The sequence below is a fragment of the Manduca sexta genome, chromosome 26, assembly GCF_014839805.1.
Source record: "Manduca sexta isolate Smith_Timp_Sample1 chromosome 26, JHU_Msex_v1.0, whole genome shotgun sequence".
NCBI classification, from domain to species: domain Eukaryota; kingdom Metazoa; phylum Arthropoda; class Insecta; order Lepidoptera; family Sphingidae; genus Manduca; species Manduca sexta.
This window is the reverse complement of record NC_051140.1, coordinates 9,103,368-9,225,263: the sequence shown is the minus strand read 5'-3', so window position 1 is coordinate 9,225,263 and position 121,896 is coordinate 9,103,368. Positions and strand designations below refer to the sequence as shown.

General features: G+C 33.9%; 8 protein-coding genes and 1 long non-coding RNA gene across 18 annotated transcripts; 6 read left to right on the top strand and 3 right to left on the bottom strand.

The window, feature by feature from the left end:
• Positions 1-876: 876 nt before the first annotated feature.
• Positions 877-18,677, top strand: LOC115447524 (interaptin). 3 transcript variants are annotated; one of them, XM_030174630.2, is made up of 10 exons: positions 877-4,549; positions 4,786-4,896; positions 6,507-6,584; positions 10,962-11,098; positions 14,848-15,021; positions 15,367-15,521; positions 15,854-15,992; positions 16,374-16,562; positions 16,898-17,038; positions 17,740-18,677. In XM_030174630.2, exons 1-10 carry the CDS (start codon positions 985-987, stop codon positions 17,887-17,889), a joined length of 4,839 nt encoding a protein of 1,612 aa, XP_030030490.1. In that variant the 5' UTR covers positions 877-984; the 3' UTR covers positions 17,890-18,677. The 3 variants fall into 3 exon arrangements, with proteins under 3 accessions (XP_030030490.1, XP_030030491.1, XP_030030492.1); XM_030174631.2 differs by lacking the exon at positions 4,786-4,896; XM_030174632.2 differs by lacking the exons at positions 4,786-4,896; positions 6,507-6,584 and having other exon boundaries at positions 878-4,549.
• Positions 18,678-19,561: 884 nt separating this feature from the next.
• On the top strand, positions 19,562-26,533 carry LOC115447523 (pre-mRNA-splicing factor ISY1 homolog). The gene is made up of 7 exons (XM_030174629.2): positions 19,562-19,664; positions 20,353-20,375; positions 21,943-22,106; positions 24,529-24,732; positions 24,890-25,039; positions 25,215-25,294; positions 25,481-26,533. Exons 1-7 carry the CDS (start codon positions 19,662-19,664, stop codon positions 25,646-25,648), a joined length of 792 nt encoding a protein of 263 aa, XP_030030489.1. The 5' UTR covers positions 19,562-19,661; the 3' UTR covers positions 25,649-26,533.
• LOC115447522 lies at positions 22,162-24,430 on the top strand. Its single transcript, XM_030174628.1, has one exon. The coding sequence runs from the start codon at positions 22,287-22,289 to the stop codon at positions 24,321-24,323; it is 2,037 nt and encodes a 678-aa protein (XP_030030488.1). The 5' UTR covers positions 22,162-22,286; the 3' UTR covers positions 24,324-24,430.
• LOC115447521 (cyclin-G-associated kinase) lies at positions 26,065-46,184 on the bottom strand. 2 transcript variants are annotated; one of them, XM_030174625.2, is made up of 20 exons: positions 45,924-46,184; positions 43,061-43,465; positions 42,736-42,833; positions 41,304-41,529; positions 40,792-40,947; positions 34,705-34,936; positions 34,485-34,602; positions 33,989-34,204; positions 33,416-33,579; positions 33,151-33,234; positions 32,973-33,078; positions 32,552-32,709; positions 31,917-32,125; positions 31,484-31,522; positions 30,592-30,884; positions 30,216-30,387; positions 29,830-30,076; positions 29,072-29,270; positions 28,732-28,893; positions 26,065-28,480 (listed from the first exon to the last, which is right to left on the bottom strand). In XM_030174625.2, the coding sequence occupies exons 1-20, from the start codon at positions 46,054-46,056 to the stop codon at positions 28,370-28,372; spliced, it is 3,528 nt and encodes a 1,175-aa protein (XP_030030485.1). In that variant the 5' UTR covers positions 46,057-46,184; the 3' UTR covers positions 26,065-28,369. The 2 variants fall into 2 exon arrangements, with proteins under 2 accessions (XP_030030485.1, XP_030030487.1); XM_030174627.2 differs by lacking the exon at positions 31,484-31,522.
• A 378-nt stretch (positions 46,185-46,562) lies between these two features.
• LOC115447514 (E3 ubiquitin-protein ligase NRDP1) lies at positions 46,563-52,277 on the top strand. 2 transcript variants are annotated; one of them, XM_030174615.2, is made up of 7 exons: positions 46,563-46,834; positions 46,912-47,054; positions 48,109-48,191; positions 49,382-49,587; positions 49,952-50,110; positions 50,416-50,546; positions 51,107-52,277. In XM_030174615.2, exons 1-7 carry the CDS (start codon positions 46,745-46,747, stop codon positions 51,243-51,245), a joined length of 951 nt encoding a protein of 316 aa, XP_030030475.1. In that variant the 5' UTR covers positions 46,563-46,744; the 3' UTR covers positions 51,246-52,277. The 2 variants fall into 2 exon arrangements, with proteins under 2 accessions (XP_030030475.1, XP_030030476.1); XM_030174616.2 differs by having other exon boundaries at positions 49,952-50,107; positions 51,107-51,282.
• A 1,312-nt stretch (positions 52,278-53,589) lies between these two features.
• LOC115447503 (proteasome-associated protein ECM29 homolog) lies at positions 53,590-72,309 on the top strand. Its single transcript, XM_037443387.1, has 37 exons — positions 53,590-53,743; positions 53,861-53,979; positions 54,247-54,375; positions 55,248-55,366; positions 55,629-55,754; positions 55,917-56,028; positions 56,408-56,547; positions 56,910-57,006; positions 57,391-57,480; positions 57,683-57,768; positions 58,164-58,276; positions 58,714-58,869; positions 59,363-59,510; positions 59,982-60,098; positions 60,254-60,557; positions 60,838-61,012; positions 61,329-61,706; positions 62,143-62,489; positions 62,757-62,864; positions 62,953-63,066; positions 63,685-63,799; positions 64,093-64,276; positions 64,537-64,655; positions 65,132-65,301; positions 65,803-65,909; positions 66,189-66,318; positions 66,740-66,861; positions 67,363-67,582; positions 67,964-68,218; positions 68,420-68,609; positions 68,768-68,910; positions 69,184-69,335; positions 69,937-70,129; positions 70,658-70,796; positions 71,299-71,526; positions 71,855-71,926; positions 72,127-72,309. Exons 1-37 carry the CDS (start codon positions 53,692-53,694, stop codon positions 72,255-72,257), a joined length of 5,700 nt encoding a protein of 1,899 aa, XP_037299284.1. The 5' UTR covers positions 53,590-53,691; the 3' UTR covers positions 72,258-72,309.
• An 865-nt stretch (positions 72,310-73,174) lies between these two features.
• Positions 73,175-84,315, bottom strand: LOC115447516 (LMBR1 domain-containing protein 2 homolog). 2 transcript variants are annotated; one of them, XM_030174619.2, is made up of 10 exons: positions 83,703-84,315; positions 82,958-83,148; positions 81,572-81,950; positions 81,073-81,243; positions 80,697-80,874; positions 80,122-80,303; positions 79,510-79,749; positions 79,010-79,211; positions 78,378-78,479; positions 73,175-77,250 (listed from the first exon to the last, which is right to left on the bottom strand). In XM_030174619.2, the coding sequence occupies exons 1-10, from the start codon at positions 83,874-83,876 to the stop codon at positions 77,012-77,014; spliced, it is 2,058 nt and encodes a 685-aa protein (XP_030030479.1). In that variant the 5' UTR covers positions 83,877-84,315; the 3' UTR covers positions 73,175-77,011. The 2 variants fall into 2 exon arrangements, with proteins under 2 accessions (XP_030030479.1, XP_030030480.1); XM_030174620.2 differs by having other exon boundaries at positions 73,175-77,217.
• Positions 84,316-85,644: 1,329 nt separating this feature from the next.
• Positions 85,645-88,970, bottom strand: LOC119190748. 2 transcript variants are annotated; one of them, XR_005113080.1, is made up of 3 exons: positions 87,466-88,970; positions 87,033-87,108; positions 85,645-85,971 (listed from the first exon to the last, which is right to left on the bottom strand). It is a non-coding gene; the product is annotated as an uncharacterized LOC119190748 (long non-coding RNA). The 2 variants fall into 2 exon arrangements; XR_005113079.1 differs by lacking the exon at positions 85,645-85,971 and having other exon boundaries at positions 86,260-87,108; positions 87,466-87,573; positions 87,844-88,970.
• Positions 88,971-89,257: 287 nt separating this feature from the next.
• LOC115447515 lies at positions 89,258-94,115 on the top strand. Of its 4 annotated transcripts, XM_037443386.1 has the most exons (7): positions 89,258-89,382; positions 89,611-90,258; positions 90,335-91,339; positions 91,491-92,462; positions 92,493-92,522; positions 92,766-92,984; positions 93,883-94,115. In XM_037443386.1, exons 1-7 carry the CDS (start codon positions 89,328-89,330, stop codon positions 93,939-93,941), a joined length of 2,988 nt encoding a protein of 995 aa, XP_037299283.1. In that variant the 5' UTR covers positions 89,258-89,327; the 3' UTR covers positions 93,942-94,115. The 4 variants fall into 4 exon arrangements, with proteins under 4 accessions (XP_037299283.1, XP_030030477.1, XP_030030478.1 ...); XM_030174617.2 differs by having other exon boundaries at positions 91,491-92,522; XM_030174618.2 differs by having other exon boundaries at positions 89,260-89,382; positions 90,662-91,339; positions 91,491-92,522.
• Positions 94,116-121,896: the final 27,781 nt, after the last annotated feature.

Genomic DNA, 121,896 nt, shown 5'->3' with positions numbered 1-121,896 from the left:
TATTCATGTATTGTTAACCGTTGTCACATGCTGCTTCGCGTCTCTTAATTATCTTATAACAGACCTTTGAGAAACACATTTGTAAATGAATACTCTATCTAATTTTAGACTTTTGATATCAAAAGTCTAAAATTACATAGAGTATTCATCACTACATATCATATATATGTATGATATTACTTTATACATATCATATATATGTATGATATGTATAAAGTACTATTATTCTGCAGGTGGCAATTCATGTATTTAATACTAACTTTCGCGTCTGTTTACACCTAGTCCCGGGTTATTTTTCTTAACTTTTTCATATTATTAAGTTGGTCATGGAAGAGGTACATTAAAGCTTTTACTCTATGAAATTGTTACTATATTAACGGCCATGAAAGAGATATTTATTATCTGTGGGTTCCAGCGAACGACAACATGTTAACGAGCACTTTGTATTTACATATTATCACTACTTCTGCGTAGTGTGAGGCTATTTTTGAAGCTTAATATATTTAACGTAAAAAACACGTTACCTCGCACTAATGTAGTGAACGAAGACAATTCCCTTCTATAAATATTGTTTGTCACTGAAAACGTGTTAAGCGTTAGTAGTTATTACTTAATGCATATAATTCGTATCATATAACCATTTAATATTTTGGCTACCTTACCTTTAATAAATTAGCTAGCTCATTTACTATTGGAAATTTAATTGAATATGAAAAATATTACATAACGTAATAAAAGTACTTAATTACAAATAGAAAGATATCACCGTGAAAAACTTCCTTCCGAAGTCACAACATAACAAAAGTCACACGGTTCTATTATTATCCGGCGAGCATCATCAATCAATCACCTGGCGTAGACGCTGCGGGCGGTTTTTGGGCGGTCGCGGCGGTGGGCGGGAGCCGCACCTGACACGCGCGGTGCTCAGTCTGCGCGCGCGTCTCCCACCGTGGACATCGCGCGCTCGTTTCGCATCGCGCTACCATGCCTCTGTTTTCTGAACACATCTCGAACATGTATTACAGCGGTTCGCCGTATTATACAAGTTCACCGTACGGTTATAACAGTTCGGTTTTACCTCTCGGTAATTCGTACAGTGCATCATATTTGAACTCAGGTGGTAACTACAGCAACCATTCCTCGCTCGGCAGTTATTCCCGCACACCTTTAACTTCACGATGGATTTCCGGTGTTGGCAGAAATTATTCTCCTATGCTCAGTACTATTTCCGAAAGATCGGCAGCGAGCCCTGCAAGAATAAATAGTCCTAGACGGATTCCTATTACAAAGAGAAGTTACGGTAGCTCTGGGTATATTACGCGTCCTATCAATATAAATACTGCGGATATTGATGTGTCAAAAGATAAGTATAGAAAAAAACCTGAAAGTCCTGTTACATCACTTCCACAGCGAAAGGAGAGTCCACGCAATGAAAAAGAAAAAGAAAATAGTCCATTCATGCCAAGAGTTGACGGTAAACCTGAAACCGGCATTGATTCGTCGCCAGGCGTGCCTCGAAGCACGATAAAACGCGGTAGAACAGTTGTTAGACTGCATACTATAAGAAGGAAAGACAGGGACTCACCACGAAAACCAGCTCAGTCGACACAGAACAACGATGTGGCAGAAAACTCTGAAAAGGCTTTTCAAAAAGAAACACAAGATCCGAAAAGTGTACCCCAAGAGTCAACTAGTTGGCGAGAAAGGCTTTCAGATGATTTAGTTTTTAAGGACAAGAAAATAAAAAAAACATTAGGAACAAAGCTTGCAGAAAAATTTATGGTTAGAGATATAAATAAAGAAGATACTCCTGAAAAAGAACCTACAGATATACCAGCGGAGTCCGAGGTATCTCAAAATTTACCTGTGACTCCTCTACCTGGTCCAAGTAAGTCACCAGATAGACGTTGCTCCATGGAAATATTAGCGGAACAAGCACAGCTACTCGATTCTTTAATAAGAAAAGAAAATCTTAGTATAGCCCCATTGGATCTAAGCAAAGTTGGCATTGAAAATGAATTGAAAAATAACGTGGTATCTTTTGGACCAATTAAGAGGAGAAAATCAAATGATAAACATAATCCTTTAAAAACAACTCAATCTGATCATTCTTTGCATGAGAGTCTTAAATCATTCAATACACAAGAAGATTATAGTAAAAATCTATCAAAAAAACGTAGTTTAAAGAAATCATCTTCTGGGGGTAGTATTTGTAGATTAGATTCCATTACAGAATTTCCAAAGGAGCCCCTGAATATTAATTTACCTGCGATTGACGAGACTAAAATAGAGGCCCCAGTTGTGAAGTCAAAACCAAAATTAAAAACAAAAATAACTGCGTCCGTGGAAGTGTCACCTCCGAAAAGTCCTTTGAAATTCAGAATAGATGATGTTATTGTAGAAGAAAAACCCCGTATTTTAAAAAAAGAGATTACATTTAGTAGCGAGGTGCATGAATCACCGACGCTAGTTGCAGCTCCATTGGAAAATGTAACTCACATTGAACCTAAAGAAGTTCATAAGAGTAAGAAAATACCGAAGAAAAAACTTCAATCAGAACTGCCATCTCCCGAACCGGAGGATGGTAATTTTTGGAACAAAATAGGGAAAAGAGAAACTGTTTATTTAATGAAAAGGAAGCAACATCTACAGGAGGCAAAAGAAAAACATAAACGACCTTTCATTTGGCTACCAGAAGAAGAATCTTTAAATGAAAATGAAGCAGAAGAAGATAAAGTTGATATACAAGATGATAGCAGTGCTGCAAAAACATTACCCATTAACGATAACATTATTTTAAAAAATGAGGGAAGTTCAACAACAATGAGCACAGAAATAAAAACGGCTGACCAATGCAATTTAATACAGAAAAATATTGACACTGATACTTTGATTAATAAGGATATTAAAACGTGTTCTTTAAAAGAGGAGGGTTCGTGTAATAGTAAAACAAAAGAAATATCTACGAAAGTAGATAGCCCAAAACAATCTTCTGAAAATATGCATGTTTTAAAAAATATACAGGTAAAGGAAAAAGATCATAAAGAAAATGATTTAATAAATAAAAAGTTATATGAGCCGCACGAATCTAAAAATACTGTAGTAAATAAAGAATTAAACAAGACATCTCAAAATGAAGATATATTAAAGAATAAGACTTTGTTACAAAATGAGCAGGAAAAAGTTATGGAAAATAAAGAAAATTCGCAAAAAATTGTATTGGAAGACAAGTTCATAAAGGACTTACCTGAAAAAGATCTTGCTTTGAAACATAATCAATTAATAGAGTTTAGTCAAGAAGACAATGGCTTAAAAAATACAGATACGAATGAATTATCTTATAAAAGAGACGAAATACCGCCAGTATGTTCTTTTACCGACACATCTGTTATTTCAAATCCATGCATTTTCGAACAAGAATCTGAAAATGAAACGAGTTTAAAAAACCAAAACCCAGTTAAAGAACAATATCATAGTGAAACTAAAAACATATACACTGAAAGTCATGAGAACGAAAACCATGCTGTAAAAGCTACCATTGGAAACGATGCTGATAGCATAGGCAAATTGATACAAAATGATAAGACTGAAGTTAAAGAAAAACAGAAATCTTTGAGTCCGAAGGAGGTAAAAACCAAGCCGACTCCGACGAAAATAAAAAGTTCCAAGAAAAAGGATTCTTCTAAAAAATCATCGTCAAACAAAATGTGTGAGAAGAAAAGCATTACAGTTAGCCTAGAGAATTCAACGAAAATATCAGAAATGAATACGGATAATATTGAAGTAAAAGTAATCGATTCTAAAATTAATGAGCAAGATGGCATAGTAGGAAATAAACAAAATACTCCTCTTAGTAAAACAGAACAAGACATAAAGCCGAGCGCAAACAGTGAAAAGGATAATACCAAGTTAGATTTGGAAAAAGTTCAAACATCTTTGTTATCAGACAATGATTTAAAAAATACAATGCAAGAACAGAAGGAATTGCCAGAGAGTAATTTAGAAGAAATAACTGGTTCCGAAGCCAACAGTTCAAATGACGCCAGTGTTTCAATTTCTAGTGGTATTCCTGAAATACAAACAGTTATAGGGTCTGAAAACATTCCAATAAACGAAGATATAAACAAATCAGATCGTAAAGTGCAAGAAGAGAAGAAAGCAGAAAATAATGTTAACGCAGAAACTACAATGAAAAAAGACGAAGAAGAAGCTGATAGACCTACTGTTAAAACTGTGGTAAAATTACCTGAACCTCCTAACGCAAAGAAACCTGTTAAACAAGAAGCGGCTTTAAGGCCTCTAATAGCGACTCCTCGCCCACTCCAAAAGCGAGCACCTCAAGTGATACATTCCTCAGAATCATCTGACTCATCAAGTGAAGATGAAACTTCTGATGAAGAGCATGACGAATGCGATGCAAGCGAAGATTCAGAAGAATTCTTCGAGTGTGAAGCTAATCCTGATGGTCGGACTTCCACCGGCTCTAACGACTCGGGATTCGATTCTTCTGCACCAACTTCGCCTGCAGGGTTTCAGCAAATTAGAAAAGGTAAATTATAAGGGACTCATTACCAGATATCGAGAGAAAAATAGTTAACACGATGTCACATATTACTTACAAATTCAATCAAACTAAAATATTATTATAAATAATAAGTATCACATGTAACACATGCATGATCGCTTGTGCATGGCTACGCATGTTATAACAACAACAACAAAAAATTCAAGCAACGCAGGTGGAAAATTCGCTTTCGTTGCGAGATATGCGGTTGTTTGTTTTAGACTGTGATGTAAACTGCCATCGGAAATGTGAAAAATTGACAGCAAATTTATGCGGTGTGAACCAGCGGCTCCTAGTAGAAGCTTTAGCCACTCGCACTGCCTCTAAAAAAGGTGGGTACAAACTGTATGATTTCATTGAACAATTTTACAAAAGTGAATATTTTCATTGTAAAATAGTGAATATTTTCATGTGAGCTTCAAAAACGTAAACGTCACTGTTAAATACGTCAGACGATTTGCTAAAAATAATGCCGCATTTTATTTTTTAAGAAGCAAACATATTTTTTTTCTTTTGATTATTTAACATTTTTGGATTCTTTATGACATTACTTCTCTATTTTCTTTCGAAAACCATGGAATCCCGGCGTAATCCAGATCAGGGTCTTTAAAAAACGGATTTTGACTTGAAACTTCTAAAAACAATAATTCTAAAGTTATTATACCAAATTGTGAGAGCATTCGACGTATTTGTTTATGTTGTGTTCTGCATTCAAGCGTGGGAGTAAGATGCGGTTGTCTGGATAGGGGCCAATCATTTGCTCACCTGTGTTGAATTTATAGCACCAATGCTGTCGAATTTAAAATGGACGGGTCAACAATGTGTCTATATTTACCGATTTATGTAAAATATAGACATCATACGACGCATGTTATAATTAGGTATATTGCTTCAAAAAATATCCAATGATTTAATATAGATTCAATAATTTCAAAAATTACCCAACTACTAATATTTATTATCGTCGGAATACTAAATCTTTTCTATTGGCGTGTGGGCACACTGTCCCTGTACCTGCGTGCTTCTGCGAGTTTAATGATTGAGATTTATGCGTGAAATGTCCACAATGCTACACCCAGCCGTCATTGCGTATATTTCATTTCGATCAGTCATCAACGTCAAGGTATTGATGACAGTCTTTATTCCCGTGACTATCGATGTAGAGCGATCTTTGAATTAAATTTGGCTGGGTTTCAAAAATTACTGTTTCGACGAATTTTTATTCCCATAAAGATTGCTTAGCATTGAATATCCTTGTGACGCTTTATGAAAATTTATTCTTCTATTCTTTGTTGGATATAAATTTAACGTCACTTATATAACGCTCGAACGCTATAAATTCTTGTTATCATATAAAAAGATATTATATCAAGGGGTAATTCATCCACAGTCGTTACTTCCTGAAAAAATACAAATAAACGTTTACGTAACCATAATTATTACTCCGGGTACTTTGTGCACAGTGGACATCTAAAAACGCATACATTCTTTTTTATATTTACACACCAATAAAATAATTTTAACATATTTTAAGTTACGATAAATTCTTTTAACGGTTTGGATTTGGAGTTATGTGTTATTGAATTACTTGTTGGCATCTTGTGTACATGTCCGTTGAGGTTTTTTGTTTTTGTCTACCTCAGTATATTTCGAATTTATGTTTCATATTATAACTAATTATTTGATCACAAAAAGAATGTTGTTTTAAAAATTGTTTGTGTCGACTGTGATGACAGAAGTAAAATAAACGAATTGAAAGGTTTTATGTTTTTAATGCGGCACATTTTTTTCTGTTTTGGGTATTTGTTAACCAAATCGATTTACCTATGTGTTATGATGCACAAAGTTAAACGTAGTAAGCACCATTAATATCATTTTTCAAAGTAACATCCTTTAGGCAAGATGTGGCCAAAGAGCGGATTATTTTACGTGACATACACAGGTGCAGATGTTCCTGGGACCTCAACGAGCGTTGCTGTCCACAACAATAACTCAACAGACATCTTAGAACAGGAGCTTGGTGAGAGCTTGTATGATATTATTATCTAATATGTTATTCTGCATGATCACGGGTTGTCTTTACTTTAGTATTTAAGTGGGATTAAGTAAATGTTTCTTGGTGTCGCTTTCTGCTGCTAACTTTCTGTAGTACACTCATCATTAATGGCTGCCATTTTCTAAGACTAGAATTAGAATTAAGTTCAATATGTCTACACAGATGTATATATTTTATATTTATTACGTGAATTGTAAGTATGAAAGGTGCTTGCACTTTAAAAATATCCAGTGTGAATTCTACATTGTCTTTGAGAATACAGGCCGAGGTTTAAATGTAAATCATAGCAGTTTTTAAAACTTTTAACTGTCTGGTGAAAACGGATATAGAGTAAATATAATACGACTTATCTAATATCTTAGTATCTTGCATATCGTTGTTTTTATTTACTTGTCTGTCTGCCACTGTTCCGCTCATGCTGCTGCTATGTGCTGCATTGTTGGCGACGAACAGTTACGAACATAGTTTTTTTATGATAATTGAAGCGGAAAAACATGTATTTTCCTCATAAGCTAATGTGAAAATAAAAAAGGTATTTCTTAGTCCCTAAATATTGTTGAGAAGTGTCGTTGATTTACAGTCAAACTTGTATTAGGTACCCACACACATTAATAATGTCTGCATGTGTATTTATTAATTTTATTACATTTATGATTTCGCAAACTTCATAAGTATAATAAATACTCATCTAAATTATTCATTTTATAAATGAGGAATATAAGTACACTTATTACTTTCGTTTTACTTTTCATAACGGAAAGTGCGGGCTATATCTGTTTTGCCAACAATTATATTGTTTATCAAGAAAAGAGGAAAAATATACCATGGCACAATTGGCAAATTACAATTTGAGTTCGGTATTCTAAAAATAAAGAATCTGAAAGCGCATTTACTTTCGGCGTTTCGAACGCACTGCAAGCTGCTCCACTTAGTTGCGCTTCCGCATACCACCTGCCTGTTTATAAAGCTCCGTCATTTATATTAATTTAACCAATAAGTAAATTAGTCTTATCCTATTTACGCGTCAAAACCTATTTGAGTCTCTCAAACGTCAAAATAATGAATGGTAATGTTATAAGTGTGCACTAAATTTGCCGCGGCTCGCTATAATGTTCCAGCCGGATAAGAGTAATTAATTATACCACAATATTATAAGCACTGTGATATATTTACTATTCTATATATACTTAAGTGGTAATAGGTTCTGTTTGTTTATATAACATAATGTCATCGTTAAAAAACATTACATATTTAGTGTGTTCGGACACTACCAAGTTTTCTACTTGATTTACAACATTATTAAACATGTATTCACACAAAGGTAAATAACCTTCTGTAAAAGCGTAAATATATCGAATGTACTGTAAAACTATGTAAGGCCTAACGTAATAACATGTCCATCTTGAGAGTTGTAAGATGAACTAAATGTTTAGTTAAATACAACTTTACTTAAATAAAACAAATTTATTGTACTATTTTTTATTGGGAAAGACACGAAGCCAACGTGAATCGTATTTTCTCGTAGTCACTAAAATAAACAATATTTACGTGTTTAACAAAATCTTTCAAGAACAAAATGTAACGTGAAAAAATAGACTTCCTCAAATAAAAATACGGTGCATTAAGAAATTCATAAATCAAACAACTCAAACGTTTGAAACTATTATTTTTCAGTATTAATTTTCAAAGCCGAAAGATACAAATGTTTACAAACTTCTGAACTTTGAAGGACTCTAGCCGCGTGAGATTAATCATAGGCCCTTCATTACACTTTTTACTATTAAAATAATTTGCACATACGTAATTTTGTAGATTTGATAGCCTAGACACTCTTCATATATTGTAGCGCCGATTCAGCCTACACGCGGCATAAATAACTTGAGGTTGACCTGTGAGACCTGTGAGGTTTTGGGTTCCCGCAATTGGAATGTGTTTTTTTATTTATTAAAACATTGACATCAATAATTATCTGACCATGAATATTGTGGTGGTTATCGTGATAGGTACACCCTCTACCATTGCAGGAGTCTGAATTAATAATAAAATAAGACAAACTATCCGTAAGAGCATCTACCTACTAAAAGCTCTTTCTCCTAATAATGGCGCGAGCTTATGAAATAATTATTTATATTTTAACACACATTGCGATCTTTGTCCACCATTTAATTTTGTATAAATTTATTTGGTTTTATATTTTCTCAATAAGTAACAATATCTCGTCCGTACACAGTTCTTTTTAATTAATTTTTACCTGCATTCTGCATGTCAACTTGTTTTATTGATAGTTTTGTATCTGTTCAACAGTAAAACTATAAGCAATAGGAATAAACACATACAGGCAGTAAAATGCTGGAAGAATAAGTGCAAAAGATGCTAAATCATTTGAGTTCCATTTTACAAATACGTGAAAATTAATTTCATATTAAAAGTTTTATGTCAAAGATACAATAAATTATATTGTAAGTATGGAACGCAGTGCTAAAAGCCCGATGAACTGTTACGCAATCATTTTGAATTGATGTGTATAAGTCGGAATATATTACAAGTAGTCTACAGGCAGCGATAATATATGGGACCATGAGTATTTAAATTACATTTGTTTTGCACTATGTTCTCCTTGAAGTTTTGTATTATTAGCCAATTTTTATTTTGTTTATTCTGTTTTTATATATACACTAGTAGGTGGATGCCACCACCAGCAATACGTATTTGGGATCTTTACGTGTATTGCTGAAAGTCAAGTTTTTTTCATTTCTTTTAACCACATTCGTTGGACAAACCGAATACTCCAGTAAATATTTCAATTGTAATAAGTATACATAATTATTAAGTATTTAAACTTTGTTCATCAATGGCGCTCGTGACCAATAAATCCTAGTGTACATAAGTAATGAAGTTCACAATTACCTGTCGCCAGAAAGTAATCATAATGAGGAGCACAATCATGGACACAATGTTTCTTATTGCAAAACACATCCCACGCTAAAATATTAAACACGTCTACTTTACGATTTCGTGACATTTAAATGCAAATATAAAACTAGGACGCTCATGAACTACTATATAATTGATGTACACAGTGACAATTAAAATCATCGCATACTAAAATTAATCGGTGATATAATTGCAGCAGCCATTGTTACAACAATGCCACTTTAACATTTGTTCACCTCTACATATCATAATATTATGCCGCGCATGTAGACATGACAAAATGTTTTTATAGAAATTTCGAGACTGTTTATGGAAGGCCCTCGTTTTTGTAGAGATCCCGATTATACCAAATTTAACCGCGTCGGCCTTGATATTGCTCTGTCTGAGCAAATATTTTTAGCGATGCTCGCGATCTCACACGAGGTGAAAGAGAATGTATATATCACACATACTGAACGCATATTATGTCATTCTATAATGTGGTCAAACGTGAATATGCGTGAAACGTAAACGTACCGCAATTTATAAGGTCGCGCATGCAAATGATCGATTACATCTAGTACAAGAATATTCTTGCAATTAGAAATGCTTCTTATATTAAATCTAAATCCAAACTGTCGAACACAAAGAGGGCAAGTATCAAGAGGAACTAAAAGATTTCTAGATTCACGAGATATGATTAAAAAATATTTCGTAAAAAATGTATACTCTTGAAGCATGTTTTAGCTTTATTTTTGTGTACGTAGATATCTGTGCATCTACTTTTACAGTTCAGTTGTATGAAAAGATGGAAATTAATTTTCAGTTTCAACGTAGAAAACATTTTTTATGTCTAAAAAATGACGCTTCATTCAAATTAATTTAGAAATATAAAATATAATAGAATGATAATAATTGGGTGTGCGACTTCATAAATACTGAAGATGTTTCAAAAAGCCCGTGTCGTCTGGACCGCATTAAAACAGAAAAGTAAATAAATGATTGTCTTGTTTATATTTCTTTTGATAAAACTGTGCTTATAATATTTCATATTTTAAAGTACCGTTGAACGTTAATTTGTAAGTGACCGGTTATACAACTGCAGGAATGATGAACCAAAAGGGATCAAAGTTATTGCGCACGAGTATTTGTATATCGATCCTAATTTCGCAGATGATGAACGCTAACGGCTTTCTACCAATAATTCGCTTATTATTACGCGGTATTTACCTAGCTAATAAAGTATGTAAATAAATTATGTTTAAATATGTAACAGATATAGCCTGCATTTAATATTTCGATATTTTTCTTTCTGTCTCTATAAACTTGGCCTGTTCATGAAAGCATTATTTTATAATTAAGATGTTAGTTAAATATAAGCGAATCGTAGTACTAATTATAATTGCATAATTAATTATAATTTTACAGAACAGTCTACAGCTTACGGCATCTTCCGTAAGACTGGGCGGTTTACTCCTCCGGCGCGGTCGATACCACGCTTCAGAAAATATACCATTGAAGATTTTCATTTCATCAAAGTTTTGGGCAAAGGCAGCTTTGGAAAGGTAAGAGAAATATAAATTCAAGTAGTGTTAAGATATGAAGATCCCTATTTTCTTTTTTATGTTCCCGTTTGTACAATTATTTCGTAACTATCTAGACCTAATACCTGTGTTCGTAATACATGCATTTACTAGGAAGATTTAAGGTAATGTTTATAGATGACACAAAGCAATTTAATTAAAATAAAATAAAATTTGTTATCAGCTTATTTTTCAAGTTTACTGTACTCTAAAATAATCCGTGATTTAAAATTAATTACTTACAACAAATTGTAAAACGTTTCTGTTTATATTCTTGGAGCCAAACCATCAAAATGATTTGGTGAGACTTTTATGTACTTCTTCTAACCGAAATCGATTTTATAATTGGTTTTTCTGTTTCGTCTTCTCCTTGAAGATTATGGAGAACGATCAGAGACTTTATTAAAACATATTATATTTTGTGTAACGCGGAAGTCATAGTTCGCTTAATATAACATTTTTATTTTAGACGACAATTATTGTTTTCGACTGACCGAAATACAATATAGAGTCGAGTGCCAGGCAGCATATCTGCATGCCGTTTACAATCCAATTCTTCGTATCATAATAATCTATAATAGAGTTCTGTTTAAAAAATCTGTATTACCTTACGCTCTTTTGTAACAGTTGGGAAAGGTAACACAGTGGCAAAAAGGACCTCATAAAAATAATTTATAGGTTTTATTTCGCATACTTTGTTATTAACGTTTAGGTACTGAGTATAAAAACGCAACGAAATGCATTGTGCCAAATTCATACAAAAAAAGGTAGGTGAAACAATTTGTAAAACAGAATATTTAAGCGATCTCACCATCCCGAAATAAACTAACATTGAGACAAGGGATATTGCCAAGAAAAAACTAAGAAACGATGATTTGCAACGAGCAAAGGGGATGAGTGTTTATCTGGTGAGAGACGCGTCTATAACTAATACAATTATTATGATAAACACCTCGGCTTCTTGACGTCTTACAAACAACAGCAGACCTCTTTTTACAGAAAACAGGTTGATCATATTTTTAATGGACTATAATGAAATTTTATAGTTTAAAACCAATATAATTTACTATCCTGACTGTGTTTTATTATTCAAAACAATTAGGATAATAATTTATCACTGTATTTAAAATATTTAGTATTCTTAAAATTCCATCCAAATGTGAATTAAAATTTAATTTATGGACAAAGAATATACCAAATATAAAGAATATAATAATATACCTTCACAAAGCATAATTCAAACACGCTGTTGGGTATTTCAATCAGTACAATAGAAAAAAAGAAAGCTTCACAGTTTATGTCTGTTGCAAATGAAAATTGTGTCAACGTTTCAAACTCAGCAATGAAAATAGAGTTTACTACCTGAACAATTCGAAAATAGAATCATAAGTAGGTCGGAATAGAATTCATAACTTTCTGATATAATTTTCACAAATATCACACAGACTTAGCTGAAGTACGTTGCAGATATCCCAAACAAAATGCAACACAACGCTTAATTTAATTGTGTCTATTAATACTGTTGAGCTTTTAAACTTTTGTGATGTAAGACGCTACGCTAGAGAATACAGGCCAGCCGAGCCGTTTGTTTTGACTCATGACGATAAAACATTATTAATGTGTCGGGTTCGCTACGAAATCACGATGTGATAGCTACGATGCTATGAACGATGACGCAAGTCGCATCAAAGACTAGAAATGTCAAACGATAATATTTTTATTTCCCTCATTGAGTACGATGAACTCGCGGCTCGTTGACTTTTTAAACCGATGTATTAGTATCAGTGCCATTATCCTTCACACGATCAAATGTTCGAGATCAGCCCGATAATAATTTAGTTTTGTGCGAAATAGCTTATTAATAAGGCATTTTAGTAATAACCACAAGATTTTACTTGGGTGTATGATCGAAGAGATTGTTTTTCTTCACGTCACGAAGAGCTTGTTTTATTGACCGTAACCCTTTATAATATGGCAAGCTGCCACCTGCAACGTCGTGTTATAGCCGCTGTGGTTCTACTGCCCTGCTGTCGTATCATCGTAATAGGTACATAGACTTACGCGGTTTATTTTCGGTGCCTACATCACTAGCCACCTTTCGAACGTCAGAAAACACGTGTCGTCGGCCTTCTTTTGAAACCATCGCCAATTTCAACGCAATTTATAGTCATTTACGGACCTGTACAATGTACATGTGCACATCTTTTTGTTTTTAAGAGAACGAGACAAATTGTACCGCTTTGTTCTCAACACTTCTCGGAAATGTTAAAGGAAAACAGGAAGAGAAATTCTTTTATTACATTGAGTTCATCGAACGTCATTTGTTATTGGAAAAATCTAAAAATAAATCTGTCAAATGAATTAATGTATATTTTGCGTAGCTTAAAATTACTGGTCTAATTATATTTATAATTAGTGATCATTCTTTGATTTTATTATAATAATAATTAATGTATCCCAATAGTGAAGTAGTAAGAATGATCGAAGCATCGCCGGAGCTAGTTGCGCCTTCCTGGTTTAGAAACGCTTGTCCTAATTGCCTTTGAGACTGGGCCAAGAATACAGAGAAAGCATGATATATTTTAGTTATAAAACAAACTCTTGTCGCACGGTTGCCTTAATGTTTCCTGGTATATTTATCATAACACAATATTCCCCGATTTGCTTTTTTAGCTTATGTATCTATTTGAAACAAATTAAAGAACTACAATAACCAGTAATGAATATTATCACGCATTTGCTTAAGGAACAGGTAATCGATTAATTTTACCATGATAGTGGTTCCACCTTATAATTCACACCTATGCGATGTTTTGTCTCTGACTTGTCGATTCTTTTTGGATAGCTCGATGTGTAAATTAAATGCCTGAATTCGTAGTTTGAAACTATAGACAGTTTATATTCGATTATCCCAGAAACACTCGTCGTCGGGACGAGCCAATGCAATGTGGCGATATTTTTATCGCATTTAGAATGGTCTCTAATTAGTCTATAATAGAATACAAAGTTTAAATGTACCTATCCATTAACCAACGATAGTTCTTGAATAAAATTTGTTTACCAAAAATGGTGATTTTACGTAGAAAGTTACCAGCTGCACATTCCAAATACGCTGCGGCTTAACTACTAGAGGGATTTATAATCTGTCTAAACGATTTTAAAAAAGAACATGCCTGCATTCTTATAAATATGTTTGTATGGACGTAATTTATTAGAAATTAACGAAGAGCGCCTAACTATAACCTGCCATGCGTAGGTTATTAACTGAAACACATGCCCTCCGACCAAATTGGTGATTTGACCGTAAAAACACATAAAAATAGATTAGTTTTGTAGCGAAATTGTAAAATACCCTTTAAAGTTTAGAGGAAGCAATAAAAGACGTCACATAAAACAGCTATATAGGTAATGTAATAAATAAATCTTTCCTTGTATCGTGATATAATGAGCTTTAATGTATATTTTCGAAGATAAAAAATAAGTAGTAATTATTAGTAAAAATTTACATTAATGCTGTCGTATGTTGTCTCTTGTCGATTTCAACAGAATGATGTATAGACATAGGATATGGTATACATATACATCTTTTAATTACAGCTGCCTTGCGTGTTGCGCTTAAACCGTGTAGTTACTGTTTATTTATTTTAACGGCGTTGTTCAAACACAACAGAAAAATATGTTTGTTTTTGTGTTTTCTGAAACGTCATTGTTTTTCTCTATGTTGTCTTTAGGTGTTGTTGGCCGAGCTACGTGACACAGAATATTATTACGCCGTGAAATGTCTGAAAAAGGATGTGGTATTGGAGGATGACGACGTTGAATGCACTCTGATTGAGAGAAAAGTTCTGGCACTTGGCACCAATCATCCCTATCTTTGTCATCTTTTCGCCACGTTCCAGACTGATGTAAGTAATAAAAAAAATACAAAACACATACTGAAATTCATTTAAGTTTTGTTCTATGTCTGTTCTTAGTGCCATAAATAATTAAGACATTAATTATGTTTATTATTGTAGGTCGAATTAAAATTTGGCACCATTACACCACATATAAGCTTTAAATTTGCCTACAATTTTGGTAAACGTGAAGGTGTAAATTTTTAGTATATTGATGAAAGTAACGCCCGATTAATCCATTTTCAACTCGATTTAACTTTACATCGTCTCGTCCTCATTTCTTATTTTATAAATTTCTAGATTTAACATAAATATGTTAGTAAATACTAACAATAATCATGGTTCTAATTTCAGTCCCATTTGTTCTTCGTAATGGAATACCTGAACGGTGGCGATCTGATGTTCCACATTCAACAAAGTGGCAGATTTCCTGAGGCACGGGCTAGGTTCTATGCAGCTGAAATCGTGTCGGGATTAAAGTTCTTGCATAAAAGGGGTATCATTTATAGGTAAGTTTCATCTAACTTTGTGAAATCAGTTATATTCTGGGCTCAAGTTTGCATTTAGGCAAACACAAATTGTATGAGTATTTTGACATAAGTTTTCTGGTAAAGTATTTTGTGACCAAAATGGCGATAGATCCTTCTTGTTCGTGTGCAAAAGAAGTAATAAGCGCAGGGAAACTGGTCGCACCATTACCTTCCCCTTCGGAGAAACTGACTTGAGCTTTAAAATGTGTTCTTACCTATCATTATAGATCGTGTACAACACACAACGTGTTATGTAATGTATTCGTTCGTCCTAAAATCTAAAAAATTGGGGGAAAATTTGATGTTTCCAGGGATCTAAAATTGGACAACATTCTATTGGACTTCGATGGTCATGTGCGCATAGCCGACTTCGGAATGTGCAAATTACAAATATATTTGGATAAAACAGCGGACACATTTTGCGGAACGCCAGATTACATGGCGCCAGAGGTAAATAGATCAAGATACTTTAACATTTACATACTTAGAAATTATCTTTACATTACACTTATAAGCAGTAATAGCAAAATGTAGCAAGCGAGAAATAAAAATACCCACAGATTCATACTTTATTTGAAATGCGAAAATAACTCTGTTTATCTGCTACGTTAACAGCTGATCTGATTTCTATTAAATTTAGTATGGACATAGTTTTATCTAGAAAGGACAATAAGTAGCTTTACTTATTGTCCAGGGTATTTATTATATAGCGGGACTTTTTTTCCAGAAAATTTTACCACGCAGGCGTGATCGCAAGAAAAACTAGTAATAAATAAATTCAAGCTACGCGTATTTTATAACCGTTAACTAGACAATTTTTTTGATTTACAGATAATTAAAGGATTGAAATACAACCAGACCGTGGACTGGTGGTCGTTCGGCGTCCTTCTGTACGAAATGTTGATCGGGCAGAGTCCGTTTAGCGGCTGCGACGAAGACGAACTGTTCTGGTCTATCTGTAATGAGATGCCATCTTACCCGCGCTTCCTCTCGCAAGAGGCGCTCACCATACTTACAAGAGTATGTCTAATTGAACTGAAAATTTGAGTAATTTCATAAAATGTTATGCCTATATTGCAGATTCGTTGTTTATTTGAATACAAGCAAATTTGTTTGTTACGCTTAAACAGATAGCCTTACTAAAATTGAATTTAAATGACCTATGTGCATATACTATATGTAATATGACAGGTAGAGAGTAGAGATCTGCCTCTACCTTTAAATAACAGTATGTTCCAAGATAATGCATTGCCCTCAGTGATTTAATTTATGCTGTCGTCTTATTGAATTATGTAAAAAATATAAAATTAAACTCCATTTACGTTATTTTAAAGTCTTTTTTGAAATTGCCTTAGTTATTGGATAAAGACGCGCGGTCGCGGCTGGGCGGCACGGAGTGCATGCACGGCGACATCAGGGAGCAAGCGTTCTTCCAGTCGATCCACTGGGACCGGCTCGAGAGACGAGATCTGGAGGCGCCATTCAGGCCTCGCGTGGTACGTATACCTGAAATTCCTTTTGCGTCCCAATTTTAGTTGTTAAAATGAGGTTTTATTTCTCTACAGTAATTCTGATATGAAACCAGAAGTCAATATACTGGGTTAGGTTATAAAAAACTTTTCATAATACGTAGTTACCTTTTTAATCATTATGTTACTAGTGGTCGTCCAGTGGTCGAAAATCGCCCGTCGAATGTACCATATTTGTAACACTTAATTTTGTTTTCTACTCTCCTCTATATGAACTTTAATTGCACCAAATCTGATACTCCTCCGTGTACGCAATGTACTTAATAAGGTGTACAAACTACAAAGGTTTCTTTATGTATTAGTATATAATGTAATGGAAAAATAATATAATGTGGATAGTCAAAATAAAACTAATATTTTACGTTCCGCTATTTTATAAAGCGTAGGGATAGAAGTGTTTCACACCCACACATTCGCCGCGAGCTATTTCGGTCACACGCAATAGAGAACTTCTCGCTACACGATAGGAGTTATGAGCGCTACAATTTTATTTCTATTAATTAATAATCGCATATAAAAATAACGTAGGTACATAAAGTTGTGTATAACATTGATAATTATAAAATAACAGTGTTTTTAATATGGAGGTAAAGAGCCTTATTTTAAACATAAAGGTGTTTAAATCTGGTATTAAAGTTTCCTATAATACAACCTATTAATTTCCACAGAGGCACCCGCTAGACACGCAGTATTTCGACCGAGCGTTCACAGGCGAACGTCCTCGTCTCACGGCAGTCGAGCCACACGTCCTGCGCTCCATGGACCAGGAGCCGTTCCGAGGATTCTCGTACACCAATCCCAATGCCACGGATCGCTAGAATCGACTCTAAGGCAACTTTGGTTCAAATTCTTCAGCGTTTTGGCGCTACGAATCTGTCTAGGAAGGAGAATTGAAGAAACGATCAGATGCGTGCATGTGTCTGTTATGTGTTTAGTAGACGGAGGTAATTGAAAATGAGGAAAATAGATAAACCAATGTAGTATGCAATGTGAAGGTTATTAACATTGTAGTAACTTGGTTGTTCAAAAAAAAAGTTTGTATATGCTAAATGCATTAGTTATGTTGACGGTTAGATAGTAAGTTTATGTGTCTGGTACACATTATATATAGTAGGTATCTAAGATGTAAAATATAACTTCTTATTTCTACAAGCTTATTAATACCTACCTAGTTTGTAATGTAGTCGGTCTGCAACAAGACGCTCTGGTAGCGTTAGAACTTTCATAATAATATACTTAGCAGTTACGTAATGTAAGATTAGCTTCTATAGTCTTTACATTACATAAGTAAGTGTTTCATAAATACTTTCACATGTTACATACAATTTGTTAGGTCTCTTATATTGGCAGTTATTTTTTGCGCTTATCGCATTGCCAATGACGTATCTCATTAATATAAATTAGTGATTTTTAGGTATGTATGTTTATTGTATTAATGTTTGTTTTACTATACCCATTTTTTTGGTAAATAAACCTTTATACAGCTGCTTTTATCAGCGTATTGTCTAATAATTTGTTAATACATATCCAAAATAAGTTCAAAGTAGTTAATTCGATTGTAAATCGTTTGTAATATACTTACTTAAATAAAAAAATTATAATATGATGTGTCTTTTTTTATTCTACAGCATTAAAAGTAGACAGTAGGATACTTACGTTTTCTTTTATTTATTATGGTGGGGTAAATCAAAAGGACAATACTTAAATAATTCAACAATTATTTTGATTGTAAAGAATTTTTGTGCCTATATTCTATATACTTGGAAAACACTTCCTTTTCCCTATTCCTGCTTCCTCCTGTGGAAGTTAGTTCGCTCTAAGTAATGTTAATAAAGAATTTATTAATACATATAGGTATATGTATTAATAAATTAGGCAGGTGCCTACTATAACATAGGTAAATCGAATAACATACTGCTCCTCCTCATCCATAACCTTCCATTCTGTTTGTTAGCTAGGGAGTTCAAGATGATGACGTACCTAGCCATTACGCTTGACTTGGTCCTTTGTATTTTACAAAAAAAATTGATAACACTTTGGCGACTCCACTACCTCGTTAACGTATTTCTCCTTACATAGTATATTACTTGAACTTGGTATATACTTTATATTATATGGGTGGTTTGAGTACCGCTCTCAGGTCCCGTTTCGAGTCCTGCATTTTTGTATTCAGTTTCAGCCAGGAATTTGTGCTCCGATATTACGATAGGTCTCTGTGCCTATCACATCTTGGTTTAAAATACACATGGTGAAAAGGGAATGAACTAGATGCCTCTCCTTATCGGATAATGCATTTTATCCTCGTAGGGATAAGGCTTATCCCTACGAGGGTAAAATGGATGGGTGTGTAATATGTATGTGAAAAGATGGGCATAATAAAAAACATCGATTAAAATATATAAATGAATATCGATAATTTAATATCCATTGATTATTTCATGAAATAAAGTCGATTTCATGTTGAGTCGATTATTTTTAAGCTGTCGTTAACGTCACTTGAGTCAACTGTCATTTGTAATTGTTATATATTTGAGGTTATGTTTTGGTTTATTTGATTCTGCAATATATTGGAATACATTAATAAACAAAAATGGTAAGATAATATGTTGTTTAATTATATATATCATAGTAAATTTTAAACATAATTAGCATTGATATTTTGTTAATATAACTTATGAGGAAAAGTAAAAACTTTAAAGTTGATGAAATTATTGTATGTAAGTACCGTTATCTTTTTTATTTTATAGAAAAAAAATATTATATTCTTTACTTTATGTAATTTGGTACATAACTTATTATTTATAATCAACGCTCTACACGGTAGATTGTTAAATTAGTGTTTATGAAGGATACTACTGAACCGTTTAAATGAAGTGCCTTAGTCTCGGAAAACAAACCTGTAATAATACATTATATTATAAATACTATAAAATCTACTGTGTTTGCATCCAGATTTGTATGACAAATTCTGTACTTACATTTAAAAACCAAAACAGTACACGGAAAAAATTAAGACTATATTATTTAAATTTTATCCTTCACTATGTTTTCTTGTTGAACTGTCTACCTCAGAAATAAATGAACTGTTTAATACAAGAAGTTGCCAATATAATGTTAATCACAGACTAAGTCTATTTGCATCCAACATTTAATTTTATCCAACATCTAAAAATCTCACAACATTTCATTGATTATAAAGTTTTGATACTATAATTTAGTAAAAATAAAGTAATAGTACTTTGAAATTGCATTTTTTAAATACTATAATTTATTGTTTTCAGGCGAGAAATGCTGAAAAGGCTATGTAAGTAATAGTGGAAAGTATTTAAAAGACTTTGGTAACCAAATTAAAAAAAGATCTGCTACAGATTACACATAGAACTACCAACCATAATAAAACAATACTTGATATCATGTCTCACTTTATATATAAAAAAAACTTTGTAATTCATGGTGTTTCTACTGTTTATGGGTGGTCAGATCACTCATCATGAGACAATGGCAAGTTGGTCTCATCTTTCAAAGCAATAAAAAAAGTATTATATACATTGACTGAGTTTTCTGATATTTTATTTTATAATTTTTTTTTTATTTTTATTTTATTGAGGAAAAACAAACAGTTGTACATTAAATATGATTAAATAAGAACATACATACATTTTTTTTATAAACATACAACCTACAACGTTCTTCACAGTATATGAACGGAGTATAATTTTCAGGTACAAGCAATTAATTTATAATAAAGAAATAAAATTAATAAATGCAAAGCAAAAAAAAATAAAGAAAAATTATTAATAACTAAGAAAGGGATCACCTATCCCTTTCTTAGTTATTAATAATTTTTCAACAAATAAAAGTATAAATAATACCTACGGATCAAAATCTAGCATCATAATAAACATGGTTTTTCAAAACGCATTTTGTGATGAGGCAAACAAATCCAAATTCAAAAAGAATTTGTTATATGTTTTGACAAGGCGACGAAGAGGTGCACAAACCCCTGCATTTGTGTGACACATGGTAACACCAAAGACAGGCCTCCTGCATACCTCACGTCTTATAACAGTTCTTGGAACAATGTAATAAAGGTCATTTATTAAACTTGCCATTACACAGATTATAAAGAAACATAGTATTGAGATATATTCGTCTAGACTTTAAACTTAACAATTTATAGTGTCGAAAAAGGTTACTGATATGAAAATCAATGCTCAGAATTCCATATAGGATGTTTAAAGTTATTGTGTTCTTGGTTCTGCTATATGTTAGCAGATGTGGGACAGATATTTATTATTTTTAATGTTCTTGTTAATTTTTAAAAAACCTTTTAATTTTTAACTGCCTTTAAAAAAGGATGAGATTCTCAGTTTCATGTGTATTATTTAATTCTTTTTATTTTCATACCTCAGAACTCAATAATTTATTAACCAATTTCGAAAATACTTTTGAAAAATTCCAAATTGGTACCATCATTTTTTTTTTGAAAATATGCATGAAAGCAAAATTTTTAATTATGCTTTCCTGTAATGTTTTCTATTGTGTTTCATGTTGAGTTTGGTGGAGTCTATATATTCAAATTTAATATTGTTTATGTATATTTGTGCATGTTTTTATTTAGCTTAGCCAGTAATGTTAATTAGTCACCAATTCCAAAATTGGTAGCCAGTACATATATGGCAAATGTTAAATTACTTTTGGTTTTAGTGTATTTTTAAGGTGGTTAAATTTATTGTTGTTTTATTGTAAACACGTGCCACAGTTGGGCAAGAGTTTACCAAATACCTATTAAGGATTATGAATGTATTCTTAATTTTAATACTCAGTATTAAGCTTATATTGTAAACAAAATTGCTTTATAATGTATCCAGGACCACATTAGCGCGATGGCGCGCAGCTCAAGTGCAGGAGGCCGGCGGTCAACGAGAGCGACGTCCATACCTTGCGTCAGAATGCAATGACCTGCAGCAAGCAGAAAAATGGCGACTCCAAATCGTTAGGGAAATTGCCAAAAAAGTTGCGCAAATACAAAACGGTATGTATCGGCATTCCATATAATATTTTTTTTGTTAACAATAGATAAGATTTTGAACTGTTTCTAGTTTTAACTGGCTAAAGTACCTATCTATGTGGCCATGCCTATCAGTTTGAAAAATAATGTATAAATTATTGTCAATAGTTTAAAACAATATTTTTATAATATAAAACAAATATAATGGAAGACTCAGAAACTACACCTCCAGTTATCCCATCAGTACAAAACACATCCAGAGAACCAAGTAACATATCACAAAAAGATTTGAGCATAAGATCGCAAAATATTTTAGAAGCAGTTGATCATCATGATGCCACACCAATTCAGGAACTATTGCAAACAGATCAATTGTCAATGCCCGCACCGACAATAACCAAAGTCACTACACCACCCCCCGCATCACCAATAAGTGTTACAAATCGATCGACACCTTCACCTCAATTGACTAGCAGTCCGACCCGAATCTCCAAATCTCCACAGCCAAAGGCATCAGTGGAAATTTCTCTTCAAAGTGAAACATCTGCAAAAAGAACTTCATTTTCGAGTTCACCTCAAAGAAAAAGTCCCAATAAATCTGGTCGTGCTGTAGAACAAATAGTAGAAGCTGTTGCGGCGCTTGAGCCTAAAGGAAAAAACATTACTGAAAATGTTAGTAAACTGGCTGAAACATTTAATAACTTAGTGAAGAATGCAACCGATCCAAATTCCCCGTACATAACCGATAATATAGACAAAATTACAAATATGAGTAGAGCGCTTACTAATGAAGCCAGTGCCTTGCGTCAGTCTATAAATAGTTTGACTAAAGATATTGAGAAGACTAAACAAAATCTGATGTCAGTAAAGGAAGAAGATGTAAATTTTCCCTATCATCTCTTCCTGGTTGAATTGATTATAAACAAGATTCACATGAAATGTGATTGTTTTGATTTTGATTTTAATAATTTGGTTATATCTGCGACTTTTTTAGGAAAACAGCCTATTGTGTTGTACGATCCATCTTACGGAAGAATAGATAATTTCAGCAAAGTAAACGTTGGAAAGTCCACGTTATTTGCAATGACTTACGACAAAATATGCAGTATCAAAGAATTCGAAATAGTTATACAGCTGACGAAGCAACCGCCATGCACAAGCTGCGTTACAAAGATAGGAGAAACGCGTATGGATTATACGAAAGAATTTATCGCGTTGCGTGAAGAACTTTGTACGAAGTGGTTAGAGCAGCAGCCAAATGACAATATTGTATGCACTACGTCCACTCCACTGTCCAAAAATTTGTATTATTTGTCATGCGGCGATGATGATAATCGAGATTCCATAGGAGTTATTCAAGTAACAACGAGGATGTCATTCTTGGGGAAGGAAATTACTACTACATTTTGTACTTCACCACAACCGCAGGGGACATCTTTCCTCTTAAAAAAAGATAATGGTATGACGATGTACTCGTGCCATAAAGTAGAAATGGATGATCATGGAAAAATTTTGCTGGACGAAAGTAGCGTGACTAAAAAAACACCGCCGTGTAATCATCATTCACCGTCAAGACGTGGAAGTCCGATGTCGCAACTTTCTCCGTTGTCCTCTAAACGCTCATATGAACCAGTCCCTTATAAGTACCATCATGATAACTTTCCAAAATACGATGAAATATTTACTAAGATGAACGCAAATGAATTAAAAATAAGGGTTCCTAAGAGTTCCAAAGTAGACAGAATTGGCAAATATGATAAAATTCAAGAATTATGTGCTTGTGAGGAGACACCTTACAATACAGGGGATCAAATACAATTTGAATTGCCGCGAGATCTTTGCAACCCCGATAAAACCCATAATAACTATTCTTCAAACTTGAAATATACGTATAACGGATGTGACAGGACATGCGACGTGAAGGATAGGAAAATAATTAATGTCACACCTTTAAACTGTCCAGTGCCCGTCGCCATGGAGAAGGAAATTCATCCTTTGAAGGATGTGTTCATTCTTAAGATCGGGAAAAAATTGGAGACTAAAGACAAAAAGACAGATTTAGAAATAGAATTAGTGACACCAAAGTCACCACATGATAAGCTCGTTGAGAACAAGCCAAACATTTCGCAGCAATGTAGTTCTGATGATATTAAAAAGAAAACATCGGGTACGAAGAAAAAAGAAAAAGGCAAAGCAAAGGCTGTGAAATCAAAGAAGAAAGGAAAGAAAACCAAACGATAAAACAACAGCATTCTAACATTGTTATCATCACTTGAATTTTATTTCCAATAACCACTGTATCTTGTTGTTGATCGATGTTTTTACGATTATAAAGATTTTGTTATATAGTTTATTGCTTTAATTGTAGATCTTAACTACTTACTAAAAAATTAATTTGTTGAATACTTTATTGATTTACGATTGTATCCCTTAATTTGTTTTTCAGCCGGCCTGGGTGAATTTCGCATTCGTGACCTGAACGATGAAATCAATAAATTGATGCGTGAGAAACGTCACTGGGAAGTCCAAATAAAGGCGCTAGGCGGTCCCGATCATGCTCGCGTTGGGCCAAAAATGTTGGATCAAGACGGGAAAGAAGTTCCGGGAAACAGGGGATACAAATATTTCGGTGCTGCGAAAGATTTGCCGGGTATGTTATAGAAGTAATCGTAAATTATGTGACTGGTTGGTAATGAAAATGTAAGGTTTATTTAAGATTTTACAGTTATAAAAAGTTTTGTACATCCCTCCACTGTTTTTCTCGCAGTCAGTTACGATATGTCGTTATATATAACATTTTTCGTTAGGTGTACGTGAATTATTTGAGCAAGAACCGCCGCCACCCCCGCGTCGAACACGCGCCGATCTCATGAGAGACGTTGACGCCGATTACTATGGGTACAGAGATGATGACGATGGACTCCTACTACCCTTAGAACAGGAGGCTGAGAAAGAAGGTATTACAGTTCTGAACCATACGCAGTTTGATTGGTCTTGATTATATTTTAGGAAGATTTACAGATAAATATCATCAGTAAGGATTAAATACAAAATATACTCCTATACTAATTACAAATCACTGCCAGCAAAAATGTTATAACAGATCTATCTAAAAATGTATTTTCTCTTCAGCTATTATACGTGCGGTTGAAGAGTGGAAAAAGAACAAGGATGAAGCTTTGCCAGAAGAAGAAAATATTTATCCGGAAGATGTAAGTATTTCAAGAATGATTCACATCTTTGTGGTTTTACAAACCACCCATAACTGTTTTTTTAAGTTTACTGTGTACCAAATTCAAATTTATCCTATTATATCTTATAGGCATAACTGGTGGGTTATATGAAATATTCTAATACTAATTTAGACTGTAAACTTACTGATGCATATAATTTTGTAGCCGGATGATAAGAGAATAGAAGAAGACGAAGAGCCTGCTGCTCCAGTGGTCACCTCTCATGTCGCCGTGCCTTCACAAAAGGACATCGAGGAAGCACTACTTCGGAGAAAGAAGCAAGAACTCTTGGAACGCTATGGATGTATGGATGTTAAGATGGAAACTAGCTGACCTTGGAATTTATATTAGGTTAATGTCCAATATTTTGGATATTAACTCATAATGCATTATGGATGTTTGAGCTTTTAATAAATAAGTCAAAACCTAAATAATGCATTATGATTAGATGTTGAAGGATGTACATGCACGAATAAATCTAATTGGTTGGCTTTTACTGCGTAAGGGCGTCACTTTCAGACATTATATTTGTAGTCATTATGTGACAAATAATAGGAACCTATATTCCGCGGAGATATTCGTTGCTAGGTAAGTATGTATAATGTGTTCTAGAATAAGGGTATCAAAAATATAACCCGGCTAGGAAAATAAAAACCTTTGGTCAAACAATACTTGATACCCTTTTCTGCAACGCATATACAGCTTCGTAATAATTATTCAGATTTCGAAATGAAAATAAAACTTAGTTGCATTTCTCTGTAATCTTTATTTTTGAACAAATTTCAGGATGTACTTGGGACATACATGGCCTATAACTAAGCAAAATATACACCATATTAAAACATACAACTATTTCACTTGGGTCTTGTATCCCACTCAAACCTATGACATACAATATGCACTTGTAGGCTTTAAGTTATAATATAAAAATATCTATAAGGAACAATTGCATTAGCTATAAGTAAATCGAGACGAATCCATAGGGATTTCGAATATGTATTACTAAAAGATTTAACTACAATTCAAACCAGTATAATCGATGGTATTTTTATCGACAATTCTTTCCATTGGATCAAGATAGAATGTAGTAAACTAGGGGTCTATGTATCACTTTATTCCTACGGTAGTTTGTTTGGAATGAGTTCATGTACCGCTGTAAAGATATTAAGAGAACAGCTCACAAGAACGTGAATTCGATAATAAACTTAATAAGAAAAAGCGTGTATTATTTTATCCCAATAATAGAATATCTCTCCTTTAACTAAGCTAAAACCAGCTCGGTTATGATACCCGAGATATTACAATCAATAGTATTAGAAAAAGCAATTGTAACTTAACAAGAAATCGTCATTGATTTCTATTGAAACCGGAATGTATAAACTTAAAATTATCATCCAATAACATATTATATCTATCTATATTAAATTTTAATGCCAAGAACTAACATGCATCTGCATTTAATGATTTTTCAGTCGTAACAATATTTTAAATAGAGTATTAGATCGATGCTCTGAGCAAAATTATAGAAAAGCAATTTTTATAGATTCATATTTATATATTCAAATTTATACGACAAACTCTATTAAAAGATTTACTACAAAAGCAGCTAAGTGCATAGTCTTAATACGTAGCTTCTAAAGAGAAAAACATTTTAATACTGAATGAATAAGCTCAGTTAATTTTGCTAACATTTTTGAACAGTTTTCGTGATAACGGCTAAAATATACACCCTTTGTTCGGTACTATTACTTACACACTACAATTACAACGTAACACGATTAAGTAACGAGAGAAAATATATTTTCTCTATAATTATATTCAATAATAACGCGCACCACACCTACTTAAACCAATTATCAGATTTACATATTTATAAATTACTCTTTTTATCGCATTTTTATTACTTGTAATTTTTTTCGATTGCGAGTCCATCGATAGTGAATATGGTTTTTTATGACAAATATGTAGCTATCAAATGCATAATCAAGTATGAAATTGCTGGTACTGTTAATTATCCTTATTATAGATGGATATTAATTAAGCATAATTGGGACAATTGTTGACTAGTTTTCAACTGGTTAGGTTCCTTCATTATACTTATGCATCGTTAAAAATGTTTGCCACTATTAAATCTTTTCTAACCAAAAGTTTTTTGTTGCAAATAAAGATATTCTCTTATAATTTTGACATAATGCAACATTTAATACCTAACAAAAAGTTTAAGAATGAAATGAGTTTTGTGCTCTTCATAGAAACTCAAAATTCTTACATTAAAAGATTCGATAAAACCAAACTAAGTACATTTTAATGTAGATCTATCGTAATACAAATTATCAAAACAATGACTCGATGGTGATGAAATTTAAATACCGGGGAAGACTAAAATGTTATAGCTAGATGATAAAATCAAAGTGCGGTTATGATTATGCTACAAGGACGGATCGAGTAGTTATAAGAATATGTCAATTTATATTTTTTTATTAATCACTTTATATTAGGCCAGTACATTTTAAGGTAAGCGACATTTCTTTGCCTCAGATCAGACATTACCGATCCGTCCTTGAGTTATAAAAAAAAGGCAGTTAAACCTTCCATAACATATTCATATGTATAAACTTGTAGTACTACCATAGTAGTACTACCATAGTAGTACTTGGCATTCAAAAGAGAAGGTCACCTGTTAAGTATAATTGGCATCTACATTTGAAAATGGGCTTGTATTGAGATCTGATTCACTTAATATGTTGCGACTGCAGTCTACATAAAGTAGCATTGTACTTTTCAGGGTTGCCAGGCCTCAGATTTTTAATAGGACTCAGAGTCGTAGTATCGTGAAAAAGGTAATCAATTTAACAATTGAAATTATTATTGTCTATTTTTTAATTTCAAACACAATGGTTAAAAATTACCAACTATTGAGTTGAAAATAGAAAAATAAAATCCGGATATCCCAAACTTATAACTTCCATACACAAATTCAGCTGCCAAATCTCGCAACCCTGACTTTGCTGAGAATAAACAAAAGTTATGATACACAAATGGCATTAATAGAAACTAAGACTGGAACAGGTTCTGCTGTTTAGCGTCGTTCTCAAAGTCACTCCACGCGTTGTTTAACTCCATGAAAATCATCTTCGCTATGTTCTCGTTTGGCGTGCCTATTTGCTGCATAAAAGGAAAATAAATATTTAGTTACTGTTTAAAAAGGTTTGTTTAGTAATAGTAAAACTTCTCAAAAAATTGAGAAGTAAAACAAAGACTTGTCCCCGATCACATCATGTGATGAAATACACATGGTGAAAAGTGGAGGCACTGATTGCGCCACTACTTGTTAAAGTAACGAGGGAAAATGTTGGTGGTGGTTGAAAAAGCATATAGTTTGTATTATGTTATGTTATTGTAAGTCAGTTAGTTACCTTATCAGGATGCACGGCGAGGCACGCCTTTCTGTAGTTGCGCTTGACGTCGGCGGGAGTGACGAGTTGCGACATCTCGCAGCGCGTCCAGCGACACTCCTCCCACACCACGGTATGCAGAGAGCACAGGAGAGCTCGGATATTCGCTTTCTTGCCCTCCGTCTACGAACACAACAATTAATTATAGCAAAACCTAAAAACTTATCGATACTTTATGAGTTTATCGATAATTTTCAATACATTAAAAACACTGTAGCCCCTTATGTCTCAGATAATGCAAAAACTCTCAGAAGATGTTATAGGTATAAAAAAGAATATACAAAAATGTGTATTATTTTACCCATTCGTGAATCTTCAGTTTCTCGGGATCCATGTCGCGGGCCATCTCTTCTTTCCTCATAGCGTTCATGGTTTTGGGGCCGGTGTCGCGCTTAGTGGCGAATTCGTAACCTTGACTGCCAAGCAAGTCACCGAACACGTCCGCCGACTTCTTCACCTTTTCCTCGCCCGGAGTTTTTGCCGTTTCGAAGTGAGCCCGACTATAAAAATTTCAATTATATACTAGATGATTTTTTTAATATTTTAGTAGAGAATTTGAATCTTGTTAATCTTTGTCAAAGGTGTCTGTGAATATTGCAACGGGTACTTTAAAAAAATTATTAATTATACAAAACAAATATAGATATCAAATTAATTAGTGGGAGTGACAGTTGGATGTATAAGAGGATGTGTTACTATGAGATAGGAGACAGTATTCGGTGCATGACTATGTGATCGCTATATCAGTAAGATTAGATTCGATTAATTATTCATCTCGAGTTTATTATGTGGTTATTAAATTTGTTACAAATCAGTATATCTTTTTTGTGTATTGTATATGGTTAAATGCTTTGTAAAATTTCTAACAATATTGTATTGATTTTCTTTCAGTGTGTACAAGACTGACTATTTATATGACTACTTATATTTGACTAATTAGTAAAATATAAGTAGTCAGAAATATAAATAGTCAGTGACTAATTAGTCAAATATAAGTTTGTTTAAGCAAACTAACAATAAATGACCTTTGAACAATAAAACAAATAAAAAACGCCTTACTTATAATCGGGTTGATGCGCGGGAGAGCGGGCAGGCGTGTGCGGCTGCGTGTGCGGCTGCGTGTGCGGCTGCGCGGGCGTGTGCGCGGGCGACGCGCGCGGCGTGACGAGCGGCGTGCTGCCCGGCGCGTAGCCCGGCGCCGTGCTCTGTATACCCGAGGGCATGCTAGCGCCTAGGAGACCTAGATCCGCAAATGGATCCTTCTTCGAGGGCTGTGCGCTTTCCAGAGGCACGCTTTGTGGACGACCTGCGATTTTTTTTCGTGGTTAAATTAAAAGTTAATTAATAATATTCATGAAATCATTGATAAACATTTCTTTGATGTAACTAAGACGTCCAGTAACTACATAGGAAAATCTGGAAATTATTCTAAAAGCGCAACATACCCTCGTCTTGCATAAGCTGTGGAGTTAATAATGGTTCCTGTTTGGGCAGCGGATCGTTCAGTCCGAACGGGTCGAAGTTCAGTGGGTCGCTCGAGTTGACGTTGTGTTTGGTGTCCGCCGGCTCCGTCGACGGAGCGGGTAAGTCCCCGAAAATAGACTCTGATGCGAATGGCTGCAAAATATTTAAACACACATAATAGTTCTGAAAATCAACCTTATAAAAAGTACATTTATTGACAAGTATCATAACTGCGATATGGGCCCTAATTTAGCTACAAGCTTATAGAACTATAGAATGGGAATGAGTTCAAGGAATTATGATTTCCACTAAATAGTCCTGTCTTTTAATAAGGGTTATTATGATTGAAATTCATACCTGCTTATTCTCAGCGACGTTGCTGCTCAGGAAATCTCCAAAGGCGTCATCGGTCGTCTCCTTCTCCATCATGCCGAAAAAGTCGAAGGAGTCTTCGGTCTTGAGTTTCTTTTCTTGCTTGGCTTGTTGTTGCGGTTCGTTATTGGCTAGGTTGAGGAAGTCTGCGGTGCTCTCCTGTCGCGCTGGCTGTAGCGGGCGCGGCGGGGGCGGGCGGTGCGGCGGCTGCGGGGAGGGCGGGGCGGGGCGAGACGGACGCGGCTTCTCTACCTCTTTAGCTGGATAGTCGGCTGTCACTGCAAATTCAACGTCAGTTAATAACAAAAGGAACTTAAGGTTATAGCTTAAGGTCCATTTTTCATACATTTTGTTTCACCTTTAATCTGGGTAACTAAACAAGTATTGACAAGTAAAGAATTTAAATTCACGTCTAGTTAGTGATTAGTTCTCGCAGTTGAAAGAAAAACGTAAAAATAATTAATATGCATGGATATTTCGGCCTTTAAAATTTCGTCATATTAAATATGAAAAATGGACCTTAAGCTATAACCTTAAATAACTTGTCAATGGATTACGGCCAGTTTCTTCATCAACCGTAACTATCAATGTTACTTTTGGTCTGTCTAAATTATGATTATATGGTAACATGTCATATAGCTTTTACTACAGTTCTTAATTTACTTTTATTGTTCATGAAGAAATAGGTAAACTTCAAATTCATTAGTGCTAAGATAAAATAAAAAACAAATATCAGTGCTTCACTAATAAACAGGTGTGAAGTATGTTTGGTGAAGGATTAGTGTTTTTTAATATAAAATAATTGTGTATAAAATGACGAAGCGAATTATGATCGGTTTGGCACAATCTAGTCTACTAATGTTTCTCTACAACATACTTGTTTTTGGCATTGCCCCAGCATTCTTTCGCAGATTAGCTGTATAAATAAATATTATTAGGATATATTACAAATAATATTCAACGATACTAGTTTAATAAAACATATAATATTTTAAAATACATAAACATAGTATACTCTTAAGAAATGTAACTAACAATTGCATGCAAATTTATAATCCCAGGCTTGGAAACAAATACTGTACTAATGAAATCAGAAAGTTTCTCGGCTAAAACTAGGTTTAGGGATCGGTTCAATGGAATATCACTTTACAGCCGTAACATCGGGACCCCACGGGGGGTCTTAACATACTACCAATAACAACAAAATAATTACAATGTATAAAGAATTTCAAATTTATTTCTACGTTCAATTAACGTGACTATATTCAAACTACTCAATATTTTTCACATATAAAGAAATATTTGCTTACCAAAGTTATCAATAGTCTCGTCTCTCTCCAATGTGGTAGAGAACAGGACGTCGGGTGTACGAATTGGGAAGGAGTGGTCCTCCTCCCAGAGATCGCTGCGAGGTTTCCTTCGCTCTCCGTTTTGTACCACCAGACTAATGACCACAGTGGTGTTCGCTGAGAAATGGTCGTTCACTGGTATTGTCTCATCGATGCCGTCAATTTCTGACCTGTTAAATATAAGTAAGTGTATGATGATATTACTACATATGGAAATTATATTGTTTAATTTTAAAAACTTACCATAGTTGTATTACTATAATTCAACGGCAGTGCCTTTCAAGCTTTCAGTAGAGTTGATAAAAATTTTCAGTTACAATTAGTATCGAGAAGAGTATTATCGAGAAAAAATATTATATTTAATGTTACACTTTTAATGTTGCTAAGCAACATTACTTTTTTTCTGTGATTTCACTACACAAATGGTCCTTCGAACCCAGTTCTATAAGTGATCCTCCGAGCTGGATATACTTTGTTTAACGAAGGCTCATTACGATTTTTTAAATAGTTTAGTTGCGATACACTACCCTCCATGCATGGTATCTTCTTTTTGCTTAGAAAATAAATACATAATATGATAGTTCAGTAGCCGGTACCTGTTGAACTTGAGCGCGTGGTGGTCGTGCCGCAGCGCGCCGGTGTGGAAGTGCACGGACAGCACGGGCACGGCCAGCGCGCGCCCGAGCTGCTGCCGCGCGTGCCACACGCACACGCACACGTCGCCCGTCACCGTCGTGTCCAGCGGCAGCGTCACCTGCAACGCACAGCACCGACACAATCACTAAACTATAGGTTATAACTTATCATAATAGATTGCTCTTGTTAGACTCTTCATTTATTTTAAATTTATTCAGAGCAGTTTCATTCAATTCAAACTAGTTGGAATTTATTGAAACTACCATACAAGGGAGAACTGATTCTTGTATCTAAATATAAATTGAAGTTCAAAATAATGTAATGAAATAAAAGGGTTAACTGAAAGACTTCAAAATTTGTATTTTACAGATATAATCCTACCTTGCCTTCAGCCATGGTATAGAGATGTAATCTTTCATAATCTTGTAGCGTCGATAAGACGAGCCTATCTTCATTGTAAACTTCAATATATGGCCGACATCCATCCCTTGTAACAAAAATCAATTTCAGAACGCATACATATTTTAGATTTATTAACCACGAAAAATAAATTATTTACCTCGCTTTTGTAAACAGTGGTACTGGCTGAATAGTAATCGATACCAAAGTAACTGGCCTGAAGTGTGGCAGTATTGGCTCTGGCCTGTAATCGAAAAATAATCAAATGACATTTCCAAAGTGAACATTACGTTGCATCGCTGGGATTTAATTTGATAATAATACCGAAACAGTTTACGAGTAAAATACATTTACTTTCAATCATTTTAGAACACTTTTTATCTGCACTGTATATGTCGTAAATATTTTATGTCCATAATACTCACCTAATAATATTGCTTAGATAATACAGGTATCTCAGCATGCTGGGCGGCATGTTGATAGGAGACCGCTTCACCGCGAATATCTGCAGCGCGTCCTCCGGCACCGTCACTAGCTTCGCGTACAACAACAAGCCGCTCACCAACATGCACGACATTGCTTTGCCGTCCTATAGGGTAAGTGTATATGTGTTTGTAATAGTTTTTAAAATAAAAGTAATTGAGTTTTCTATGCTTTCATGGTGAAAAGTTGTACAAGCTTATGCTACCAGATGGCGTTTTGTTTAGTTGGAATTATGTATGGTAATTTGACTTTTCTCAGATTTAAATCTATTTGATTGAGGTATATTTAACGTTTAAACAGATTAAAGTAAATTGTATTTCATTTTACTGGAAATCGCGAAAATTTAGTCCAATTACTTCAATATACAATCAGATGTGAGTTGTGGAGTATCGAGTACCTTTCTAATTTTTACCGAAGTGTAGCAGGCAATTACGAACCACAAAACACGGGGCATATTGTGATGATCTTTAAGTGTTATGGTAAGTTCAGTTAGAGTAGAGGTACACACTACCCACCTGACACGTGATGACCACAGCGTTCCTGTCGTCCTTGGCGAGGTAGTGGTACATGTGCTGCAGCAGCGCGTAGTAGGGCGCGAGGAGCGGCGCGCGGTGCAGCGGCGTGGGCCACAGCGCACGCGCGTCCGCCGCCCGCGGCAGCGAGCGCGCCGCGCCGCCCGCCGCGCTGTACACGCCGTAGTGCCCGCCGCCGTGCCGACTCTCCAGGAACGCCTGCGAACCAACACGACTCAGTATAGACGAAACAGTGGACCTGCCCACACAAACAATAACGACGGATATGTTTTCTCAATTTAGAACGAACTTTATCTAGAACGTGAAAAAGGACTCATTATTTAAGTTCAAATTTTTTACTTCATATTTTGGACTTCACTTTTAGATAACGCTTGTTGGAACAGTCACCGTCCTTTATTTTGTTCGGTCAACGACTTTCTAAATTAACTCGCAGTTTCATAATGACTCTGTATATGTATAATGTATCACTAGTACCCACCCTCACATCCTCAATGTGGTTAGTTTTATAAGCACTCTCTATTCCCTCTGACGGGTACGGCATCACTATAATTCGACTTGTTATGTAGCTTATATCCAAATCAGTCCTTGCTATTGACCTGAAAACACAAAACTCAATATAAATATGGTAACATAAAATATAGAAATGACAGGGCATTTTTTAATCACTGTTAATAAAATGTAGGAAAAAGTTTACTTACTGTTGAACAGTCTGCATGACTTTCGACGACGTATCCTTCAGGTTTTTCAGGAAGCTTCCCGCCCCTCCCTTGATGGACGAGAACAATCCTCCCGAGTTCAGGGGCGGCTGCGGCACGGGCGGCGGGTGCTGCTGGGGGACAGCGGGGGGCCGCGCGGGCGGTGGTGGGCGAACCGGCTCAGGGGGTCGCGAGTTCGGCACCTCCTGACTGTTCGAAACTGGATCTTTATTCGCTGAAAATAACAAGACGATTTAGGTATGTCGCCAAATGAGTTTGAGTTTTATAGCCATAATATTTGTGAAGCTAAGTTAATGTATTTAACACCCCTGCTTATTATCACTTTAAATATGTTTTAAATAACTACTGTTTGCTACTTTCTTTCTTATGTCAAAATAAGTAAAAGTAGCAAAATATTAATTATTAAAAACACAATTATACGACAATAAGCAACTGAGATCGCTTGATTGGTGGTAATCAGTAGTGACGTGACTTTCAACAATATGGAGTCATAGAGTATTCACAACTATTGTGAATAGAAATATAGATAAGATTCAACAATTATCACATTTTACTTTTTGTTTTAGTTTCGAGTTTACCTACAAAGGTATCTATTGCAGGTGAGATTATACAGAAACAAATTAACAACTGATTTAAAGAATATTTATTTTAATTTCTATTTATCTTACATTTTGACATCTTATTACTAATAGTAACAAAAATATTGCTCAACTATCATCTAGCTAGTATAGATTTCAAGTACAGAATTATGTAAAATTAACCGTAAGTATCTACCATTGAGGCTATCTTAGATAAGACAATTCTTAAATCTGAATACTGATAAAAATTGGGAGACATTTATTACGATTATTTTGTACGACATTCTAATTACCATGCTTTAAGAAATCGATTAATTTCATACATTTCTGTACGTAGTGATGTAACTGCCTTATAATTAATTTATAACAGTAGCGAAAAACTGAACCTACATCACAAAATTCCGCCACAAGAAATCAAAGTTATCTTACTGCCAAGAGATATCACAAAATATTTAAGGAAAAACATTATTAACACACAAACATATGTTTTTCAGGGATATAATATGCAAGTAATAAAGTCTATAAATTAAAAACAATTCAAACTATAATACCTAATAAGTATATAAAATATAATAATACTCAAATAATATAATCACGATAAAACACTTTAATTATAATTAGACCACTGTATGCTTTAGTTTTGATAATTAAGTGCTATTATTTGAAGAACTATTTAAAGTATAGAATTGAATTTAATTTTAATATATTATTGGGAAATACTTTTGTAATAGCAGAATATACTTTTTACTCTTTTATTATACTTAAACAGTTTCATTTTACCAAGTCAATAACATTTAACGTCAGAGGAAGCGCAAGAAAACATTGTAGAACTGACAGATGAGTAAAAAGTTTTTTTTCAGATAATCGGATGAAATCATAGTTATAATACTTTAGGCATTTTAAATGGATGAGATTGCAATTTTTTTTATCATATAAACTAGGATAACGGATTGACGTGGAACTATTCTAATTGGATATTATAAAATTTTTAAATGGAAAGAATCCAGTCAGCTTATAGATACGGACCTCTTAACCTAAAGTATATAGTTTTTATATAATCTGGAATGCTACTATATTATTAAGATAAAAGTGTTTAATACCTTTTGTATTTTAAGTTCTATTGGGGCAATTTCGTATGTACTATAATAGTAATGCTATTATACTGGAATGTATAACTTAGAAGCACCATGAATTTAATTTGTGGTACTTAATAGCAATGGAAACTTTAAGATATAATTAATACAAGTGTGAAAAAAAACATCCAAATGGTATTTTTACATTCTGTAGTTATTAAAATTATGTTGACGTAATTTTCATTGCCACATATTCGTTTCTCAATCATATTATACCTGTCAATCAGGCTTCGATATAGTATACCGAGTTCGTAAAAATACTGTTCAAAATGTAATCTTATTTATAATTATACTGTGCTTGTTTTTATTGTCGCATTTTTTACATCTAAAATTGAAAATAACGTAAATAAACTACATTAATGTAGTTAAAATGTAAAATCTCTACAACACAACAATATGGTAACTAAAAATTAAATATAATACTATAAAAAAACAACTCACTTTGTACCCCACAGTTTAGGAATGTACAACGAAGTCAATATAATATTTCAGTAACTTAAAGTAAGTTAAAATAGTAAATTATAGTGTCAGTGGCGTTTGTGTATTTAACGGGGAATATCGAAGCATTATTATTTTTCAGGTTGTTTCGAAATTAATGATCAATAACTGCAAGTATACAAGAGCGCATCTTGTACCTTCAATATAAAAAATAACTTCCTTGTTTATGATCAAAGATTTTCCAATGTCAGACTGGTCTCTGTTATCACTATAAAACATAAGACTATAATCGCTTTTTTTATAAAATTCTTTAAAAGGTTATTTTTGAAATTATTTAAATTTCCCCTGTTTACCTTTGATAGTTAGGAAGTTTTAATGTATATTTATAAATCATAAATACACGAGAAAAATATTTTTTTCTCATAAGAATTAATAACAATAATTTAACTCTTGACTTCTCTTACAATTACTTGGTCTACAATTGTGTTAAGTCAGCGTCAACCTTACATTTCTTCAAAGGCGTCATAATTATATTTAGACGCGTGATGTGCCAGATTTATTGTCAAACAGTAATTTACAAACAGCTAATCTTTTTAATTTTTGTTTACAATTTTAATTGCATTTTCTAAAAATAGACAATAAGGCGTAGCTACGACCGTAAGATACAATAATAAACCTAAATGCAATAACAATAAAAATTATACTAAACAATAAATGAAAACAATGAATACTCATCATTGCGATCAAGTCCAAGGGTCCTACAAGCGTTGTGAGTGGCTCCCGACGCAAGGTGCATGCTAGCGCCGCGGTGTCATTTAAACGAGAAAACTATTGGGCACCCGAAAAAGTTGAAAACACCTAAAATGAAAAAAGAAAAAGTGATATGCATTGCAGTCGACAAACATTGCTTATGAGAAATCTCGTGCCTTTTGTGTATTAAGAACAAGCGTAACAGTAGACTTTTTTTCTGTAAGCATTTACAGGCTGAATATAGTATAAGCATATTTTTAAATCAATAGTCAAAAAGTCATATAGCCAAGCATACACAGTAACGATGCGGATTCCCATGTTCGGCTGTGTAGTCCGTCTATAAAAATATATGTTCTCTGTCTGGCAACCACGCGTGCTAACCACACTACTAGTATACGTGTTGTCCTTCATCACTGCCTCTTAATTAATCAATTTAAAATTGATCTCACTGTTATGTTCTGCTGCTAACTATAGAAAACATTATTATAGTAATTCCGATTCAATGATCGTGGATTTTGGAAGCCATATTGCTATTTTTTTTTTATTTATAAAAAGGCACGAGACTTCTGCAAGGACACGTACATGCAAAGATTAAAGTTCTCTGAAACAAAACAGTAAGAAGCATTCGATCTACAATTACAAGACTACATGCGTCCTAATGTTTCCTCGATTCAATCTAACATCGCAAACTAAATGTTAGTACATCATGCTTAAATAAAAAAACGGGGTTTCATTATTGTAGTATTTAAAGAGGCGAAATTTTCAAATAGAATGTCAAGAAGAACATAGTAACTAGAAACTGTGTAATGTAGTATATCTAATGATTGTTTACAAGTAGTATAATGTTATGTGTATATTATTCCAAAAATAGAGCATATTTTTCAAGGATTTGCGACCAAAATAATACATGAACACATAAGGATGTAGTCTATTAGCACGAAATTAGATAGAGTAAAAGTAATACCAGCCTAGCTTTAAATAATTGCAATAGTTCGTATTCTATTGATTTATTTGTTTGGTGTAAAAAAAGTTTGATATTAGAACAATAAAAAACATGATTATTTATAATTATTACACTATGCAGGACTATGTCCTTTGACATTAGTGAACCATGTAATCCAAGCACCTGTATATACAATGAATACACTTCTATTAAAAATATGATAAATTTATGAACCTGTGAACTTGCAATGAGTATTGATGATTGTTTATGATAGTTTTAAGTGCAACATACCAAGCCTCATGTCGAGCGGATAATATGACTAAAAGATATCAACCATATCTTAAATGCCAGAAGTTATAAACAATTTAAATTTGCGTTACGTATAAATTTTTGGACAAGTTGATATCCCTTAATGCATCCAGCGGTTTGTACAGAATGATTAAATACAGATTCCGTAAATTAATTTGTTAGTGATGAACTATATACCACTTCTTGTTAATAATATTAGCCACATATAATAACATCATAAATAATTACCCATATCTTTGACTGTACACATGAAGCCATCGATTGTCGACATTTTATCTGAGTGTGCTTTTCAATAATGTTTCAGAAATAAAAACACTAAGCATCTGAAGAATATACTCGTTTATTTCTCATTTATAAGCTCCCACGTCGTAACATTTAAATAGTGAAAGGATAACAAAAAATAATGATATAAATGACATATCTAAACTTTATAGAACACGTTTCGTGAAAACATTTGCTGAAAGATGCTGAACAAGACAATTTCTACATAATTCAACAATCTTTTATATTATAATATTTTAGCTATTATTGTACCACATTGTAACATTCATTTCATTATGTCCGAAAACATATTTCGTATATTTAATCAGCACAATATAATTATAATAAGAATGGTGTCACAACACATTGTGTATATTGGGACCAATTTTATCAAGTCAAATTACCATAATGTGGTAATTTATAACAATCGGTATGTACATGAAATGTTTACGATTACTGACTGTCACATTGGCTGACAAGGAAACATTATTTTTTACATTTACACTTAAACGCGTATTAGTATTGTTTTCATAAGGCCCAATAGAATCCGGTGAGGTGTTACCCAAGCCACCACTAGTTAGTGCAAAATATATGATTCACGTAACTATAACCTTTGTTAGTAAATAGTATATCGAGTTAATATAAGCTAATTATGGCATAATGACACCATTAGACACCTGGACAGAGTATAATGGTGGTTTTATTTTGCGTCATTTGTGACGAGTGCTATATTCATAACTACACAAGTATAATATTATGGGGTTTGAAATTGGCGTCTGGGATATATCTAACCCCATAGTTACAGGAATGTATGCACAGATTAGTAACTCCTAAATATATTCTAACTAGCGACAAATTATCTAAATCTATAAGGTATGCACTTCATAAATGCACACTGACTTTTTTGGTAATGATAATCAAGATTAATGCTACATAATATATTTTTTTGTTTTGTATAAAATTATTTCTAACATCTCTTTCGCTTTAAAATACTCCCTTACGATCTACCTCTGTGATACTTTTCATGTCTTTTGTTCAGACTTAAATATGAAATTAAAGCTTATAAATGATTTACTATGTATGTAATTTGTTTATCTTTAATTATTGCACTTGGAAAGCACACATACTAGTTGTTGGAGCCTCTTAACTGTATGTAACGAATAACACGTGATTCAATAGTTAAATATAAATAGTATTACGTCTGCAAAGTTGAAAGCAACATAAGTTATCATTTATCATTAATTGTAATAAAAAGTAAAGTCAAATAAATGCTATACTACCTTATTGCATTCAGAGAACAATTCATTCAGCACTGCCTTACCTTTGATGGCGTTCAATTTTGTCGATAAACATTGGAATGTATCATATATCTCACATTTCGTTAATAATAACCATTCTAAGGAATCAAACCAAAATAATAATGTGGACAAAAATAAAATTTGAGTGTAAAAAGTCAAAAAATACTTGACCATTTTTAGCTCGAGTCTTTAAATGCAACAGAACATAAGAATGAGCCGCGGGTGTGTGGAGTGATCGCGCGTAAAACAATTCAAACACTTAGGCGTTCCGTCGGAATATATCGCGGACGGTGAACAGAGCGCGGCGCCGCGCTTCTCTTACGATATGGTAGTGTAATATTTACTTGACTTCTTATTACCTGGCGAGCTAGTGGCCACAGATTGTTCAACTTTTTTACGCTCAAATTTGAGTGGTTGCTTGAGATTGACATTGTTGGACTCTGCTATCGCCGCTAGCCGCTCCAACACATTACTAATTGCCAACCGCTCCTCGGGGTTTACCGTCAGGCAACCATCTGTGGACAAACAACCGCCTTCTATCAACCAAACAATTCATTCTGCGGCAACAATGACTCACGTATGACGTCCACTACTGAGTAGCTGATACATAATCTTGTAACTCGTACTCAAAGTAATCGCGCCAAAGATAAGACATCAATGTTCTTAAAGAGAAAACTAGTGGATATTATAAAATAGTTCATACTAACATAACAATATAAAACTCATAAAAACAGTATTAAATAACAACTAGAAATCATACAAAAAACTTATACAACTTTATAATAAATATAAAGCCGACTCCAAAATCCAATAAAAAATAAAAAGTAACGTTTGCATAAGTGTTAAAAAATGTATATGTGCACACACTCACTTATAATTTCATGGAAACACTTATAGCGTTGATCGTTGGGGTTGAGATTGTAGTTGCCGTTGAGTATGGCGAGCTTGGCCGAGTCCTCGAACGGATGCTGCATGTAGCACAGCGTGTACAGAATGCAGCCGAGCGCCCACACGTCCACGCTGTGGTCTATCTTACGGTTGTCCCACGTGTCTAGCATCTCCGGAGCTCTGTACATCGGCGTCGTGAATTGAGCCAACTGGAACAACAAAAATCGATTATAATTTTTTTCAAGTAATGGTTCTACTACATCATGAGGGATTTTGCAGTCGCCATTTCGTCTGATAGGTTATTAAATAAGAAATACACTCGAGGACAACAATTCTGACGACAGAACAAAAATAAATTAAAAGACGAATTTCAACAACCTTTAAAGATTATCACGAAAATAGACCTATCAGAAAATATGTTTTCAACATTCTTCCTTTAAAAATAAATTATTTTGATTGGTTGATTCTCAGATCAGTCCGATGTTAGCAATTGAAATCGTTTATTTATATCGGCCATATAAGAGCAAAAGTAAATAAATACTGCTGATGTTACATAATTAGACCCTAGAGAAAATGAGATATATTTAGAGAAATTCCATACTTTGGATAAAAATAGCTATAGACATCTCTTACGGAATATCGCAGCCTCGTAGGCGTTTGAGTAGGCGGACAAACCAACCGTTGAATACGTAGGCGAAGGTAAAAGCAGACTTCTCCAATATGGATAGGGAATTTAAACACACAAATAAATTCATATTTCGCTTAAGAGCACTGATTAGAGTAACTTCGTTGCAGGCGCGTCGGAGCCGCAAATAATTGCTAGTTAATCTATACTAACATCTCAGGAACTACTGATTAGAATAGAAAAAATTTAATGTTGGCTATCCTATTTATCAAATAAGGCTATAAGCTTTATAACATCACGCTATGACCATCGCAAAAACAGGGAAAATTTATTACTTATAAGAGCTCGCGTTACGAGCGCTGCAACAAGTTATGCAACAATCATGTAGATGTTTTTATTAAAAAGTCTAAAATATATATTTTAAAACAAAGTCCCCGCTACATTGGTCTGCCTGTCTGTACGCGATAAACCCAAAAACTATCCAACAGATTTCGTTGAAGATAAACAACTTTCTATCCCGGGAACATATATATCGGGACTTTAATCCCGGAGAACTTTTTCACGCGGGTGAATTCGCGGGCATAAGCTAGTGTTATATACATAAAAAAAATTAATATTCATAATGTGCACTGCAAATAATTATAAATGTTCCAATTTTTTATTTTAAAGGTTGATGTTAAATAAAAGGTTAAACTTAATCATGCTCGACATGTTACATAACAATCATGCAATTGTATATTTGGATGCACATGAGTAAGTCAATTAGTATAATCTTATATTAGGTACTTACATTTTCTTCTAACATGTTTCTTTGATTAGCACTCCAAGATGGATTAGGCGAATATATATCTGTGGTTGCTGAACCAAAATCGCATAGTTTTATTGTACCTAGAATAGAAATAGATAATTAACACACATATAATTTTAGTTAAGTGGGATTATTGCTGATGTACTGTGTGGACCATTTACATGTGGAATTAATCAAATTGAATTCTTGCTTATTTAAAACCAAACATAACAGATAAATAGCAAACTAAACATTATATATATATTGCAATATAGTTTATACTGCAAAAAGAAAACCTTTCTACTAAATTAAATAAGATGTACATTACCTTCATTAGATATTAGGAAATTTTCTAATTTGAGATCTCTATGTGCTATCGGGGGTACTTGGGCGTGCATATGTTGTACTGCTCTACATGTTTGGTAGAAAACTCTTAGGATTGTCGGAAGAGGGAATGCCTGCCCTCTGTTCTGCAGAGCCTCCATCAAACTACCCCCACTGCAGAGATCAGTTAGCAATAAATACTCTCCCATTCCATGTGATGTTTTAGATTTGTCAATGAATGATGCAGCAATATATTTAATGATGTTAGGATGCCCAGAAAGTTTCTTTAATATGCTAATTTCTTGGATAATATTCTTATTTGCTTGTTCATCTGCTGCCATAAGCCTTTTAAGGGCATATTCTGTACCAGTTGAAACATCTTGAGCAACAAAAACAAATGCAAAACCACCTGAAAAATAAAAAAAATAATAATGGTGGATAGAAATTTGTATAATATTTTAAAGTGTAAACAATAAAATAAAGATTCCAAGCAATCATACAATAAATTAAAAAATAATAAAAATGAATGTGGAAATTGACATTATTATTTAATACTAATAATAAAATGCATAATTTTTATCTTGCCAAGGACATGTTATGGACATCACCTACTAAATAATATAACCAAAACCAATACAGAGCTATCAAAATATATTCAATATTTCAATGCTGGGGTTACAGATTAATTATTATGCAACCAAATATTATATTAGGGATTCAAACAGACATATACACATAAACTTCCCGATATTCCGTGAGTATAAAATGAGGTCAGGTAATTACAAAATAATTCAGTCATACAATATTTAAAAAGTGCAACAATTTTGATCATTTTTTTAATGTAGTAAGATACAAAAGCAAATTTTAAGATTTAACTAGTATGCTGTGGAATTTTATTCCATAATGTCACATTGATCAAGGAATAATAATCCAATTTGAAGCTAAATATCATAAAATTTTTGTTCATTAACATAATGTATTATAGTTCCTCTTTTTTAAACTACACCGAATCAATTAGAATTAATTTCATTATAGCAATATTACAATGATATATAAATGAAACCATAAGTGACAATGACTTGATTTGATTATAATATGATCTTTGTAAATCACTATAAGGCTTATTCAAAGATGATTCAGTTAAGGCTAAGTCTTAGCCAAAAATTTGGATTATTACATAACCTTGAAGTAAAATGGTTGCAAATTTCTTTGAGCATACAAAAAAAACAATGTCATGTCATATAAAACTTTGTATAATATTACCTACATATCCAACTTCAGAATTGTTATATGTTGGGAATCATGTTAAAATATACCATGTATGTAGTTAATATAAAAAAAAATATAATAATCAGGACATTTAAACATATTGACATGGGTAATGGAAAAAGTACTGCTACATTGTTAATAAGTCTTATAAACATTTTGTCAACTAATTATGATTGTTTTTACAATAAAAATAAGAAGTGCATTTTATAACATTATAACAAAATATTCAGAATATTATTTCATTAGATTATTTGATGCAGGTTCCTTGTAAATCATCATTTACTAGAGCAGCTGTATAAAAAATACTGATCTACTTTTATTTTGTGCCCCAACAAAACACAATAACTGTTATCGGAATCTTATCAAGAGTTGAAATTCAAGTTTCCTGAAATTAGCATGTTGCGGTCTATGTTCCATACAAAATTGGAATATCCCTTTTAATAGTATTGTCATTTATGGGTAACTGAGAAGTTAACTTAAAAATTTATTTTTAATTTATAACTAACTATATGAATGTTAATATCGGAAATATTTGCTTCTTATTTCCTGATATAATATATTAAAAATTATATCAAGCAATTTGGTAAAAACACATTTACCAATGTAAAGATCCAGATATACCTGAATAATACCTACATCTATTGTTGTGCATTTTATTATAAAATTTATATAAATAAATTTGCAAAATATACTAACCAATGGCTTCTCTATTATTTTATTTATGTGATGTAATAAATGGTTTGGAATAAAGTCATTAGTTGATATAAGAGCAACTATTATTTTTTCAGTTAAAATTTTTCTTTTCTGTGATATGTAACAATAATTATAAAAAATATATTTGCTACCTTATGTTTATGCAAATGTTGGAAATTATACACTTCTCTAATAAAAACTGTGTTAAACTCTGAAAACTAGTTTTATTTTAACATATTTGCTCCTTTTATATTTATTCCCCACTTTCTACATCATGTTTTAATATATATATTCAATCAGTTCCTTTCCAATAACAGAAATTTACACCAACAGAATAGTATATATAGCTTCATAATTCTGTATATGTTTTACATAATTTTATTATATGCCTGTAGTATAGTGTCTTAGTATATTTAAACTATCCTAGGCAATACTGTTAGAAGTATAATTTATTAAATTAAATGGTTTGCATAATGTACATTTCTGGTTCATGCAAAACTAAAACTGTATATTTTAGCTTTAAATTTTGCTCTATTAAGTAAGGCTAAATGCTAAGAAAAAGTGTACTTTTCTGAGATCTACGTTTAGGCTAGTAATTTATAATGTCACAGACATTAACTGTTAAAAAGCTCTCAAGTATAGTGACATATTATATCATGGTGATATATGATTTGGACTACCTCAGTTGCAGCACAGTAGGAAATATTTAGCTGTTCATTAAAAATTCGACAACCCTTAACATTTCGTCAAACAATAACCATCCGCCCCCAAATACAATGACCTTATACGTGGTCGACTAACCAACATTCATGGTTTTAAAATGCTAACTCTGTAAAAATTACATCATTTTTAACTCCGTAATTAAAGAATCAGTATATATCAGCATAATTTGTGTATGTACTCACCCTCGGCAATCACCTTTTTCACTCTCAATTTCATGTTACCAATTTCCACAAACTGACCCACGAAATCATTGTCACTACCACCGTTGGCACCCCCTGAGCTGAAGTAGCCCATTGCAGACTTAAAGACGCTCATATTTTTAACGATGTTTGGCTGATCTTCTTTATAAAAAATAAGGGATAAATAGAATACGTCAATCAGCACCCCCTATGTGAGTCCATTTTACAATGGTAGAAAAGAAAAAAGAAATGTCAATGGCAAATAGAGGTTTGTTGGCAGAACAAAAAATATTGCCATGAATAACAATATGGCTAATTTGTAAATAATTCATTTTTTTTTTATAAGTTATATATATTAGTAATACATTCCGCAATGTTGATTTAGGAAGTTAGTGTATGTCTGTCCTTATTAATGATTTAAAAAAACATGCTTTTATTGATTATAATGTTTACATTAGGAAAATTGAAGTATTAATTGGTAACATTAAATGCGCAAACTACAGATATCTGAATTCTGCGTTCTGAACAGAATAATACGTAAAAGTGTATCTAATTTTTCGTATTTAATCGATATATAATCGCCTAAGATTTGTTACCATATGCTATAATCTAAACTGTTTAAAATTTTATCTGTGGAATTATCTGCCAAAGAGAATACAAATACTACGTTCAATCGGGAGAAACAGAGAAAGAGCAAATTACTATTACATATTTCTTTACTATTTGTTTACTCATAATATATTTGGTTACAACAACGCATATCAAAATCTAACGGGAAATAATATCACGCTGATGTTTATTAATAATTTCTGAAATTAACTAATATGGGCTTTGAAATCAAAAGGTTTCAAGGTGACGTAGATGAAGAGCTCATTTGTCCTATTTGTTCTGGAGTATTAGAGGATCCATTGCAGGTGTGTAAGGAATTTGATCTGGTTTTGTATAGTATAGTAGGAGTGTCTTAACATGTTTATCTGGGATGTCATTACAGGCGCCTGCTTGTGAGCACGCGTTTTGCCGTGCCTGTATAACTGAGTGGATTAGTCGCCAGCCCACCTGTCCTGTCGACCGGCAGGCGGTCACCGCAAGCCAGTTGAGACCCGTTCCGAGAATACTGCGCAACTTATTGTCCAGGTAAGTTTGTATGATTCGTAGTATTGCAGTATATATTACGACACATCTTTGTAGGTCATACACTTGATTGTTCAACCTTATGTAATTGTGATTGTTTATATGTTGCATCTATTGGTTGTTGCTTCATCAACATAAATAATATTATGTACTTAAACATTTGGCATTTTAGCTTGTAAGTATGTAAGACCATTTAAGTAGAATATTAAGATCGGTTAATTGGAAAATTTGAAGTTATGGATTAATATTCATTGAAAACTTACATTTAACATCTATGGTGTAATCCCAAGACGTATGCTGGCTTTGGGTAGTTAATCATTATTACCTACTGTTTGTTGTTACAATAAGGCCAGATCCTCTGTGCTATTTTAGTCTGGACACTACACATAACATCATTTCATTACACATTTATTTTATATAACTTGAGCTATATTGTTTTTAATCCTAGATTGAAAACACCTACAAAATTCTTATCCCTGTGCAGGTAATGGGGAGCATAATAAAAAAAAGTATATTGGGTTGTTGATTTCCCATTTTTGAAAACATTTCCCCAGAAAAGATCTTTGAGTGGAACTCAACATGTATACAATAAACATAATTCAATTACGTAGTTTGTAGGAAAAACATGTACAAAATACCCAGCTGAAAGGATAACAAAGAAAAATACAAACCCAACAGTACAAAATACAATTGTTGAGGATAATATAATAAATTCTAAACAAATATGAATAACTCGTAAAGGACTGTGGAATCATTGAATATAGAGTTTACAGTTAAAGATGTGCATTCATTTGTGATTTATGTGAACAAGTAAAATTTATTATGATTAAAATTAAAGTTTAAATGATTGTTAAATATACCAAAACTTTGTTCATTATCCTCTGTATTAGTTGTTTGTGTTTGTGTTTGATTATTTATTTATAGTAATCATTACACATAGTATGTATTAAGAAGTTATACCAAAAATCAATGTTTGAGTGTTTTCCATAACAGAGTTATATATTGTTAAAACATAAAGTCAATTTATGTTTTTTGTAATTATATTGTTATGTTGCAGACTGTGCACAAGTTGTGACAACGCTCCTCATGGTTGCAATGCTGTGCTGAAGTTGGACTCACTGGCCAATCATTTAGTTGAATGTATGTTTTTTTTTTAATATTTTATATGCTAAGTTACATTGACTAACTAATTAATAATGTGAGTATATCTTTTCTTTATATGTGTCTTCAGCAATTGCTTCAATACTAATATTGGTGTTGTGAATGGATTAGAAACTTATGTAGTTAATTACCTTGATAAAGTTACCTCTAGAAAATTATATTTTAACAATGAACAATTAAGATAATTTGTACCTGTAATCTATATTAATTTGAAATAATACAGGAATATTATATTTGTAGATAATTCAACAATAACGAAAATAATCTAATGTTGTTTATTATGTGTTAGTTAAAACATTTATGACTACCCAGTCATAAATGTTAAACAATATTCAAGGTGGAAAAATTAAAGTGGAAATATGCTACACTACTGTTATTCAGTTTTGGTTTTTATTTTTTTACCAGCTAACTGAATTTAGGCCTTTGTAGTTGTAAAATAAAAATGAGTAGGAAATTAAAAACAAGAAACAAACTACATCCTTTTGTCACATATTACTACTTGAGTAACGAAAGAAAGGAACCCTATTATATGTCTGTTTAGATTACAATGAGTTATCGCTATGCTAGTGAAACTGAATTATAATGTAATGGGATATGATTTATAATAAATGATGCTAGGTAAGATAATTGGTTGTATATACATAATACATTCCCGAAATAAAAATCGCACCATGTGTTTTATTGGGATAAAAAAGAAGCTTATGCTATGTCCAAGTCTTGGATTATCTGTGGATCAAAATGTATTTAAATATATTCAGCTGTTGTGTTGTGCTTAGTGTAGACTGTAGTTTATTCTTTCTTTAAAAACTTTGGTAAGAATGTTCCATATAACTTATTAAAAAATATTTGTATTTTTATCCCTTCACTTACTCTTTAACCTTAAATTCTTATCAGTCTTTTAGTTTTACAACACTCCTAATCTGTTAACATGTAAACATTTTATAACAATTAATGAATACCATCAGATACTACACCAAATGTCTAGTCTTTGTCTAATTGCAGTGATAAGTAATTTAAAAAACAATCATATGTTACTTTTATTTTCACTTACAAACATTATTTCAACTCGATAATATCCAATTTGATTTAATTAACTGTGAATAATAATTTTATTTTTGAATAACATTTGTTTGCAATGTTGTGTGTGAAAGAGCTTTATTCCTTATTAGGTGAATATAACCCGAAGCGACCAATGCCCTGCGAGGCGGGATGCGGGCTCGTGATACCGAAGGACGAACTTGCGGAGCACAACTGTGTGCGCGAGCTGCGAGCGCTCATTGCCACCCAGCAGGGCAAGCTCAATGACTACCAGCAGGAGCTGGCTGAACAGAGGCTCGTCATTAACGAGCACAAACGGGAACTTGTGCTGCTCAAGGTAAATAATGCTTTCAATATTTTTACAGTCCGACACAAAACTCACTGAACAAATTCAAATCTTTAAGTCAACTTTATACCTTAAATTTAAAATAATGTTCCCCCTTTGTGGTTTATTTTGGTGAAAGAAATATGTTGTAAAATACACAACATTTGAAGTTTTGAATATGTCCATCAAGTTTTATGGTTATTTATTTACAAAATAAGTTTTTGTTAACATAGTCTTCATATTGGCTTTTATTTCTATAAGAACAAACAAATTCATTTTGATTTTATATAAGTAATAGATTTGTATTATTGATTTATTCGCCTGCTTTATTATAACATACATACATACATATACAATAACTTTTATAATTCATTAGGAGTTCATGCGAGCTATGCGTGTGTCGAACCCGACTATGCGCGCACTTGCAGATCAGATGGAGCGCGAGGAGGTGGTCCGCTGGGCCAACTCACTGGCCAGGGCGAGAGTCACGCGCTGGGGCGGCATGATATCCACGCCAGATGACGTCTTACAGGTGGTTAGCTATTTGAACACCATCATTCATTAGATTATATTGTATGATTTATGTATATATTTAGATTTGCTGACTAAATGTATGTCAATAAGCTTAAATTGATTCTGTTCCATAAAGTATTATAAAAGAAATGTATTGCTACTAAACTAACAAACCTTGCCATTTGACTATTTTTTTCATCTGCTTACATATTACTTTTCATAACAATTTGTTAATCTTATTCAGAACAATATGTTGAAGTGCTTGTTCAGGTTTCACCTTACATTTTATTTCAATAACACAAAAAGCAAAAAAATACATTTTTATAGATGATGATCAAACGAAGTTTGTCAGAATCTGGCTGTCCACCGCACATTATAGACGATCTGATGGAGAACTGTCACGAGAGACGGTGGCCACCCGGGCTATCGTCACTCGAGACCAGACAGAATAATAGAAGGTAAGTTCATTAAAAAAAGTAAAACTTACAAAATCACGCGATGCTTATGACGATCTTTTGGTTTTCAAATTTATGTTACATGATCATGGTAAAGTGTCCCCTGTACCTGATGGTAAAAAGAGTGGTGTCTAGGTAAAAGCATGCCAGACTTAAAAATAAAAAGAAAAACGTAAAAATAATTAATATGCATGGATATTTCGGCCTTTAAAATTTAATACGACGAAATTTTAAAGGCCGAAATATCCATGATTATTAATTATTTTTACGTTTTTCTTTCAACTGCGAGAACTAATCACTAACTAGACGTGAATTTAAATTCTTTACTTGCCAATACTTGTTTAGTTACCCAGATTAAAGCCGAAACAAAATGTATGAAAATGGACCTTGAGCTACCACCTTAAGCTATAACCTTAAGATGCTTATCCTTCGCTTCTTGACGTAATTATGCTTGGCAGTTTGAAACTGAATACATGCCGGAATAAAACACAATAACACCTATTTTTTGTTGCTTGTTATCAGGGATGATACAAGAATCCTACTAGTTGAAATTGTTTACACAGGTTATATGAGAAATACGTGTGTAAGCGCGTGCCGGGCAAGCAGGCGGTGCTGGTGCTGCACTGCGACAACACCCACGTGGACGAGCACATGATGGTGGAGCCCGGGCTCGTCATGATATTCGCGCACGGCATCGAATAACCCGCAGCGCCGGCGGACGCTACCTAGCGCCCCGTGGACTTGTGTAGTGCTAGTGTGTGATGCCGGGAATGATTGTTTATAATGTGTTTTTATTAGCATTGGTACAAAGACTGAAGAAGCAATCAATACAGTTTTGGCAATTATAAATCAAGATAATAATTACTTTCATGATTATCAATTAATGTTATTAACTGTAAGCAATGTGTTTGGTCAGTTTGTATTTAAATTATACTTGATAATGTTAAATTGGGAAAGTATTGATTGAGGTTTTTTTAACAATGTTGGAGTAAAAGCAGGAAAAATAACTGAAAAAGTTGTGTTTGTAAGCAATCATTAACTTAATGACAATGTCTGCTGCATGCAGATTTGTTTGGCATTTGTGAAGTGACTTAGTAACTAAATTAGCAATACACTTATTATAGTAAAGTAATTAGTCTTTGCTTGTTATCTATAACAAACAATCGAAGTTTCAGGCAAATGACAAGATCTCATAAGTGTAAAAACTTAAAGTTTCTCTCTGCTGTACAAATAAGTAGATTGTTAAAATTTTTCCTATTGGCTATTGCAATGGAAAATTTAAGTATCTCTGTTAATGGTTGGTCTAGATAATATTTTTTTTATAAATCTGTTATAAATTTAACACTACGACCAATTAATGTACAATCAATAATTTGTAATGATTGAAAAAATAGTATTATCCATGTGTCTGAGAGTGTGTTTTTATTATGAAATTATGAATTGGACACTTAAAACATTCCTAAACAATAATAAATACAAAGATCATGAAATAATGGTATTGCCAGTTAGAATACATGAATAAGGTTTTTTTTACAAATTGGTGATTGAGTGCTGTGTTATTTTTTAAATAGTGTGGCTTTTGTTTGTTGAATAGTTAATGGATTTTGAATATTGTAAATTCCACATGAATGCATAATTGAGGCAATAAAATTAACTTTGTTTTTTTTTTTGTAATTGTGAGATGATATGATTAATATAGCTGTATTTTATACATAGACAGTCAGTTATTACTGCCTTCGTGTTTCATTTTACCCGTTTTGTATAAAAACTGCAAGGTTTCTATGTAAAGCAGGACAAGCCTTAGTTCATACAGTTGTAGATACTAACGCAATATTATTTAATTTTCTATGTGTTCGCAGCAGCGATCGCGTGAAACCCCTTTTCAGGATAAAATTATTATAACTTGTACTTTTATAACATGGTTCAATTTATATAGGTGCTAAGATTACAAGATCACAAAATATATTGGTTAAATTAAACTTAAGATTCATAAGCAAAGGTTGGAAAATATTGGGACTTGACTGGATTAGGCACACGTATTTTTTACAAACATGCTAATGTGTGTTTAATATCCAAAGTAAATAATATTATTTTTTACCAAGTGTTGCTTGCGGCTTCGCCGGAATAAGACGCCTTTCCCGCTACAAAGCCTTTATAATAAGGTAGGACGTCAACTCCATCTGATTAAAAAAAAACTATTATTTCCAATTATCTTTTATCATTGATTATTTCTCATGGCAGTAAATAACAAAGATAAAAAATCGTCAATGCTATAGACCGCTACAATATTTTTATTCTGAAATAATACATCGTGGGCATCGTGGGTCATTTACCGGTAAATTTTCGTGCAGGCAATACCGCCTTTAATACATAAATGTCTTCGGCTGAAGGACATGTATCCATGGCTATGAATAAATTAAAAAATACGTGAATGTCAAAGTCAAAGCTTATGGCTAGTAATGCTGTATGCCGAATCCTCCCCAAATTTGGGGATATTTAACGGACACGGTATATATTTGACCAAGGCTGGCCTTGTACATTAGGAATGGCATTTTAAAATTCAGAATATGAAAAACAGATGTTATTTTCACAATTTTCTTAATAAAGTTCTCAATACAAACTAAGTAGAATAGAATAAATGTCGGGTTGGAATTTGGAATAAACCGCAAATATAAGGATATCTTATCGGAGAGAATGCTCGTAGATCTATCTATAGAATTAAAAATCATTCACACCTGAAAATTCACCACATAGGTTAGATAATGTCGAATTGTATAAAGGTGATTGGGATATAAAGTGATCTGGTTTCACATCTGAATTCAGAACGCATTCCGGATGTATAAATCTAGTCAAAATGTTTGGAAAGACCTTTAGGGGCAAAATTTTAATGATGCAGATCAAAATAAATTTTAGATTAAATATTGAAGAGTATTTTGTTAAGTCATACATTCTTTTATTTTCGAGGAAGTTTTTTCGTAATGATTATAGTTTTTCGGTTTCTTGTCTAATTCTAACACTAGCTGTAGTAACATTAGCTGAATCTGTCAAAGACCATTGGCTAATGTCAAAAATCAATATTTGTGTTTGTCATTCTCTTTCAATACATATTGTCGAATTTTTGTGGCATTTTACAAATAAAATCTAAAATATGTCTGAAATGGACGTTACTGACAGTGGGAACGAATGTTCCAATGATCTAAGTAAGATATCTTCACAGCACAAACTTAACATACGTATTTTATAAAGAAAGAAAGAAAGACAATTAACTACTGCTATGGATATACCGGTTGTATCCTATATGAGAATATTTGTTTCAGTGTTGTTAGATCGGGTGTTTCTCCGGCTGGGTAATGCTGATACCGACGAGCAGTTAGAGGGCTGCCTTGGGAGGTTCCTTCCGCCTGTTATTCTGAAATTATCATCACCTCATGAACAGGTGTGTTAAGTACTGCATACGTCAATAATAAGAGAATATATTCTATTATTTTCGATTGCATTTTTTATACATTTGCAGCTAACATACTAGTCACTATTAAATATGCAGTGGTTAAGATTTAAATTGACAAAAACATTTCTTATTGGGTTTCTTAAATACAAAGGATACTACATTAATTCTGAACATTACTAGCAATTATTTTAAGAATATAGTTATTTAAATTTGAAATTTTATAAGTTTTATTTATTAATCCTTTGTTAATGGTAGGTGAGAACCAAAGTGATGGAGTTACTGGTGCATGTAAACAAGCGAGTGAAATGTCGCACCAGTGTGCAGCTTCCAGTGCAGACCTTGCTGCAGCTGTACAAGGACCCTATATCCAACAGCTTCATTATTGTAAGTCATTAATTATATAGATGAAAACTTGTTACTGTTATTTGTTATTGTTTATATTAATCATATAGGATCATTTTGATTTGGTACAATGTTAATATTGGTAAAGATGAATATGTAGTGTTATTTATCTACGCAATGTGAAAATGACCTACTATAATAACTGTAAAAAATTGTTATTCAAATTAAAATTTTACAGAAGGTAGAAAAAATGAATGTTACAAGTTATCTTTAACAAGATCTGACTAGTTATACTATTTTTGCTATTTATGGGCCAGTATTATTTGCCAATGCAAGCATAGATAAATAGTCAGATGCAACTGCGAATTGAAAAGTGATTTGTATGTAAGATATATTGTGACAAAGGTCCCTTGTAATTTATATATTATATTACACATTATATTTTAGTGAAATAATTTATTATTAGTAGTAGCACAGATCATACATAAATGGTAGTTGAAAAATAGATAAAAAGTTTATTTTGGATATGAATTACACTAAGCATCTATAATATGCATAGACATCAGACAAATACAATTTATGAAATATTGTAGCTGCAAACAGGCCTCAGAACAGCTGTATGAAATACTGCAAAGCGCAAAGCGCTGGTGATTTGGCTGTATTAATAAATCTAAAATGTAATATAGTTTTCTTAGTATGACTATTTTATCTATATTATAGAACTTTAAATAATTTTTAGGGTTATATACCTTAAAAAGATCCCTTATAGGGACACTGTTGCCTTTAAAGACTTTTTCTCAGGAATATGTAGAAGTTTCAAGTTGATATTTGTATATCAATATTTTATATAAATAATAAAGTCTAATATCTTTCATAAAATCATACTTGCAAACCAATGTGTTTTTTTGTTTCAGAACTTTTCAATTATATACATTACTTTGGGCTTCCCTCGACTCCCTCGAGATCAGCAGCTTAGTCTAGCACCTACATTACTGGAAGCAATTGAAAATAGACCTCAAGGCCATCAGGATAAGTTAGTCTTGATAATTCACTTTTTCATAGGTTATAGATTAAGGATACATTGATCTATTTATTTACGGAAGTGTACATTTACCTAAATCTATAAATCTTAACCATCAATTTCCAGATTTGTGTAAACATCTAAGGAATAGTTTCAGTAATGTTATTTTACACTATCAGTGCCCACAAGATGCACTAGTTATGCCTTTGTTTGTATCCTTTTGGTGTATGTAATGTGTAATGATTATGATTATTTTAATTTACTTTTTTTGTAGTATACTCATACTGCTAATGCCGCTGTTGGGTGATATAAAAGAAACAGACCTGAATCTGAAAGATAAACCTAAGGTGTCGAGTTTGATACTCAAGTTTGCTACCGATGTGCTTCTATTGCCGTACAGGTTAGTGATAATCGAATAGCCTTTGTGCACAAACACTATATTGCTTGCATAAATCGGATTTAAATAATATCATTTGATATTCCTGGCGACATTTTTTGCTTCATTTTATTATAAAACATTATCAATTAATTATGTAGGTTGATATTAAAATTTTATTTTTAGAGCTTTACCTAATGATGGTGAGAGTGATTTCAAAGTACCACCGGGTATGAGCATGAAAACCTATAAACGGATTGTGAGCAAGAACCAACTTAACCCCAATCAGCTGGAAGAGGTAAAAAAACAACATTTGGTGGATAATTTTTTAATATTGTTATTAATGGGTTTATAAAGCATAGTATATTTACTAAAATATACAGGCAAAGATTAAGATTTACTTAATATTATAAGAAGAAAAAGAGCCTACGTAGAGGTCCTTGTAGTTATGGAAGAGCGGAAGTTGAGTTAAAGCGTGTGTGTGTCAGTACAAAGTCATCTCATTAGTGGCATCAGGAAAAGACGGTCTTTGAAGTATAATTTCCCGAATTTGTTTGTACTTATAAATTTTTCGATTAGTTGAATTAAGGTCTGTTATAATTTGTATTTTTTTAAGTAGGTAAATAAAAGCGAACTACACTCCTAAGTTCATTATAATTATTGTATTAACTTTTTAGATGAAACTATCAATAGTGAACTTTATAAGTAAGGATGTGTTCAGCCCGAATGAAGTACTGCTGACGTTGATAGTGGCCGCGGCGGACTCGCGGTTCAGCGTCGCCAACCACGCGAACAGCCCTCTTATTAGGGTTAACAGGTAAAGACTATATTAATTTGTACTTATAGACATTCAATTAGACAGTGTTGTGTAGAAGTGATTCGACACTCAACCACAGTGGGTCAGTCAAAGTTTTGCAATGAATACAAAGTAATATGTATTGTTAAGTGACAAACAATCATTCTAATAACAATATATAGTTCTTATATTACCTATAATTTTCAAAACCTTGAAACCATAACTTTAATTGTTACCAGTGTGTGGACTGGATCGTTTCTGCACAACATTATTTAATTTATCCATTTCAAGAACTAAACACATACGCCAATACATTTCTAAGAGAAAAAATATTTCTTTGTATTCCTCTATGGATATAATAATTATAATTAAAAAATGTCCAGCTCTGTAGACTGGTCGCAGCCTTCGGTAGTGGCGCCTCTGTATTCGCTATATTTGGGCACCTGGGGCGGCTTGAACGTGCCGCCAGACGACCGTAAGGTAATGATTTTATACTAGATTCACTTTATTTTTATAACTAGCGGTCGACCAGTGGCTGAAATTTTAACGTCGAATTAAATATATTTGTAACACATATAACATCAATTTTATTTTTCTGAACTATTTTATATGAATTTTATGCCAAATCTCACACTCGTTTGTGCACAAACATGCTGTGCAGACATAATTTCATGTTAATAATGATTGTAGTCACCAAGTTTTAAGTTAGCGCCATAGCTTCTTCAAACAATAGGTAAAAAGTGAATGTAATCTGGTGCAAATCTATAAACAGCGATAAGTCTTTTTTGTGTGTACCCAGCTTTATATATCTATACATGATTTGAGAATTGTGCATGACGTATTTATTTCACGTTGGTCGGCTAGGTGGCGGCGTGTACAAGACTGCGTCTGAAGCTCATACAATATCTGAACAAGGCAACAGGACCGGCTATTATGTTCCCACATTGTGTGCAGGTATGCTTAATAACAAAAAAACAATAATATACTTTTATTTACACGTATTTTGTATTAATTTTACATCTTAAACCTACTAGTGAATGTAAACTTAGCTTCTTTGTTATCGAATTTAAGATCAGTTTTGACACATTTTTTAAAATAAATAAGCATTGTAATTGCTTTCATTACGTCATGTTTGTGATTATTGTATTTTTTTTAGGTGGTGTTTTCATCGTTGTTTGATCCAAACACAAATTCCCGACTCCGCAACTTGGCCCTTGTGTTTCTTTTAAACGTTATTAATAGGTGAGTTTTACTACTTTGGATTGCAAAAAAATATTAGTTAATGTTAGGATAAATATGATTTTGGGGTCTCCATTTTGCCATTCATACACGAAGCATCAGGCGGATGAGAGTTTTATTGCCTTGTGCCGTCCGTTGGCTAGTTATAGTCCCTAATATTTTTATGAAAGTATTTCTGTTTAATATTAATATTTGTGGAATTAATTGTAGAATTAAAAGTTCTTAGATAGCAAAACCACTTCTGTTTGTAACAATACTTAATAAAATATAAAAATAGCTGATAGAGCACTGCATTGTTTATATTCGGGACAACTACATAAATAAACGTGATTTAAGGTATTGAATATTATATTTTATATTTTAAGTTATAAAGTCTAAAGTCATCGGACTGCTTTTAGTGGCGATGGAAATCAGCTGAGGAAAGTGTCATCAGTGTTTCTGCAAGGACTGCTTAAGCTCATAAGATCTGAAGAGCACGCCGAACATCACACTAAGGCTTACACATGCTTAGGTGAGGAATATGTAACTCTGTATTATGCCAAGAAAGTGATAGAGGTGACACTGGGTGGTTCCTTACTTCGAATATATATTTATTTCATTTATTTTTTTTTACCATATTGGCATGATTTATTAAATGTTTCACCCCAGATTTAACTTATTAAAAAAAATGAAAGGGATTAGTCCACCACGCTTGCCTAGTGCGGATTGGTAGACTTACACATCCTCGAAATTCCTGTAAAGAGCTTCTCAGGTTGCAAGTTTCCTCACTATGTTTTCCTTCACCGTTAAAGCAAGCGATAATTCACAAAGCACACACACATAATTTTAGAAAAGTCAGAGTTCTTTGAGTTTTGAACCTGCGAAAATTCGTTACGGCAGTCCGTTCCACTCCCGACTATTGCCGCTACTGAATAAGGTTGAGGAAATTGAATGTTTTGTTTGCCGCAGGTCGGTTGGCCATGAAATGCGCCGACACGGTGAGCAACCAGTTCGCGCTGCTGGAGGAGCTCGTGAAGAAGATCCCCGACGCGCCGCCCGAGATCAGGACCGCGCTCAGGGACGCCATACTCGAGATGGCGGTCACATATAAAGTACAGTTCGAAGGTTAGTACTGCTATTTTATTGTTTGCAACTTGGTAAGATTATTAAAAAAAATCAATGGAGTCTGATTTTTTAATGTGTTATATTCGTGCAAATAGATAAGATTAGGTTCTTGCTGTTACATTTGCTCATATGTGAGATTACGTTTAGGTAGGTGCTACTGTTTCTGTGTGTTTGTACAGGATATTAAGATATAATAAAAAATATTTACAAAGTGAATTTTTTAATGCAAGGCTAAGGCCTTGCATTAAAAAATTCACTTTGTAAATATTTTTTTTACAACGGTAATGTACATCATAGAGCGCATTGGATTTATTCCGGCAGATAAAACCGCGACGCTCGCTATGCATGTCAGCATTTGTGCTGTATTTTATTATACATACATAACATCAAGTTTTTTCCTTTTTAAGGGTAGACAGAGATGTTATCATACCCACATTTAAGCTAACTTAGATCACGTGTATTTTATCAGTTTATTATTAATTAAATAAAACAGAGAAACCGGAGCCGATGGATACATCGTCCACGCCATCTGAAGGTCCGAGCACGTCGCAGGAAAAAATGGAGGTCGATGACAACAACGTTAAAAAAACTGGCCGCCTTGACGAGCCGCAAGCTCTGGCGCTCTTTGCATTGCTAGAACAGTAAGTATTACACTACTAGAAACCTTTATGGCCCTAATGGCTTCTGTCATTCTTGTCTCACTTTAGACCGGCCATAGACAAAACGTACACATGTTCTAAACATATTTCGCATAAAGTTTCCCGAAATCTGAACAATATTTCAGTATTTGTATATCATGACGAAAAATAAACGAGTTCAATAATTATTAGTCTTAGTTTATCTGCTCCATGCAGTTGCCTTCAATACATTAAAATACGAAATACACATTTATATTCAATATTAAGTTTACCATCAGATAATGTTTTAAAGTAACATGATAAATAGAAACCTTAATATTATGAGGCACGATGTACTGCGACGTTGTGCAGCGTGCGTCACCGTCCGGTCGCGAGCGGCGGCGCAAGCGCGGCGTGAAACCAATTGTATGGGAATGTATGAACGGTGGCATATGTGGCCAAGCGGCTATTATGTAATGTTTTTGTTCGTCACAGTTACATGCAGAGCGATGACACGATGATCCGATACGTGGCCATGCGATACGCAGCGGTCGTTTTCCCGCCAGACTACGTGCCGTCCAGATATCTGCTACTACTCGCCAGTGGAGACAGGTTAGTATGAGAATAATTATGAGCCCAGAAAATTTGTCTGCTGTTGTTCATATCAAACAATTGTTAAATATTAATGAGTATGGTTTTGTAGTAAATATTGATTTTCTGCTAAGTTACGTTTCCTCCAAATGGTTTACTGTAATTTATTTCCATAGCCAAGACGAAATATCAACGGAAGCTTTAAAGTGCCTATACGGCACTTCCCGTCCGAGCGAGATAGAAGACGTTGTGAACAACGTGTCCACGAAAGAGACGGCAGTAGTCAATCTCGATGAGGACGTCTCCAAGAAAGACAAGGATCAAACATCAGAGGTCCCAGCGTTCAAAGCGCCTCCGTTCAAGGACGTGGTGAATTACATATGGGATCAGCTGCAGAAGAGGAAGAAAGGATCGAACGCGAAACACAGATTTGTCGTTAACAATCAAGTGCTTCAGTTTCACCCAGCCACTTATAAAGAGGTAATTTATGATGGTTTTCTAACTTATCTAGCGCTATAGACAAGCATACCAATAATTTCTCTGGTATTGTAGATGTTTATAGGCGGCTATCACTTACCATCAGGTGACCAATTTGCTCTCTTCCCCTGTTCTCTAAAAATACTGTCTGGAATAGTTCACTAGAGTTTTAACGTTTAGCAATTGCTTTATATTATTTATTAGGTTAAAGTGCGAATTGATCGAGTGTTTTTTTTTTATCGATAATTACAATTTATCGAATCTCGTGAACTATATTTTTCAGATTCTAAGATACCTGCGCATGTGTCTGAACCGAGATGCGAACCTGAAGGATTGTTCTAATCACCCCAATGCCAATTCGCCTTTGTTGACCGTATATATCAATGACTTCTTACTAGATACTGTGGTCCTTCAGAGATATCTCAGTATGGTTACAGCACTATTGACTGCCAGTCCGGGTGAGTATAAGTTTAGTAGCTTATAGGACGAATTATTGAACGATGATCGGTATTTCGGGATCGCGAAAATAGACGGATCAGAATGAAGTATTTGGGATGTTTACATGCTACTGATCTATTTAAGGATCGATATGAACATAGCTACGTACTGGGATTGATATTAATATCCGTCGTAAAACATAATATTAGGCAAATAAATAAATGAAGACTTCTTCGATTTCCAACTTTCTCTATTTTATTTGCTTTTAGGGTTCATAGTAATATTTTTGTATATAAAATTACATCTTTACATCTACAATGATTACACATTTTTCAGATATTATGCCGCTGACATGTTTTTTGGACATTGTCGGTTGCATACCGGACAGGATGGCAGTCGAATACGCAAACCTCTTACCATTCTTGCGGAATCTCTTCACGACCAGCACCAAGGAAGATGTGAGGGACATCGCGGCGATGCTCTACGCTATACTGTTCGTATATCATAAAGACAAAGCCACAGTCGATAACGAAATCAAAGAGTTCGTGGCACAAGGGAATAATAATAAGACGCTTGAGAGCCAGTGCGGGTACATCAGTGCGTTTGCGCATATGTGCGAGAGGTGCATCGCAAAGGCAAATATGAAAGAGTTTGGCGGTAAAGGATTCGCATTGGGTGATTGGGAACCGTATCAGGAAGCGGCTTTGTGTTTAGGTAAGGGATAAGTTGATCATATTGATTATTTAGGTACTGCGGACAATAATTCCATTTACAATGTATGCAGTGCAATAATTGCGTTTACATTGTATACAGTGCATCTCTCTTAGATCTATAATTTATTATACGAGCTTTACAATGTTATGAAAACTTATTATAATATCTTACGCGCGAGTTTTGGCGACAGCGGTTTTGAAATGGCGTCAGTTGTTACTCGCACCCCCCGCGTCGCTAGCCCTGATTGGTCGGAGCCGCTCCGACGTGCGCTTTGAGACAATCGCGGGAGTCACGCCTAACAATCCTCTTGTTTTTGATTTAATCATTAAATGTTTGAACGCTATCGGTTTTTATAGATATCATTTTCAGTTCATTAATTTAGTTTTATATAGATTTAAATAATGAAAGTAAACTTATATGTCCCAATGCCTTTCAGCAAAGGGCCTCGCGGGTCCCCAAGTTCTCCTAGTCAGCACATCGTGTTCCGCCGTAGCGGTGTTAGTTCGCTGCAGTGGCTTACCATTACCCACCGCCACTCCCGACCAGGAGGCGCTCCTACAATCAGACAATCCGTTCAGCGTGAACAAATCCGACGCCGATGATGTTGGTGACGTCATCACTAAGTTCACAGTCGCTGATCGACTGTTCAGAATAGTCGGTAACGCTAAACTGCCGTCGAAGTTGAAAGAGAAGGCGTTGCGTACGGTCGGGTTGATGTGTTGCGGGGAGCGGTTGCCGTTCGCTAAGCAGATCGTTATGGGGTTCTTGCAGATGGCTAAGGATGTGAGTAGAAAAAAACAATGTTTTTTGGCCAGTATTTTAGTAATTTGAATAAGATATTACAGTTTCTTTTCTTTATCTATTAAAAGAAAAAATTTATATGCATGCCACGAAATAAGTTTTTGCAGCTTCGAAGCCGCAGTGAGAATCATGTTTATTTTATATGTAAATATCTATTTTTTACATGTGTGTGTTTCAAGCGAAAATGTTCATAATAATATTCAAGATGTAAGGTTTTGTATATAATTAAGTGTATTATTTATATTTTAGAGCAAGGAGTTTGAAATACATCTACAAATTGGCGAATCGTTGGTACTTTGTGTAGAAGGAGTTAATTCCAACGAAAACAGGGACATGTGGAAAAAATATGAGAAGCAGGTATACATATTATATTTCTCCATGATGTAAATCAATATTTCAGATTAATAATTGTACATTAATCTTAATTTAAATACGATATTTTCAGGGACTAGAAAAAATAAAAGATAAAGAAGCTTTAAAAGAGAATGACGAGTTGTTAGAATGGCTGTTGGGTGAACTATTTAAAATAGGCAAACACCCGCACCCGCATTCGCGACAGGTATGTACCGTATTTATTTCTATCAAGATTATTAGTCTTTGTTATATAAAAAGTAAACATAAAAATCGCTAAACGGCGTGAAATAAGACACACGGATATACCATGTCTTGGATTAACTTAAAGCCTACTTTTTGGTCCTGTGATTTGCTCCCGCAGGAAATATTATTTCGTATTGTTTGAGTGAACAAAGTCGAAATTCCCCCGGAGGCAAAAAAGGCGGGGGGGTTATTGGATAGGTGTATTTGTCGTGTGTTGAGGCACACAGTGCGATGTACATGTGCGGTTTCTTCGTCAAGGGATCGACTGTATCCCGTTCGCAAGGTTTCTTTAGGGATACCTGCAGTTCTTTCCGAAAAAAAAAACAAATTGATATGTCAAGTTACTGGTGGGAGAGACGGTTGCGAGTATACAAAGGGTGTCTCACCATTTGTTTGTAGGGCAGTGTTAAACTTGTTACTAGTCTGTGACTATAACAGTTTTACAGTTTTCAGTGTAGTTTAAGTTATTATAGGTGCTTATGAGAAAGTTTACTTTTTAATGCTGAGACGCAATAAATTGATTAAAAAGTAAATATCTAAGACCGATGTCGTCAATACATTATTTCCATTATAATTTCAGGCGACAAGCATTTGGCTGCTAGCTTTATTAAAGAACTGTCCAGAACGTGAGCCAATAAAAAACAAACTTCAAGAGCTGCAGAACGTCTTCATGGACTTCCTGTCGGAGAACAGTGGTGAGTTTGAAACAATTATTACAATATTTTCAAGAGATTCAGCAGTACATGAAGACTAATATTTTATACGGTTATCATGTTTTTATCTAGAAAATATTCAAATTGCATATTACGGCCTCTTTTAATAGTGTCGAATGTAAATTTAATGTGTATGTGACTGCACATTGTTTAAAGTAGGAAGACAAGGTAGCTTTGCACTCGTAGTGAACTCCTGTAGAAAATAAAAAAAAGAAAAAAAAAACAAACGGACGACATCCTACCCAGAAAAAAATTATAATAATGTATCTTTCTAGACATAGTGCAAGACGTGGCCAGCAAAGGTCTGAGCCTCGTGTACCAGAACTCTGACGAGAGCCAGAAGCAAGCCCTCGTGGGGCAGATCATCGACCAGCTCACCAGCGGCAAGCGCGCCGTCGCACAGGTCACCGACGACACCAAGATATTCGAGGAGGGACAGCTCGGGAAGGCGCCTACAGGGTAAGTTGAAGGCAGTTAAACTCTGCAATTATATTGGTATTTTTTATATTTTTACAATAATGTTAGATTTGATGCGATAACCAACCTCTGTGAATTATGTGTTTCTTTGCACCTTCGCATACACCTACAGCAGTGCAGGAGTGACGATTTTTTTTTGATTACTACCTACTTACATACATTTAAAAAGCAGTTATGTTTTTTAATACTTGGTCTCGTAAGATATTGTTGAGTATGTGATGGATTATCTATTTTTGTATCAGGGGAAACCTCTCTACTTACAAAGAGCTGTGTTCGCTGGCATCTGATTTGAATAAACCGGATTTGCTGTACAAGTTTATGCATCTGGCTCACCACAACTCCGTATGGAATTCCAAGAAAGGTAAGTTTTAAATAGCAACTCCACTACCTTAAGGGCCTAACAAATAAGTTGTAGTTGTTGTTGTAAAATATTGTAGTGATTATTCAGTATACTGCATTTTATATTGATATAAATGAGATTTTAAACTTTGATATGCGATATTTTTGCTGGGGATAGGATATATTTTATAGCCGTCCGGATAGCAACCACCGTACACAAGGTATTAAAACCTACCATCGTAGCTCACATAATTGTGTCGCGTTCCGTGATCAGTTTGTGTATATCCGATACCAACAGGCTGGCATGATTGTGTCGACAGCCGAGGGGAAATCATCTATCGTCAGTCGACATCCACTTACCGGGTGCAGTAGGGTCACTAAGCAAAACAAAATAAGACGACGCGTTTTAAAGCGTTCATTGGTCAGGCTTAGATTATAGAAAAAATATTATTTGCATCTTTGTCATAAGAAAAGTACATTAAACTGTTATTTTTGTAGGAGCGGCCTTCGGTTTCCATTCCATAGCATTACAAGCGGGCGCACAACTGTCGGAGCACCTGCCCAAGATAGTGCCGCGCCTGTATCGATATCGGTTCGACCCCACGCCGCGGATACAAAATTCAATGGCCAGTATTTGGCAGGCTATTGTGCCCAACACGCAAGCCACTGTGAGTTATATCGATATACAAATAAAAACTATTTAAACGGATTTTATCGCGGTTTTTTTTTTTTTTATATTATTATTTTCTCCCGACGTTTCGAAGACTTTGCAGCCTTCATGGTCACGGGGGGGGACATGAAGACTGCAAAGTCTTCGAAACGTCGGGAGAAAATAATAATATAAAAAAAAAAAAAAAACCGCGATAAAATCCGTTTAAATAGTTTTTATTTCAATGTCTAACATTCGCGTAAACATAAGAAATCATTATATCGATATATTCAGGTTACTACCAATATATTTCTTAATAATGAATGCTTTTAAATATCGATAGCATGTTTGTTTCTTTATAACGCTTCAATATCATTATTCTTTTATTTTCAAAAGGGTTTAAGGTGTTTCTCTTCTAAATTGATGAAACATTTGCGTTGAAATAATATTAAAAATTATCATAAAAAGTGAATTTATGCGTGTAATAACGTAGTGTCTCTACTAAAAATAATATTTTCAGGTTCAAAAATACCACAAAGAGATTTTGGATGATCTGGTCGCGAACCTCACGTCGAACCAATGGCGCGTCAGGATGTCGTGCTGCAACGCACTTGCAGACCTGCTGCGGTAAGTATTTTGCGTAGTTATGTATTTCCTTATTGCACTTGTAAAATAAATTAGTTAAAATTTCCGTACCCATGTGGGAAAGTTACAAAATATTACCGTAAAAGGAGTTTATTAGAATGCTATTTATTTGCCTCTACATTCATAGTTATAAATTGATGACTTCAGATTAACATTTAAGTCCATGAGTAATTATTGATAATTGGTTCGTTATTTTTTGAATATTTGGCTAAGAAGTTTTTATTTTCATCTATATAAAATTTTAATTTATTTATATACCAGTGGTGCGCAAAGTCTCCATGACTCTCTGGAGCAGTTGCCCACAATATGGTCTCAGTTGTTCCGAGTGATGGATGATGTCCACGAGGGCACCAGGCAGGCCGCTACCACCACGGCGAATGTACTTTCCAAGGTTCGTATAGTATTCAGTATATGAAATCATATTATAGGTGCACTAGAAATATAATTTAAACTCTATTATAAAGTCTAGACCACAAATACTTTCTATAGCTTGACCAGGAAAATATACTTGTTTTGGGGGCGCCCCTTTTGCTATTTTGTTTTAAAGTTAATGTTGTCAGTACAAGAATTTAGTACGATATTTTGCCACGTGACGACGTTATTTATTTTCCTGGTTGGGCTATGCATACAACGTTCCACGAAAGCTCGCTGAAATATGATTGTCGTTTATGTGAATGTTATCTGGTTTTTGTCAACTTTAAACAAGAATATTGTTACTTTATAGTTTTATTTTCATGAATACTAAAATTATTACTCTATTGTATTTATATTATAAGCCAATTTATATTTAATATTTAGTGTTATTATTATAGCTGTGCATTCGTGCTTCGGATGTGAACCAAGGTAAGGACGGCAAGGAAGTTGTGGCGGTGATCCTGCCCGTTCTGTTGGAGACGGGCATCACAAATATTGTGAAAGAAGTGAGAGCTGTTAGGTGAGCGTTTTGTCTATTTTGTATTATATTTTCTATCAGCTTTGTCTGTAATCATAGAAGTTTAAGGATCGATAACCAAATGTAATTCATTTGATTCGCTGCGCTATTTTTCTGGATCGCTACATACGGGTTAAATGTTATGACACTACACTTTTTACGCATTTCGTAAATTGATGCAGAATGGATATCATACAGTGAGTGTGTTTATTTTAATTGGGACTGGGCCCTTATTCTGTATGATAGTGTAAACGCGTAACGCGGCCGTGTCATGTTATCTTCGAGAAATGTGCGTGGAATGGTATTCTGTAAGCCAAATTTCTATAGTCCTAAACATGATGCGTTGTGTTACGTGCTTGTTACACACTGTCAAAATAACGTGCGAGATAGAGAATAAGGCCCCTGTACACGGAAGATACAAGGAAACTTTATCAAGAAGCATTTGGGTTTTTTGTATGTTTTGGCATAATTTCTTCAGTCAAGTATGTATACTTTGACTCGCAGCCTGCAAACGGTATCGAAGCTGGTGTCGGCGGCGGGCGCGTCGCTGAAGCCGTTCCTGTGGCGGCTGGTGCCGGCGCTGGTGGGCGCGGCGGGCGAGCTGGAGTCGGCCAAGCTGTCCTACCTCAGCACCGCGCTCGTCGACAGCGGCTCGCGCGAGCTGCTCGACGACATGCGCGCCAGCGCCGCCAAGCACCACTACACCACCGACACCGTCGTCAAGGTTGCTGGACTTTACTATATAACCACGTGGCCCTACTAATGTGTTCTCCATTAAAAAATTACGTACATTAAGCGGCACGAGTCTTGAGCACAGATAAACGGTGGGGAAGGCGGGCTCGCGTATTTACAAATTGGAAGAAAGTGTATAGTAACTGTATAGCACACGTAAGCCCAATATATAACGAGTATCGACTTAGAACTTCGCGGGAAACATCGGCATGTTAGACATTAAATCGACCAATTCCGAATGTGTTCACGACTCGCACCTAATAGTATGTGAAAAATAAGAAAATTTATTTGACACGAGCTTTACAATAATCTACTGCAATCACAATTTGTCCACCATGATGTAAAACAATTGGTTAATATTATGTTTTTACAGTGCATGCCATATGTTGACATTGAAGTAGTGAAAGAGATGCTTCCCAAAATCTTGGAGTTGACCAAATCTCCACAACTGGGCACCAAAGTGGCATGCTGTCATTTCATAATATTGGCCGGGCATTATCTGAGGGCGGAAATGGAGCCGGTCGCTGGGAAAATAATGTCTGCGTTACTCAACGGTACTTTTGATAGAAACGCCACAGTCAGGAAGAATTATGCAGAGGCTTTGGGACAAATTTCGGCATATGCAAAGGTATAATAATAATAAAAATATACTAAAAAAATAATACTTTTATTTGGTAAATATTGCATGTAGTTGCAAATAAAGCTGTATGAAAGACGGTGAATGAAAGTATGAATATTAAAAATTTACGTAAAATCTTATCTTTTTTAAATAAAATTTTTTCGTTCTTTTACATATGGATAAAATTAACTTATGAAATGTATGTTGTAGCCCCAGTCAGCTGAGAAGCTTATGAAAAAGTTGGTAAATCTGTACGAGACAAAGGAAGACGACATGTCGCGGTCGGCTATCGCTCTCACCCTAAAATCGGTTGCCAAAGCCAAGATAGAGCACATCAAAAACAATGAAGAGGTGCTCGCTCCCACGGTGTTCTTGGCTATGCATGCTCCGAAGGATAATGGTGAGGGAAAACTGTAATATTTTACTAAGGGAGGCAAAAAATATAGAACTATCCCTACACTGCTCTGTATAGGGATTAATTTTATTTTAGATTAGACAGTTAAAAAAAAAACTGTTGCATCGCAATTTTGAAATATAAAATTGTTTTACCTTAATCAGAATCATCGACTGTGGAGATGTTCGAAGAGATATGGACGGATATCAGCCCGACGAGGGAGAGCGGTATCAAACAACATCTACCCCTTATTCGTGAGCAGATTGAAGAAGCGCTGAACTCTAGCAGCTGGACTAAGAAGGTTCAGGTATGACTCAAGAAAACTGAAACATTTATATTGAAAAGGCAGTATAATCATTTATATTTTTATCAATAAAGCTAGTACTGAGGAATAAAATCAAACTTAGATATCGACAACATTTTAAAATGGGTAAAAATTTTATTCATACTTGCTACATATTTAGTAAGAAATATATTATAAGCATAGCATACTTCAAAATCTGTATTTCAAATTATAATAATTATATTAACAAATAGTGTATAAAAAATGCTTCAATGTCCCCCACTTTTATGGTTTTAGGCTGCAAATGCCATTAAGACAATATGCAAGGAGATGTCGTCGGGCCTCGGCGACCAGCGCGAGCAGTTCATACGCGCTCTGCTCGCCGCCGTGCACGGGAAGACTTTCGATGGCAAACAGAACGTCATTGAGGCGCTGGCTGAGTTGTGCGCGTGAGTATATTTAAAGGATAGATTTGCAAGAAAACTTGCAGAAGTTTACGTCCACGAGCGATTTTTGCAATGTAAACAATTACTGCAAGCTGACTTTTGCAAATTGTTTAAGCTTGCAGGACTTGTGTCGAGACGCTAGTGTAAATAAATATGGAAGATTTTGGCGCAATATATTGTTGCGCAAACTTAGCTTTACATTAGGCCACAAACACACACAGCAGACAAGGATGTGTCTCTTTTTACGTGCGGATTCGCTAACGCTTGCCTTTTACCTTAGCCTTACCCTTAAACCTTCATTAACAAACCATTCGAAACGCACTTCAAGTTTACAATAGCGGTCGAGGGCATGCGCAAGTGGTTGGCTGCTTTTGAACAATCTTTCTGGTTCAGCAAATCGAAGGCGCAGCGGACTGATTAACCAGAGCCGTAACTAGCGCCTTCGCTTAGCCACACGTTTATTTAGTGTGTTATGTGACTTAAAGTAGCATAACCCATTTAGGTTTTGCTTGTTTTCGCTTAGCAAAATTAGTCACAGTTATATTTTTTATCGATATGAAAGTAGGATATATCGATATTTGAAATCATTTTGTCTAATTGTCAGTGTAAAAGAAGGTGAATCACCAGTATCCCAGTCGTTGGCCTCGGAGTGCCTGAGCGCCCTGCTAGTGGAGTGCCGCAAGCAGGAGATGGTGTACAAGAAGCACGCCATCGCCGCGCTCGGCGCCGCGCTCGCCGCCACGCACTGCGACCGCTTCCACCAAGTCTACGAGATCGTCAAGGCTATACTCTCCAAGGTAATTGGCACATACGTAAAGTAGGTCTCAAATGTATTTATAGTCTGACACTTTTAATAAAAAAATAATACTAATAACTAATCTTTAATAAAAAAATAATAATACTAATAAATATTTTTTTTATCGATTTATGGTTTTTTATTTAGTTTCTGTTCAGACATGTATAACTAACATCTCTAATTGTTATTACTAAATGAAAATAAGTACTAAGTGGATATCAGCAATTATACTTAACAACCGACCAGCCGACAACAAGCCGACCGCCTAAATCACCTAATGCTTACAGGCTTTTATAGTAACATGTTCATATTACGGACACAATAATAAAAAATCATAATGTTATATCATAAATAGCCTTCAACCTGTAATACATAATATTATATACTGTTGCTTGGCGACGAAAACTTATATTACAGGGTATCTATCCATGCACGAACCTCTATACTAGAGACCGATTCCGACCGACCGCATTCGATATTGTATATTGATACTTTGATCAATATAATATGTATGTATATTCATTTTCAGAATGAACTAACACTGGGTAAAGAGTCAGACGAGGAAGATAACGAAGGCGCAAGGCAGCGGCGGGAACAGTTGACTGCTCTGAAGGAAGCCGCTTATGAGTTATTAGGGAAAGCGTGGCCGAAAGAAGCCGACACGCAAGGTAACGTAATAGTCGACGACAAACAAGACACATTGAATATATATACGTATCGATAATGGATGACGTAGATTGATGGAAGGTCTTTCGCACTATGTAAGGTGTGTCTGGGTAAGTACCATCAGAATGTCTGTTTCTATCATCAAGCAACAGTGTGCATGCACTATTTTTCTGATGTAAAGGACAACAGTCAGCGTAACTACCAGGCCCAAAATGACTTAACAATATGTTATGCCTCGGGGTGAAAAGCGGAGTACAGTGTAACGCATTAATATATAATTTAAAGTTCTATACTATGTTATTACTCGTTCTAGGCGGTCGCACCGCATACTATCAGACGAGCGGCATGCTTGTCTCGATATTTATTTGATCGATGTCGATCGATGTTTACATTCTATTTGTGGGTGGTCGTGTAGTAACCGATACGACTCGTTTGGGTTACTATTCGGCGACCGGCATGCACGTCTCGTGATTAAATTGCAATAAAAAAATTGTTCCATTACAGAAAAATATCGAGACGTGTTCTTCGAGCACTGCGCGAGTTCGTACGCGTCGAGTTCGCGTTCGACTCAGCTCGCTATTCTGTCGTCCATTGCGCGCATACTGGAGCGGCTCGCGATACTCTCAACAACCGGAGAAGCAATGGAAACAGACAACTCCGCGAATACCAACAGTGATAAGGCGATCAGCACTGTAGTTGACCACGTAGTTTCAATTGTCGATTACACACTTAGTAAGTAATACGTTTTTAATATACTCGTATATTATATAATTAAGGTAATATGTAAGATTTTCGATTGTTCTCACGCTACGTAGCTTGCACGTACGCGTACTAAGATGAGGTATCCCGAAATGTAAGACTTCATGTTGCTAGCTGTGTTAGGTCCCATTTAATAGGGCGAGTCTATTGGTATTTGGTAGGAACACTAGTAAAAAAAGGATTCTGAAAGTTTAGCTAAGTATTGATACCACACGGTTCTTTATTTTGTTAATGTGGATGTGTATGTGTGATGCTGATGTGTTTTCAAAACTCCCATTAATCCATCATCTTATTTTGCTAGAAAACAGCAATCAAGTCCGACATCGGCGGGACGCCCTCAACATCATGGAAATTCTCATCAAGCAACTAAAAGGTATTTATTGCATTTTACATGTTTTAGACTTCGTAATAATATTTTTTTTTGCTTCATGTCTGGTTTAATTATATTCAATTTTATCTGTAAATAGTAAACAAAGGCGAGTCGATTAGTTATTCAAAGCTCAATGTTTAAATTTAAACAATAAAAGGGCTTCAAATAAAAATAGCATATCATAAATATTGATTATTTTACAGATCTCAACAAGACAGAAGAGTTAACTAAACTAAGAAGCATTTACCAAACATATGCCCAAGATCTTTCCAAGGATTCGTCACATGAAATTCGAACCAAAGTGGCCAATATTAAGGTCCAGTTTAAAAAATAAGTCAGACGAATGTATATAACCTTATTTATGCAAGTAAATGTGTTCTTGTGGATACTGTGTTTTATCAAAAATGTAGTTTTACATGCGGCTTTGGCGTATGAAAGATTTTTCCTGGGATTAAACTATCCACTAGTGAAAAATCTATAAATATTTTTTTTGCATCTATAAAGAAAGCATTTATTGCATAGTATTTAATATTTTAGGGAAAGTAGAAGTTCCCCAAAGTCAGTTGCTTGGCAGTAACATACCCAGATATAAATCTGCTCAGCAATATCGGGAATTAACCGTTGTAAGCTGGCAAACATTTTAAACTGTTTATTAAAACTACTTCTATTCTAAATGTGAATAATTAAAATAAGTTTGTGAATGTACTTGGGTTAAACATGTTTTCATCGCTGAAAGTGTACTTGATGAAAAGATTCGGACTAAGATCTGAACTATTTATATTCCACATAAATTCTAATTGACAATTTTATTCAGGGCAAAATCTGAGCTTAAAACAAAGAGCAGTAATTATAACAATTTACAAAAGATTAAAACAATTTAATTACATTAAAACCCTCTTAATACATTTTATCCCGATTAATACGATTCATCATCCCGTTTAATACGCCATCTGACCTCGCGTACTTCAAAAATGAGATTCGCGAATTATTTTTAACGAAGAAAATTCGGTTTATTTTACATTAAAGTCGAATAAATCCTATGACATCGTAGAACAAATTTGCTATGGTAGTGAAAAGAAAATGATGTGCAGGGTTTTTTGAGAAGACATTGGGGTAATTATAATTAATAAAATTGTCTATTTAATCGTAAAGGCAACTGTTGCTATTATTCCTATAGGTAATTGTGTATAATTTAACAAAAAAGAGCAATATTATGTAGAGGATATTTGGCAAATAAATAAAACAACTATATTAACAATATCACGTCAGTTTAATGCTAACTTGATAAAACTATGGAATGAAACAAAATATAACAAATAAACACAATGGCGTTTATAAATACCATTTAAGCTAAGAAAATAATATTTACAGTTTATTTATTAAATAACATTATAGATTTCGTAATACTCAATATATCGTACACTTTCGCACCCATCGTTATTAAAACATTATCCACTAAAAATATACAGAAATCGCAGTTGCCTTTGCCTTTTAACAGGCAAGTATTACTTAAGTGACAAAAAAATTAAAACGCTTGTATGTTATGGTAAATTCAGCTGAATACTTTAATCCGTACTTCGTTATAAAAATTGCAAACAGTGGATTATATGCAGAATCAATAAGAACTATGAAATTCTTTTGAACTAAAAATAAATCTCAATATACAAGCCGATAGCATTGATACTAAAACCTGACAAAGGCCGTAATGTTCTTAAAGTGCATCTCATTGGCCCAATGAATGCCAATATCTATAAGTCCTCGACTTCTATTTTTGTTAACAATCTTAATTCAACAAACGACTTATACAAGTAGAAGTAGAGGCCTGTTCCCAGCTGCGGCATAGTATAATACAGGGCTGACATACAGGGGAATGAGGAAATCTAAATTGTACATACATAATATGTCATAGATATTTAGAACTATGTGTGAGCTCAGTTGCCACTTCATCATTACAGCAATCACATCTGACATTCACGACACAATAGATATAAAAAGTATCAAAACTGAACTGGCTTGAAAGGCAAGCGCGTGTTACAACGCAGTATAGTGCAATAATTTTTAGATTTAATCACTAACTATGACTATTACCATTAAACCACGGTTCTTGTTAATTATAAATTAGTCATTATCTAATCATATCCTACATCTTTAACTAACGACGCCGAGCTATGTAGGTTTTGACAGTTTAGATTAGTAATCTCATTTTCTTTTACCATACATTTTCGATGATATTTAGTATCTTGATAGTTGAAGCAACGATAAACTTTTTCACTCCTTTTCATCAAGCAGTTGTGATATAATATATAAATGATTCTAGCTAGTCTATATCTGAATAAATAATTAGATATTGTCAAAATCTACTTAGCTATAATGTAATCTTTTTAATTATATACCTATGAATTTAAATGTTATTCAAGACTGGCCATTCTCCAGTAATAGATATGTTTTCTTAAAATATTGTGAGTGTAAGCATGTTTTGCGTTTAAACTTAATTATTGTGAAAAAATTACCTTGTGTAATGAGAAGAAAAGTTTGGCCCTATTAATCTATGTTCTAAAATTATATGCAGTACAATTATAGTCAAGTTTTATAATAAATATAGTCGATATTATCGATATAAAGTAGAAAATTACGGGCTTGAGTTTAAACTGATTTATGAAAACCATTATACTTTTATCGAGATAAAATGAATAATTATTTGTTTAAAAATGACATCGATAAATTTCTTTCCCACTTATAATTAGAAAAAAAAAAATGTAGCTGACTAATTGTAAACAAAAAAATGTTATATGTCATGAAAATATTTTTATAAAGAAAATCCTTAGGAACTTGTATATAATTATTCATATAATTATATGTATAAGATAAGTAGGTAAGACAGAAACGTAGCATTATATATGCGTATGCCAAAAAAATAACGATACTTATGTGTGTCTGATCCTAAAATGGTGTAAAGTATTTAACAGTCAATATATTCATTTTGGAATTATATTGTTATAAAAACAAAGAGGCAAATTCAAAGAGGCCGTACTGCATATCGATAGTTTCCTGACTATAATAACAATATGTAATTTGTACACAAAAATAATCACAATAAACACTTATTAAATAATTTCATCACTTCTTGAAAACATAACATTTCCTATAAATTATATTTAATTATAAACGATTACTTTAATTAATAAGTATTTTTAAATTAGCTCGATATATTTTTTTCGTGGAGATATTTTGTTTCATTAAAATATTAAAGAATTAATGTTTTCAGTTCACAACAAAGTGGGTTGTTCTGAAACTGTTTAAGAAAAAAATGTACTGCAATTATTAATTATGATCATCGATTGAGTTATGGTGTGACTGCGAGTTGTGTCGTGCCTTGAGTAGGGCGGAGGGGGGGGGGGGGTTAGTCGAAAGCACTGCTAACATAAAAAGAAAGTACTGAAGATATATGATAACATATGGCAGCGAGACGTGGCCTCTCACTATGGGCCTCATTAGGAGGCTCAAGGTCACTCAACGAGCTATGGAGAGGACTATGCTCGGTATTTCTCTACGAAATCGAATCAGAAATGAGGAGATCCGTAGGAGAACAAAGGTTACCGACATAGCCCATAGGTTTAGCAAGTTGAAGTGGCAGTGGCCGGGCATATAGCTTGAAGAACCGATGGCCGTTGGGGTCGAAAGGTTCTAGAGTGGAGGCCACGTACAGGAAAGCGAAATGTCGAAATGGACGACTTGGCTAAGGTCGCAGGAAGTCGCTGGATGCAGGCCACTTCCAACAGGTCGACGTGGAGATCTTTGGAGGAGGCCTATGTTCAATAGTGGACTTCCTGTGGCTGAGATGATGATGACTGACGATATTGATTGAATTTGGTTTACAATATTTTAAGTGTTACGATATTTATTTATAATTATACAGTTAGTACATTATTTTATACGTATGGTATGCATATATTATTTTCATATTAATTTTAATTTATAGAATCACGAAAAACCAGATAGTGAATGACTTAAAAATAAGTTATTAAATAATACTTAACTAATAAAAATTTAGGGTTAAACGTGAACTAAGACAAATATGCGCTTAAATAATATTAAATATAATATCTAAAAATTAAGGATTTGAGCTACTCTGATAACAGGGTTTCGACTTCTTCCTCATCCTCGTCAATTTCTGAATCAGGACTTAATCTGCTTGGAAATTAACTTATAGGTACTATTTATAGCAGTATCGAACATCATGGAATTCAATAACTTTCTACCGGCACGATGTCAAAAATTGCTTAACAAACATAGACATTTAATTTCCATTAAATTCGCTCTCAAAGGTCTGCCTGGAGTCAGTTTTCAGTTGGCAGACAGTAAATGGGTTAAAAGTTTAAATTAACGGATTTCCCGTCATCCCATTCTAAGCCACCTTTTATTGTATATCATTTATGAAGGCTACATATAGTACGGTACGAACAATGCGTAGACGCAAACGTCGATGGCAAGCTGTAAGAGTACAGCAGGTCTTCCCACTCCCGACCCTCACCGCCAGCTACCCAAGACACAATATAGATCACGGTCAAACAATATTAAATATAAACTATTATATTACAAATGAGGACTAAAAAAGTTCCGTAAATGCATATTTTCAAGGTTCAAAACATATTTTTTTACAGTGTAATTGACATATTGATCGAATGACTTAATATACACGAGTAAGTAATTTATTGCGAATGAAACGAGTATATTTTTGGGATTGAGGTTAAGAATATTTATTAACCATTTAAAACATTTTACATCGATAATTAATTTAGAAGCCAGTACACATCTCCGTAATATTTAACAAAATAACATATCTCCATTAGATTTTAAAAAAAGAATCTATTTCACAACAGAAAGTATATAAGACAGATATAGGATCTGCCAAAAAGAGGATCCGACTTGACCAACTAACTTTGATAATCCCTTGAACATAATCACAGGATGAATACCTCACAAAAACCCCTGCCCACATCCAAAGGCACGTCACAAGCGTTTTACCAACGTTCAACACATCGACTCTACAAAATATCTCCACAAAAGCACATAGACATTAATTCCCCTCTATACATCATCGAACAGTCCTCTCGGAGGCATCGTCATCTTATCCCTACGTCCTTCAAACTCCGTCCGTAAATTCGACATAGTGCTTTCCCCAAAGCGTTGTTCCAACTCGTCCTCCAGAGTAAGGCTGGGGCGGTTGTACGGGACCTCGGCGCGTTGGTATCCCGTTGGTTGGTTTCGCTCGGGACTGGGTGTCACGTAGTAATCTGAGTCGACGTCGTTTAGCAGCCCGGTGCGGGCTGAAATGTGATCACCATGCACAATAACCGAATTTAGTGATCGTGAAGGAAGAGACACTGTCCGTTTGTTATACACGTGACGGTTGAAAGGAATATTGTATTTAACATTATTTTTTGGATTTTAGGGCCGGCGCATATATGGCGTAGCGCAGCACAGACTTCTTTTTACTGTCGAACTATTATCGACTTTGTCTTTATTGAAATAATATTGAAAATCCATTAACAAAAAAATAAATTGTATTACATCCTATTAATTGATTTTGAATATTATTTCAATGAAGACAATGTCGATAATAGTTTGATTGTAAGAAATTCTCATGCGCTGCGCGCCATCATATATTCGCCGACACAAAAATTTTGAATGAACGATTCCAATTAAATGAATTGCAGTTATCTTGTTAAGTATTGACTGATTGTTAAAGTTAAATTATTTTTATAAAAACATGTATGTTTCGATAAAAATAGTATCCTCTCAACCTACACATGTAGAGTGTCTTTGATAATTTTCAAAACAATTATAAATTTCAACTTTTTGAAATTATCAAAGACACTGTTAGAACGGACGACACAAAAGCGTTAAAAAGAAGTGCTGTGAGGATCAAAAGGTGCTCATTAACACATAATGGAAGATGTAACAGTGATGTATAAAAATTCCACCACCTTGAAGTAAGTTGTTCAATAACATTTAACAAACAATAAGGTCTACATTCGTACCTTAATCCCAACACCCAAACATTAACTAACAAATCACAACCGTTTTTTTATAATACTTAGAGAACTAATTTAATTTTTAAATATAATTATTTTTAGATAAAAAAAATATACTTATAATTCGTAAATATAAACGATTTTGACGTTGGTTAAGAATTTCAGAGTGAAATTTTCCTAATATAAAATATATAATGAGTTCATAAACTCAAACATTACTAAATAATATCTAGAATTACCTACTTTACAAAGAAAATCCTTTCATATCTTAGATACCCTATTTTTTATTTAAAAGCCTCAATAGTCTATAATAACTAATATAGTTAAAATATTATACAAAAATAAGTTCTACTAAATCCACAAAAATAAATGTAGTGTCTATACATCGTACGGATCAAACAATTGTGCAGTCGTATTACCTGCGTCGTGCGCGTCCCTGTTGGTGCGGTAGTTCGCGAACCGCTCGTTGTAGTCGCGGCGGCGCGTCAACGATTCCTCCGCACGCTGACGCTTGCGCTTTTCTATTGGAAAAGTAGATTATTAAATATAAATAATATATTTATTGGTAGCAACGGGATTATTATTAGTTTTTGAATGAGCGATAAACGGACGAAATTAATAAATGATTAATCTATATCTTCGATCGTGGAAAAGGGCCAATTAGAATCAAGCCAGAGGCCTAGCTACCGTCGTATCAATGTTTTGGGACCCTAATCTCTACATAAGGTCACACCAGCGGGGAGTTGGCTTGTATAGATGCTGGGGCCTTGAAAGGCTCTCCGGAAATTTTGATACTAAGTCCATCTAGTATAAGCTACTTAACTGAATAAAATTTAATTGTTACTCTGACATAATAGTACACTAAATATGATATCGATTATCTGATATTTCAATAGCATTGTTATTATACATATTAGCTGATATAAAATTATAGCTTTATTAGAAAAAAAAAACAGTTTTGAGGGCGTCACTGTTGCCTTTTCGCTTTAAAGATACCACACATTTTACCACGATATGGCGACGTTTCTATTTTCCTAGTTCGGCTACTTACCTCGTTTAACAATCTCCCTGCCTTCATCCACCAAGTCGGTAGTGAGTTCGTCATCGCCCACAAACTGTTGGAACCCGCACAGAGAGAGCAGCCTGCTGCCGAGCGAGAGATAGGTGGCAACGCACAGCAACACCACCAACATGGGAAAGTAGATGTTGAAACCCTCCGCTATGATGCCAAGCACGTCCATGTGGCCCATTATCTACGGAATTATATGACTTAATAGGTTATACGCATATTTAGAAATATTTCAAAATTTCCTTTCGTAAATTTCATACAACCATAGACAGATTGTAATTATTCCTCATCCATTTAATCATGCTCTTTGTAGAATCAGAACTTAAAAGTTAAATCGAAACCAATTACGGACTAAACAAACAAACAGGAATAATGTGATATATATATATATTTTGAATCATCATTTCAACAATTTTATAAATATAAAACCATTCGCGTTTAAATATATACTGATCAATATGTCATTTTGTAATGTACCTCACCTGAGTATAATAAGTCTCCATGATTCTCTCTTTGATAATATGAGAGTCCATGTGAATCAGACTGAGGAAGTTAAGGCACATAGCCGGCGTGAGTCTGCAGACCATCATGCCGGAGAAGATGAGTGAATACTCATTGGTCTGGTGGTGTGGGGCCAAATAGTAAAGGTTCAGCAGACGGATCTTCAGCACGGTGGAGTACGCGCAGTAGAACATGTATGCAATCACTATTGTTGACACTGTCTGAAAAGGATAACAAGATATATTTTTATCTAATATTGTGGTGAGTAATAGGTATGTAATACAAGAATGAAGATGGTTATGGGTTTATGTAGAGCTAGGTATGTGTTAGAAGTAATTTTTAAATGCAATAGATTAGGAAAAACTTCACTTATAAAAATAAAATTGATAACACCTTTACCTAACGAATAATGCTCGGATATCGATTTCTAGTCTAAGTAAAACTTATTTTAAATTGTCTGTGTAACCATCAACGCAAAAGAGGTTCGTTATATAAAGGTTATATATTTATTATAAAAATCTTTACAATCTATCCTAGCCTTATTTACTATCAACTGGTGTATGAGGACTAATACAATCAATCATAGCACTTACCACAATAGCAGCATAGTTATAAGTGTATTTCGCTGCGTTATTAATGTTTGCGAATATCGACAGCACAGGTTGTTTAGAGAAGAAAGTGAGTTCCGACCACACTACCGCCACGGACATGATGCCAGTCACCACAGCCATCGCCTTCAGGAAGTACTGTTTGAATAAGCATTCCCAATACCACTCTGAAAGAATAAATATAGATTACCAATGTACTCACTGACAGACATGCTGTAAGATATAACGTATTTCAGCGAGTATCGTTGGTGTAAGGGTAGGTACGTCCAAATATGGCGAAATATGAGGCGTAACGTTTGCGAGCAGTTGCGGCATTAGTTCACGCAGTTTACTTGATGGCTTTATATTATTTAATTCGATCCTTATACACCTAATTGTAAGGTTGCTTTTGACTATATATTACAATAACAATACCATAGTTCGCGCGCGCGCATCTAGCGAAACCTACCCGTACGCGAAAGGACGCGCTCTAACAAACAGCTAACGTCAAAAATATCGTATTAGTGTATTTCTGCAAACCCCTGTACAGTATAAGACCGGTTATATTAAAACTTTCTTACCCAGTATAGGCGGGTATAAAATCCTCTGCAGCCTGGGTCGTGGCGTGTGGAAGGTGTGCTGGAACCGTTTGTCTGGCGAGCGTTGATTGGACGACACGTCTTCCAGATGGAAGATACGCTCTAACATCAAACCCCACTGGGTCTCGGTGCGTTGAAGCACGTGTAGTGCTTTGATCGTCTAGAAATGTGAATAAACATGAGGAGATTTTACAATGACTAGATTATAGCTATGTTTTAAAAATGAATGAGTTAAAATTTTAGAAAAAAATAATTAAGCTCCCCAGATAATGACAAAAAGACCACGAAATTAAAGAATATTGATTTAATAGGACTACAAAAAATTATAAGTGTAAATATTCTATTGATGAAGACATACCTTTTTATGTAAGTTGACTAGAGATTTTAGAGAGGGCGACGTGGGTCTCTCTGGCGGGGCGCGCGAATTAAGTCTGTCTCGTAATTGTATGGGTAGTTTCTGAACGATCGTTTCCACATGTCGATGTAGGGGATGTCCAGCCCCAACCGATGCCGTCACTGCGTTTAAGCTCTGCGAAAAAAATTAAAAAAAATGTTAGGTCCCTCTCAGTTATTGTAGTTAATAGTACTTGGTCAATGACTGTTTATTACAAAGATTTAAAAAATACTCGATGTTGCTTGCGGCTTCGCTCGCATGAATAGCGTCCTTGTTACAAAAATAGTTAAATAACTGTAGTGATACATAGCGTTACCTGAATGACGCTAGCACAATCTACGTTAAAAATCAGTGTACAAATTTCATCCAAATTCATTTAGCAACTTAGTTCTAACAAACATTCTAACACTTATATAAATAATATTAGTTAGAAGTAAAATATAAAATGGAAATAAGCACTTACATCTAAAATATCATCCACAGTTTCCTCAGCCTCACACTTGTCAGTGCTCAACTTAGCTATTTTGAAATAACTGTATGTTAGTGTATAGTTTTTCTTGGCATTATTCCACAAATTTCTAGGCACTTCAACCAGTGCATATCCAAGAAGCAGAATCAACAGGAAGAGACCCCAAGTATTACTTGCTGAAGATGCAATAGCCTTTATTTTAGAACCGTCTAAATATACACCAGGTTTTAAGGCAATATATATAAGTAGAATGCCACATATGAAGAGGTATGATCCATAATAAATTGCATTATCTACTAATGCAGATTTGAGTTTGCCTTTCACTGTGAAGTCACCAGCTTTGCTGTATGATTGCATCATTGGCATTATGAGCCTGAAAAATATGAAAAATTAGTCTGGTATTTTAAGAAATCATGTGATTTAACTAGTAATGCTAAATACATATACATTTTATAGTGTGTTAAATTTTAAATCAGTGGTCAGTGCCAATGACCTAATTGAATCCTCTCCTTGAAGATCTGCAACACATTCCTCTAGAGAAATGGTTGTAAATAGTATTTCTAGGCTTATTTGTCATCTCTGCTTTGTAAAAGGATAAAGAACTAGGAAAAATAGGCATATTGTAAACAATTTTGATTATCCAAATTGTTTTAAGTAAAAGGATTGTACAACATTTGATTGAAATGTTTTAAAATTTCTCTGATAATGTATTATCTATAAACCAATGTATTGTTATATGGTATCTTATCAATATACACATTTCCCCATGAGCAAACTAGTGTTACCAACATTAACAAGAAACGGCTTACTTGTTATCAATAACAAAACATAGACTCAAAGTGATATGAAATGTATGTTGTTGCATGGAATGCCTAATAATAGTTGAGGTTTCTAATGCACTGATAGCCGATAAAAAAAAAACAAGAAATAAATAATACAATTATAATTAATCATAACAAAAGAATTTAATATCATACTAAGTATTGTATAAGATCACAAAGGATATTATGTGCTTAATTAAATATAAGTCATATTATTAAGCACTGCTATGTGGCTAGTACAAAAGACATTGCTCTATTAGCATGAAGATGACATACAAGATTTTGAACACCAAGTTTATTTTATAAATGAGCAAGCATAATAATTGTAAATATAACCAATTTGGTTCCTTAAAATGTTCAATATTTGCACAAAAATAAAGTTTTAATTTGTAGTGCTAACTACAACTATCCTTAATAAGTAAATTTGACTTGTTGGGACCTTACATATCTATTAATGAATCTTAATTGAATTATGTGTAGTATTATATGTTCATTTTCATATAACTGTCACCAATACCATAATTCATTACAATACGTAATGTATTAAGGCTTTGCTTACCAAGTGAGACACTGAGAGGTCCAATACACAACCCGCCACAGGTTTGGGAACACATTGTCCGGCACATAGCTCCATGGTTCCTCACAGTGATGGGCTGGTGGAGGTGTTATAGTAGTCTCATTGCCTGTAGATGCTTGTGGTGTGGTTGGATCTATTGTTGCATTCTCTTGTAGACATTGCCGATAAACCGTCTGAAACAATAAAACAATAAAGCGAGTATTCACTTATGACTATATTCATTTCACAAAAAGTTTTAGGTACTATATATTTTTTTATCTATGGGCACAGCAACGAGACTCCATGCATCTGATGGTAAGTGTAGTGAGGCCAATAGAATGTCAACTCTTGAGAGATGATTACCCCTCAGTAGTCGACATAACTATGCAAGCCTGTTGGAACTGAATATACAGAGGCAGATCTCAGAATGCAACACACTTAAGAGGGCCACTATGGTGGGTTTTAACACTTTGTTTTTGGTGTTTGCATTCCAAGTGGATATAAAATATATACTAACACCTAACAAAGGACAAAATGGAAAAAATGTGTGATAGTTAAATGATTTCTTTTGAAATTGTTAACCTGCATAGTATGTATGTCATATTATCTGGGCTCGATATAAAGGTTTTCAAACAGATTAGGAGTAAAAAAGACTTGAAAAAAAAACAGTAGATTATTGTTGCTTAAGTAAACAAAAGGATGAGAGTTATTTGTAGCAATTATATCGAGTTAGCTGAGTGAAACTCACCGAAGTGACGTCCAGGGGCAATATGAACATAATAACAAATGAAAAGTACCATGCTGTTAGCACAGACACAGTCACTATGATATGGTTCCTGTAGCAGTCGCCGTATCTGTACAACAGCGTGGCCGCTAATATAAAAGCGGAAATTATTTCCACTACGAACAGCGTGTAAACCATCTTGGCGAATCAGTTTTTCTCAAAAGTTAGTTTTTCTTTGCAGTTTTCTGTTTTTCTTTCCAATTTCTCGCCGCTTCGTGCTGTAATTGCTCGAAGCGTATTTGTGTGTTAGATTTCAAAGGCAACAATCTAGGCCGCTCAATTTCGTACTCAGTTGGACATTCTTCGTAGAACAATACTCCCGTCTCGGGTAAAATTGGATCGAACTCAATACTTGAAGTCTCCGCTGTTTTATTGGATTTTGACATATTTTTAGGTACAGCACGACAGTTGCGAAAACATTTTTATTTATTGAAGTGAATAGTTTTTATGAAATAAAAATAAATGTCAATAAAACAACACAATTTGTACAAATCACCAAATTATTTGTGATATCATCACAAAACTCAATCAATTATAAAATTTAACCTTTGTTTCAGATTCAATGTTATAAAATGTTATCATTGCACGATACACGTATCCTTTTACTCTGTCATACTTATGAGTACGACGTAAAAAAATTACGGCATCTCTTTCTTTATTTGTTAAATTTAATAAATTCTGAAACCGGAACACTACTACATCCACAGATTAAAGTAAACAAATGTCATAACACACATGATATCACAGAACAAGAACAAGCATGTTCTGAGTATGATATGAACACAATAGATAATACATATTTATTATTGATGCGTTCTAATTTTCTTAAATATAATTTGCCATTTTAATTTGATTTTATATAAATAGCAATTTAGATCGGTTCATATTAAATATTTAGAGCGTTATAAGTTATTATAAAAACTGCTCTGTTATTTACAATAACTTTACAATGTCATCAAGATTACCATTGCGCAAATAGTGTTATGATATTTATTTACGGCGTTCGCTGGCCGTGCCGCAATGTTGGCAGTGGTGCTGCCGCCGCGGCGCCATGGTCCATGTGTTAATGCCGTTACTAGTAAGCAAATGTGACTGGTGGGTGAAAAATTGTGGGTATTTTTTATTATTAAGGGATTCGTTGTACTTCGGACAGTTTTTGAGAATTTGAAAAATGAAATGATAATAGTTTTGGCAAATCAAATTAAAATGGCAAATTATATTTAACATAATTAGAACACATCAAAAATGTATATAAGTACCTCCATTTACATAAAGATATTATGTTATCTACTTACAACATAATAATATATTAAATGTGTAATATATTATATTTTTAAAATGATTGAGAGCTATAATCGTGAGACATAAAAGAAGAATCTTTGTAAGGTACAACGGACCTGATGTTCCGTAGACCGCAACGGACCACTGTATTTTAGATGTCCTTGCCTTATTGTCCGAGGTACCAACTTTCGAGTCTAAGGTACCAACTTTGGACAATAAGGCAAGGACATCTAAAACACACACACACGTATTATTTCAGATGGGGTAGGGAGAGGCGCGACTATCAAACCCACTTTTCACCATGCGTATTGTGTCCCGTGTTGTGATAGGGGGTAAGCCATATCGGATACATATTCCAGACTCCGGGATGATGCTGAGAAGAAAAACCGAATATCACTTTTCCCGACCCGGAATCCGAACCCGATGCCTCAGAACTGTAGTTATACTACGCATGCAATATAATTCAACATCGTTTTTGTATATTTGTTTGTTACTTAACTGGAAATTTCAATTAAGCCCCCACTCTAAAAAAAATACATTGTGTGTGTGTAAAGTTAAATTATTTCATGTATTGAAGTGGTTTTTAGGGTCAGTTTTACTTTTGTGAAAAAGGTTTTATTTCTTGCTTTTTTGTTTATTATAATATACATATTTAAAATTGAATTTGTTTAATTTTACCATCAATTGAACCCAATACAAAATAAATAATTTTACTTCTATTACATTTTGAAAAAATCTTTGCTGCAACCTCGCAGTTTAAGCTTATACAAGCGGCTTGGGTATGAAATACTCTCTGTCTGTACCTGCGGCGGCGTCGTGTGACGGGTCGGCCACTTCCCTACAATATGGTTGAGGAGGCCGATGGCTGGCACATGCGTCATACTCGTGAACGGGTGCTGCTTGTGTGGATTGTTCTGCCCATTTCGCTTACTACTTCTAATTGCTTTAGGTGCTAAGAGGAAATAATTATAAGCATAATAAAAAAAAATCATGATTCCTGAGAGGGTTGTGCAGTCATATGAAAAATTTAATTAATTTATTCCTTATTTTATGAGCATATAAATGCACTGCTCTTAACAAGAATAAAAAACCAATTGTATTTTTTTTCTCTCCTCTTTTTATCATGTTACTTTAAACTGATTTTGAAAAAGCAACACCAGATTTTTTTGTCCGTTCTTCTCTGGTGAAAACTGCTCTCTGAACTGGTAGTAGAGTTAATATTGACGGAATCTAAATAATGTATAACATTTTACAGATTTAAATAAATCATTTCATTTCAATATCTTGAAACTAAGTATATTAAATCCAACACAAAAATCCCCAAAATCTTATTTGCCCCCTCTGATTTGCGAAATTCGGGATCTTATACCAGTGACATTAAAAGGAACCATTACGAAGCTTTACAAAATCGAACTAAAAAGAATTATTTAAATCAGAACAGGGGTTCAAAATTATGAACAAAAAAAAAAACAGAAATTACGACGAATAGATAATAAACCTTCCTCCTTTGGAGTTGGTTTAAAAATCGGATTACTGCTCATGATCATTGTTGGTTTTCTTCTATGCCAAAGCAAGTTTTTTTGGTAACTGGGAACCGGGGGTTGATTTAAAACTACAATTTATATCCTAAGGTACAAACTATAAATATTTCTACGAAAAATTAAAATTTCTTTTCTACGTGTAATTATATGGACTCACTAACGGCAGCGACTAATAATTAAAATTTTAGCAAGCAAAGAGACCTTGTGTTACAAGTAAAGGAATTTAGTTATGAAAGCTAATTAAGTATATTATAAATTTTCACGCAAGACTCCGAAGAATAAGTAATTACAAAACACAAAAAATTAAAAAAAAATTGCTAGGTATTATCAAATATTGCTCATACTTGCTCGTTTTTTCTATTTTAAGGCGAATTTATTTTTGAGACGACTTTGAAGACTCCGCTGGTAATGTTTGACAAAGACATGTGACTATTGGAAACAAATGGTTTGGAAAGCGGCTTATCGGCTTTACCTGGGATCCTTTGATTGAATGAACCTTTGATGTTCGTATAAGATTTTCCTGTCGATTCACAATAGGAAGAGCGTGTCTGAAAGGGCAAATGTGGGATTACAAACCGTTTCTTATTTTTAGAAAGCTAGGTTGGTAGGACATACTTATTATCTTACACTACACTACTATAAACACTACACTTCAGTAGTTTCAATAAATTTCTTTTCTAAGATAGCTCGTTTGATAAAATAACCCTTTATTAGTTAGCCTGTGACTGTATTGTTTTTCGCCGTAGTAGTTTGTAAGTCTGTGAATGATGTAGGAAGATAGTTCTCTTATAGAAGTGTATTATGAAATTGTTCAGGTGGAGGTAATTAACTAGATTGGCATCGGTGTAACTATGGAAATTTCTTGAGAAGGCAGTTGGCGAGAGCGAATAAAAAGTCGCACATACCTGCAACGAAATGTCTGCACCACGGGAGACCTCTGCCGGCTTTTTCTAGCGTGGGCAATGACGTTCTACGGTGGGTGCCGACCACCATTGCTACCCTTCGCTACGCCCCTGGTAGTAGGTATTTAAGTTGTAAATCGTATTGCCGATTGCTGACAAAGGTAACTTGGTTTAACCACATTTAACATTTTGGAGTGTTTTATGCCTTCGATTAGGATAAAGCGACGATTTGAAGTCGTGAGAAGTGGTTTCCCACAGGGAGTTCTTTACGCTAAGTTTATTTTGAGAGCTACATAACTATTAGGTACAGAGACTTGAGACTACAAATTTTATGTCATTAATTACGTATTACAAGAAGGTAACATATATCTAGGTATTTACATAATTTAATTAATTTTGTTACGTAATCTCCTTCGTGACTGGCTAATGGACAAATTTTGAGAAGAAAAAAATTAATGATAGGAACAGCGGCGTAGTCTGGACTCTTGCCGCCCGACGTGGACCCAATACTTGCCGCTCAAGGTATCGGGCAAAAGCAAAAGATAAAGTCATAAAAAAGCTACGCTAGGGCTGATCATTGCGAGGCCTTTTTCTTTGTACCCCTTGCCAGTGCCCAGGACGGTAGTAATAAAAAAATATCTCCGATTTCAACAATTTCGTAGGGAAATTGCTCAAGATGTGTTAGTAACCGTAGTGGTCTATCCATATTGGACATCGCGCGAAGCCCAAGTAACTTGCAAATATATTTTATCGGTTACTATAAGTATAACTTGACTACACGCGGGCGCAGTCGCTAGCAAAATATTGTCTAATATACTTAGAAATAAATGCTGCAAAACAAATCACTAGATATAAACCAATTGCGATTGACTTTAATAAGATCGCGCACTTTTATAAATGAAGATCAATATTTGTTTATTAAAATATTTATACAAGTGTGGTACACATTCTATTCAATGAAATATACCTACCTACTTTGCACGCAATCATGTGACACTTCGTGGATACCTAACAAAAAACCAGATATTTGTGTTTTTTTAAACTGATAATAAATTCTTCTGCGCACTTCCTTTAGAGACACGAAGGGATGTGTAGATGATGCCACCATGTACTTACCTACAGATAAATCAGTTGTTTTAAAGAAAGCTTTAATTCGGATCCTAAAATTGGTTCTCCTAAGCGTCTCTGACAGAAATGTAAAGGATAAATCAAATTGTATTGTGTTTATTTTAGATTTCACAATGTGTGGTGCGCATGTCGACTAAACGAAAACATCTACCAAAAGTCGACGTCACAGTAATAATTACTCAGGTGGATTGTAATTATAATTGGGCAAAATTCTAAACAATGTTATCAAAACAGTAATACTATAAACATCACAATATGATGGGTTTAATGAGAAAGTTAACAATCAGGTACGTGTATAATAATAATGTTTTACATTTTACTTGAATATTTAACATCTATGCTTACGCGGTTTTACGAACGGTTTGAAAAACAAACGAAATAAACATGTTGATAAGTACCATCAAACAGATAATATTATGTTTGCCTGTTTATCATTAAGCAAATTAAAAGAAAAGGATCTTCTGAACTTAAGGGGTTATCGTGGTATATCTTCGTATAGGCTTCATTAAACATTATATAAAAGGTGGCCCTATTCAACCTTTTGACTGTAGCTACCTACTTAGCGTAAACAACGTTCTACCAACGTGAGCATTAACATTGTAAATGAATAATCGGACAATAGAAATCTGTGTACACAGGTTTTTCTGTTTTCTTTGTGTTCTAATCCATAGTTTTAACAATGCCGAGGGTTCTGAAATTAACAGTTGTGTGTGATGTTAACGTCGATGTAGCCGACCATGGAGTACCAAGTGAATTCAATTTTCATTTTAGTGTTTTGCTTTATTATAGTAGGTGAGTTTGTTTGTATATAAGTAGATAAGAGTTAATTTAACAAACGTCATATCGTTTCACATTTATCTTGCAAATGTTTAAAGTGTGATAAAAATGTTTGCCACGTTTTCTCATTTACTGTGGTTTTCAGGCAGTTATTGTAGTGATTTGTACTTGTGAAAAATTAACATTACAAATATCACACTCGGGTAAATATGGGAAGATCTAAATATTTCAACAACATTTCAGAAACTATCCCGTCCCCCGAGGAAGCGGGTCGATATGGAGCACAGCCACTCTCCAACTGGCCGAAAAATGCAAATCACACCCGACAACATCAAAATTATCTACGACCTCAAAGCTTTTATCCAACAGTGAATAGTAATCGACACAACAATCAAGATCATCGTTCTTTTGAACGGAATTATGATAACCGTCCGGGTACAGTGCATGGCTCAGGTGAAAGGCGGCCATTTTATGAAGGCATAAACAGTAGAAGAACGAATAATCAACCATCTCCGTCTACAAATACAAGTGGCACAAATACCCGAGAGAAATCGATTGATGGGGAACTGCCACCTTATCGTCGGAGACGATATGAATATGATGACAGAAATAATGGGAGACATTCACCACATATTGAAAGACAACAGTCTGCCGATAGACCTCATCGTGCTCCGAGAGTGCCATATCAACGATCTATGTCTGAAAATTTTGGTAGTCGATACAAAGATTTCACACAGCCTCAACGACAGAGTTATTTTGAAAAACCTGGGCTAAATAGACCCGCGTCTCCTGTCAACTTTAGATATCCAGCCCAAAATCGCGTGTTGGATCCAGTACCTGAAGATTTGCCACGCAATTCTCCGCCAGAAGTACCTGTTTCGACTCATCACAGTGAGTATTTACCCACGATCATAATTTTTTTTTCTTTTTATTTTTCAATATTAATAGACATTTTTTTGTCTAACAGGACTCGAAATAAATAAAATGTTACTACAACCTAAAATCCAAAAGTACTTAGAGTCAAATCATAAACGATATCTTGTATTACATATGGATGGAACAGTTGAACATGTGGATAGCTTGGATTCGTTAGTTAAAAACTATCCTAATTATGTCATGGTTAAGGCAGGAGATATTATAACAAATCCGAAAAATAGTTCTATAGAGCTAATATCGACAACGCCCAGAGAAGAAGTTTTGTCTCCCAACATACCTAAAGTTATGCAACGAATTGCCACAAATCAAAATGAATTTGCTACATATGGATATAATCCAAGAGTTCCGTATGTTACAGAAAAGGCGTATGCACAGCCGATTAGCAGACCAGTGAATATTCCAAACGAAGATGATAGTATTGTTCAACCTGCAATCATGACTACGCCTGTTTCAAGCGACACTGCATTTTTTTCTGAAACAACCACTGAATACGACTATGATCCTACGCATTTAGTTGAAACCACAACGGAGTACGGATCTCTAACATCATTGTTAGAATCTACCTCAGAATATGATGTATCAAAGCCATCTATTACAACTACCGAACTTACGGTTTCCATTCCATTCATAGATAGAGCAGAAGATGACGTCCCATATTCTGACTCTACTTCGGAATTTGCGCCTTCTAGAATTCTAAACACTGTTACTATCAGAGAGGAAACATACACAGAAAAGCCTTTAGAAATTCTGCCGGAGAATCCAATTGTTGACGCTTCACTTGTGGTAACAATGCAAAATTATTCAACTATGGAACCGACTACAATTATTCGCAATGATGAATATTTACATAATGACATTTTGACTAATAATACTTTTGCCCCTAAAATAGAACCAAAAAATGATATAATACCTATGCTGCGTGGCTTCTATCCTTCAGCATTTGGCAAATTTTTAAGATCACATTTTGGACCAACTGATCATATTAATAAATTAAACTCAGCACATAATGACCAAAATGCAAGGCGCACTGGAGAAGGTAAATATAACAAAATATAAATATGAAGAATGATTAATTATCTAAATAGTATTTTTCCAAAAAAATAACACTTATTAGTAGCAGTTAAAAACATTATCTGAAATGGTTACTAAAAATAAAAACTTTTAATTGTAAATTGGCTTTTTTTCAGCGGAATCAGCGACTAATCCATTTAATGCTACGGATATATTAGATGCTATTACAGAGTTGACTATATCATCTACTACAGAAAAAGCAGACGTCTCATTTTATGATGACACAAATACAACTATTGCTGTTTTAGAAGATTCAATTTATACTACATTAGGAGAAACATCTAGTAAATTTTACGACCATCAAACCATGTATTCAGAGACACCTTCTACAAGTGAAAATGAAGGAGATACAAGTACTTTAAATCCATTTATTAAAAAAAATGATAACCAAACATATCGTTTGAAACATAAAATCAAAGGCCGTCGAAACCAGACACATAGAAAAACTACTGAAAGTCCGATTAACCTAGTGGAAAACGATGATTATACTACATTAAAACTGCACACTACACCCAAAGATATTGTAAACCCATTCTTCCCATTTAACGAGCCGCATAATGAGACCGTATTTGTGGATGAATCAACATCTGCGACAGAAACCGACACACATGATGACCTGAATCCATTTTTGGAGAATCAAAATAAAGACGATACGAATCCTTTCTTTGTAAGTACTACGACACAACATCCAAAGCAACGCAGAAGAATTAGAAACAAAAAAAGATTAAAATCAATGGCTAAAAATTATAATGGAACCAATCCATTCATAGCGAATCTTACAGTTGATAGTGTGATTCCTACTGAAAGAATACCCGATAAGTTTGCTGATTCATGGAATGAAGGTGTATCAAATCCCTTTATGGATACAAATCCCTTTGCTGAAGATCTTCATAATCCATTTATTTCCAACGTAAGCGAAGCTCCGAATCCATTCACAGAATATGATAATATTACGTTATCACCAAATGAGACTACGGTAAATAATAATAATCCAATAGTGCTTCAGGAAACAGAAAACGTTTATGCAACTGATATCGCAACTATGCCCTTTTTGCCAACTGAAAAGAGTAGTTTCGAATTAACTACAAAAGCAATTTCAGATTATACGGTTTCCGAAGATTTTGACGAAGTTCCTACAACTACAGAAGGTGTGACGAAGTTTTATATTTTGTATGTTTAAATACTAGCTTTGCTTTAAGGGATTATGTGGATTTTTATTAGCGAAATAATGCTCAGAAATGCGCCAGTAGTTCCAGAGATTAACCTTTTTTAGCTTCGTTAGACCAATAGTTTGTAAGCAATTATTAACTAATTCATTTTTATTAGCATACTATTCGTAACTTAATGCGTAGGTTCATTGTATTAAAATAGAATATTTATATAATTTTCAGAAGTACTACTCTTAACCACAACAGAGAAGCCGACAGTGTGGTTTAAGATGGACGGGGATCTCTGGGAGAAACTGTCAAATGGAAGTGTGCCGTACGACGTCGTGTACTTCTTCCAACTACAAGCAAAACCATTAGTGGAGAAAGATGCTAAAACTACAATATTTCCTAATGGAACAATTGTTCAGGAGTTTATTGAGACTGTTTGGGAGCGCGAAGGAGGTATTTATAATATTATATTATAGAATATGTTTTTTTTTATACGTTAATGACAAAGTGACCCCACTGCCCCTGATAGCAAGTGGAGTGGGTTCCAATAGAATGTCTGCTGACGACAAATGATATCCCCCCGACAGTCGACTCAATTATGCCGGCGACAGACTTACGTGTGTCACTATAGCAGGTTTTAACATCTTGTGTACGGTGGTCGCTCTCCGGGCGGATATAAAACATATCTTACCACCAACAATCATTGTGAATAGCTATTCATTGTCAATTTTTTTTTCGCATAATAAGAATCCCAGTAGAATTATGGTTTGTTCTAGGTTGTAGTATAACCTATAAGTTAATTTAAATTCATCTATAAGTGAGGCTATTCTTAAAATTCATAACATAATATACATATAACACCTAACACTCACATCTTTATAACATTTGAGTTTATAATAATTTATTAACATAATAGTAAAGATTTTATATTTATAATTTAAAAGCTTAATGAGATTTTTAACGAAGTTGCCTTGAATCAAATTGGATAATCTAAGAACAGTACACGCATGAGATTACTTTACCAATGCAAGATGTTTATAAAATGTTAAAGCCGATACTCAATGGCGAATAAAGTTTTACGATAGCATTTACGACGTGCTGACCGGTGAATCTCACTTCAGGGACCTTTGCGCCTAGATTTAAGATGGTGGTACATATATTTTTATCCGAGTGTTTTGACCCAACATTATGCGTCTACCTTCTGCAAATGTAATGAAGTAGCTCATGTCTAAATTAACTCGTGTTAAATTTTTGTTGGGATTTCGAGTCAATCATTGTAAGGTGATTATAAATTATCAAGTCCATTTTACTATTTATTTCGTATTATTATTTAGTTATTGTACTTTTTCAGATCCGGCCCCATTATTGGTAAAGTCAACTAAGACAGTCTTCCCTGATGAGGGCGCATGAATATTGATATTGTTTACAATAAATTGTACATTGTAGGTACAATACATACATATATAGTATCACGCCTCTATCCCATAGGGGTAGGCAGTGACTATGGACTGCCACTTTGCACGATTCTGGTATACTTCTCGCGCTTCCTCCACCTTCATTAATCTTTTCATGCATTCCCGCCGGTTCCGGGTACTTTTGACCTGGCCTTTACTGAGAATGTCAGATATCTGACATTCGAAGGTTCGGTGCGGTCGACCCCTACTACCGGCTCTTCCATGCACATTCGCCTTATAAATCATCTTTGACAGTCTCTTATCAACCATCCTATCCAAATGACCAAACCACCTTAGCATACCCTTCTCAATCTTAGGTACAATATCATAAAACTATTTTGTTATTAATAGAACTTAATTATTATTTTGATAAAATCATATTATTATATTGTCTAATCAAGTAAATGAATACAACACAAATCTTCTTTTCTTATTTTAATGTATTTATGAATATTGCTGGGGTAATATAAAATGATATTTCTTTATGAATTATCTTCCGTGCAGCTGTAAAGGACTTCAGGAAATTAACGGAACAAGGAATATTCTTTTGGTATTACTTAGTTAACTTGCTTCTAATATGTTTAAGGTACCAAAAATTTTCAATTTTCTAGCGAAAGATAAGCGTAAATAAAATGTTTGTGTAACTTGCAACAGTTTTTCCATATGGTGGTTTACACGACAACATGTGCGAGATTTAGATGAAAATAATTATTAGCATGCGGCGTCGTCAATTTGAAAATCCAGGCAAATCTACAGACAGGTGTAGCCCCCCTTTCAACGTATACAAAGTGGCGTCTTTGGTCACAGAACACAAACTTGGCTCCAGTGGCATTACCTCCTAAAATCTAAAATGTAAGTAAAGCGCTCAAGTCTGGCTATTAAAAAATATATAGTTTATAAATAGTTGCTAGTTGCAATAACCTATTGAACTCCGATAGGCGTCAGACAGAATTAAACCAGTTAGACTGTCTTGCATTTTGCTGAATTTTTTATGTGCGCGTATAAGGTTCGAGTCATTTGTCTTTGTGCCGAAACGGTCACAGCCCCCTATAAAATCTAACAAGATAGCTCCGAGAATAGTAAAAAGAAATTTTTAACTTTTTGCGTCATAAAAGCCGAGAATGGTTTTAATACGCCCGCAGCCTTTCTAGATGAGTGCTTAAAAATGATGGCTAAAAAAATGCTTTTTAAGGTAACAAGAATCACGGTCGTAAGAAATGGTTACCTCTTTGTTATGAAAAGTGTTGATGTAATAAAATATGGCGTAATAAATGTTTTCCTTTTCTGTTGTCATTATTTTAATTTCAATAATGTATTATTACTAAACTTGTTTAACATTAAACCTCATGTTAGTTTCCTTACTTAAAAATAATACAAATGTGTGAACATGTCATCTGCAAATTGAATTTTAAATGTAGAGTTTTTGTACACATTGTTCTGAAGCGTAATAATTGTTTAATTTAAGTAGCAAACCGCACCCTGTGCGTTATGATGCCGCGGTTAGTACTTAAAACAGACATTAAAATATTTTCATTAAAACGCTTTAAACCTACGCATTACTCGACGCTATTATTTTATAGACATTCCCCGTGGGTGTAGCACGCTTTCAAGTACATGATTATTTGAATAGGGCATTTATTCTATTTTTATATTGAGTGTATGTTTGAAGAAGTTATTTGTATTATAATCTTTTGTAATAATGCGCAAGCTAACAAATGATCTATACATAAATTGAGAATCAATTGGTAAATACTAAATTATTTTGAGTGTACGGTTTAGTTATTCTAACATTTTATGTTTGCGTTGCTTCCCTTTCCGATAAGAAGATGTAGATGGATTCTATTTCCTTGCCGCTGCGTCATTCCCTAACTACTGAGATTTCTTCCCTTATATCCCGGATTACGAATACCGCTCCAACGAACTGCAGAAAAACTTGGCCATTTTGAACAAGTTCCGCGTAAGCTAATGGCATGTTGAGATCCAATTTTACTTCTTTCGAACTATTTAAGTCACAATAGCGAGGTCAAAGTTTTAGATTGCCTCTATTAGAATACAAAAATAAATAATTAAGTGTACAAAAAAGCGAATAAAAGTAAAATTTGGCTTTTTCAATAGTAAACGTATTATTAAAACTAAATAAACATAAATTAATGAATATTTACAATAGTTACCTATACAACAGTTTTGCATTTAAGGAGTAGGTACAGAATTATACTAGTTTCATACAAATTATAAAAAATGCGTAAGTTTAAAATAACACAAAACCTAATGCGTGAAATATTTTATTGAAAAATGAAAACAATATCTGTATTTAAAATTTATATCTATCGCAAACGACTAATAAATTTTTTGTTAACTGTTTAAATTGTAATTCTACAATTATACCGCCTCACGCATCCAAGCATTATTTTGAATCTAAGAATACACATTATAGACGTACATATTTGTATTCTAAATGATACATATTCATGTAGGTGCTAGGTACTACGTCTTATTGTTTAATTGTACCTACATGAAACCTGTTGGTTTTATATTTTTTAAAGTTTTTGTCTAAGTATTTTAAACCTTAGAATGTGCTAAGATTTTTTTTTAAAACTACCGCCCCGACTAACCTACCTATCATCCAGGATGTACAATTACTTTTAGAATTTTTACAAGAATGAGAACAAAAATTACGGATTCATTGTGGTAATGCCAAGAAAATGTTACTAGTTTTATCTGACCTCTGCGCCTCATAGGCCTATTTAAGTGTACTTAAGAATAACGTGCGTGACAGTGCTATGAGGGGACCTTAATAAAGCGTTTAACGTCTATGTCGTAAAGATACGCTGTTAACTTGCACTTTATTGTTCATAAGTCAGTCTGCAGGATACTATGTGTTTCATGATGCTCATCACAGCCGCACAAGGACGCGACACTTTCGGAATTTTATTGCTCTGTAGAGTTCGAAGTAAATATTCCATTGAATTTGAGGTGGCATATTCACATAATTATTTGTTAAAAGCTTTGTCTATAAAAGTATATTTATGTATGTTATGGATGATGCTCCAAATTCCGTGGACGGCATTCAGGACCAACCTCTCTATCTTAGAAGAACTTAAGCTTGACAAGAAACCGAGGCTCTCCAAAATTTGCCTGAGGAAAATCCTTGAGTTTTTTGGCCATATCGTCCGCAAACCAGGTGATAACCTCCAAAAATTGATAAGCACTGGACGAATGGAGGGTAAGAGATCGAGAGGCAGGAATCCAATGCGCTGGACCGATCAGGTCCGCATCACACTCAACATCGATGTGGCTGAAGCGGTTCGTGTCGCCAAAAACCGAACCAGATGGCAAAACATCGTGCGCAAAGGACTGTTTCCCTGATGACTCACGACCCCCAGCATTAGGGAATCGATGCAAGGAGGAGGAGGTATAGTAATGGTGTGTCTGTACCTGCGGCGGCGTCGTGTGACGGGTCGGCCACTTCCCTACAATATGGTTGAGGAGGCCGATGGCTGGCACATGCGTCATACTCGTGAACGGGTGCTGCTTGTGTGGACTGTTCTGCCCATTTCGCTTACATTTCTAATTTCTAATTGCTAGAGGTGCTGGGAGGAAATAATTATAAGGATAATAGAGAAATTTCATGATTCCTGAGAGGGTTGTGCAGCAGTGGCGAAGCGTCCATACAACCCGATTCCTACCGGCTTCCCTTTTACACCTAAAAGGGAAGCCGGTTTACGATTATCTTATTTTTTATCTGGTAATTGGTTGCGATATGTTAACTAAGGCATTTTTTTTCCATCGGGTTACCTTTTCAAAAACTTGACTCTTCGCCACTGTTGTGCAGTCATATAAAAATTTAAATTAATTTATTCCTTATTTCACGAGCCTATAAATGAACTGTTCTAAACTTTCTTTTTTTTTTTTTTCTCTTTTCACTTTATCATGTACTGTTGTAGTCTTTACCCTAAACTGATTGAAAAGAGCAACACCAGAGTTTCTTGCCCGTTCTTCTCTGGTGAAAACTGCTTTCCGAACTGGTGGTAGAGTTAATATTGACGGAATCTAAATAATGTATAACATTTTACAGATTCAAATAAATCATTTCATTTCATTTCATTTGTGAGTAAAGACTCAAACCTGTAAAATGCTAAGACCTTATTACATCGAAAATATTTTCACAACGTCTGAAGCGCCGAATTTACTCAAACGAGACGTTTAATCAATAATCGATTATACTCATGTCATCAGAATAAACTTGCCACCTTTGTTATAACATTTCAGAACACTCGTCTAGCATGAAGCAGCCCCTAGTGCGTATTTGCTGAACAAACAATAGGGATAGCTAAATTGTCAAACCGTTTCATCATGAGCCAATTCGGCAAGATGTTATTAGTTTCCAAGTTTAGGAATCGTGGAGGTTATCTACCAATATAGGGCTTTTGTTTGTTCTTTTACGTTCAAAATTGACAATGTAATTTATAACCAAGATGACTATTACACATATTATGTGCTCTTCGTCTACAATGACTTGCCATATTATACACATTTGCCCTTTGTGGGCAATCATCTATTATAATATTTATGAAAATTATTTGTTAGAGCTTATAAATAATAATTGTTAGGTGGACAAATTAAATATTGTTTTTATTTGTCAAGTGCATAACGAAAAGTAATGTGTTGGTATATAAACAAGTTAAATAATTACGAAGTATGTTTACATATTTGACATGGCATGGCAAAATAATTTAACGCTTTCAGATACGAAATAGCTCCCTAATAGTGAAAGAATATTCAAAACGGGAACAATAGCTCTAGAGATTGATTCGTTCGAATAAACAATCTCTGAGTTTGTATATAAGTATCAAAAACCATTAGCAATACACGCATTATAAGCTAATAAATCCAACAATAGCACTAGTATTGCATTTCACAGAAAGCCTCGAACAAAAGAATCTCGTTAACCGAAAAAGCATTACGGATTTACTCAACAAAAGAACCGCGACTTTAACATCGTCGGATATGTGTTACCGTACAAAACAAGAGCAAACGGAAACGTTCCGCATGAAGGTGTAAACATTATGTAATTTAACATTGCACTAGCTGTTGTGCTAAATTCTTTTTGTTCATAAGCCACGTTGATTTCATGTGCCTTTATTTTTATTTATATGGAATTAATTATAATTACAAATTAAATTACACGGATAGATAATATTACCAAACGTAGGCACTACGTTAACAACTTTTCACAATGTGGCAACTAAAGACTAAATTTAAATTAGTTGGCTGGTTCTCTATTTAGGAGTTATATAAATCTATATCTATTATAATCTATCTATATTATTATATAATGTTGAAGGGTTTGTTTGTTTAAACGCGCTGATCTCAGGAACTACTGGTTCGAACTAAAAATTATTTTAACGTTGGATAGTCCATTTATCGAGGAAGGGTATGGGCTATATAATATCTTGCTATGGCTAATAGGAGCAGAGCACCATTGAAAAATATTACAAAAGACAGGGAACATTGATTTCTTTTCAGAGCTTCCGTTGCTGGCGCTGCATAAACGGTTAAATATATACAACAATCTAGAAGACTGAATCGTTCCCATGAAAAAAAAAAATTATAAAAAAAGCCTTCCAAAAGCTATTCGTTTAATATAATAAAATAGGGTTCCATTATATTCATAGTAAAGATTTAAAGCTCGAATGAAAGGCTTAGCGGAATTTCTAGGCGGTAAGAATTTTATATGGCATTGAGCGCCAGCTGTTTACAAAGGCACATTCGGGTAAGTTCGTGCGAGAATATGAATGCACGAACCTCGGCATCCATAGCAGTGTGGCATCATTTAACACTAGTCATTGGTGCTAGGTTTTATTCAAGAAAATGTAATACAGAGTGTTAGTAGATGTAGTTAGGGAATAAATTGTAAATTAAGAGTACATTCTATAGCAAAAAAGCAATTTAAGTATAAAGATGTGTTTCAATTCAAATTATAATTACTAACTAGAGCAAAAAATCTCTGGAATAACCCAAATACGAGTAAGTCGAAAAATATTACGTCAGTTTAACGAACGCGTACTAAGAAGTAATAAAATAACTTACCTCGAAGTTGGTAAGGTACCGTAGAGGGAGTGAATTTAGTGTTTATGTCACGTAGCGTAGTGCTGAAAATAAATCTGTCAGTATCGAGTAGCGACAGTGTGCCTGCCGCATCCATCGGCAACGCTGAGAGGCAAGTTTGTTCGCAACAATCAACGGAATTAAATTAGACATCTCTGGTTCAATTTGTTAATCTTGTTACAGACTACGCTTACGTAGATTTATGGAAATATAGCCTTTATGCCAAAACTGTTAGATCAAAACTCTCCCAAATATTTTATTGCGTTAAATCCGCGATATCTTAATGGGTATTTATTGAAAAGAAAAATCCCCAGGTATATGGAAATACAAAAATACTTTATTTTTTAGTTAAAAAAAATATATAAGTGTTTTCATGAATTGCTGGTTGTGACTTCAATATCGGCGACATACATGGCGCTACCTTTTTATGATTTTACCAAAACAACGACAAAGCAAACCTTACTAATTGTTTAAAATTTTCAACAGGAGCTCAGCTTAGTTGAAGGATTTCATGTTTACATATGTCTGCCGAAACTTTTATACATATCTTGTTTTATACATGTTTAAAAAAATATATTAAAAAATGCTACCTCTGTGTTTTTTTGGAGTGGAACATAACTAAACTAAGTATGTCTTTCAGAGCGAAAACAAAATCCAACATTCGCGAAATTATAACCAATAAAATTTTATAGTATTCGATATGGCGTTGCTTTTGCAGAACTCTTCCTAAGTTAAGGAGTATGAAATTTATATTGGAAAGATTTGGTTCAAATTTTATGTAGAACGGAATTTCAAACAAATAGCATAACGCTCTAAAAAATAATTTATAATGGATCTTAAAGTTTATGATTAATATATTATTAGTTAATATATGATTACTAACGCAATTTTTAAGATATTCTGACGTGCTTGTGTAAGTTCTCACATCAGAAGTTGTGGTTAAAGTTGGCCGTCCGCTGCATAGATAAGTACGTGACTGCGGCCGATTCCGCCCAAACTAATGATGGCAGATTCCCAATATCTAGGCTGCCATGAACTGCTCTGTTTCTGCGTCGTTTAATCTGTAGATGACATTAATGTGTTTGTTCGTTAAACTATCGAATTCTTCATAGTTCTAACTAGTGGAAATTGCAGTAAATTTTCTTATTCATTAACTTCAAATTTGTTTCTTTCTAGTATACTTTTACACCTCAATAAATGAATCGTAACGTGTCATACTTTTAAAATAATGTACCGAGATTAAAATTATAGTTTCCATTCTTAAACAAAGATTTGGTACTGAAATTATATTTTCAGTTGTATCGTTATTAAATAAATCAACTTAGAAGTAATTAAATATGATTGATAGACCTCTACTTCTAAATAAATTGCGGCAAATACCAAACTACAACATGAAAGAACTGCGATTACGTAGGCGTATAATTTATTTATATGAGACATGCCGTCGAGTTTTTTAACGAACCGAGGGTCGGGGCATGTCTACCGTAAGTCCTTTTGTACTGACTGAGCATGGCCGAATTAGGAATCATTAAATTTTATTGGTATAGGTCCTTAGTAGGACGCCATTCGTAATACATTCATAGTTTAGTTGAAAGATGCGTACAATTTAATATAAAAGTATTAGCAGCATGGTATAAGCATAGTGCTTGCATTGAAAGACCTTGTTACCAGTTTAATTACTGGGCATTTTAATTAGTGTAATGCTTTGTCGATAAATATGCCGTGTTTCTTTAGAAAGCAATCATATTGGTCAGAGAGATAAAATAATTATAGTTTATTACAAAACTAAGATATACTTACTTAAATTACAACAAATTTATGAATTTGAAGTAGGAAATTTCTTCAACGAGTCATAGTAGTTTTTCAGTATTTTTTTTCTATATAACTATAGTTTTTGTAAAAGTTAAGATATATGAGTAATTTAGGATAACATTATGAAAATCAATATGATTAAAATGACAATTATTTATTTACCATTTAATCTTTTAATCTAATGGTTATCTGTTAAAAAATACTTATTTGTTTGTTTGCATCTTCCATTGAAAAATACTTAGAGGAGAAATATAATTCTTTTCATAAATAGTGCCAAGGTATGTATGACACAGATGAAATATCTAGGGGTTGAAGTAGACAAAAAGAATTGGGAACAATGTATCTAATGGAATCTTAATGCTTTTCGCACTTCCAGCTACTACTTATTGTCTTTGTGAAAGTAAGAAAATGATATGAAAATATAACTACAAAATATATTAACTATTTGGATGCAAAATACTGTAAATTTCGAGCACGATATAGCAAACATATTTAAGTCCCATTTCTTTTAGTAAACACACAAACAAGATCAGCCAGATGGTCAGTAGTTAGAGACAACTTCGGATAATTCACACATGTTGATAGCGTGTTGAATACTCCCAAAACAAACACACGTACCTTCTTATTAAATAAACGCTAAGATACTTCCCAGATAACTCTAAGACGTTCTGCAATAAGAACGCTAAAAGCTTTCCGCAATCATTGGAGAGAATATCTTCAAAGTACACATAGGATTTAGGGTCGTTAAAGTCTCTGGTTGAATGAAGGCTGCCTAATGTCTTGTACCGTATTTACAAAGGGATTCCTTATTCATTTATTTGAAAGAATCGTCTTTCCAATAAGCGGGTCGTTGTGGCGACCTTTTATATCGTTTTAACAGTCTTAGTAGGTATTTCTTTTCGATATTAATAATGCGGTGTTTTATATTTTCATATGAATAGTCATGAAAGATTCAGGGACTGGATGTGGTAGAATATATTATGTACGGAGATTCAAAGCAAATTTTATTAATCAAAATTGGCCGTTATTTGCTAGTCAGTTAAGGCAGTGAGGCAGCGCCCATTGTTGCGGTTAAATATACCGCGTGACTATCATTTTATCTCTTCATTGGTATTATACAGAGTATGTAAAGAAACGATTCTCGAGATCTGTGTCGACTAAATGCACAGCTAGATATAAAATCTTAGTTATTATGTAATGTCCTATATCTGGCACGGGACAGCTCTCACGATATTGCATCGAATATAGCGATTTTATAGCCGCATCTTATTTAGTTTTTCTAGACAAGAGTAAATAAGTTTTAGGTTGAAATTCTATAAGATAATTTTCAGAGTTCGTTATGCAAAGTGACATGTTCTCATGTTTTTGCTTCGAATGTCATTTACATTATATAAATATACATAGACAAGACAAAACAGGCTCAGCCCACATTGAGAACCACTGAATTATCTTCTGTATCTTTTTTTTTAAATAAAGATTTTTCATTTGTTTTTTTTCTCACGTATTCTAGACATTGGAGAGAATATCTCCAATGAAATCATAGATTGTCATTCGCGTTAGTTATATTAGACATTTGGTTGCGCAGAAACCATTATTGAAATCTAGTAATATTTTTTCAGATGCAGTGTAAAACTAAGTATGCATAACAAAGCTACTTTTAATAAAGTAATTTTTGTAGTCAAGTTATTACTGATGGACTTGGCACCATAATTTATAATATTGCTTATAGTACCAACTACTAATTATAATTTTAAAATATCAATAAGAAACTGTAAATATGCTCAAAGAATAAATTATACACTGCTTAAGCGTACTCAAAAGCATCTTTGTAAGCAAGTCGTTCTAATACAAAACTTTGCATAACCTTATGCTATACATACTAAAGTATGTATATAAAATGAAGTAGAAGAGACAAACTCAATTGGTAGGTAGTTTGCTTTAACGACATGTGGGCTTAAGAGAAGGCACATGGAATTATTAATATTACCAGCCCAAGTTTGGCAATTATTCTGAGTATATTTAATAGAGATTTCTGAAAAGCGAGTCAGAGTTTCTACCTACATTAAAATATGTATTTATTTTTCATATAATACATCAACAATTTATGTTTTACATTTTTTTAAGTATCGATTTAATGACGGGTACTCCAAACCACTGTAGAATCTTCTGTGCGTTTTGAATGTAGGGACTAAATAACATGTTGTACAATAAAAACACAAATAGTACTTAGTCGTATTTACTTTTTCATTGCTATACTAGTTTTTGCTCGCGGTTCAGCTCGCACAAATAAATATTTCCGTCATAAAAATCCTGGTTTGTATATTCCCGGGATAAAATGGAGCCTATATTTCAAATTGGACCTCTAGCAATACATCGGTGAAAATTGCATTTAATTCCATGCAGTAGTTACTGCGTAATGTGTGTACAAAAAACAGACAAACAAGAATTTTAAAAACTGTTGTTTTGGTCCGCTGTTATTTTAATAAGGCCCTCCACATACGTTTTTTTTTAATATCTGTAATGTACAGACATCGGCCTGTTATAATTTTATTGTATGTAAAAACATTTTTCATATTGCTGCAATATCGTTGAGTCAATAGCCAAATAGGTCTCTACTACAAGTGATCGTTAGCCACGCAATTTACTCACACATAGCTATACTATCGGGAAACGGTACTTTAACCTTAATTGTTCTGTAGATATATGGGACCCAAATTGACGCTTAACCATTATTTAGGTGACACAAGTGTTGCTAATTTGAGGAAAGCGCTTTTCATTATTATGTATTCGCCAACGCACGAGCGTCGCCGATACATAAAAACATTAAGGTTGGTGAATTTTGATATAAAATCTGTAAATAGTTTTATTTCAATGTCTAACATTCCTGTAAACATGAGATATCAGAATTTTACTCACCGGTCGTTTAAAACAAATCACTCATTCAATTAAAGGGGGTATGGTTTCTAAAAATCGCTTTTTATTAAAGAAAAATAGTGAATGCAGTGGACTTTCTTCATGTCACTTAGTTGGTATAACAATCGTTCAATAAAAAATTTCATTTCCGAAAATAGTATCTTCATTTAATGGTTAAGTCGCCGATTTAATATACCTTAACACTTGACCGTTAATTAAGAATTAAGATAGTTGTAAAAGTACTCTTTTTTCAAGACCGTTCGGAAATTATATGGTGTGCGTGACAATTTCATAAATACTCTGAATTCAGTCGACCTACACAAGTGGTGAAATTGTGAAATACCCTGATGATTATTCCTGGACAATTTCGTCGAAATTGTGTTTATTCTCTATATTCTAATGAAACAACGTACACACATGTTAAAAATCCATATTTTACGTCACACTCTTTAAAGTTATTTAAAGTTTTATAAAATAATATCAATGAAGAGAAAAGCAAGAAGAATTTTTTAAAGTTTATGTTAAACTTATTAATATAATTGTTATATAGTTTTTCTATCGCGACAGCCGTGTGTAACAGAACCGTTAATTAGAATTACGAATGAGCCAAAGCAAGGTGGTATATATTAATGGCCGCAACGGCTCCGATCATTTTGAACCGTTGTAAAATTTACGTTAATTCGGTGTAATTACATTCAGCTTATTCTCCGGGGCTCTAGTCGCATTTGTTTACGTGTTTCAGATGTTTTGTTATATATTAGACGGTTTTGAATTAATAATGGCACAGATAATCTTTTTTTAATTATGGGGATTAGGTTACATCGTCTCTTATTTTGATACATAAAACTAACTTTTAAGTCCATCCTTTCAGATTTCAGCTTAATGAGTTTCTAATGCATTTAAAATGATTGGCTATTATTTCTTTAGGCTGTGTTGCCTTGATCTTAAAAATAATTATACAACATCTACACTAATATATAAAGTCAAAGAGTTTATTTGTCTTAAGGCGTTAATGGCGGCGATAGCCTAGTTGAGTGTGGGACGGACTGTAATGACGAATGCGTGCAGGTTCAAAATCCAAAGGCACATAGAGGCCACACACCTCTGACTTTTCTAAAAAAAATATGTGTGGATTCTTTGTGAATTATCGCTTGCTTTAACGGTGAAAGGAAACATCGTGAGGAAATCTACACACCTGAGAAGTCCGCTTTAGGAATATTGAGGGTGCGTGAAGTCTAATCCGCACTATGCCAGCGTGATGGACTAAGACCTTATTCTTTTCAGTAGTAGAGGAGGCCCGCACCCAGCAGTCGGACAGTATATAAAACAGGACTGATATTAGAAGGCGTTAATCTCAGGAATTACTTTACCGAGTTTATTTTTTTTTCTCTAATAGGAATTTGCTTTACTCTGAGTTTGATTGAGTGATATAGGCTTTTTTTATTCCGGTAATAATTATCCCAGAAAATCTTGTTCATGCGGGCGCAGCCACAGGCAAACACTAGTAATTGATAACTATATTATTCCTTTGTATACTTTATGTGTATTATTATACTATCCACTAACTTTGAATGTGCTTTGAAGTCTACTTTGATCTAAACGGCAAATACTTACCAAAAAACTTAAATATTTGATAAATTTAACATCAAATCGAGCTTTCGAAATTGTTTAATTTTCGTAATCATTTACTTTTATATACTAATAAGCTAGGTAAGTATCAAATATTTAATTAAATATTTAATGGATTTGTAACAATTTAGACAGAGGTCAGGTGCAACCATCGTTAACTTGCATATGAATAGCTTTACTCGCCAGGGTCGACACAATACTGACTAGTTGCTATAAAAATAGTGAGCTAGCTTATATAACTATCAATATCACGGGTAAGTATGTATAATAATAATACTGACACGATCGACTAGTATATAACACTGTATGTAATTAGCGAGTGTCTGTAGTTTAGTAATTCGGAATGTGACCGACTCATTATTTATAGCATCGCAAACTTTTTAACACTTCGAAACAAAAGTGTTTGGAAGTGTCGAGAAGTGAGCAACAAATTATATTCGGCGTGCGGGTGTGAAGTTGTTGTTAACAAGAATATTCTTTTCATATTTATTATCCGAGCCGCGACGTTTTAAGTTCGAAACTTGCTCATTTTAAGCCGGTGGCCGGTTTGCATAAAGTTTCGACGTGTTACAGTACATTTCGGGACTACGAATGCAGCCAGTAGGGCAATATGGATTATCATCTAAGCCCCTTATTCATAGACGTTATTTATCAAGGGACGAAGCATTGCTGTTGTAACAAGTCTGTTTCTCAGATTCGTTTATATGACGGCTTACTGTTTGTTCAGCTTTGTCAGAACAGCCAACTAGATTCAAATTGTATCTCAATATTAACCAATCACAACGATCATATGTCTACGCACTGCGAAGGCGGCCATGCCGTCAGCATTGAAAAACAGACTTGTTATCACAGCAATGCTCCGTCCTTAGATAAAAAACGTTTATGAATAAGGGGGTAAATCTTTACATTTATACTAATATTATAAAGAGGTCAAGTTTGTGAGTTTGTTTGTAGGTTTATAATGGTTAATCTGGGCAAAGGTTATTAAGAACTAAATAAGCAATTTTATGACAAGTTTTTCAAACTAAATATAGTTAGCCACGTTTAAGTAAAAGTGATATCCTTTAAAATTCAAATCTCGTTTTTGTCATGTTTTCCATTTCATCGGATATGAGGCTTCGGGCGGAAACTAAGACTCAGAGGCCTGTTACAAAACAATAAATTAATTTATGCGATGGATGTGTTGCCAACCCACGATTATTTTTTATAGTACACAACAAGGTCTAATTTCCCGTAACAACTGCCAAATGTAACAGAATCGTATAAATAAAGTAAATTCCTAATTGCTTAAGTTAAAATTCTTCTAAGCCGAGTAATAGAATACTGTGTTAGGTATTTACAGTTGTAGAAATTATTAATATTATGTAGTTATTAAATTGTTGTAAATACCGCTAACTACAGCAGGGAATTATAGAGGCAACACAAGTTTTTAGGCAACTTTAAAAATACCTGTTTCTAACTGCCATTTCTGTTTTAATTAATGTAGTTAAATTTTACTTTAATTTTATTTTTAAAAAGCTTTCTATTTGCACTTAGAATCACCGTACTAAGAGGCACTCTGGCTAGGCTAGGCGATTATACTCAGAAAAAACTAGAGGGAGGAGCTAGTTACGCTATCCCAATATAAAAACGTACTATAATGGTGATAATTTAGCTTAGAAAATAAAAATAGCCCCTAGTTTAGCCACTCCTCGACCTTTTCTAGGTAAAATGGCGGCATAGATTATTCCCAATTAAGTAAGGCGGCTGACGTCTAATAAAATTTAGGTCGTTATAAATAATGCTCTATTTTTTGTTATAGTAGAAACTATTTAGTTTTGTAGACTAAGGGAGACTGTCGGAGGCATAATAAATCGTGTATATCAACTGATTTTAATAATATCAACCCTGTATTATATACTGTCCCACGGTTGGGCACGGGCCTCCTCTACCACTGCGAGCGAATAGGCCTTAGTCCACCACGCTGGCCTAGAGCGTGTTGGTATACTTCACACACCCTCGAAAATTCTTAATAGAGAATTTCTCAGGTATGCAGGTTTTCTCACGATGTTTTCCTTCACCGTTAAAGCGAGCGATAATTCATAAAGAATACACACATAATTTTTTAAGAAAAGTCAGAGGTGTGTGCCCTTGGGATTTCAACCTGCGGACATTCGTCTCGGTAGTCCGTTCCACAACCAACTAGACTATCGCGCACTTCAACTCATTTTGATTTCTCTTAAACATCGCCTAGTCACTTACAATTCCTTTCGCTGTGTTTGTTCTCCTAGGTGTAGGTGATCAAATCAAGCGATTTATATATATTTTTTGCTTTAATTTTGATATAAAAGTATAAACATTAATATCTGCTAAATGTACAGATGAATAGCAAGATACTTGTGGTTTAATATTTACTCCAAAATGACATTTATTGCTTTCAGAACCTAACGGGTGACATGACGTTTAAAGGGCGGGCGAAGTGATTAAACTCAGGATATCGCCAAGAATGGTATACGGTCTATTTTGTTGAAGGTTTTAAAATACATTTTAATGGTATTTAAAGTAAGAAATAGAAAATATTATATAGACAAAAAAGGCGGTTTTTCTTTCGTTTCTTTCTTTTTTTTCTCTATCAGTCTTAAGTGTTGTTTTTTTATTTACTATTGTCTGTAAATAGTTTTGTAGTTGCCCTACTGCATATTATTACACTGTACTAAGAGACCTAAGGTTCTTGCTCGCATAGACGGGGCTCGTTATCGCTGCACTGTTGACCAAACTTCAGCTCTAATGTGTTCGAGTGGATTTACATGCCACTTACTGACGCTCCGCGGTGAAATATCATGCAAGTGGAGAATTTTGGATTATAAATAAACTAATTACTTTTATACGAGATACTGTTTAAATATTTCAATGTTGCTCAGGACAGAGTTAGCGTGGCGTGGGCGTCTATAGCAAATAATTTTATAAGGCAAACAAGTTTCTATTTAAAAAATCATGCTCTTTCCTCGTAAGGTTCAATTTGTACGTTTAGTGTTTAAGTGTGCCAAAATTGCGTAGACATTCGGATTCGGTTGTTGCCAGTTGGCAGTATGCATGCTCGGATTAAAAGTTTACCTACATTTAGCCGAGCTCTTATAAATGTAATAACCGCGTTAATGAATAGGGTTTTTATTGATTTTATATGAATTTATCAATTAAGAAATTATAATAGCGAAGCAAGATATTGCACTCCCAAGGCAACGGTTCCCACGAGAGGTTTCGAATAATTTTGGAATGTTTCCGTGGATTCAATTCATTTATGAAATCGTTTTTGTAGTTAAATAACTAAGTTATGAGAGCAAGAGAGAAGTAGAGAAACTACCCTTTAAGATTTGAAGAGTACAATTTATTTTAGCACATGTTTAAATTTTATATTATTATTTCATTTTAAAGAAAAAAAAACAGTCTTGAAAACCCCTTTCCTTTAATCCCATTCCAATTAAATAGATTAAAGTATAGATATAAAATATCATACATAATATTGGAAATTATGGACCGCATCGCTGTTGAAAATTCAATTAACAATTTAAATTACCCTCGACAGAAACTCTCGGAAAAGTAAAAATATAAAATGTGTTTGTTCTTTAACTTCTTTATAAGTAACTAGTAATATTTTGGTCCAAGTGACATCGCGTTGACGGACCGTTAACAAAGTATTTCATTTCCCCGGTCCATGGTTCGATTCGGCTCCAAGTCATGGCAACCAGACAAGTTTTCTATATTTTAGAAATACTACCGAAGTAACAGTAAACAAAATTCTGTATCTAGTTGATGATCTATAATCGCGTAAAACATCATGTCAAGCTAAGAAATATATTAATCACATCAGCTTTCGAAAAAAGAAACCGCATTATAACTGATCCATTCGTTTGGGAGCTACGATACATCTATTAGGCATGCAGATACACAACATAAATTTATAACATTTCTTTTTTCCGTCGGAGATTAAAAGTAAATAGATTTGGTTTGGTCGTTAAAAATTAATTAGGTTTATGCCTTTTAAGAATTACGATTCATCTACAGGAAAGTAAGAATAAGGCCCAGGATGTGGTATATTAATAATTGTAATTGGCTACATAATCAAAAATAGTTGTCACGGTACGAAGGTAAAGTAAGTGCCGAAATAAAAACTGCTTTTATTTGCACTTTGTGTATACAAATTTATAATTAGGTTAGCAAAATAACAAGACTAACAAGATTTCATAACAAATTTTATGTAAACTTTCCTATAAGTTTGTGTAAAATCTCTAAACTTCATCGGATAGCGAAGCTAAAATATTTTATAAAATATTTGATAATAAAAACAAGGACATAAATAATGATATTATCTTGAAGGCGGCCATGTTTAATCTTCCATGACGTCCGTGAGCCCGATGTTATGCCGTATCTACAAAATTTATCCCCTCTTTCATTAAGGACCCACTTCGTCAGGGTATCCTTGACTCGGGAATTGCGGTCGGCCAAACAGGACGTAAGGAGCTGTCTAATAACCCATTCTGTTTGAACCGAGTATTAATGGATCATGCCGTACCTGTACGCGTGCTGTTAGTTAAACATTTCAGGTATTTTATAGAATTCCTAGGCAGATATCCAAAGTATGCTGCGTGGAACGCATTTCATTAATTTAATTCAAAGAATGAATCGGTATTCTAGTTTACTGCTAGAACGAGAGCATCAAGGGGTGTCACCGAATCAGAAGTTTTTAATCGCTTACAGTTAAATTTTATAAAATATATTAGAACATACCGGCGTTACATCGGTTATACCAGAGACATTTATATATTTTTAATCGACTTCAAAAAAAGAGGAGGTTCTCAATACGACTGTATGTTTTTTTTATTTTCCATTTATATTGGGAAAGCAAAGGGTTCTAACCGATACAGCCTCGTCATTAGTAGTCAGACAGGATCAAAAGAAGTATGAAGATGGAGTTAGGGAATAGTGGTGGGACGATGACTGATGAGTTGTCTATGGGAGCTGGTGTTTGCGTTTACGCCAACAAGCTGTATTTCACATTCCTTCTGCGCGTGTGGCATTGTTTGCGGGAAAATAGCTAGTATACGTTTACATATTACTAGCCACTATTACAATGATTTGTTAGTTTTATTGCTATCAAAAATATATAAAAAAGCAAACAAGCTTGTTGGTTTTGTAAAAGTAAAGATCATATATGTATTCTGGAACATGCTGACAAACAAATCCTTTTTATTCACTTATGAAGTATTATTAATAACATGCCAGTGAACCGTAATATTGCATCATATTCGGAATACCTTTTTGATATTAATTATTGTTTAACTACTCACTTATTTTGTTTCGTATACTGAATACATACTGCTGTTGTAAGCCTGTTCAGTGTAGACGTATATTTTAATGAGTGAAATGTATGAAAAACATTGCCGCAAAAAACATGCACTCGACATTCCAACCGCGACAGCATTTAACTGTCGCATTCATACCTAAAATAAACAATAAGCACACCGTTCTCTCATAAAAAATATTTAAAATCTGCCAACGCTACAAAAATATTCTTTTCATCGTAAAAAATATTATATTCTTAACAGATGATAACGTCACTGATAAACCACTTGTGCGAAAATTGCTCGTGTGTTGTAGAGCGTTAATAAGGAGTTTCATTAACACTCCCCCGTAAAACACCCTTACCGACATTGAAAGAGATTTGACATCGTGCGTGTTCGCGTCATGGCTGGTTATTAATTAGGGTCCCGCAAAAAGATGTCGAGGTCCAGCGGCTGTGACGCAGGCTCCTGCGGCAAATCCAGCATCCAGTATCCACCCGACTCTCGGGACGGCCGCCCGTATCATGCTAGCCGGCGTGTCGGATTCGGCATAATAGTGCCGCACTCACAATACGGTTTTTGAATTTCGAATAGTGATTTTTGTAATTTTGTTTGCGCCTTTGTTGTTATAGTTTTTATATATTGTTTTGTCTCTGGTTTCTGTGCAAATTATTTACATTCCAATTTTAAATAATTTTGTATTAAAAAAAGTTACGATCGCAAATAATTATCATTTTTTAAATTAATATTCTAATTGGAGTAAATTAATTGCTATGTGAAGTTAATCAAAATTAAGAATATTAAGTAGGTCTGTTGGTGAATACCGTTTGTAATAAACTTTGGATCTATCCTATTGTAAGTGTATAGTATTGAATAATGTTGATTGTTGGCCCTATTGTAATCCTTGGCTAATAATTTGGGTCATATTGTAGGTTTACAACGATAAGAAATGAGGTCGTAGGTACTAGACACTGAAATTCAAATGCATTTTGCAACGTCTAACAGTGCTGTAGAAGAACTTGCATAAGAAATGTAAAAAAGAGCTAGATCATGCATTCCAGCATAAAAGAGGTGATGTTTGTTTTATTTGGCCTCAGCATTGAGTTTAGAATTTAAAGTATGCATTTACTTCATAAAATCTCGCAAGACTTTACAATCTACAATGTCTGCTATGTGTATATAATATAAGTAATTAGTTATTTATTTATTTATGTACTGACTGAAAAATCTTGAAGTATTTAGGTAAGTTGAAAAGGTAGCTAGTGTTTAAAATTCTTAATATTCAACCTTATGTCATTAATAAATACATAATATTAGATGTATCTAAGTTTAATATCGTTTATTAATTTCAAAACTTCAATTGTCATACACAAATAATGAAGAGATTACCCATAGAGATTACTTATAGACAATATCCATGGTTGGCTATAGCCAATAATAAGTAGTTTTCTATATTTTGTGAGATTACTCACGCAAATATTCTATTGCTTTAATATGGCTTTTACCGCTAGAACAGAAACCTTTATTTCTCATTCTTGACTTAAAAGTATTATTATAATAAGAATATTTTAATACCACCACCACCACCTTTTAAATTAAAGCAAAGACATTAGCTTGGCGATAATTGGGTGCATGAACTGCGCCCCTGCTTGCCCTTTCGGAGTTAAAGGTATGAGTCTATGTTATGTAAAGCTTTTATTTTACACCCATCTTACATTACAGAAATAATCTAAAATCCGAGCTCCAAATTTTATTTTTGTAAACTTAATTTATTCTCGTTTGTTTAAGTCTTATTTATACAAATAGTTGAAGAGTTTGATTGTTTGAACGCTCTTATCTCAGAAACCTTTAAATCAGTTAAAAAAAATCACTAATAGGGAGCTACATTACTCCTGAGTGCTATAAGCTACTTTTTATCCCGGGAAAATATAAGGCGGGACTTTTATCCCGGAAAATCTTTCTCATGCCAGCGGAGCCGCGGGCAAAAGCTATAGGAAAAACAAATGGTATAGGTATTGTTTTATGTATATTAAGCTTATGAAAATGCATCGCTTTTCGCTTCCGTATCACGTTTACTCACATAGCGCGTCTGAGTCATTCTTCCCTCGCATGTGTCGTAACCAATGAAATATTCTCTTATGTGCTATGTTGACATGCTCCCTTATATTTGTCGTTCCACATACGTCTCTGTTTGTTTGCTCACGGCACAAATGTTGTGGTAATGGAATTTATGTTATATAAACATTTTTGTTTACAAGATTTGCGAGATCCAAGTTATGGTACTAATAAACAATCTACCGAGTTCTCTACATTTTACGTAAGATTCATTCATATATTTTAGTTTAGTTGTTAGCATAAGGATTTTGGTTTAATTATGACAAGAGTTACAATAGGTATTTTTTTAAATTATTAATTATGGTCGATTTTAGAAAAATTATATTTGTTTGTCTATTTTTTACCCTGTCGTCCATTTAACCGAGGTCTTTTTTTAGAAATATACGGTTAATTGTACCTACTCTCTGATAGCCAGATACGCCGTATTCCTCCTTGTTTGTTTAGTTATATGTACACAAAACACCGTTATCAGCTTTGATATTCCACAAATATACCACAAATTGTATATACTAGGAATTTCCACTTTCGAAACCTACTGGACTATGGTAAATAATTTGGGAGTATATGCGTGCCTGTATTTGGAAATATACCCATACATCTATTTTTGTTTTAGCTTTCATATTAACTGAGTGATTTTAAACTTTTTTCAATTTCTAAATTCTGGGACATAAATATATTTCTTTTATTCTTTCTTATCTATCCGAAATCACGGGAAAAATAGTACACTATTGAAGCAGAATTTATAATTTAAATTATAGCAAAATCCATAATAATATAATATACAAGTGTAGGTATTAATTATTTAAGAACTGGAATTTCATCGTCTACATTAAAAAATAAGTTGACAATTCACCATTTTCATGCTGGATATTATTCTGCGTATTGTACATGACAAATGAAATTTAAATTCGTAAAAGGGATAGAGTTAACAATATCCATCAACATGCATTGTCCATCCGACCGTATTCGGGTTACATGGTAATCCTATTTAGGACATTTCACTATATTCTGGTTAAAAACTATGTCCTCTTGTTGTTAAATTGTGTTAGTCTAACTTTGACTTTAGAACCACCTTATCGTCATCTTTTGGGATTGAGATCTTTGTATTTTCCATGTCAAGGAATTGACTATAGTAAAAGAAGTATTATCCATCATAATATTGTGCATATTTGTATGGGTAGCGGACAATATATTATATATTTAAAATGTATTGAAGGGAATGTTCAAATCATTTTGTGTTATGAAACACGTTATCGCATATTATTAAAAAAAAAAATTGTAAAAGTATATATTTTAGTCATGCCCAATCAATTGAGAATTAATTGAAATTGAATAAATATCTGGTTAAATTACAATGATACATTGGTACCAATTAATTGTTGAATTTGAGCACATAATATTATTTATTGTTGCAGGATACAGTGACGTTTTAATATGAAGTTTTATTTGTTATTTGCAATTGGATTATCCTATGTTAAATTGGATGAATTTATTCCGAATGTTATATTTTTTGTTTAAAGTGGAATATGGTAGATACAATATAATATTCGGTATCGTATTTTGGTAATAATATTATAGTGCATTGATATTTTAAGGACGATTATTAATTAAGTGACCTGTTTTTGGTTTCGAGATGGTGAGATGAGGAGAAAATGATCTACCATAAACACCCAGATTTCACGGCGGGCGACTATCTAGTCGCTCCCCATGAAAGCTGGGCGGTACGGTAAGGCGGCGACCTCACATAACCATGCGGTTATGTTAGGTTCGCCGGCCTTTCGAGCCGGCGTTAAGCACCAGAGAGAGATGAAATACATCGGACGACCGCCGGATCAAGTCTCTACACCCTACGCACGGCAATACCTACTAAAATTCCGCGGTGACCATCTTCCGCGGCTGCGGGCATCCCCTGACGAAAAGTAACTAGTTTTTGTCTACATATCTTCATAAATGCTGCAGGTATCATCCTATTACCACTATAAAGAACCGGTGCGATATTCTTGTTCATTCTTAATAACGTTTGTCTGCAGCCTTAGAAATTAGTAACTGGTACTACTATTTTCTATATCTATATGAACAATGCTACCCATGTCTACTTCCGCTTTAACAATAGTTGAAATTCCAACTCCAACTAAAATGGTGGCATTATAAAAGAATACTTTGAGGATAATGGAAAAGATCGAATTTCCATTTGCCTTTACGGCACAAAGCGGCGTTCCATTTGTGTCACATAATACCTTGCAATAATTGCTTCCGTGAAGAAATAAGGAAATATTTTCTATTTATTAATTATATGGAATAACTCGATATTTGCGATCTCGCACATACACAATTGATGTGGTTCTCTAATTAATATCAGAAACCTATAGAGTACGTATTAGCGTGGGGTATTAATGAAATGATACGGTGCTAGGTGCTAGTGAGAAATAAGTCATGCGTGGATCTGCATTTGGATCATAATTATCTATTTCCGGCCGGAATAATGAGGCTTAAAGGTTTGGTATTCTGTATTGGTTGGGTTCTACGGGATTAATTGCCATTAGCGCTAGCTCTGCTTTAAAGTACACCTAGAACATAAATATTGGTGTTGTAAGTAACTCTTACTTTCAACTTGTATTATAATTACGATAGTTCACGTGTATATTCGAGTGTTAAAATGAAACATCCAATCCAAAGAGATATGTATAAAATTTTATATACAGATACCATGTCCTGGATTAACATTGGCTTCATTTATTCCGAAAATTAAAGGCTTCTGAATCTGTTGTGTTAAATGGATCACCACCAGTAAGGATAATGTAATTATCATTATCAATTTATTTATTCGAGTGAAACTCATATTGTTAGGAAAGCGTACAAATTTTCTTAAAACTATATTAGTAATTTATTTATTCGAGTGAAACTCATATTGTTAGGAAAGCGTACAAATTTTCTTAAAACTATATTAGTAATTAAAATGAAATATAATGATAAAAATAGATTATTTGGTTCACCGCTGTAATATTCCATGTGAAATGGCAAAACAGTTTTGTTATACAAGGCGTATTCGTCTCGTTCTTCAATTTATAAAAAAACTTTAATTTCATAATGATATCTTATGTTTACGCGAATGTTAGATAATAAAATTACATTAATATTCAGATTTTTTCGCGGTTTTCCCCCCCAACGTTTCAAAGAATTTGCAGCCTTCGAGGTCACGGGTCAGTCCGCCCCGTAAATTACTTTTACGTAAGTAAGTAAATTTAATCTCTTAAAGTTCTAAGACGTGCATGTCCACGGATCCCAACTTTTAAGCTAAACCTAATAGTACAACCTTAAGGTATTTATATCTAGAAATATAAAGAGAGAACTGTATTTAAAACTCTATAAGAGTAAAAAAACAAGGTAGAAAACAAAAAATCAAATCGGAATGCGGATGTGACGTAATCATATTGAATGTTGTATCAACAGCTCGGCGCTATTGTCAGCACAGCCGTTACCCGCTGTTATTGACTATTGAAGAAACTCCCAAGTGCGATTTGTTTAACACGCGTCATAAGCATACTTTTGTTATATTGCTTTTGTTAAAGATAATGGGATATATATCAGTGGCGTAGAGTGAATTTTTTCAAAAGGTAACCCGTGGCAAAAATAATTGGCTTAGTTAACATATAGCGGCCAATTTAACATAAAACACACATAAATAAATCTAGAAGGGAAGCCGATAGGCATCGGTTTGTATGGACACTTCACCATTGATATATATTTAGAATTAGTATATAAAAGATATGTAACAAAAATATAAAATTAAATAAAAATATATTTTTGCGAGGATAGTAATGATGATCACAAATGTTTATGTTATTTCATTAATTCCAGGTTTATATACGATTCGGCATGAAACATTTCGCAGGCATAGTAAACTTTTTGCACGGACGAAAAGTTTTTCATTGTGGTCGCAATGTTCTATGAATCTTTACTATTGCTGCAATAGCAAAAGTTTATTTGAAATAAATAGTAAATATTGTATAGCAAGATATCGGTGTCCCACATACCCAAACTGTAAAGTTGATTAGAAATCTTGGCTCGATGCTGTTGGCACAGTACTATCGGACGTCGTCCGGTCAACGCCATATCATCTCGATTTTAATTATGTTCCAATTTTCTGGATAATCGATTTATAATGATAAATTTATGAATTTTGGGGTATCAATATTCTGCCGTTATGAGACTTTATGCCAGGCTGCGGTTATATTGCATAACATTATATGGCTGAAGGCTGTATCAGCCTTAATTACTTTTACTCTGGTATCAAAATATTTTAGTTATGCATCCTATACTTCTGGATTGAGTTTTAGGCTGTGCAACGTGATCTTATAGTTATTACATTGGCGAGGTTTATTTAGTAAGATATCAGCCTTAATCGTAACGATTATTGGCAATCGAGTTACAATTTATACTAATATATTCATAATTATGTATATATACATATACCAAAAGTGTGCCGTAAAAATTTACCCACAGTCCCTGGTAATTTGACATATGCGTGTAAATTAAACTAACGTATAACACGAAAATGTAATTCGGGAGGAAATGAAACAAAAACAACGGTCCCACGCAAAAACAATTATAAATATAAATTGCTTATTTGATTAATGTTCCGTTTTACATTGTTTTAACATAACCATGCTTATATACGGTGGAAGTATGTATTTAATAGGTTTCATGTATGTATTTATAAATAACCTATCAATATTCTATGTATAAAAACGAATCTTTATTTTCCTTGTTCATTTCAAAATTTAAGAACGCCTTGAGCAATTTCATTCTTTTTCTTTTTTTTTAATTTTTATAATACTTTATAGAAGGTTCTTATGGCAAGAAAAAATAAGAAAATTGCACAGTGAATTGGAAAATTTCAGAGAACTTATTTTATATTGGCGCTTTTGGTGAATATTATTAATTTAGAAGACATCTGTTTTTTTATAAATATAAAATTATATCATTCTTCTTTACTACTTACTATTACTGAACTGAATGATGAAACTGATTTTGATCAAAAATTTTATGTGTTTTCGGGTTGGTCCTGGATATTTTAGATTTACAGTTATTTAGAGTCAAACTTATTTAGAGTTTTAGAGATTGTAAAGGCACATTTAAATACATTAGTATGAATGCTCATCTCGATCGCAGTTGTATTGGTGTCTCATAGAACGGAATCGGGCGACTTATTAGGCGATCTACCTACTCGTTTCCTGGTTTATGCTTAAGAAAATTTCAAAAAAGAAACAATTTATAAAAAATTGTTGCCCAAAATCATAATTATTATTTATATAATATAACCTTACGTAAAATAAAGAAAAATGGTATTCCCGATGGTTGTTAGATGACTACTCACTTAGTATGTCTACGCCATCCAGCGTTTCGTAGCCCGCGTAGAAGCTCTACGAACTGTCTACAGTTAATGATAGAGTTATACGACAATTTATGGTGTAGAGTTAGAATGATCGACTTTAGTTTCAATTTTTCAATTGAAACTCTTTATCAAAATTTTTATGCCCCATTTACAAAAACAGATAGCTTTAAAATGTTTTTATTACTAACGGTAACCTAAGAATCATATTTTGTTCCAACAGTATTTTCTACATCACCACCAATTCTCAACAAACTATTATACCTATACATATGTATATATTATAAAATAAATAATGTAATAACTATATTATTACAATTTGATGAGTCTTCATCGCCTAGTGTTCATTTTGCAACAGATTTCTCTAGTGTCAATTGTTTTTATGCCTAACTAGCTTTGGATTGAGGTTTCGCCAGCTTCAATTTTCCGGGATAAAAATGCATATAGCATGCGAGAGGAAAGTAGCTTCCTATTAGTGAAATTTCAAAATCGATTAGTAGTTCCTGAGATCAGCGAGTTTAAACAAACTAACTCTTTAGTATCATAATATTTAAGTATTAGTCTATATCCCAAGCCTGTCCACCAAGCGCACTGAAATTCTACAGATTGTATTGATCAGGATAGTATCAAACAATCAAATTAACCACAGGACTTATGATAAGGTTGAAACGTTGCCAACCGCACACCATTACTTAGACTGGCTATGGTCAGAAGCTATAGCTTAACCTCCTTGAGGTTCAAATGAGATTTAGTTTGTTTTAAAAACATGGTAATTCTAAGTCATTCTGCTGAATAGAACTTTATTGCATAGGGACAGCCCGCTCCAGTGTAATAATCTCGTTAATCGTGATAGCTATCGTCATATATCATAGATCAATTTCAAAATTAATTGAACAACATTTTTTATTGAAGGAAAAGTTTCAAATTCACTTCTATGTTCCCGTGCCCTGCAAGGTCCACGATTATGTTTGTAAAACCCTTAAATTGATTTTAAACAAATTTGAAGTTGAAATATTTCCACTTCGTCTGAACATAACCTATACATATTAAACAATGCCGATAGTACTATACTATCTTAAATATGTATTTATCGTATTTAGTTTAGATACAAGATACATTAAAGTGTCGTATCGTTTCAGTTCTGTTATAACAATTGGTTTGCCTAATATGAGGTGAGGATTACAAACTTTGTCCCGCAACTGGTTCGGCTTACAGCTGGAGGATTGTATTACGTAAACTCCGCCTAAGGATTAACGTTGTTTCATTTTGAATAGAAGTTCGTGGTTCGCGAAGTTAAAAGAATGGTTGACGCTTTGTCTTTGTTTTGTTTGTGTTACCGATATTGTTTTGTTTTATTTTTACTGTTTCAAATGTGAGGTACACTTTCTTTACACGGAAGTAAATTGTTTGTTATTACTGATGTATTATGTAATATTTTATAGAAAAGGCCGTTTTCTTTTATACATTAACTAAATGCAAATTTGTGTTAAAAAACAACTTTTTATTTATTACTTATATTTATAATCGTATAATAAACATGGCCCACTTTTAAATACTGCGTAGAAACTAATGCGTGTATAAATTATAATAACAATTGAATACTCGTAGAGACTGAGGCACGCGTGTTTTAAACAAAGAGGCTATCAATATTTCATCAGCTGATCACTTTCACGGGTGCTCCGAATCGTATTTTATTTTCACATTTTCGTCGACGGCGTTCTCCCTTGACACACCCTCCCTATTTTTATTTATGTGGATACATTCAGGTATCACATATCAGTATCAAATTGAGTTGACGTTGACATGTTTCCAGATTTTATTGATATTAATTCAGCCCTTTGATTTCGCAAAATACGCTGTGGTTTTCTACATCTTTAAAGCTCGTGAGCTGTGATGATTACTTATTTACTTACTGTTTTGTAAAGTGTAAATCTGGAATCTTAGCTGAAATTTTATTAATTCCATAAAATTTATCTGATGATAAATAAATCAGTCCTTAACACAGGTCGACATTACATTACTAAATCAAACCTCACATTTATATTCTTGTAAATAACATTTTATATTGAATTACTTGAATCATATATGTAAAATAAAAAAAATAAAATTTACGAACAAAATAAATATCGATATTTTATTTTTTTACATTTTTCGCTATAAAACCACAATCTACTAACTATTTTAAGAGAATTTATTGCAGCTACATCACACTTTCAGTCAGGAGTACATTCACGCATACACCATATTCGCACTAAACTACAAAATTATCAAAAAATCACAAAAGTAAAATTAAGATTGTTGTAGAAAATATTTGTTAATTATCGATGAATTTTGGCAAAATGTTAACGGAGGTTAAGACGAGTATGTGGTTTCATTTATTTACGCAATGCCAAAGTGATCTTGCATAGTCGCAGAATGGATGAGCTTAAGTAGTCAATCTATACGATCATTTTTTATCTTTTACAAATACTGTGTAAAGGACACAGTATTTGTACACCGTGTAAATGGACAAGCTTTTACTAGTAACATAATTTTAGCAATATATTTTGTTCTACATTTCCATTCTAATAATTTAGTTACCCTTTCACTGCTCGCGGCTGTTTATTGAAAGCTACGTTATAAAA

Coding starts and splice junctions, on each gene's coding strand:
- LOC115447524 (XM_030174630.2), top strand. CDS start 985: ATGCCTCTGTTTTCTGAACACATCTCGAACATGTATTACAGCGGTTCG. Junction 4,897..6,506: donor TCGCACTGCCTCTAAAAAAG/GTGGGTACAAAC, acceptor TGACATACACAG/GTGCAGATGTTCCTGGGACC. Junction 11,099..14,847: donor GCAAAGGCAGCTTTGGAAAG/GTAAGAGAAATA, acceptor TGTTGTCTTTAG/GTGTTGTTGGCCGAGCTACG.
- LOC115447523 (XM_030174629.2), top strand. Junction 25,040..25,214: donor ACAGGAGGCTGAGAAAGAAG/GTATTACAGTTC, acceptor TTTTCTCTTCAG/CTATTATACGTGCGGTTGAA. Junction 25,295..25,480: donor AAAATATTTATCCGGAAGAT/GTAAGTATTTCA, acceptor ATAATTTTGTAG/CCGGATGATAAGAGAATAGA.
- LOC115447522 (XM_030174628.1), top strand. CDS start 22,287: ATGGAAGACTCAGAAACTACACCTCCAGTTATCCCATCAGTACAAAAC.
- LOC115447521 (XM_030174625.2), bottom strand. CDS start 46,056: ATGAGCGTCTTTAAGTCTGCAATGGGCTACTTCAGCTCAGGGGGTGCC. Junction 41,530..42,735: donor GAAACATGTTAGAAGAAAAT/GTAAGTACCTAA, acceptor TTGTTGTTCCAG/TTGGCTCAATTCACGACGCC. Junction 32,126..32,551: donor CACGCGCTCAAGTTCAACAG/GTACCGGCTACT, acceptor TATATTTAACAG/GTCAGAAATTGACGGCATCG.
- LOC115447514 (XM_030174615.2), top strand. CDS start 46,745: ATGGGCTTTGAAATCAAAAGGTTTCAAGGTGACGTAGATGAAGAGCTC. Junction 48,192..49,381: donor GGCCAATCATTTAGTTGAAT/GTATGTTTTTTT, acceptor ATTCCTTATTAG/GTGAATATAACCCGAAGCGA. Junction 49,588..49,951: donor GGGAACTTGTGCTGCTCAAG/GTAAATAATGCT, acceptor ATAATTCATTAG/GAGTTCATGCGAGCTATGCG.
- LOC115447503 (XM_037443387.1), top strand. CDS start 53,692: ATGTCTGAAATGGACGTTACTGACAGTGGGAACGAATGTTCCAATGAT. Junction 60,099..60,253: donor CTACTCGCCAGTGGAGACAG/GTTAGTATGAGA, acceptor TTATTTCCATAG/CCAAGACGAAATATCAACGG. Junction 69,336..69,936: donor GCGCTGGCTGAGTTGTGCGC/GTGAGTATATTT, acceptor TCTAATTGTCAG/TGTAAAAGAAGGTGAATCAC.
- LOC115447516 (XM_030174619.2), bottom strand. CDS start 83,876: ATGGTTTACACGCTGTTCGTAGTGGAAATAATTTCCGCTTTTATATTA. Junction 79,750..80,121: donor ATAACTATGCTGCTATTGTG/GTAAGTGCTATG, acceptor TATCCTTTTCAG/ACAGTGTCAACAATAGTGAT. Junction 77,251..78,377: donor CAGGGACGCGCACGACGCAG/GTAATACGACTG, acceptor ATCACATTTCAG/CCCGCACCGGGCTGCTAAAC.
- LOC115447515 (XM_030174617.2), top strand. CDS start 89,328: ATGGAGTACCAAGTGAATTCAATTTTCATTTTAGTGTTTTGCTTTATT. Junction 90,259..90,334: donor ACCTGTTTCGACTCATCACA/GTGAGTATTTAC, acceptor TTTGTCTAACAG/GACTCGAAATAAATAAAATG. Junction 91,340..91,490: donor TGCAAGGCGCACTGGAGAAG/GTAAATATAACA, acceptor GCTTTTTTTCAG/CGGAATCAGCGACTAATCCA.